The sequence below is a fragment of the Limanda limanda genome, chromosome 9 (genome assembly GCF_963576545.1).
Source record: "Limanda limanda chromosome 9, fLimLim1.1, whole genome shotgun sequence".
In the NCBI taxonomy this organism is placed as follows: domain Eukaryota; kingdom Metazoa; phylum Chordata; class Actinopteri; order Pleuronectiformes; family Pleuronectidae; genus Limanda; species Limanda limanda.
Window position 1 is genome coordinate 8958477 of NC_083644.1, and position 121896 is coordinate 9080372.

At 41.5% G+C, this 121896-nt stretch overlaps 8 protein-coding genes and 1 long non-coding RNA gene across 15 annotated transcripts in view; 6 read left to right on the forward strand and 3 right to left on the reverse strand.

Moving 5' to 3' along the window:
• zgc:101100 (uncharacterized protein LOC445169 homolog) overlaps positions 1-2009 on the forward strand; it is a 2941-nt gene extending 932 nt beyond the window's left edge. Inside the window, exons 2-3 of the mRNA XM_061078195.1 lie at positions 587-762; positions 1497-2009. Coding sequence (XP_060934178.1) covers positions 587-762; positions 1497-2009 — 689 coding nt within the window. The remainder of the gene's footprint in view (positions 1-586; positions 763-1496) is intronic.
• Positions 2010-3632: 1623 nt separating this feature from the next.
• csnk1g2b (casein kinase 1, gamma 2b) lies at positions 3633-38818 on the forward strand. Of its 4 annotated transcripts, none has more exons than XM_061077779.1 (11): positions 3633-3748; positions 6642-7447; positions 21170-21239; positions 28754-28902; positions 29189-29423; positions 29843-29928; positions 34602-34686; positions 34785-34933; positions 35125-35205; positions 38209-38315; positions 38664-38818. In XM_061077779.1, the coding sequence occupies exons 2-11, from the start codon at positions 7220-7222 to the stop codon at positions 38716-38718; spliced, it is 1245 nt and encodes a 414-aa protein (XP_060933762.1). In that variant the 5' UTR covers positions 3633-3748; positions 6642-7219; the 3' UTR covers positions 38719-38818. The 4 variants fall into 4 exon arrangements, with proteins under 4 accessions (XP_060933762.1, XP_060933765.1, XP_060933764.1 ...); XM_061077782.1 differs by having other exon boundaries at positions 34788-34933; XM_061077781.1 differs by having other exon boundaries at positions 6646-7447.
• A 4622-nt stretch (positions 38819-43440) lies between these two features.
• Positions 43441-60940, forward strand: LOC133010267 (occludin-like). The gene is made up of 9 exons (XM_061077784.1): positions 43441-43700; positions 48476-49101; positions 49317-49508; positions 50228-50395; positions 55188-55351; positions 57328-57546; positions 58198-58369; positions 58686-58727; positions 59236-60940. The coding sequence occupies exons 2-9, from the start codon at positions 48496-48498 to the stop codon at positions 59335-59337; spliced, it is 1665 nt and encodes a 554-aa protein (XP_060933767.1). The 5' UTR covers positions 43441-43700; positions 48476-48495; the 3' UTR covers positions 59338-60940.
• A 163-nt stretch (positions 60941-61103) lies between these two features.
• On the reverse strand, positions 61104-71609 carry LOC133011019 (nuclear receptor subfamily 2 group F member 6-like). Its single transcript, XM_061078696.1, has 6 exons — positions 70552-71609; positions 69784-70398; positions 68679-68773; positions 64819-65153; positions 64243-64489; positions 61104-63629 (listed from the first exon to the last, which is right to left on the reverse strand). Exons 2-6 carry the CDS (start codon positions 70050-70052, stop codon positions 63355-63357), a joined length of 1221 nt encoding a protein of 406 aa, XP_060934679.1. The 5' UTR covers positions 70053-70398; positions 70552-71609; the 3' UTR covers positions 61104-63354.
• On the forward strand, positions 70544-88391 carry LOC133011022 (uncharacterized). The gene is made up of 3 exons (XR_009680711.1): positions 70544-70612; positions 87195-87293; positions 87745-88391. It is a non-coding gene; the product is annotated as an uncharacterized LOC133011022 (long non-coding RNA).
• ushbp1 (Usher syndrome 1C binding protein 1) lies at positions 81436-91102 on the reverse strand. The gene is made up of 14 exons (XM_061078695.1): positions 90970-91102; positions 89993-90207; positions 89762-89898; positions 89260-89423; positions 88955-89143; positions 88569-88834; positions 87650-87790; positions 87388-87476; positions 87138-87273; positions 86660-86894; positions 85752-85910; positions 85136-85233; positions 84474-84581; positions 81436-84365 (listed from the first exon to the last, which is right to left on the reverse strand). Exons 1-14 carry the CDS (start codon positions 90973-90975, stop codon positions 84200-84202), a joined length of 2109 nt encoding a protein of 702 aa, XP_060934678.1. The 5' UTR covers positions 90976-91102; the 3' UTR covers positions 81436-84199.
• babam1 (BRISC and BRCA1 A complex member 1) lies at positions 88604-95643 on the forward strand. 3 transcript variants are annotated; one of them, XM_061078698.1, is made up of 9 exons: positions 88604-89091; positions 93327-93784; positions 93887-93945; positions 94034-94154; positions 94254-94332; positions 94433-94457; positions 94543-94672; positions 94772-94858; positions 95363-95643. In XM_061078698.1, exons 2-9 carry the CDS (start codon positions 93341-93343, stop codon positions 95561-95563), a joined length of 1146 nt encoding a protein of 381 aa, XP_060934681.1. In that variant the 5' UTR covers positions 88604-89091; positions 93327-93340; the 3' UTR covers positions 95564-95643. The 3 variants fall into 3 exon arrangements, with proteins under 3 accessions (XP_060934681.1, XP_060934680.1, XP_060934682.1); XM_061078697.1 differs by lacking the exon at positions 88604-89091 and adding an exon at positions 91708-91811; XM_061078699.1 differs by lacking the exon at positions 88604-89091 and adding an exon at positions 91708-91811 and having other exon boundaries at positions 94543-94666.
• A 2959-nt stretch (positions 95644-98602) lies between these two features.
• plvapb (plasmalemma vesicle associated protein b) lies at positions 98603-104585 on the forward strand. Its single transcript, XM_061078716.1, has 9 exons — positions 98603-98868; positions 99169-99345; positions 99569-99659; positions 100241-100442; positions 100551-100770; positions 103287-103436; positions 103549-103677; positions 104097-104204; positions 104441-104585. The coding sequence occupies exons 1-9, from the start codon at positions 98665-98667 to the stop codon at positions 104447-104449; spliced, it is 1290 nt and encodes a 429-aa protein (XP_060934699.1). The 5' UTR covers positions 98603-98664; the 3' UTR covers positions 104450-104585.
• Positions 104586-107755: 3170 nt separating this feature from the next.
• gtpbp3 (GTP binding protein 3, mitochondrial) lies at positions 107756-121578 on the reverse strand. 2 transcript variants are annotated; one of them, XM_061077922.1, is made up of 11 exons: positions 121287-121578; positions 120369-120640; positions 119713-119799; positions 118851-118933; positions 118028-118147; positions 114656-114728; positions 113559-113702; positions 111734-111899; positions 109488-109618; positions 109013-109199; positions 107756-108594 (listed from the first exon to the last, which is right to left on the reverse strand). In XM_061077922.1, exons 1-11 carry the CDS (start codon positions 121343-121345, stop codon positions 108363-108365), a joined length of 1554 nt encoding a protein of 517 aa, XP_060933905.1. In that variant the 5' UTR covers positions 121346-121578; the 3' UTR covers positions 107756-108362. The 2 variants fall into 2 exon arrangements, with proteins under 2 accessions (XP_060933905.1, XP_060933904.1); XM_061077921.1 differs by having other exon boundaries at positions 120369-120643.
• Positions 121579-121896: the final 318 nt, after the last annotated feature.

Sequence of the window (121896 nt, forward strand, 5' to 3'; positions counted from 1 at the left end):
ACTTTTATTAATAGATAGAAAAATGTACTCATGTAAAGATTGTATAAATAAAAAAGCTGGAAAGTAAAAAGTGTGAAAACTGAGTGGAGAAAGGTTACATTTCTTCTATGGAGGAGTGTCATGGCAACAGCTGTAAAGCATTTTATTTCTTTATATATATGTGGACAATAAAAACGGAAAAAATTATAATTTTACCAATTAATTTAAACTAATTTACAAACGAAACATGTATCTATCTATAAATAGTCAAAATAGATTAAATGATCAGAATTTAAGTAAAAATACATTATTGAAATTGTAAAGAAAATTATGGAATGGTCACATCAATTTGAAAATACAGAGAATTATTTAACTGAACCCACATAATGAATCAACAACACAGGTTTTATCAGCTTTTTACTCTCATTTTAGCTTTAAGAAGGAGTTATGTAAACCATTGGGCCTTGCTCTGTCATAAAACAAATGCTTTATAACAGTTGACCTGACATGTATGCTACTGACTAATTACACAGGTTGCTCCTTGTCAACCTCAGACAATGTGCTGACTCATGGTGTGATGGTTATTTTCCCCTCTCTGTCCCATCAGAGCTGATCCTGGAGGCTCGCTATGGGAACCAGCAGAAGCAGCGTCGCAGCCGCACAGCGTTCAGCGTGTCCCAGCTGCAGGCTCTGGAGAAAGCCTTCCTGCAGACACAGTACCCAGACGTGGGCATGAGAGAGAGGCTGGCTGTTTGCATCAACCTGCCCGAGGCTCGTATTCAGGTGAGAGAGCAAACTCCACCCGGCAGCACCTGACTGTTCACCTGACACCAGCACAGCAGCACTGTTTGTTAATGGGGAACATTCAGCTGGAGAAAACCCTGCTGCAGTAACCTTCTGATTCTGAAATAGATTGTCAATGAGTTGAAGAAAGTGGATAATATGAATAATAGTTACTGCATTATCAAGATATATTACAATACAGAAAATACATACATATCTACATTGCGCCATTTTAATTAAGCAATTTACCAATTCTATACTAGAAAATGAGAGGTTCATAATAATACTCAAACTAAACATAAAACTAAATTATATATTTGCTTGGTTTTTCATTTTAAAAATTTAAACTTAAATTTCACTTATTTCACTTATTTGTCTCTGTGTGTGTGTGTGTGTGTGTGTGTGTGTGTGTGTGTGTGTGTGTGTGTGTGTGTGTGTCTTCTTTCTCTGTCTGTCAAATGATGAATTTCTACTAATAGCTACGTGATCATAAAAATCTGTATAATGATCTTGTTATTTTCTGCTGCCTTCTGACCTTGTGTTATGTTATTTATTTTCATGTCATTCATTTAGATCAGGTTTTTCCTCTGAATGTTTTTACATGCACATATTACCTTTAATCTAATCTTTAAATTTGTTTTCAAGATTAAATCTCAGTGTAGTAATGAAAATCAAAATAAAATGAACAAAAACATAAACAAACTTACCGTGGTGGTTTCCTGTCGCTCCTCCAGGTGTGGTTCAAGAACCGGAGGGCCAAGTTTCGTAAAGATCAGAAGTGCTCCTCACTCTCCAGGGACCACCAAGGTCTGGAGGAGACCCCCCACCGCAGGAAGGTGGGTCAGGAGGAAGTGAGGCCCGATGACAAACAGGAAGTCATCACATCATGCACCGACAGCCACAGCCCTCCTCCTTTTCCTCCTCCTCGTCCTCCTCCACGTGTCCGGGATGTCCACCCTCGTCTCAGCCCTTCAGACTCTGATATCTCACGGTGCCCCCCCCTCCGACTCCACTCCCCTCCACTGTTCCCTTACATGCCGGGGGAGCACTACGGCCTCCCACCTCACCAGCCGCTTGTTGGAGTGCTGTCCGCCGACCTCGCCCTCCCCCCGGTGTTCTGGCCCATCATGCAACAGCACAGCTCGGCCCTGGGGGTGCACCCGTCATCAGTGACTAAAACCTGTAGCCTGTCCCTTCAGACTGCTTGTTCCAGAAAAGCTGTACCTCACCCTCACCTGGGGCTGTAAGGGCTGTGGACGTATACAACCAGATGTTTTCTCTTCTCATGGGACACCTGAAGAAATCCAGTGTTGGAGACAGGATGGAGAAGCCCCTTTCTGCCTTGTTCATGTTAACCTGACCACAGACAGTGCAGAAATATGATTTCTAATTTAGATTGTTTTCATTGAATGCCTGTCGGTCTAAAGCAGAGTAAAAGCTACAGTTTACATATTCTCAGATGTGATTTTAGCAGCGAATCTTATCTGGGTTCTGCTTTAAACAACATGTACACTTTGGTTGTTTATTCCATCACAGACAATAAGCAGTGTCAGCACCTAAAGATATTCCCTGTCTCCTTCAACGTTATTCAACTGGCTACAACGCCAAAAAGCTCAAAAGTAATATTGAGAAAAAGCCCCTCATTCTAACAAAGCACTGTAAAATACAAATGTGTAATAAAATTATTTGTTGTAGAATTTTCTGTTGTGTTCTTTCACTTTGATTTTGTGAGGATATGTTTTTCCGACTTAGAATAAACACACTCTGGGACATTTTTAAGAGACCCAAGAATATGAGGGTGTTTTCGGATTGAATATTGAATAAACCAACAATAAATTGTCAAACCAGTTATACAATCATGTGAAAACTCCATAAAAAATACTAATCTAAGAAGCAAAAATAAAGTAGTTGAGTATTAGTAGATGGAACAATAACTAAAATACACATTAATATAATAAAGGGTATCTTTACTAAATAAATATACAATTGTATATAAAGTAAGAAAAGGCAATGACGGTAAAACAATGGAATATAATCAGAGAAAAGTAGGAGAATGAGAATGGACAGAATTATATAAATAGATAAACAGGATAAATTAAACAGAAAGAACTATAACACAGGGATAAACAGGATTATTCAGTGTGAATATGAGCCTATGTCAATATATAGTGTAAATACTAAGTATGGGTGAAGTCCTCAGCTGGGAAATATGAACAATAAAACAAATATCCCATCAGGTTTTTTAAATGGCAAACATATATATGAATCCATGATAATAATCCAGCTGTCGTTTAAACCCCATCATTTTTTATATTTGATATAATTATAAATTTGGTGTTGAATTGACAAACTAAAGCAGACAATATGAACAATATGAACAATAATACAAATATCACATCAGGTTTTTTAAATGGCAAACATATACATGAAGCCATGATGATAATCCAGATGTCGTTTTAAAACCCAATCACTTTTATATTTGATATAATTATAAATTTGGTGTTGAATTGACAAACTAAAGCAGACAATATATGAACAATAATACAAATATACCGTCAGGTTTTTTAAATGGCAAACATAAATATGAAGCCATGATGATAATCCAGATGTCGTTTTAAAACCCCATCATTTTAATATTTTATATAATCAGTATTTGGTGTTGAATTGACAAACTAAAGCAGACACACAACTTGGTCAAACCCAAGTTGTGTGTCTGTGTTTGTCTGTCTTCCCTTGTGTTTGGGGGGTAAAAAGTTCAGATCTGATCAAACCCATCGATCAGTCTGGCGCAGATGCTTCGCCCCCCCCCCCTGCTGGGACTGGATTCACCAAAACCAGTTGCGTCGGTTTCCCAGCGTAGCGCCAGTGACGCCGAGCCCCGCTGCGCTTAAAGAGACAAACAGCGAAACCACAGCAAGTTGAGGACGAGGGACGGAGACAAGAGACAGAACCTCCACGAAGACAGAGACTCCATGACTGTCTGAAGGTAACACGCTTTGCTTTGGGTGGGTGGGGGGGCTGGTTATTACAGACGCCATGGAACAGGGGCTTCCCTCCTCCTCGGTGTTTCGTGTGCTAGCATGCTAAGTGGCTAAGTGGCTAGCATGCTAAGTGGCTAGCTGCCGTGCTAAGCGGTAAGAGATCCTCCGGCTGCCGCTGGCGAGCAGTCGCCTGTTCGGGATTAAAGGAGTTCGGTCACAGAAACGATCATAGCCCGGAATCTGACAAAATTACAAGCGACACTTTCAGGTAAAAAAACAATAACCCCATTTTATTATAATGTGGCTGCAGCTGGGAGCTTTAATAACAACGTCGCCGGGGACGTTGTTATTAAGCATTTACTAACTAAGCACCTAGCATTGGGTAATGCAAATCAATGAATAGTTCCTGGTGTGTCCCGACCCCCTGCTGTGTTGATACTGGTTCAGCAATGGTTCTCTTGATGGTGTTGTCATCACACTGGTAAATGTTTCAGTGGGTTTCAATCAGGCGCTGCTGGGGCCGAGGGGGAGGCTGTGTTTGGTGGGAAGCTAGCTAACCCGGGTTAGCTGTGGGACATGCCGAGCTAGCTGCAGCAGGAGGAGACACCTCTCCTCTGGAATCTAGATCCAGTCCCTGCCTTGCTACGTGTGTTTTAAATCACAAGAGGTGAGTAGGGTAGAGAACGAGCCGGGCTAAGATCGAACCACACCAGGCTAACGGGAGCTAGCTAACAGCTAACCAGGCTAGCCGGGGAACATTTGGCCTTGTCCGCCGATCCAGCTCCGGTCCCTCCACACGCGGATCCACCGGACCGGCTCCTGTTGGTTTCCTCTATCTATTCCTCACTTCGTATTTGGAAAACAAACTTTTGTCCCAACCCATATGGGACAAATCCGGTAGCTTGGAAATCCACCGATCAGTGACGCCTAATGACAGCTGCCAGGTAGCTAGCCAGGTAGCTAGCAGCTATCTTTAGCCCAAGATCAAGCAGGCAGATATTTAGCATCACGTACGAGGAATATAAGGGAGTCTGGACCTGAGTGTTAGTGTTCGATCTCATGTGTGTGTTATTTAAATTTGTTGTTGTGTTTACATTTCCTCGTCGGATCTCGTATCGCGTCGTGTTGGTGCTAGCTAGCTGTGTGGAGGATAATCATAGCCTGTCTGACTGGAAACGTACTTTTCAGGAGATATTGTTCATAGTGCTTTTGTTTCTGGGTTCTTAAAAAGCCACATTTACACTTCCTGCTTGTATAGATGCACACTTAAAGTGTTGTGTGTGTGTGTTGGCTGATGTACCAAACAGCTGATGCAAACAAACAAAATACAACTTCCTGAAATGAGTGGTAGGCTTGGCCAACACTGCCAGTAAGTTATTCAGGTTTAACATCACTTTGATCTTATTTGGATTCTACTTTCACCTTTTCTCTTCACCAGATCTCAGTGGGTTCCAGATCAGAACTGTCACATATTCTAACATTTCCATTGTATTTTCAATCTCTTCACTGGAATTGGTTTATAGGTTGGTCTCTTGTGATGTCATGCATTGTTTCCATGGTATGAGGAAGACATGACAGTGCAATGATTGACTGCACGCCCGGCTTCTACATGTGCTCTCTTCTCCCGGCGTGCCGAGCCCAGTAGTCAGATTACAGACGCTTTATTCTCAGCGGATCTTTGTCGGCTGTATCGTTGTTTATTTGCTCACACGCCAAAAAAATGTTGCCTCCTCAAGGAAATAGAATCTCATCCATTATTTGTGGAATAAACTTGTGACCGATTCAAATCACAACAGCATTAAACCCCTGAAATTATTAAATAGCATAAAAATAACATACAGCTGAGCTGGCAGTCGACTAGACTGTATGCAAATCCCTCCAATAATATGCTTCCCCATAATGAAAATGTTACGATGAGATGAGGCATTACAGCAGCCATTGATCCGTGTAAGTGCCTTTCCATAGGAAAAAGTAGCTGCTCATTGCTAGTGCCTGCATTACCTGCACTCTTCAGCACCAGCAACATCTTAGCTCATGGGCATGGGGGAGTTAGGGGGGGGGGGGGGGGCGGAGAGACATCTGCATGTGATTGTTTTCAGAAAGCTGCACAGAGATGGTCAAATTACACTCATCGTCGATATGATGTTGTCGGTTGTGCCCGGCAAAGCTTTTATAATAGTGTAGCCGGATTTCTTGTCACTTATTTGCCAGAGCACTTTTTTGCGCGATTAAACATTCGGACACAAGTGAATAAATGTGTGTATATGTTTCCAATCCTGCCGTGTGCAGATGTTTATTCACAGTTCAGATTCTGTTTATTTTTGGATTTACAAGCCTGAAACTTATCCCAGTATCTCACAATATTAGATGCATTCGTCTCATATTAAAACCCAACTTTATGAACAAAAATAGCTTTAATTGCAAAAGAGATAATGTTTTTCCATGTCTGAGGTCATGTTAAATTATTATGCTCGTATTGATTGCTTTATTGGATTTTTCTTGAGCAAGATCTCATTTCAGCTTTAGTAAGAAACGGCCACAGTCGACATAATTTGATCTTCGAGTAAAAAATAATTCTGAGAGTTTTAATCTCCTAATGACCATAAAGTGTTATTGGGGCAAATAATGATAGATTTTCCTTTTTTAATACATTTTGATTAATATTTATTGCTTCACAGAAAATGCATGTACAGTATTGAACAGTGGGAGTGTAGAATGCGGTAACCACTGGAGAGGCAATCTTATTTGCAGTTAGTAAACACAACATTTTCAAACAGGCCGCAAGATATTATGGTCTGCCATGCTTAAGTGTTACAAATGATCCACATGCTACTAAACTACATGAAAACCAGCATCATAACATACGGTTTGATTTCTGTCTGTTTTTTACTTTTGCAGATAGCCAGTACATCAAATCCATCCGTGGCCCGTCTCTCCCATCGCTGTGCTCTCTCAACTTTGGTTTGCCTCGTCTTTTGTGGCCCTGCAACATGGAGACTAACCACGGTGTCACCAAAGGCTGACCAGAAGGAATGAGGCACTCCAGGAGATGTTTCCAAATCGCCTCGTGGATACAGTAGCTGGAGTTTGGAGTGCTTTTTTATGACTCGCATTTTATGTGCATCTGTGGGCACAGCATAGCATAACCTGCCTATTCCGCAGGCAGGGAAATGCTGCTCTGAGACTGGTGCTGGAGACAAGCACAAGGAAGGAGCCCCTCCAGTAGAAGAGGAACACGAAGACAAAAGGGAACCCTCAGCAACAGAGCCGTCTTCATCGACACACTTCAGCTGTAGTTTGAGCTGGTTTTCTCAATGGTCTTGTGAACCATTGCACATTTTAGCAGCAAACACCTTTCCCCTGTCCTGATTTATCTTCCTCCCTCTCTCTGAAGCCTTCTCAGTCACAGTTATTGGGATTTCTCTGGTTTGCATGGCTGGAGAATAACCGTGGAGAGGCCGGGGTATCACAAGCTTATGGATATTGACAAGAGAGGGGGCAAGGGAGAGACAGAGGAAGGGAAAAAGATGTCTAAGACAGCAGGCAGCCGGACTGGACATGGGGGCCGGAGTTCTGGGACCAATTCTGGAGTTCTTATGGTTGGTCCGAACTTCCGTGTGGGCAAAAAAATTGGCTGTGGGAACTTTGGCGAGCTGCGGCTGGGAAAAAATCTCTATACTAATGAATATGTGGCCATCAAATTGGTAAGTGAATCCTCAGGGATGTTTTATGAACCCAGATTTCCATGTATGCACCATATTTATAAGTATAATTATTAAGTCATGATAAATGTTTATTTTAATGTGCAGCAGAATCTCTTAGACTCTTTGACCTAAGTCTGACAGACACAGGAAGTACATTTTCCCACAGCTCTGTCTCATGCACTGTTAATGAGTCAACCATGTTCCCCTTTTGCTTATGAAAGAGATGGAAGAAGAGTTTGCTCATATTAGCCTGAATCTTGATATTTTTCTTGACCTGTGTTTTTACACAGAAACTCATGCATTTCAAGGTAACAGCAGAATTTTTAGTTCCTTAAATTGGATCTAAATAAGTCTACTTATACTGCCAGGTTGTGCTCTGAGCTAAAATAGCTGCCTGTGAAACAAACGTCTTTGTAAAAACACAATTTTCTATTCCCTGTTTTCTCTTGTCGATAGAGATGATGTCAAATCATGTGGAATCTCTTCCTCTGATAAGCTCTCACCAGACCCTAAGAGCAATCAATAATTTACTTTGTCTTTATGTTTTGTCTCAGCATGAATCCTTTCTTTCCACAGCGTCTGGTTTAGTAGCATTGAGTCTGAAAACCACATGAAATGTTGAGGCCAGTTTGTTTACCGATTGTCAGGCAGCAGATGACGGCTCAACCATTTCCTCTGCACACAAACATTTCTCCACACATCTTTTCCTTTACTATAAATGTGCTGCAACTCGTAACACTTTAATTACTGGCAGGTATACCCCCCCGCTGGTAATGACTCAATCTAAGCAAGGCCTAACTTGGACTCAGCCCCTTGTGAAACTAATGGAAGCTAGGCGTCATCTCCACCACAGCTCCACTGGTCTGTGTATGATTATCCTTACATTTGTATCTCTCAGGGAGGTCATTATCTCCCAACGGGCATCCATTGAAGGCCCTGCTAACCACATAGAAGGCAGAGGTTAGCAAACAGCTGTAATTGCAGTTCTCCTCTTTTCAAAATCTTTAGTTGTGCTTGCTGCCTCTCCCCCTTTGCCTGTGAACCCTCCCATCTGTTTCGGTATTTTTATCGCCATGGTGTCCAGCTATATCTGGATCTGGCATTAGGGCAATAACTCAGCTCCATAGATCTCGTGGCCCACTGGTCCCAGCATTTATCTGAAAGCGCAGAGCGAGAGGAGGAAGTGTGCTACTGGTGTAAACAAGCTTAACGAGGCCTTGCTAATAGCAGGGGCCTGATTGAGAGGAAACTGGTTTATTTAGGATTTCATTTTGGAACTAATCTCTGATGGAGATTGATGTTTTTCTTGTTGCTTTTGGAGGTTAAATGATGACGCAAGTTTGTTCCTTTTAACACCCACGACGATTATCTCTTTTCAATGAACCAGACAAATTTCACTTTCATTGTTTAAGTGGTGACTGGTGTTGCTGAGCCTCACGTGGAGAGGGCTTCTCCCCTGTCAGCTCTCAGGCTAACCCAGATTTTAGCACAGTTGTCTGTCCACATGTTTCTGTCCCTGGTCTCGCACTTCCCTGGGGTAACTCTGTGAATGTGACTGTCTAGTAGGGCATCTGTTTTGTCAGAGGCTATTATTGAGCTCCTGCTTATGGACTAAAACAAATAACAGCTCTGTCATCTGTGACCGACATGCTTGACCTGAGTTGTGACATGATCACAATTAACCCTATTTGATTCCTGGTTGCTCAGAAAATACCGGACTGAAAATTCAGAAGGACACATGTGACACATCAAAGTATCCCTCGACTGGAGAATCACTATTTTTTTACTGAATTACTTGACTTTAAACATAAAATGCGTAAGACATGTAGTCATTGCATCACCAAAATAGCACACAGTTAAACCCTTAAGATTTCTAACAAGCAATTATTTAAAAAAGTAGGAGACAAATGCATTTTAGAAACTGGAAAATAAGAACGTTTTTCATTCAGGATTGAATTGTCTTCTTATAAACCATTATTAGTAGCTGTACTTACAGACTAGACTCTTTTAAATACTCCCCTCGTCATTAAAATTAAAAAGGGCTTAGGCTCTGGTTGCCTAAATGATTTGTAATGTATTGTTGATTTTTGACTGACACGGCACAAGTGTTGAGCTGGTGCGTTATGTGGTGAGTGTCTTGTGTACCGACTTGATGAGTTGGAAATTTGGGTGGAGCCTGTCTGCACCTGGGATAAAGGTGAGTCCCAGTGTCACCCTGCTGTACCGCGTGATCGCAGAGAGCAAGCGAGAGAGAGAGAGAGAGCTGTGTGGCAGCCCAGTGCTCGGGGTCCTCTGGCAGTGGTCGTGAACTGCTGTGAATGTTGCTGCAGAAAGCAAGAGAGAAGTGGGAAACTGAAAGGTGGTCTTTGTTCGTAGGCCTTGTCGCCACACAGTGGTTCAGTCTTTGGTTCAGCTGGGCGCTTTCTCACACTGACAAACGCCTGTGTGATGGAGGCAGGACCGTGCAGCCACTGCTGTAAGTACACTGCAGGCTTTACTCCCAAGGGGAGACCCCGGTGCCTTAAAGAAACAGCAGCATTTTCTGCTGTGTGCCTGCTATCATGGCTCACTGTAGAAAGTCACACCCCCCCCTCTCCACCAATACATTCCCTGCAATGCTTATTAAATGTGCACTGAAAATGGAGAATTTAATTCAATTTCTTTGCATATTTCGATACACTATACATTATTTTATTTATTTTAGTTTTCTATTTCTCTTACTACATGATATTATCATAATACTTTTGTCTTATCAAGGTCATCGCCAGCTCCTAACCGCAACATTATTTAGTTTACAAGTCACATACACACTCCCATCATCCAGTCATTTCTACTGACATTTCTACAGCTCGACTCGACTACAAACTTTATAGCTTGTATTTCATTATAGCCCCTCTTCATGTCGTTGATCATTTACTGACATGTTAGAGGATACAATGCGTACTGTCTGTGAAGCTGGTATTATCAGCTGCAAGTAATAAACCAGTTGGAGGCTCCTCTTTGTTGTAATGGCTATCTTTGACTGTGACAAGTGGCCATTATATTTTTCCCGCAAGGGAGGAGAGCAATAAGTGAGCGTTATAGTGTTGAGACTTATTGTACAACATGGTGCCTCACTATAGCTCACACAGAGGGAGCTGCTATAGGAGTGTCCATCCATGGAGACATACACAGTAACCACAAAGACTTATTGTACATAATGTGCCAGACGTGTACATTCAGAACAGGGACTTATCCTATATTGATATTGTGTTCAGAGCAGGGATAGATATCTGATTTGAAAATACCATTGTCTTTTCCACCCAAATATTAATTGGTTGCCTAGGCGTGTTAGATTTAGCCTGCTACCTTGATTGCTCCAGCTGAAATGTGTGTGGTCAGAGGGGAACGTTATCTGCCAAGGCTAATTTGGGTTAATTACATAAGTTGGACAAACTACTAAATATAAGTCTGGGTTGTTGTCAGACTTGTAAATGTGTTCTGCTGCTGTCCGTACCTTTCATACCCGAGGATAAGGAAATGGCGTTCTTCTTCAACAGAGCGAGAAGAACACTACTGAATATTTGGTTCATAGCATGTTTGTTAGGTTGCCAGAAACCCCCCTATTAATTAATGCTAATATTGTTCCATTTCTCTGGGATAGCATGTTTATTAACATGTTAGTCATATCAGTTAGAGGCAAGATGTACAAGGGGATTTCAGAGATCGTTATGCCATCTTTACACTGATGGATGATCTGAATTCTAGATCGTTGCCTCCAAATTGCCGGCTTCCCCGAATCGGAGGAGTAACGTGTATCACAACAACGCCAGCGTCTGTGCCACCACCCTGACTCTGTCACTGTGTACATGCTGGTACCTTTTACATTCATGAAGGTTAACATTTGTGCCTTGAACAGGCTGTTGTTTAGATTGTTGTGGAGTTCTGCTCCCAAGTGTAAAAACAATAAAGTGGGCTCTAAGTTAATATAATATATTTAGCTTCCACAGAATACCAATATCATGTATATGCCGCTGTATGTAAGGCGACGAGTTGAATCGCCTCTGGCAGCCTTATTATTTTCCTCTACCTGAGTCACTGATGTGGAGGCGTAAATGTAAGAGAGATCAGATGAGTGGAGCCACACAGTCCCGGTCAGTCGTGATGCTCAGAAGGAAATCTGAGGTGTATCAAACTCTCCCGTCTGCCTTCCACTGTAGCTTGATAAGCATCTCTTGTTGCAGTCGTTACTCAGCAGGTTACACCAGCTTGCCATGAGGCAGCTGTTGAAGGACTGTGCAGCCACAAGAGCTTCATCAGCAGGTTTGGTGAGAGTTGAAGTGACATTGTGATGATATTTAGATATTTCTTCACTGTTGTGTTTGAGTTCTCTAGAGAGCACCATGGGCACACAGAATTCATAAATCCTTCCATGTCAGCAGCATAGTTTTACCTGGTGATGAAACTTGAAGGGTCATATGACTCTCAATACTAGCGCGACTCAGATACATTAAAGCAGACACGTTTTTATTCAAACCAATTGATGGTGTAAGCACTGCAGCCAAGGCCAGCACGACTGCAGAAAGGTGTCAGGCTCCTAAAGAGATGGAAAATTCACCAGCCCCCAAAAACCAAAGGATGTTTTTACCAAGTATGGCTGGAAAGTTCAAATGGTGACGACGTGGAAAGGTGAATGGAAGAGACGCAATGTCCTGTGCCATTTGTGCAATGGCAGGTAGAACAAATGTTTTTTACCATAAGGTCGGTCACTCTAAAACCCTCTAGACTTGCAGAATATGGTCTTTGCTGTGACCGTGCACCATAGCTGAAAGTTATTTAAATTTAGGCTTTTATCTTTTTTTTTTATACATATGTCAAGTAGTTTTTCTTTATGGCTTAAATTCTGCAATATTAACGGCACTCAAAAAAATCCAGTGTAAACGGGTCGACCTATGGAAATCTGCTGAGTCAGTTGTATATCCAGTAGGTTACTGAAGTAGGACCATGAGCTACCGGGCTCCTATGTTCACATGTTTTATTTTCCCAAAACCAAGTCTTAGTCTATTTGATTGGTATTATATAAATGTACTGCAGAATACAATTAACAAGTTGGTGCAGGTTTACTGACAAAATAATAAATGCGTAATTAAAGGGCTAAATCCACCGTCATGAAATCTGCAGGTAATGGGCGTAATATTTACTGAACAGAGATGTCCGGTTGTAAAATTAGTCACGGAGGATGTTTGTTCTGTCGACTGTAATATTCCGAAGAAGATTCAGGTCCCAACACGTGTGGATGGATTTGAGAATTTACTATTTCCAATCAGTTATGTTTCTTCTCTTTTCACAGTTTGCTTTTTAAAACCCTGACACCATTAAGAGGATGAGACATTGATCAGAAACACTGGGTTCTGCCCCTTGTCGGACTTCTGGAAATCGGCCAATCAGAAGAAAGTGGGTTTTTAAGGAGTGGGGCCTAAAGGAGCTCACAGCTAATATTGCCTGTTTCACTTAGAGGCTTAACTGAGGGGTTGTGTAACAGGCAGCTTATTTATATTTTTTAAACTGCGACATCGCAAAAAGCTACTTCAGCAGAGTCCCAGAATAGAAAGAAAGAGTTGGGGTTTTTGGGTTTCAGTAATAATGAACCTTTTCTCACATTTTGTGATTACGGTGTCTGCCGTGTATTTACAATAAACTACACTTCACTTAACTTTCTTTATAGCATCAAAATTGAAGAGGTAAACTGGAGCCAAAATAACCAGACCAGAATCAGATGACGGTAATTTAAAAAGGGCAGAAGCCAAATTGACCTCGGGTCTATTTTGAGTTTGCTGAGGAAGACAAAATGTCCAGGTTTCAGAATTTAAGAGTCGGAATTAAAGCAGCTTTGTAGCATGTGAGAAATTAAATGATGTTGCTAGATGAGCAAAGCCTGACAGGACATCACGTCAGGACAGATGGAACTCGATAGTGACAAATCACTTGAAATAAAACCATCTACCTTTATCACAGCAGACATTTAGCTGTTTGTGTAATGACTGTTATTAATGAGGGTTGCAGGAACCTCACTATTTTGTGCTGAGCTTCATCAGACAGAATTAAAAAGAACAAATCCATTTAATTCAGCTTTCATTTCAGGGTGTAACAGCCACATCAGACGAATGGTAGCACATATAACCCCTAACACACATACATCCCATATTTTAGTGTAGCCTTTTAATGGATCAACAGACTAAAATATGGTGGTAAATTATCTGCTGTGCCTGTTTACATGAATCTTTCATTCCGTTTCTCTTCAAGAGTTATTTTGCTTCCAAACATTGTTCCTCTTATTTTGTTGTGACACTCTTGATGCTGACAACTGGCATTTAAACAAGATTTGCTAAATATACAATCTAATATATTACGTTCAACAATGGAAATGACTTGCTGTTGAACTGTTTAGCGTCTGTACTGTGTCATTACTCCGAGCTGTCAGGACCCAACAGAACAGTTTATATTGGGTACCGGCTCACAGCTCAACAAACAAGTGAGTACTCGGAACAATGCTTTATATTTACGCTCCATCTCGCTCCTGTATTAAATGACAAAGGAGACGAGCGTCTCGTGTTTATGGAACTTCCCATGACTCTGTTCGTCACTGGCATCATTGTGCTGCTGTGTTTGTCATCTGACTATAGCAACTGAGCTCAGCACATTTCTCAAGAGCCAGACAAACTTTTACAGATTTGTAAAAACCTGTGAATTTGACTTGTGCCTTCAAGATGCCAACTATTGTTTTTGTATTGTTGTCATGGAAGTAAATGGGGAAAACATTCTACACTGATCCGTTACATTGTCAGAGGCCTTTTCAAGTTCCGTAGTCAATACTTTGTTATTATTTACATCAGAATGAGAAGAAATTCAGTTTTTATTTACCGTATATTACAACTTTTAGTTCCTCCCACTGTCGAACGATGAAACCATAATCAAACCTTTGTGGTGGCATCTTGTCTGTCGCCATTTTCAGACATGAACTCTGAGTCAGACAAGTTCACAGCAACAGGAAAATGTCCGGAACATTCAGGCGAGGAATGGCGTCTGGGTAGGGCATGCAGGAGGTGGGACGGGTAAATTCCACAGTGGAAATCATATTTTGTCCACTTTCCAAGTGGACATAATCTTCAGCTTCTTACGTTTTTAATCCTGAGAATCTTTGTTTTTATTTAACATTTTTCTGCCATTGCGTGTTAGAAACGTCCTCATTACGCCCACTCACTCCCTGTGAATTGTCTGGGCGGTTTCCTGCTGTATCCTCTCGTGGGCTCATTCAAATATTCTTCGGACATTCTTCCAGGGGGGTGACTGGAAACTCTTTTGAGAATAACTAGAGTTACTGACTAGGACATTTGCGTTTTTCAAATACAACCTCTCCGGATAGTTTAAGGAGAATGTCCAGAGTTCAGTGCATGTCTGAATCTGTGGAATAATTTATTTTTACCACTTTTCTACCTTTTGAGTTGGCTCTGATGTACCTAGGTCAAAGTCATGATTCTCCAACTCCAGTCTGTACAACAGTTGCTGCAGAGCCTACAACCGATGTCTTCTTCTGTCTAATTCTAGCTGTGACTGATCACAGTAGGTTTTCGGAGGCAGCTGACGGGCTCATCTGCGTTCATTGAATCTGAGCTGAAACCGGAGAAGTGCTGGACTCAGGCCAGCTGTTGCTCTCGGACAACGCTCCCTGCTTAACAGCATCTCCAAACCTTAGACACCTCTGATCATAAAGACGGCTTTGATGGAGAAACGCGCGAAGAGTTCCACCCGTCTCCAGTTGTTTCAATGTCACACTATGCGTCATTAATGCCTAATAGAGATGACATTTGGGTTTGTTCTGTCTCAGATGAGATGAGTCACATTGCCGGTTGCATTTTGTGAAATGGTTTACTGGGAGTCAGTCAAAGGTCAGGGTCTATTCTGGTCCTTGAGCGTAATGCTGGATCTGTTGCCTTGGACATGTCACACATGCATACACATGAACACGCGGAATATCACACTTGCTTTTACTAAACGACACGAATCATGAATGTAGTGAAATATTACAGAAACAGAGCAGAGGATATCAGAACTGCTCTCTTTCATGTGCTCTCCCACTGAGAGAGCTCATAGACAAGATTATAATTCATACTAATAACTAATACTTGGTATGTCGCACTTTTAACTACATAGTTGCTGAATCATGACAGAAAGAAAAAGGCGCTGGATTGATTTGTCTCATTATATTATTAATGTAATATCAGGAAGTCATTTTAGTACTGGGATATTTCTATACCCCTATTAAAAAAGAAATCTATTCACTGATATTGAGTCTAATCCAATATTTGCCGTAATGTTGATTTAAATCAGCATCTTGACACTGAAATTACAATTTTATCCGTCGATAGCTGACACATCAGTCATCATCACTAAAAGTGTAATAATTACAGTGTGAGCATATACATACTAGACTTGATATTTCAGGTGGTTGTGTGCTTAGGTGAAAATGGCTGAAAAACTGATCAGCAACTGACCCTAACCCAGTCTTTTTGTTTTTCATTTTGAATTCAAAGTCAAGGTTTTGACCAGACATTCAATTTGGGCCTTGACTGTGGTTTACTGTGGTCGAGTGTATTTTAATTTCAACCGTCAAACGATGACATCTTATCATTTATATTTTCCCATTTCTGTCCTCATTTTGTTTCGTGGTCATTTTCCTCGTCCAGTCACCAAGGTCAGTTCTGATCTTTCTCAGCTGCGTTGGGGCAGGGATCAGATTTAGATGAGATGACATCATATGCAGGGATGGTTAATCCCATGAAGAGGACTTTATGTGGTGCCGATGGCTCGCTCCATCCCCACAAGTGTAGGGAGGCTGCCACAGGTTGAAATACACAAACCACCTAATCCACGATGACATAATCACATATTTGTACAAGCTTCAAGTGTTTAACTCTAAGCAGGGCCCTTGAAATGGCATGTAATGTTTCATCTCACACCACCACCAGCGACAGGATTTGATCTTGCTGGAGCAGTATTTGCTGGTTGCGCTTTCATCAACAAATCTGTAAGCCCTTTAGCAGCAGATAGTTAAGTCTGTTATCACTGTTTCTGTGTCCCTCTTGTCCAATCGTCCCTGCAGTGTTTGTCATGATTTGATTGAAGATTCGGCCAATACTGGTGGATACAGAAATGGTCAGATCTGTGTGGCCTTTGTGCATTGAAAACGATGGCCCAATGTTTTTTGTTGACGTGTTTCATGTTTATCACCATTTCATTTTTCAAGTTCATCCTTTCATTTTACCAGAGGCTGCTTTACAAAGTTTGGAAATTAAAAATGAAACAAACAATAATAGAAATGCCCGGGAAGGTGAAACTAGTGTCTGAAACCCTTTTTATAACATAAAAATCTCAGATGTGTTGTCAAACAAAGTTAACAGACTTCGTGACAATGATAAACTACAATCAGAGACATGGATCATTCTATTCATCTCAGAACATGACGACATAACGGTTGTATAATGCTACAGAACACAATACACAAATTAAGATTCGCTGGTGTCATGGCAGCACCTGATATAGGTTTATTAAATGTCCCTAAAATAAGCTAGAGAGAAACTCAACCAATCCTCCTTTACACAGAATTGTTGTGGCCTTGACTTTATTAGCTGTCGTGAAGCTGTAATTGGAATTAAGATTTCCCACTCGGCACACCTTCTTTTTGGTTTCACCGCTATACAAGGACAGTTTCGTTTTAGACCCATTGAATCAAGATTAAACGGAGACAGCTGCAGTGTGGAACAGCTGAGGTGGAGAGGTTCCTGAGGCAGCAGGTCAGACAGGAAAGGGCCCTTCTAGCTGGGGGGTCAGCTGTCCTGGACACAGGCCTGCACACTTTGCAAAAAGCTGATCTCCGTTCTCTGCATGACACCACACAGGGAAACCACAACGTCCCCTCCACTTCTTTTATTTCTGAAAAACAAGATGATATTCTGAAACATGATTCCTCTGACGCCGAGGGCCAGGTAATGATAGCAATGTAAAAAAAGCTGTTTCACTTCTTTTTTCATCTGTAAAATGTTGCAGCGCTGTCTTCATGAACAGGTTTGAATGATTTTTAGATATAAAGGAGGTGAAAGGTGTAGTTTATTTGGTAGAAATAGTCTAAATATACTTTAAATGCTATTCCCTTGTAGCATATTGCTTCTGCATGAGCAGCTTATGCCAGGGACGGCCCACTCATTCTAAACCTGTCAGCCCAGAGAGCAGATCAGCGAGTATCTGATGAGAAGTAGCTGCGAAAAATCCTTGTCATATATACAAAGATGTTACATCAGACCTTTGCAGCTCGGCCCTGGTCGTTTACACAGCCATAGCTCAGTCCATCTGCTGGGAAAAGAGATGTCTCTAAGTACGTAAAGCTGCCATAAGCCTCTGTTTCCTATTGTAAGCTGTTTTAAAGGGTCCTGCGGGTTGTGCCATCTGCTTTGACTCATTATTTATATGTTTTATATTTTCTTCCCGTCTCCTCCCTGACATGGCCTGACTTGTGAGAGACGTGCTCACGGTCCGTGTTCGAGTGGGAGATGCATGACACCACAGCAGTTCCCCACTCCTCCTCTCAGACTCGTCACGTGTGTCCTCCTCCCACCGGCTTCCACTCCTCTTTGCCGCCTCCTCTCTTCCACTCAGTTGCTGCCTCCTCACATACTTCCTCCTTACTTCTCTGGCAGGCGTCCTTGTTGGCATCTTATTGGAGCGTGACGCTGAAATGATTTTTTCCATAGATTGAAGAAAAGCATGTTTGTACTCTGTGTGTGAGATCATCATAGTTTTTTGTAGGGGATGTTTTGAAGTCGCTTTAATTCTCTCCATTTTCCACATTGCATCATCATTATCCAGTCATTTTATTATGTGGCTGTTTTTGCTTTATTTTGTATACAAACAAAATCAAACTGTCACAATACATAGTTCCTGCATTGTTTGACAGAACCTCAGCATTATTCATAAGAAACAACTTAAACATGTCGACAAGGAGCTAATATTTTCAGCCGTGTTTGTCCGTTTGTCACTTAGCAAGACTACAAAAAAACTTTAGAACCAATTTCCTTGAACCTTTACTGGAGGAGTGGGGCATGACGCAAGGAGGAACCCAATTCATTTGGAGTGGATCCTGTTAAACTGGCAGACCCAGGAATCTTTCCTCTTTCTGTAACGTTGCATTTGATGGGGCGTGATCTTCTGATTTACAATTTTCCGACTCTGATACCTGGGCTTTGGATATCGGCAGATGCCGTGTACCAATCCCATACCAGTGTATTAAACAAAACTATAACAGTTTTATTCTACGCACACTGTATGGAAGTGAATATTGCTGTCATTAGATTAGAACGTCGCCATTTTATCCCGCAGATGACCGGGTCATTCTGGCAGTATCTGAGGCATTTCCGATACTGGTATCAGAACATCTGTACTGTGACTTACAGTCTTGAATCTGTTTTAGAAATATTTCCTTGGATAGTCTACAACCGCTCTCGCGTTCCGATGTTTTTATTGTCTGCTGTGTTGTGGTGTTGGCCTTGTAGATAAGCAGTAGATTAATACATCACAGCAAAGTGTAAGAGGACTGTGGTGTGGCCAGGCTCCTGAGTCGATCATACAGTCAGAACACAGCATATGGTTATGTAAGACTGAAAATCACCGTCCGGTGGGAAAATCAAGAGATGCTGAGGCTTTGAGTTTTTTCTTTATTGGATCGATAATTCTAAATACTCAGTTGGCTGTTATTGTTTTGTAGAAGGCAGACAGGATGAAATGAGGATTGTCTGCTGATTAAAATCTAGAGCTGTGTGAGGGATATTTTGGCACAGAGATGCAGTAACCTAAAGTTGATAAATTCAATTTTTTAGCACCTCTGCTAAACCATCTTCTGATGACGCTCTGATCTAAAACCACAGAAAACACTGTATCAGGCTGAGAACGGTCATCGTAAAAGGATGGAAAGTCCCTCACGGTGTTGAACATGGCTCATACTGTGTGTGTTCACTCCTACACACTCACAGGGCACCAGCACTGAAAGCAATCCTGATTTGATAAAGGCCTAATGGAGTGAATGTGGGAGCTTAACAGCCTTTCGGCTATCAGTTTATGTAATTTAAAATAGAAGTGCTTTGGAATTAGATGCACATGGGAAACAGCTTTTAAGATTAAATCTTACTTCAAGCACCTCTGGAGAAGTTGCTATGCGAAATTAAGTTTGAGGCATTTTTGTATGTATAGCGGTAAGTTTAATACACACTCAGGCTAGCTTCACTCGCAATGAATTTTTCATAAGTTGGGCTGAAACTAAGCTGTGTGTGTGTCGTCGTTGTATTTGAATGGAAACGTCACCTCATTTACATTTTGCTGAGGACGAATGATGCGTGTGGTTGCTTCACGATGTCGGACATGGTGCTTAACCGTCTGAAAATGGAAGTTCCTCTTGGACTCTTACTGCCCACGGGAGGTTCTGGTTTTGCATGATCCTGATCAAATCGATCTAGATCATTAAACTCTAATAGGTAGAGCATTCACTCATTCAGTGGAAAACCAGGCCTCAGTCACGTTTGGTTACCTGTGGTAGCAGAAGTAGCAGAAAAATGGTTAATTGATTTACGTGACCATTAAGCTTAGGTTATACAGATTTTTAGAAATGTGGAGCATTTGAAGATGCTCCAAGAAATGACATCACAAAAGGCAAAAACACCAATGTCCTATTACAGAGTTCTGGGTTAAATAATCAGTTTGAGAGACGGGATAATGTCCATGTTTTCTTTGATTGGTCGTGTGTGTGAAAAGGTGTCTGACACTGTACATACTCACACTGTAGATTAAGGCTTTAACACAGTCTATGGCACAGCTATTGAAGATTAAGGGAAGGATTTAAGTGGGTGTGTTTGTTCCCTCCTCTTCATGTTTGTCCATAATGCCCTTGTCATCATGAGAGTTGGGCTAATCAGATTACATTTTAGGTTGTAAAGCTGAAGCTAGCGATATAATGAACAATATGTCCTGGTGGGTTGATTATCAGCCATGTCATCACTAAAGCCTGCTGTTCACCGGCTGGAACTGCTCTTTATCCCATCACATCCCACACGTCTGACCTGAGACTTAAGTGAAGTTCTGCAGGGCAGGAAAATAGGGGGAAACATTCTACTGTAGGTATTTAAGTTAATTTCAGGCTGAGGTAATCGTAGTGTTGCGTGTGTGCAAGGTTGTCACTTGCAAACCACTTTCTCCCCTTAGGGTAAAACTCTTTACACATTGGTGCAGACTTGATGCTAAATGTTTACATGTTCCATTAATAAAGAAATGTAAAGTATTTTTTAAATAGATGAATCCATCTTACACTTTTCTGCTGTTTTTCTACCTCTACCTCGTGTTTAATGGTTAATATATTATATTTTATTATTAGTAACTTCTGTTCTGTTTATTAGTGCTTATTCTGCAATCATGTGAATAGTTATCATTATATTTATGCACAGTTTAAGTGGAATTATATACAAGGTGCATTAAATATATGTGCAAAAAATATCAATGTAAACCAGACCAGCATACTATGACCAGTGTGACTGTGTAATTGCATTTTTATTACAATGCCTTAGAATTATTTTACTGCAGAAACCTTGTAAAGAATGTTGACTTTGTGCATTAACGGTTTCTTTCTTTTTATCTCGTCTCTTCTAGGAACCTATAAAGTCGAGGGCGCCACAGCTCCATTTGGAGTATAGATTTTACAAACAGTTAGGAACCTCAGGTAAGAGAAATTGCAGCCGGAGATTATGAGTCACTGACAAACAGCAATGTAATGATGTGGGTGGGTATTTTCACACGAGGTTGTGAAAGCGACATCCATTCATGTTTCAGATCGTTTTTTCTTTGATTGGTTGTGCTGATGTTAAAGAGGGCAATATTATTATCATCACTCTGATTTTTATGTTGGTTTTATTCAGTTAAACTGGCTGAAGGGGGGATCTATTTCCCCACCTCTGTAAGACTGAGCAGGTTGCAGTTGCAGAGTGAATATTTTACTTGTGAGGTTACTGGTTCTGTTTTTCAAGGAATACTAGCTGAAAAGACATTACTTTTTATGGACAAGTGCTTAAATGGGAGACAGACAGGATGACAAAGATTTAATCCCTAAAAACCATTGACTCTGATATGGAGGTGGCTAAGTCAGTTGATTTTACTTGTCTGAGTGGATTTTTTTAATACCTCACCATTAGCGAAAGCCGTGGCCACAGGCATTATACTTTTGGGTTGCTCAACCATTTGATTCTCATGAAAGTTATTGTCATTCAGGAATGACTTGAGGAGGTTTTTCCAAATTTGACACAAAAAATGTCTTGAGCGAATATTTCATGTTCACACACACGGTCTGCAATTTATTTGTTGTGCAGGTATTGATTTTGTTGAAATAGATTTGTTTACCTTTTTGTGTAGTCCTCCAATAAGAATGGATTATACCTGTAGATAATTTGTCTCTGCACTGCAGTGTTATGCCTCTTTTTTGAAAAATCAATCTGGAAAATGTAAATGTTGTTTCAAGTGAAAACTGCCAGCCAGTTGATGGAAAACAAACCTGGAGAAGAAAGGATGCATTTTTAAATGTGTTTGCATAAGTGTTGACAGGTAACATCAGGCAACAGAGAAATGATAACAACTGTAATTTATGTATGTTTGTTTTCAACCTCTCTCCTGAAACCACCTCCACAGTTCCCAGAGTAGTCACTCTCCCTCAGTACTGCCCAGAACATCCACATGTGCTATGATGCATAACTGTGGCTCCGGGGCAGCAGAATCCGTGATCTGGCCCGGCTGATCAGCTAGTTATGGAGGAGGAGAGAGGTGGAAAGAGTCAGATAGTTGCAGGGAACTGGGAGTTGATTTGTTTCAAAGCACTTCCTGGTTTGCCGTCTGCTTGAAAAGGCTCACCTGTCATGTCCGTGCAAGTGTTTGTAAATGCACAGTGTTGATTTGGCAAGCTTACAACACCCACGCTCAACCGTTTATTCAGATTCATGTGCAAACGTTACTTTGTCAAACTGACTAAAGCAAAAAGTACAGGCTGGTTCTGTTCTTTGTTCAACAACCACATCCACATGTCAGTTATTCTTCAATTCAGTCCTTTACAGTCGAATAATTCCAGGGATCAATCCCCAGTTTAGATGACATAATTTAGCCTTAACTACAGATCAAACTACTAGTTAATGAGTTAAAGTGTAAATATGTTAGTATGTCTGAAACTATTCAGTGTCTTTGAGAAGTGTGGGCATGTTGGAATAAAGGATCTTGGTTAGTCAGACCTATCTGGTCAGACTGGCCATACTGGGAGACATCCTTTCACTTCGGAGGACTGTTAAAACATCCATAATTTGTTACTGTCCCTAGCCAGCTGGCAAAATTTGCCACATCAGTGGTATTCTCTGCTTATGCTCTCTGCGTTCCTGCAGTTCTCAGCAAGCAGTCAGACCTCTGCTTAACACCTGGCCTCTGTTTGCAGTGCAATCACAACAAGCCTGCACCTATGCCTTTTTCATACCGGTTCATCTGTAGCCTGTGTGTTTACTGTATTATTGATAGTTTCTCTCTATCTGCTGGAAATGGCCTCATCATGTTGTTGGGAGTGATCCACTCGTGTGTCTGCAGTGGTCTGATTATGTGACACATCCTTGTGCCAGCCCTCCACTGCTGATAAGGAGGTGGGGCAATGGGGCAGTCCTTGACTATTTATAGATGTCCCTCTTCAAGCAATTGGGCCGTTATGGTGTCTCTACTTGGACAGCTTCCCTCGCCACAGTACCCTCTGCCTCCCTGATTGACTTTGTGCTGCCTGCGGGGAGTGCAGGGAAACTCTCCAACATGCATTGCTGACAGGGTGTGGCTTATTTTCCTCTACGCTGAACTTGTTTTAATCTGATCTGTCTGATCTGTAAGCGTATCTCACACAATGCATGCCACCACACATTCAAAACCCCAACTGTTACTGTAATTGTAATCTCCTACGGTTACTTTGATTACATTAGAGGAGTCCTCCAGTCCAGGCTTGCCTCTCTCTGCCTTTGGTTGTTTCCTCCATTGTATTAAATATGTCCTTATCATTCTCTCTTCCATTGAGACACTGCTGGCCTTCAGCTTCCCTGTCATTGACATTGAGGTCGAGGGGTTGTACCGTACGTATGTAACAGAACGAGAGACAGGCAGTAACAGTGCACTAGGATAACAAAGCAAGCTAATGTGTTGATGATCTACAAGATTGACATGAGCCAATTTAGTCATGTAGGCATATCTTCTGTGTGAAACAATATAAATATGAAAATGGCATTCAAGAGCAGATAAATAATTAACTACGTATGTACTGTTATCTTTACATGTACACACAGTAAATGGTTTTCAACTGTGAATCCTTTGAAGCTATAGTAAATCTGCAGAACCTGTGTCACAGCCATTACATTTCATTTGATCTTACATTAGTGTGGCGTCTACACATAGTGAAGGACACAATAAATTACAGGTTACTCCCTCTGTTTTTTTAGCATTTCACTGGCCTCGATTTTGTAAATCTAAAATAAAACATCCTACATTTTCAAAAGTAAAATAATGTACAATGGATTCAGAGTCATTTTGATGTAAATATTTTAGACGTGTATTGGCAGGGCCAGAAAGGGAATCGTTTTCAGTAACTTAATAAACTATTATTTATTGCATGCACGATCTGGCCGAGAGGCCTTGTCTCCTGCAGATGATTTGCCACTTCATCATGATATGACAGGGTAGCTCACTTGACTGTATAGCTTTAGAGGAATCAAGGCAATAGATTAAATCTACTTATGTTGTCAACTTGGCTAAATGGAGACATGTGACCCTGTTAGTCCTGCATAACCCAGGAGCCTCAAATATGTCACGCCCAGGAGGAGCTTATCTGCAGACTGTTAATTCTCTCTTGTCCTGAACACATCCCAGCTGTTATGAATATACTGCCTCTCCAAAATGTTGTGAGAACTGATAATAGACCTGACATTTTAGAGATGGAAAAGCAGGGCTTTCTTTCAAAACCACTCTGTGGTGTATTGGTCAGGGGTAGAGCTTCAGATCTATCCTCCAGTATTTATGGACCAACCGTTAGATAATAATATACAACTTATCTCATGCAATCATGCATTCGTGATGCATAGATGTTTGAGTAATTACTGTCGCATACATTTACAAGGAGTTTTCCTCGCTGATATTATTCAGCGATGGATTTCAGCGTGACTGTGAATATTCATGAGCTACATCAAGGCTTGTGATTGCATGATATGATGAACCAGTGACACGGGATCTATGTTGATCATTTTATTTCATGCAAATCATGGACTCTTAACCACGACATGTGGATCATTTTAATAAGAACTGTTCATGTGGTTACTCTAGGATAGATTGATGAGATCGTTTTAACAGCTAACAGCTGACGTGCCTTTAGAGCCCACACATAAGACATAATGCAGCGTTAACCCTATCTAGGCTTTACTCTGGCAGCCCACCTAGGTAGATTATGTCCAGTACTTACATAAAGGATTCAGTGTAATAAAGCCTATTAGGTCAACAGTGGAACATTACATAAACCATTGTGCTAGTTGATGGAGAATGACAAACACTCTCTCATGAATGATCTTGAATACAAAGCGACAAGACTAAATCTCTTTATTTAACCTACTTCACACTAGTTTGTACACATGCATGAGTATAGAAAGTGCTGTGTAGCATCAGAAAAAAACAGAACTGCCCAAGGTTTTTCTAAAATCTGACAAATGGTTGCCCGAGTGAATTCTTGCAGATTGGAGGTTAAAAGCAGAAAGTATTTGGTAGAATTAGTAATGCATCTATTATGAACAACAGTTTTTTATTTATTCCTGATGAGCATTCAACCCTTTGGCTTATTGTGGCGTTGTGGTGCTTATATGAGCTATGATGCCTTTGTAGCTCCAGGCAAGCCCGAGCACTGATCACATTTCAGCCTTGTGAGAACATCTCCAGAGCACTGGGCCTAATGGAAGTCACTACTCCTCCTCAATGCCCTCCATACCATCATCTAAATCTTTAATACACATTCCCTCTCCTCTCCTCTCTTCTCTCCTCTGTGGCCCTTTAATGCAGACATTTCAGTGTATGACCACATTGTTTTCAGTTGCCATGATGCAGCCTCTCCTCGTATACTGTGACGCCCGAGAGGACTCGCCTGCTGACACAATAGCTTGGATTGTCTCAAATGTTCAGTACAGCGGGGGTCAGGGTATCATTTATGTTGGCAAGCGCTGAGAGCATTTCCTCAGCTATACGATGTGTTTTATGACTGACGTTATCAGAATCCAATGAATCAGTTAGGCGGTAATATAGGCCGATTTGAGCTGTTGGCTCTAGACTTAATAATAATAATTATTATTATTTCAGACATTTATCCTAAGAGAGTCGATTTGTGTTTGCTGAAATGATTTGGTTGTCATTTAGCTTGTGGAAAGAACACAACTGTTGTCTGATCAACTGTCTGTTTTGGCTGAGTAAGTAAAAGTTGAATAAATTCTTCCAAAGCCAATAGCTATAGTGTGCAAGCTGTGTCCCAGTATCTGACCAGAATCACCCCCAGAACGTGCTCTGGGCGTTTTCTTTTCTTCCCACCAGTCATTTCTAGATTGGTGCTTACAGCTTCTGTAAAGCACCAGTCTTTACAGATGAAAGATGATAATACACAGTCACACTATGCTGCCGGCTTGTGATGACTATGCTTTGAATGCCCTCTAGATTTGGGCCAAGCTTTGATGAGTCAGCCTCCCAGTGATCTCTTGTCACTGCCTCATCGGTCATGGGCATCATTACCAGGACAATCCTCGAGACAGAAGTACAGATAGGTGTGTCTTGTGAGAGCAACGCTAAGGGGTGACCGGGTGAATTAAATTGTTAACTTTTCCGTTTCCTGGTTAGCAGCTGATACACACACAATCCAAACAGAATGCTATAGAGCACATAGCGCTCCAAAGTTTTGCCTATTGTCAAAACTAATTTAGCTGGCTTATTTTAAACGCGGTTGCCCATTCTCTCAGTTTTCTTCTGTTTTCATTCCGTGTTTCTCTCTCTCAGACTCTCCTCTCCTGTCTGTATCACTGTCTTTTGCTCTCTGCTCACACACCACGTCAGTGCTGCCACCACAGCAGGCGCAGCAGTACTGATGTGGTATGCTATGGGTAGTTGGGTTTCAGGGACATGGCTGCCTTGCAGACAGTCCTACGCCTTTGGCAGCACAGAATGGTTCCAAGGTCCCAGAAGGACTGCCTGATGAGAGAAGCAACTCATCACGGACAGCCTGACCCAGATCTCTGTGAACCTGGGGACCAGAAGGTCGTTCATTTATGTTTGATTGTGTCAGAAGTGAAAGGCTGTGAAACTTCTCTGACAGTGGAATCTGAAGTGAATGCATGTTCAGGCTTCGGTTTCCTCTGAATTTCCCTTGGGAAGGGCCGACAAAAATGCCAGTCAAATGAATCATGGCTTTGCGTCTACGTAGCATTACCTTTCTTTGGTTCCTAGTAAGATAATGCATGATTAAACATGATGCTGCTTCGTCAGACCTCAGCAGTTTGTTTTATTGCTAGGAGACATAAAGACATTCGATCACAATGAGACAGCTTTTTTTGTGGTTTTCATGTGGGCTTTATACAACTATTTATTTTTATTGATTGAATGATTCAGTATCAGTCTTTGCATTTGTGCCTATTGTTAGTAAGTCGTAGGTAGTTGGTGCGTGGTTGTTGAGCAAGATGTTTGTGGCAACTTTATGAGGAACTTGGGCTCATAAACAATGACGCGAGTAATTACAGTCCACATGGTCTAATGACTCAGCTATAACTAGCTCACCTTGCCTATCTCTAAGCTGAGTTGCAGATTGCATCCATTAGATAGGAAACACACTCTGAACTCTGAATTTAGTTTGTGTTGGTTGAAGGGATATTATCTCTACCTGTATACGAGGGCGTGGAAGTCAAACAACTGTTCGGTCTGTTCGTACCCGACAGAAAAAGATGGCAGCTGTCTTTCGTTGAAGGATCTGCTCAGTCAGTCTATCGGTGGCTTTTTTACTTGATGAAACTCCTGTAAGATGTGAAGGTTTTTTCATGTTCTTGCTCGGGTGTTTTACTCGTGTAGAACTAAAAAAACATGATGTATCTTGCTTTAGTCCAGTTCAGCCTTGGTCCACATTTTTATAACCAGGAAATGTGTTTATGATTCAGACGATAATGTGAACTCTACATCATTTTATAGTCAAAGAAACCACAGTGATGCGTATTAAATGAATATTTAAGAAATGTAAGCGCTTCACGTTCATCTAATGTAACTGAATCATCAAAAATCAGATCAAATTCAAATGAATTCATTTTAGATTTTGTGAATTGACACCAGGTTAAATCAGTGAGAGCGCTTGCTAATATCAAGAAGTTGTATTTTTCAGTGCTGATTTACATGAAGGTCAGATATAAGCTTTAAATATTTCTATTGAGAATTCAGAAACACTTCTACGCTAGTGTGTGGCTTATTGCTGCATTAGAGGAACATACGGTCGTGTTTTGTTGCACCTCTTTCCACTATCATTGCATCACTGTCATTTTACTGTACATACAGTTCATAGAGCTGGAACCATTAACATTCTTCAGAAGTCATACACACAACCAAGAAGTGGGTGTGGAGGTTTAAGACTCTTTTCAGTTTGTGATCTCGTGTCATTCATGTTTAACTAGTGACACCTTTCCGAGCCAAAGAAACAGTGAAGGACGTCTGTTTCTGACAAACCAGTTGAGGGAAGCGAACTGAAATGTAATGTGGTCACATCAGCTGCAGCGTGAGGGACCAGACTCCTGGGTTTCTTATCAGACGCCAGGGCTATGATTCAGCTCAGCAAATGCACCTTGCACCTAAGTTTCCACACTTTGGTTTTACGCTTATAGCAAAGGTGGCAATACATTACATACAATACAAGACATTTTAAATAAATTGAAAAACAGTGATCTTATTTGGTTCATATGTTTGAGAGATGAAACAAAAGAAAAATCAGCCTGTGTGTCAAAATGCAATGAAGACCACATCTCAAAGTACCAGTACCATATTCGTGGTTCAATTTCAACTTTTAAATGTTGTACACTTTATTCAATCAGTAATTATTTGACTCTGTGAAAAGTTTTAGTTATCAATGTTTTTAGATATGACATATTCTCTAACGTTGTTTGTGTTTGTGTGTCTCCACAGAGGGAATCCCTCAGGTGTATTACTTTGGTCCTTGTGGGAAATACAACGCCATGGTGCTGGAGCTGCTCGGACCCAGTCTAGAGGACCTGTTCGACCTCTGCGACCGCACCTTCTCCCTCAAGACCGTCCTCATGATAGCCATACAGCTGGTGAGGCCTGGAGGAGGGCGACCGCAAACCTACCTGTAGTTTCAGCTGGCATGTGTGATTTGAACCTGCACAGGAATTGTAGTAAAACTTAGACTTTTTGAGTAGAGGAAGGAATGTTCAAGCAAGGAGGAAATCTGTGTGATTTGGGATTTATCTGAAAACACAATACTTACTGACTAATTTGATCTTTTATACCCCTATTTACTGAATACTTGCTTTTCTGGTTCAATGACTGAGTGACTGAAATGACCACAGGCTAATCTTGACTGTTTCTTTGCTCGTGCAGATATCACGGATGGAGTTTGTCCACACCAAGAGTCTGATATACAGAGATGTGAAGCCAGAGAACTTCCTGGTTGGGCGGCCGGGAAGCAAAAGGCAGCACACCATTCACATCATCGACTTTGGTCTGGCCAAAGAGTACATCGACCCTGAGACCAAAAAACACATCCCCTACCGGGAGCACAAGAGTCTGACTGGGACGGCACGCTACATGAGCATCAACACACACCTGGGGAAAGGTGAGAGAGTCTCAGGAAGCCCTTCTCATCCCCCTTTCATGTCTCTGATGTATAACTTGTATTACACCTTACTGGTTTTCATCTGTGACAGTGGTGTCCAACCATGACATAAGAGTCTTCAGTCTCCACAATGTAAATTCATCCAACCCCCTCAGGCAGTGATTTCCCTGATTGGTTCCTCCCTTCTAGTTAAATAAGTGCTAATGAGTGGGTGGAGTGTTTGTTTGGAATGAAAACCTGCAGACTGTTTGTGCTCTGTGACACGTGATGCGGCCACACCTGCTCTACGGTTGAACCATTTGGATAATTGTGTAATTGTGCTGTATCTTCCCCTGCCCAGTTGCCTGTTTTCCTTCTCAGCTACTTATAAGATTAATGTGTTTCTAGGCTAATTTTCCATCTTTTTCTGTTTCTTCCAGAGCAAAGCAGAAGGGATGATTTGGAGGCACTGGGTCACATGTTTATGTACTTCCTCCGAGGTAGCCTCCCGTGGCAGGGCCTCAAGGTACTGTAGTTTGTTTTGTGACATCCACATGTTGACACACAAAGATTTACATCAGAATTCTTTTATCATTTGAATGCTTAGTATAGAGCTAGGCCCTTTTCTTGCTACAGAATAGCTTGTCTTTCATAGCTATTTGCATGACTGTAGGGACAGAGAGCCTGGTGTTTACAGCACCATGTTACATTTCAAGGTAATAACATTTCAACGTCTCCCCACCGATTTCCCTGTTTCTATTTCGATTTAACCTAAAAGATTAAGAAGCCCTAAGTTCCTGGTACAGAAAACATTCAGTATTCTTTGTGTATTTGCTGTTTATGCATCAAACAAACCTGATATCATATGTGGACCTTATGCACAATTGTAAGGTGTTTGTGAGCACAACCCAAAATATCAACAGTAAAACCAGACTTGTATAGTACAAAAATGTTTCCCTGTTGCCATCTGATAAGACACTTTCAGTTTATAATTTTAGCATCAGACTATATATTATAAGATGCAAATAAGAGCTGAACGTGAGTGCTACCGCTGGAACACATAAATTAACTAGATAGGTTTCATGTCTATAATAATATGAAACAGATGTTGGTGCCTGAACATCATGTAACTGCAGTAACACACACGGTTGGGGCAACTCTTGTTGACATTCCTACTTGTCTTTCCACTAACATCATAGCCACTTGCCAACTAGCCTGCCATATGTCCTTAAATCCAATTATTTGCATTATGTAATATGTTTTTGATCTAACTTGTTTATGAACGATCATGAAATATGTTTTCGACCTCTCCTCTATTTGCTAGGACAGCTGGTGGCTTTAAACACAGACTTGAGTTTTAATTGTCAAAACTGGGTTCTATTACAAATTTTATGATCTTTTAAAACATTACCAAAGCACAAGAATAGTGGTGACTTTGTCACCTTTCAACCAGTCAGAATCAAAACTTCTTAGTGGCCACAACATAACTGTAGAGCAGGGGTCACCAACCTTTTTTAGACTGAGAGCTACTTCGAAGGTACTGAGTAGTACGAAGGGCTACTTGTTTCCAGTGGTGGGAAGTAACAAAGTAGAAATACTTCGTTACTGTACTTAAGTAGATTTTTCACATATCTGTACTTTACTTGAGTATTTATTTTCCTGACGACTTTTAACTCGCTACATTTGAGCACAAATATCTGTACTTTCTACTTCTTACATTCTCAAAACTGGCTTGTTACTTGAGCAGCGGAGGTTGGCGTAACGTGCACCTTTACACACGGCGCACCTCTCTCTCTCTCTTGCTCCTGCAGGAGCTCGGTTCAGTCTTTATTATTAGGGCCAGAGCACTGACAGACGTGAGGCCCTATTGAAATTGTAAGGATTATTATTCAGGTAAATTAATTTGGTTTTTGAGGGCCTTTATTAGGTGACTTTACATAATTTTTTGAAGGTATTCCTTTTTCGATTCACATTTGTTTTCCCTCTCCTGCTTCGTGTCAACATCTGCACATAAATACATAGCTCGAAGCAGCAAGTGATTAACTTTTCTTAAAGAAAATATTGAAAGTATTTGGTTTAAACAAAAACTGTTGGTAAATAGACTATCATTGGTTGGCCGTGTCTACTTAGTCTTACATGTCCAAGTCCAACAAAACAAACAGATTTAAAACAAGTCGAGATGGAAAAACAAACAACACAACCAATTATATAAGCAAACGCAAAAACAACTTTCAGCCAACACAACCAAAAACAAACACTGTGTCGTGGACTACTGCATATTCACGCACACAATTCAGGTTTTTTAATGGACCTCGCCAAATGGAACCCTGGGTAATCAGGCCCAGTTTTCCACTCACTATAATGCCAATATAATTTTTGCAAAGATATTATATATCTATATATTGCCAATTCCAATCCTTAGTCGCCCTTTGTGCTGACTCAACACAACTTAGAAGCTGTTGAGTCTTAATATATGTATTGTACAAACAGGCTAATGTATACAACTTCAAGCAGGGTTGTGTCTTCACTTTGTCGTCCCTACAGGAAATAGACCCTACAGGTGTATTGTCACCCTGCTGGAAACAAATGCAAACACAAACACAGGCCCATTCAGTGAAGAGAGTCTAATGATAAATAAACAGGCTTACATGTAGATGAGAGGACAAGCTGGCGGGCAGATATACAGGCAGTTACAAAATACAGCTAATAGACACAAAAGGTTAATTTGGTCTATTAGTGTTCTTAGGTAGAATCAAGAGGCACATGTTTATTCTGTTGTGTTGATTCTTTGTTGTCGCTAGAAGTTCAGATGCACTTGTCCAATACTACTTTAACCTCAGCATCTCGGGTTCAAAATTTGTAAAATTATACATTATATATATAGTGTTGTTATAATTTTTCAGTCAGTTGAAATAAATCCTGAACTGAACAATTTTGGGTTGTTTGTCTGTATAGGCCTACTATAAAAAGCACTTAGCATTTTTAATTTTGGTACTTGTACTTTTACTTTTGATACTTAAGTACATTTCAACATCAGATACTTTTGATACTTAAGTACATTTAATATGAGCAACTCTAAGACTTTTACTCAAGTCATTTTCTGACAGGTGACTTTTACTTTTACCGAAGTCACTTTCAGGTAAGATATCTGTACTTTTACTCAAGTATGGCTTTCAAGTACTTTATACACCACTGCTTGTTTGATACAAACGTCCTGAATAACAGAGTTGCACAGATCACCTTTTAATATTATTAATAATATATGTGAAGAGACTGTCTGATCAAGTTAATGTTAATTATTCTTTGAAATAATTATTAACAATGATTTCCACAACAATGATTGTAGGAAACAGATATATTTATACATGCACCATTTATTTCTGTTAAACTGTTTCAACTTTGCTTAAATTCAACTTAATTGAAGTAGTTTTGGTGACATTTATCACTACATGCCTCCATCAGTCTGTTCTTTTTCAAAAGTAGATAAAAAATAACCAAATAACCACTTATAAGCACTTTGTTACAAGATGATAAAGCTCAACCAAAAATAACACATGCATATGACTGGGGTGTAATGTTTCTATGTGTCTTCTTCATTTTTTGGGTCTCATACTGTCAGCTGCCAGAGTTTTCAGACCTAAAATCCATACAAGTCTCTCCTCATGCACAGGGAGCCACTGCAGAGGAGCTGAAGCCGCGGGCTGCTGACAACTGGCTACGGCGAAAGAGCGATTTGTTTACTGCTCCGCCGTTAAAGATATGCAGACGTCAAAACATTAGTTCGGCTATAATATTAGTTGCGCCTCACATTTCCTCCTAACGGTTGCGCGCCCCACACAGTTTGAGAATCACTGCTCTGAGCGAATGATTGGGGGCGGAGCCCCGGGGCCTGTGTGTGTGTGTGTGTGTGTGCTGTCTGGACACACTCACACACACATGTCCCCCTCCCGATCGCGCGCCCTAGCTGTTTGAGAATCACTGGCATAGAGTGGGATGGTTTGACTATTTTTTTAATTTCAAATTTAATTATTTTTTCGTTTTTTAAAAAAAAACATTTTTAATTTTTTTTTTTTTTTTTAATTTAGAGCATGCCTTGCGGGCGACTCGCGGGGTCCCTGCGGGCGACCAGGTGCCCGCGGGCACCGTGTTGGTGACCCCTGCTGTAGAGTATGTTGTCTTCCTTCTGTAGGTCAGGGCTACACATTAGATGTGTTTATATTTAAATAACGGTATCCGCTAAGGGTCGTAACAGTCACACACCAGAAACAAAGACTCACTTCCAATGTGCATTTTACCGGGAAATAACTAAAACACTGTCTTGATCACATGTTCCAGGAGGACAGTATGAATGTGTTTTCCTCTTTTTGAAGGATTATAAAAGGTGTACAGAGAATAGACGAGAAGACAAGACACCTCATTCTGAACATTTGTTATGTGGGAGGAAGCTCTTGCTGGATGAATGTGAGAGATGCATGAATGTGGGGGATGTTGGGTGGCATAGGCCAAAACAACAACAAAATACAATGAAGGACCAGAGACCAGATATTTATCAAACCCTGGAAGGAACATGTTCAGTGGCTAGTGTTGGTAACAATGTAGTAAAGCCTGCGTAAGAGAAATTATGTTTCCCTGGTCTAATGAATCTAGCTTAGATGTTGATAATGGTTGGTTCTGTCTGAACAAGACAACAACCCTGTCGGAGATGGTGACAGGAGACATGTTCTGCTCATATTAAGATTCATCATTTTAATTTGGCTTTTCACTTGAGAATGTTTACATCACTTTTCACAAGGTGTGTTTTCTTTCTTTACCGTGGACTTGGGGCTTTTTAAGCATCATTTGTCTTCAGAGGACGTGATGAATATAAACTCTCCCAGTTTCCTGTGTAAACAACAGGGAGTTTTGTGCCAAATGCCATTGTTCACATAGCTTTAAAAACACCTAAGCTACAAGTCGTTGCCAGAGCTTGTGGCACAACTGTTGTGGCAAAGTGCCATGACGGACAAAGCTGGTTTTCAACCTCACAAGGCTCCAGTTCATCTTTGTTATGGTGACTCAAGAATTCAGAAACTAACAAAAGGATTTGCATGTGTGCAACTCAAGTACACGCTGTAACTTTTGATAATTATACTCAATCATTTACTCCACACCCATCTGCTGTAAACGTTTTGAGTGTAATTTTTGTATTTCCTCCTCCAGGCGGACACTTTGAAGGAGCGGTATCAGAAAATCGGAGACACCAAACGAGCGACGCCAATTGAAGTTCTTTGTGAAAGCTTCCCCGGTGAGTGGAACCAACTGGTTTCCTTTTCACCTGCATTACTGAATGTCTCATTGGAATTCCAGTTTTCCCGCATTTGACGTCATGTCGTTTTGTTACAGAAGAGATGGCCACCTACCTGCGCTACGTGAGGAGGCTGGACTTCTTCGAGAAGCCTGATTACGACTACTTGAGAAAGCTCTTCACCGATCTGTTCGACAGGAACGGCTACGTCTTTGACTACGAGTACGACTGGGTCGGCAAATCACTTGTGAGTGCCTCTTGGTGAATCCTTCTGAAATCGGTTGATTGGACCATGACTGGAGTTGGTTCATTGCTCTCTCTGATCATTTGTCATTAGATCATGACCGATTTGTTTTTGCACACACAAAGATCTTCTATTATTTTGTGGAATTCAACGCTGTGTTAGTTTTGACACCGCCGTCTTTCCTTACGTTTCAGCCCACACCGATAGGCCCCATCCCCAGTGACACGCCCCTGCAGCCCAGCAGAGACAAAGCACAACAGCAGACCAAAAACCAGGTGAGGTCATCATCAGCATCGATAACACAGCAAACACCACACCCACTCACCAGCGTGTCAGTCTGACAGACCGACCAGCAGACCGATCAAACCCAGTCATTCAAGTTCCCCTGCCAGGCTCCACTACCAGCTGTGAGCGACTTCCTGGACAAAATGGCCGCCTTTCAGATCCAGTTCTCCCTCATTCCTGTTCCTCTTCTGTCTGCTTGGCAGTGAAGTCATCTTTCCCTCCAAGTCTTTGACAGACAATAAGAATTAAAGTGGCCCCAGTAGTTAGTAGCTGACGTGCACAAGTCCCGAGGCAGAGCTCCAGATCAAAGCACTGGTTTGACTTCAATTAATTCCTCACACCTTGTCACTCTAAGCTCACGTCATTGCATGCACGAGTTGAAAATGCAAATAGCATTGTTCATACCAGTAATGACAGTCATGCTTAGTGAGTGACAAAATGTAGAGTTGATTTTTTTTTTATTGGCATGCTATCCGAGCCTTGGGTTAGTTTTAAGAGGGTAATAATTCAAGAGTTTTATTATTCTAAAACCACAATGAAATCACTGTGACGGACAGAAGTCGGGGTCCAAGTCATGCTGGGATGAGTCGATGGTTCCCAGTCAGCCACACAGGGAGTGCAGGACGTTTTATGACTAATTACTGTGGACTCTCGCCTCTTTTTACTGCTCTCTATCGTGATGGGCACAGCTCTCTGGACCAGGCTTATTGACTGTAAAACAACAACCTCCAACAACAGCCTGGTCACAACACTTTACCATATCAAACCAAAAAACAAATATCTGCACTGAAAGAGTATCTGTCACATATTATATGAAGCTATACATTTTTATGTCCTCAATTTATAATAATGTAAAAACATACTGTAAATTTGAAGCTTTGTAAAACTAGGTCACTCAATATAACCCTATTTTATATACATGTATTGAGATCAAGCACATTTGACCAATTAATTAATGTTGGCACTTTCCACATTTCAGATTTGTTGATAAAGAAATCATCATTATATCTGAGAGATTTACCCAAAACGTTTTAAAAAAAAGGAGGCAGACAAAATAAGTGGATCCGCTGCCTGATCTGGATCCACACCAGAATGTAATGGGTTCCCCCCCGACCCACACTGCATCCTCCCACACCTGGTTCCATAGACTTTGTATGGAACTGCTAATATGCAGTGTTAGCTGAGGGGATCAAGGCTGTTTTCTTTTACTCCTGCATGACTCTACTAGTGTGTTGATCTGTGCTTCACATAAATATTTGCTTCCCTCTATTTCTCTTATTAACATAGTTTGTCTTAACAAGCCTGCTTCTGCTTGGAAGATGTCTTCTATAATTTTTTTTACTTTTTTTACTCACTTCCCCTCCTCCCTCCACACCTCTCCACCCCTCCCACCACATTGCCTCACCCCTGACCCCTCAACCTCTCTCCTCTTCCCTCCTTCCCCCCCTCTCACCACGCTGCCACCACCTGCCTCCACCCTTTTTTTGCTCTTTGCGTCAAGTCTCCCGAGCCCAAAGGAAGTGAGTCTCAGCCCACTCCCGTGACCAATAAGGAGACTCTGGGGTCGCACCTCACAGCTGAGCGGCTGGGGGGCTCTGTTCAGGTACTGCTGCTGCTGCGACTGCTGCTGCTCATATGGCTAATGCATGAAACCTCATAGTTCTGTATGTGTATCCCACCCCCATCGTCCCTCACTGGCTTCACACTGCCTGTCAGGTGCTTTGTCTCAACTCCTGCCTGCATGAAACTCCTTGAATCCCAGTGTGTCAGTGCTCCGCCTGCTCTGTTTGCTCTCATTCACCTCATGTGCTGTGGGCTGCTCACAAGGGGGGGGGGGCGCGCAAAATGACATCCAGCAGCAACTGCAATGCAAACCCCATGAAACACAGATCATTACAAAACGCTAGTTTATGTCTATATTTGATCCTTCTAATTTTAATTTGTTTTGACACTAGAGACGTTTACCTTTTTGTTTCAGCCCAGACTCTAAACTAAACTGTATTTCCCCCTTTGTACAGTTAGACAAAAAAAAAACATGTCTGTAGCAACAGGATTCAGTGGCCTCCATAGTAATAGTGGTACTACTGTGCCACCTACTGTCTGGTGACGGGATTGCAGCTTTTAAAGGAAAGGTTCACATTTTCTCTGTCTCTTAAAACAGTTTTCACATTCTGTGGAAACTATTATTCGCTGTTAGGATTCCTTTTAAATTGTGCCTAAAATTGGAGACAAAAAAAATCACAGTTTTCAATACATACACATGCAACTAGTGTAAGTGTCGGATAACCTTTCCAGATGTAATTTTTACATGATCAGTGCTTCTGAATTCCCCTAAAAATTCTAGTTGGCTTTGCTCTCACTTTCTGTCCAGTTCATCTGAAACCAGCTACAGGTCTGGAGACTGTGCTGCTCCTCCATCATGAGAAGCCACTCTCCGGTTCTTCTCTTATAATAATAAACAGTGCTTCTCCTTTGAGCCCCTGTAGGAATCCATTTAGTCTTTTTGCTCTTGTCTTTCGATGCCTTATTTTCTTACATCGCTGCAAGAAAGCTGTAAATTTAGTGACCATAACTTTTTTAGGGTCAGTTATCAGCCTACCTTTGGACTTTGAGGTGAAGTTAGTGGCGAGATAAATGACTCTGCATTTTGTCCCAGCCTTTAACTGGTAGCACGTTTTCTAAGGAATCTCATAATAGCATAACAGGATGAAGGATTACAGCCGGTAAAACGTGTTTAAATATCTATTTAGGAAACTTGCTCATGTTTAAAAAATGACGTGAAAAAATGTGGACATGTCCTTGAAATATCTATGAAGTTTCTTTAGTTAGGGTCAATCCAGGTTGACGGTTTAACCGCTGCCCGTCTCTGACAGATGATAATCAAGGTTGCATATTTTTATATGAATGTGCAGCTCCACCCTGCTCCCAGTGGCTTGAAGTCTGTGTGTGTTTGTGTGTGTCAGCAGTTTTGTTTCCTTTTTGCCCTCGTGCAGGTGATGAGCTCAACGAACGGCGAGCTGAACACTGACGACGCCACAGCTGTACACTCCAACGCTCCCATCACCGCTCCCACCGAGGTCGAAGTGGCGGACGAAACCAAGTACGAAACATCCGTCCAGATGCACAGAGAACATCTGTCTGTCTTTAGCAGCGCTGCTAGCTCCAGCGTGGGGACTCGTTTGCACTGTACTGGATCCAAATACAACTTTGAATTGGTCGCGAATGGTCTTTAGTCCCGAAAACAGAATAACTTTGAATATTTGAAAGATCTGATTTGCTGAGAGGGAAGAAAACAGTTAAGTTTGAAACCCACAGATGTAATGAAGGCATGTTTCGGTGCTCAACTATTATGCTTATGACATAAAAACATTGATGTGTGTAGAGGAGGGAGCTTCTCGTGGAATTCTCTGCTCTTATGTCGCTCTCTTGTTCGTGTGTTTCCCTGCAGGTGCTGTTGTTTCTTCAAGAGGAGAAAGAGGAAAGCCCTCCAGAGGCACAAGTGAAGAAGAGCACGGAGAGAACTTGAAACATTGTGGTCACTGTCAAGTTTTAAATGGAAGCAACTACACAGACCCCCCCCCCTCGCCTCTTCTCTCTTTCCAGCTTCCCCCCTCCTCACCTCTTTACCCCTCTCACCTCGCTCCCCCACCCTGTCACTTTGTACCCCCCCACTCCACCCCTCCCCACCCCACCACGCTCTCTCTTTCTCGTTCTCAGTGCTCCCCGGCTACCGGCGAGTTAAAGGAATGTTGCGGACTCCACAACAGACTCTGATTCCTTTTTATCGACGCAAAATAAACGTACATGCATTACAACCAGGGGGGGGGGGGGGCTTGAGAGAAAACGTTAAAAAAAAGCTGTAACAATGAAACTCGGATACCGTGGCGTGAATATGAAAAAAGATACTGTTTGAAACAGTTGTTGTATTCTAGATTCCATAACGAACGTGTATTGTTCCAACAGTCGGCTGTTGATCAGGGGGAATCATTCAAGTGGTTCAAGTGAAAGAAACCTGCTCCGTAGGAAAATGTTTTTTCTTTATTTTTCTTTTTTCTTCCTTTGGTGTGTGTTTTTGGGATCAAGGTAAAGAGGAAACGATGATGAACTATGCTGATGTTAATCTGAGCGACACAGGAAGCATTTCATCTACTGTATGAAACCGAATTTGGAGGATTTTTATGTATTTTTTTTCTTTTTCTTTTTTTTTCTTCTTTTGTAATTGAATCCTCAGTTTTCGAAGTCAAATTCCTGCATTGAAAACTTACTTTTATGTTGTAGTGTTCTGGAGTTCAGTTCTTTTTCCTCACTCTGGCTTTCTTTTTGTCTGTCGACATGGACTTTGTAGCACAGTCACTGGCCTCAGGTACTGTGGAAGATCGAGAGAAACAGATATTAAGCTCTCTTATTATTATTGTTATTATTATTATTGCACTTTTGGAAAAAAAAAGATTAAGACAAATTACAGTGGAAAACTCTAGGTTTGAAATTAACAATTAAGAAAACAAACTTAATAAAGACTGATCTAGGAAGAGTCCTTCACGACGCTTATATCGGAGTTATGGTCGGGAAAAATGTTGTTGATTTACATGAAAAGAGAAAGATATGTCTTTCGATTTTTATTTCTTACATCAAAAATAATTTACCAGGAAATCATAGTTTGTGCCTTTCTAAGTAAAATGTTTAAAGCTCAAGTGAGTGTCCCGCGATGACATTTTATCTAATCTGTCCCAAATGCTCTGTGGATTACTGTGTGAGTTTGTGTGTGTGTCTGTCTGTGTGTGTGTGCATGAAACTCCTGGTTTGTTTTGTAAGTGAGCTTGACTGTATGACTACACACATCCCCTTATTATCACCACGTCTTATCACAATACTGTGTGTCCTCTTCCTGGGCTGTGACAATCAACACATCTGTACAGTGGTGTGTGTCTCAGAGAGGGAACAGGACTGTGTGTGGTGGTGGTGGTGGTGGGGGGGGGGGGGGCTCAGACATCCAGCAGATCCCGAATCTGTCTGAGCTACCATTTCATTTTTGTCAGGAGGTCACAGACTTGTTTATAAGGTGCGTTGTCGTCTCTGTGAAATGATGGGATGTTTCTAAACCTGAAACGGGAAAAACCATATTCCCTGTCTGAGTTCCTTGCTGCTGTAAACAACTGCAGCTTCATGTCCTTTTTTCTTTTTCGATCATTATATCCTCATGTGCGTCCTTTTTGTGCGACAGCCTGGTGCTTTTTGTTCAGCCAGGTTTAAATCTCTCCTTTAAGCCTTTAGAGTCGTCAGAGATTGCAACTTGTACGGCCTTGAGTTATTTAAGGGAGTACTCCAGTGATTTTTAATATTTGATTTCCTTAAATGTGGGGGAAGCTTGTTTTGAAAAATCTGATAAAATGAGGCTAACGGGTCAAAGCAGGAGCAGCAGGAGCCGGAGCCGAGATGTCCTGACTTCACCTGCAGCCGGAGGCCACCTGCCGCCGGTCGGGGTCCATGGAGCCACGGCCGGGCTCCACCCCCAGCTCCTGTCCTCCTCAGGACCTGATCTCTGTTTCTGTTGGAGCAGCTCAAGTTTCTAAACTGTGAACTCCACATACAAATGTATATAGACAGTAAATGCTTTTATTCATGGGATAAATTAGTGTTTAATGGTGCATTTTGTTTCTTTCAACCCGATTTCGTTGTCTTCATCTTGGCTGGAGACGACCTCTTCTTGCTCTGATCACCATCACTGTGTTTTAAGGCAGAATAATAATACTCATATATAAGTGGAACTATACGTAGCACGTTGACCAGCAGCCATTACTCCAGTTGCTTTGCTGCAAATAGAAATAGAAATTTCCAGTTGTCTCATCCTCAGACGTGATGAACACATACAGGCCTCTGACAGCAGCTGTGCAGTGAGATGTGTTGTGTTAGTCACTGACCAGTACCACAAAATCAATACTGCAGTTGACATCAGACACCAGGGGAAGTGTAATATCATAGCAGGGTTCATACACATTTTGACCAATGGATTTCCATGACTTTTCAATAACTTTAAACCAAATTGCCATGACCGAACATTTTGTGAAATCTCGGTGTATACGCAAAAAAGTGACAAAATGTAGTATTCAAACTAACAATGAGAATTCCAAGGCATGCATTATACCTTAAATTACACAAACCCAAGTATGCCTGCTTATATTTTGAGAGTATTTCTTTAAAAGCATATGAATTATTTAAAACTCAACAAGAAAATATGAATATAACAAATTTCCATAACTTTTCCAAAACTTTTGGGAGATTCTTTTTTTCCATGACTTTTCCATGCCTGGAAAAACACATTTTAAAATTTCATGACTTTTCCAGGTTTTCCATGACCGTACAAACCCTGTCATAGTATCTGTTTAGTGAGTTAAAATTTCAACACATTTCCTCCAAATGACTGATACTGAAGAAAACTGTTTAAACTTTTAGCTTTTAAAAAACTGATCTAGAGTTATGATTGAAGGACTCGTATGTGTGTGTGTCCATGTTGGAGGACTGAAGAGGAAGAGGAACCAGCTACAAGTCAACAGTGAGTTTCTGTGATTGGAAGATGCTCTGAGCAGTTGAACTCGGTTATTGCTCAACATCTGTTAATGAAGGTGTTTGAATCATGTAGATTCATATTGAAACAGCAGATCTATAACTGTGCCTGAAGAGTAAACTTCCACAGGCCCAGTAAATTCAATCTGCTCACACATCAGGTCACTAAATGTGTTGGATCTACTTCATGAATTCTTCTTTGGGAAGTGTGTGTGTGTGTGTTTTCATGATGTCACTGATACATGTTTGTTCTTAACTATTTATCTTAAATCGGTTACAAGAGGTTTCCATTAACAAAGAAAGACACAATGATGAATGAAAATATCTTGATAAGAAAAACTCATGGATACATAAACCCATGACCACGCCCCTCCGTTGTTCAGCCAATCAGATTGTCTCATGTCGTGGACTGATCCCGCCTTTCTGATTTAAAATACAGAGAGCAAAACACATGATAGTGCCTCCCTGTGGAGAGGAGGAGATAGACAGATAGACATTTAATATAAATGTTGGGTATAACCCTTCATGGAAATGTTTCACCTTTCCAAATGAAACACTTTTATAACTGTAATGATGGAGGGGCAGGGTTCTTATAACGTTAGTATATATATATTATTTATAGTACTTTTTCTCAAGGAACAGTACAAAAATAGTTCAGTTTTTTGTGGAATATATTTTATATATAAGTATATATACCTGTTATGGCGGAACGTAACGGAAAACGCAACAGGAAGTCGCCAATCTTTGATGTTACACGTTTGATCACGTTCGATCATATCAACTTTAAATGACGTCATAAGCCTACTATAAAAATCACTTTGCATTTTTAATTTTGGTACTTGTACTTTTACTTTTGATACATATGTACATTTGAACATTTGAACACCAGATACTTTTGATACTTAGGTACATTTAATATGAGCTACTTTAAGACTTTTACTCAAGTCATTTTCTGACGGGTGACTTTTACCTTAACCGGAGTCACTTTCAGGTTAAAGATATCTGTACTTTTACTCAAGTCTGGCTTTCAAGTACTTTGTACACCACTGCGTATAACGTTGGAGGGGCAGGGGTCCTATAACTCTAATGATGGAGGGGCAGGGGTCCTATAGCTCTAATGATGGAGGTGCAGGGGTCTTATAATGTTGGAAGGGAAGGGGTCTTAAAGTGTTGGAGGGGAAGGGGTCTTATGATGTTGGAGGGACAGGGGTCTTATGATGTTGGAGGGGAAGGGGTCTTATGATGTTGGAGGGGAAGGGGTCTTACTTCTCTTATGTTGGAGGGGCATGGGTCTTGTAACTCTTATGTTGGAAGGGCAGGGGTCTTATAGTGTTGGAGGGGCAGGGGTCTTACTTCTCTAATGTTGGAGGGGCAGGGGTCCTATAACTCTGATGATGGAGGTGCAGGGGTCTTATGATTTTGGAGGGACAGGGGTCTTGTAACTCTTATGTTGGAAGGGCAGGGGTCTTATGATGTTGGAGGGTCAGGGGACTTATAACTAAAGATGGAGGGGCAAGGGTCTTATAGGGGTCTTTTAACTCTAAAGATGGAGGGGCAGGGTCTTATGATGTCGGAGGGTCAGGGGGCCCCTTGGTCCTCCGCGTCCCCCGGGCAGAGGGCGCCCCCCGGCGGCGGCAGCGCGGCGGTGTGGAGGTGTAGTCCGCCCGGGCCTCATCACCGCGGACAGGCGGGACAAAGACACTTGTCCGCAGCGGAAAAGCGTCGAGTGTGAGTCCGCAGCTTCGAGCGGAGACTCGGCTCCTCTGCTTCTCTCCTGGTCCTCAACACACTTCACCTCCATCTCTATTCTCCATAGGCTTTTTACCTCTTCTCTTCTTCTTACGGACTTTTCCCTTTTTTGTTCCTCCGCGCAGGGGAACTTTACTTTTCACAGGAAGCAGGACGAGCCTCGGACTCTTCTCAGGTAACACCAGACTTTAACTTTAACTTTAACTTCTTTAAACAGCGTATGAAGTTGTGTAGCGTGAATAAACCTGTGTTATTAAAGTTAGAGTAACTTCAGCTTCACTCACACTGAACTCCATGTTAATAACGGTCCGTCACTAAGCTGGGAACAGGTGGATCTCGCGTTGTTTCCCAATCACTTCACACGTTCAATAATCACAGTTTTAATATCGATCAGGAACGAAACAGATGGTTAAATAGCAGTAATCTTACTGTAAACAACGAGAAAACCATTGTAATCGATCAGTTATTGTCGTAACCAGTGTAAAATATGATGCATTTTTTAATAAGCCCGGTTCAAATTCATAATAATGCCACAAATACACGATTAAAGTAGCTTTTAACCTGTGAGGATAACTTGGAAAAGTAAAGTTAACCCCAAAAATCAAATGAAAAACATGTCTATAACATCTAACCTGTTATCTGCCCAGGTGGCTGGTTCCAGATCAGGGTCGTGAAGGAAAACACAGTTAAATCCTTTCAAGTCACAATGAAAAACAATAATCACTGTTTGTTATCGATCAGGAAGGAATCAGATGGATGAATAGCAGAAAGCTCATGGAAAACAAGGAGAAAACCATTATAATCGACCAGTTATAGTCCTAACCAGTGTAAAATATGGTGCATTTTTGAATGAGCCCGGTTCAAATTCATAATAATGCCACAAATACACGATTAAAGTAGCTTTTAACCTGTGAGGATAACTTGAGAAAAGTAAAGTTAACCCAAAAATCAAATGAGAAACATATGTACAGCATCTAACCTGTGATCTGCCAGGTGGCTGGTTCCAGATCAGGGTGTTGAAGGAAAACACAGCTAAACCATTTCAAGTCCCAATGAAAAACATTAAAAACAGCAGGAGTTGAGTCAAAGTGCGAAGGAAAAGCAACACAAGCTCAGATAAAAGGATAGAAACACAATTTGTAGAAGATGAGTTTAAAACATTGCATAGAAGTACCTACTCTTCATCCATTAGTACAGTTACCACCTTATATTTTATTACTAAATGATTGATCAGGACTATGAGCCACGGATGTCTCTTATAGTTTTGTGTGATAGCTGCTGTAAGGACTGATTTACTACAGGTGTCGGTTTATTAGGGACACCCAGCCACCTCCTATACAGCAGCCCTGCAGTAAATCACAATGTTCCATTAACAGTTCAAATCCCACAGATGTGATCACTCTAGGAGAGAAACAAAACAAAGTCAGTGTTTGTTTGTTTACCCCGAGAAATGGGGCAAAATATTGTTTGATTTATTGCAGATTAATATTCTGTTGACTGACTAATTGATTAGTCAGCTAATTGCTTCAATCCTGCAAACTGTTAAAGTGCAGTTCAATACAATAGCCGCACACACTGAACTCACAACACAACCACAACACTTGTATTAAACGGTTTCTGTAGTAGTGAGTCGAGCTGTAGTTTTGTGTGATTGCATTTCAAACCAACCTTTGTGTTTTTTTCTGCTGGATTTACTGAGTTTAGCTTTTTTATGATTCAGGAGATTTACCAGCAGGTTTTTTTTTTTCCTTGGCTGACTTCAGTGTGTATGCCAGTGGGTCCCAGTCAACATGGGGCAGGGGCCTAATTGTTTTTGACAGATGTGAGACATGTGACTGGAATTCCTTCATCGGCCGCTGATGATAGAGTCTCTGTGTTGTGGTTGAGCTCAGGCTGCGGCTGGTGGGCGTCTGACCTGACCTGTGACTGTCGGCCAGACTCTCAGCTCTCTGCCCGGCTCCAAACCAGATCTGTGAGCCAGATTTAGACAAATACCACAGTACCACTGCCACCACTACTACTACTACCACTACTACTACTACTACTACTACTACTACTACTACTACTACTACTACTACTACTATTACCAATTCTACGTCTCCTGCTTTTGTCACTGTTACTCCTACCCTTGCCACTGTTATTCAGCAGGCGCTTTGAGTAGATATACACTCGGTTTCCCCCCAATTAGCAAATATCACAAATAACTCACTTTAACAATCAGTGAACTAGACACAAGTACATTCATTTTGTCCAGGTGATGATTTTAATTGTGGAGTAATGCTTGTTATGGTTTTAACTGATCGGTTCATCTTTTTGTCCATAAAATATTTGAATATTTGGAAAACAATCATCATAAATGTCTTGTTTTGTGTAATTATTGGTTCCAAAGCCAAACATATTCAGTTTCTAATGTTCAAACAATAAGAAGCAGGGAAACCCAGAATCTTTGAAGCTCTAACATCACATGTTTCAGCTTTTGGAAAAATGTCGGTATAAAACAGATTTCTGACTTTACCACCGCTGTTGAACACTCCCTACTTTATTACATTTGTGCAAAGTTTTAAGACCAAACTGCCCGAGCTTGTGGACCTGAACAACAGCCAGCATTGGGTTTGAAGTATTGCAGATTACGCAATATGATAAAGTGGAAATATTCTGAAGGAAGTTGTTTTACAGTGTAGTGAGGTCTTGGAAAGTTTCCTCACTGCTTGGAAAGACCTTGACCCTCAGATTGTTTCCTGCCAGTCAGCGTTATAATGACGCCGTAGTAAATAAGACCCGGTGAGTTGCAGGACATTCTGTTGATCAACAGTACAGGACACCTGACACCCGTCCACCTGTGCTCCCCTCTCTCCATCGCTCTCCCCCGTCTCCCTCCGCTCCGCAGCAGCACAGAGGAGCTCTTGTTTGATCCTCCCTGGACAGAGCCCCAATTTTCCTTGGTCTTTCTTTTTTTTTCTTACTCCAACTCCATGGCAACACTGTTCCCGTGACGAGCAGCCTTGACTTTTGCCCCTCCTGCTCCCGAAACAAAGGCAAGAAGTTATGGAGGGATGGAGAGATGGAGGGCGGGGGTTTGTGAAGGGGATGAAGGATGTGGAGGAATGAGGGGAGGGGATAATGGGAAGGTGTCTAGGATGGAGGCTCTGAGGCGAGACCTCTGCTGCTGTATGTGCCAGACCCCCATAAAGAGAGAGGAGTTATTACCCTGTGGGCAGTGCCAGAGACCATTACCCCCCCACAAGACTCACAGAGCTACAGGCAGAGAGAAGTGGCTTTGTTTAAAAAAGGACCTGTGGTGCCAGTGGACGACGGGACAGTAGAAGAGGAACTGTGCAATGTAATTCATGAATTGACTAGAATGGAACTCAGTAGAGAGAGAACCTCGGTGCTCTCAGCATTCCAAGGCCCTATGGTCCACTTAGATTCAATCAAGCTGCAACAACTTTCACACAATCATGGAAATCATCAAGATCTATAAATCCCTGGGAAATCATGGAAAATGTAAATTACTATATTAAAGTAATTTAACAGGTTGTTCCCTGACCCACACCGCATCCTTCCATAAAGTTAATTGGAAATCAGTCCAGTTGTTTTTGTGGAATCTTGCTTACAAGCAAATAAAGATACAATGTAACCAACAAAGAAACACAACGTCCTTAACCGATGTAACAACAGCTGGATTTAGAAACCAAGAGTCCAGAGCCGCTACAAACATTTGTTTTTCAATGATAAAGCTTTCAACTTTTTCTATAAGTCATTTGGTTGAGATCATGTAAATAGTTTTTTTTTTTAGTTAAAATGCCCTTCACAGGGGAGAAGTGACATTTCAATGATTTATTTTGTCTAGTCCACTATTGTGAATAATAATATCTATATTTAAAGAGAACTTTAGAACTACACAAAAACAACATAAAAACATTGAGTCATTAAAGAATAAAACCCTTAACATGTTAAGCATAACCACCCGTTACAATAGTATTAATAAGGTTGAATCAGGTAATGCGGTACATTATTACAAATTATTACTTTTTAGAATCTTTATATTTATAATGTCTCAGTCAGAAGACTTATTCATGAATCAACTATTCATTTCTCTCATTTTCACAATATTCTGACAAGTTAAAGAACAAACATTTTAGTATTTCGTTTTTGCGGCCCATGAATCAATGACCCCTGTTCTGTGGTGCATGAGCAGTGCTCTCACCATTATGTTCCTATCAGGCTGAGATAACAGTAGGAAAACAAGGACAAGGTAAAAGAGGCATTTAGTTCTCATTGTTTGTCCTCCACAGTAACGTTTCCCTCTTGTTTTCACTACGACGTGTAGACAGCCCACTCCCTGGAGAAGAATGGGCATTGTTGTTAAGTCGTACGCACTGTGGCCTCAGATATTTCTCTGTAAGATATTTGACAGAAAGAAAACAAAATGTGAAGCAGGAGCGAGAACTGGAAGTGTTCAAAGTCTGGCTGGACATTGTGGAGGCTGAAGGGAGAGAGAGAGAGAGAGAGAGACACTCCTACAGCCTGTGAAGAGGCAAAAAATGAAAGTATTGTTGTTTGGCTGCGCTCTCCGTCCTCCTGGCACCGACATCCCCACAGTGATTCTGCTCTATCTGGTTCAGAGACCTTACAGCTAAGGTCATTCCACTAATTCTACTATTTCCTGTTATGCAGCTACGTGAGAAATCTAATTAACTTTACCTGACCGAAAGAGAAAATTGCACAAACACCCTTAACCTGAACCCTCGTAAATCACACTCCCGTGAAAATGGTCAAACATTTACCCTGTTCTGTTACCAAGCCTCGTTACCAGAGACGGTCACGCCTAACTTTTCCCGTATCTCTCCACGTAACATTATTACTCATATCAGGGCGGCTGAGAGGCAGAGGCAGGGAGCTCTCTCTCCTGCTTTTCGACAAACCCTTCTTGTTTGTGTTGTTTCACAGTTCCTAGGATCTTTGGAGAGATGTTCAACAAGCAGCAGTACGAGAGTCCGCCGGTCTACAGTCCTCCCTTCACCGCTCCATCCAACAACGGCTTTGGCCCTGCAGCCAGCTTCCATGGCCCTCAGAGCGACTACAATGCGTACCCACCTCCGCCGGGATCGTACTACGCCGAGGAAAAGCCGCAGCACTTCTACAAATGGCTGTCGCCTCCCGGCATCATCAAGGCCATGATGGCCACGGTGATTGTGCTGTGTGTGGCCATATTTGCCTGCGTGGCTTCCACTCTCATGTGGGACATGCAGTATGGTTATGGTGGTGGAATGGGCTACGGCGGAGGCTACGGCGGCGGCGGCTATGGTGGAGGCAGCTACGGCGGTGGTGGCTACGGCGGCGGCAGCTACGGTTCAGGATATGGAGGATATGGTGGAGGTTACGGAAACAGCAACTACCAAGGTTCCTACATCCAGCCCTCCTCGGCCAAAGCCGCCATGATCGCCTTGGCAGCCATTAACTTCATCGGAGCGCTGGCGTTCTTCATCGCCAGCTTCTCTAAATCCAACATGGTCCACACCAGGAAGTTCTTCCTGGCCCTCATGATAACCAGCATCATCCTGGCTGCTCTGCAGGTGAACCTCATACAGTTGGAACAGTTTGTCAAATTAGATTAATGATGACTTCAGATGTTTCCAGTTGATTAGAGCTCTTTGCATTGACAGTATGTTCACTTGGATGATACAAAGATATCGTCTTAGTCATATTTGATTCGAATACTGAGGAGAACTTCTTAAAGTCATTTTTCAAATTTAGAAATATGAGTGTAACTGTACTGATTCTTCCTCAGGGCATCATTAACATTGTCTACATCGTGGGAGTGAACCCCATGGCCCAGGGCTCCTCTAGTATGATGTACAACCCAATGCTCATGATGTGCCAGAACCTCTACCAGAGCGGCTACTCGCAGATGGGAGGAGTCGGAGGTTTCCCCATATACAACCAGTACCTCTACCACTACTGCTTCGTGGACCCACAGGAGGTTTGTAGTTTCATGGATGTATGTTTAGAACAATGTCATCTACATATAGTAGTCCAAACATTATTTTCAATTCATTGTACTCCATTTGTTTTATGTTTATGTTAAATGAGCCTTTAAGGTCACCAAACATATATTTATTATAGATTACAAAATGTGAAGGGGTACAAATATTTTCATCTATAGTATGAAGTAACAGTGTTATCAGTTTACTGTATATTACCGTATATATTTTAAAACGTTAGACATCAAAACTTTCTGGAGTTCATGTTTTAGGTGATGTCTTCAAACTGTTTGTGTTTATTTTGTCTGAACAACCGACCAAACCAATAATATCTACAATGTAGAGTTAGAAAAACAAAGAAAAGAAGTAAATCCTGAAGTTAGAACATCTTTGCATATTAATTCAGTTAAATGATTGTCTTTTCTTTCTTTTTAGTTTCTTTGTATAAAGTTTATCCTTGAAGTTGAAAAATGAGTATTCAGTTGTGGACAAGGTGTATTACAGTATTATTAGTCATGCACTGTTTTGTAATTGTATCAGTCCTGAACCATTTGTTATATTTCTAGTACATAGAGCCACAAAGTGTGATGTACATCCCCCCCCCAGTGACGTGTGTTTCTGTACCTCCTGTACCAGGATAAAGCTGCTTTATCTCTGAGCTTATCTGCTTTATAAAGTTTCAAATTTCATTCCTGTGTTTTTTGTTTTTTATTTTTAGGGAGTTGCCATGGTGTGTGGATTCCTGGTCGTAATCGCTCTGGGTGTTGCAGCTTTCTTTGCTCACAAAACCCGGGGGAAGATCTGGCGCTACGGGAAACCAAACATCTACTGGAGGGAGCCTCTGGTCGGGGGCAAGGCCTCGGAGGGCAGAGATGTGGAGGACTGGGTAAGAGACAACAGTGTGGTGGTCACGGTTAAATAAGACTGGGTTCATATGGGATTTATGGAGAAAAATCACATTTGCAGGCACGACTTGAGGTCAGATGAACCGGTCGCACAGAGTTTAACTCCAGCCTTAGGAAGGTTGATTGATATAATGTCCATTTTCCACAGACAGATTTGATTAGATGATGAAATGATGGACTTCAGTGTTGTCTTGTATCAAAATATTTGCTTGGCCTTTTCTTTTGGTGTGAAGTAGGTGAGGAGGTACGTCATCAGTGAGTCACGTGAGTCACCAGTTGTAACGACAGGTTAGGGACTGTGGTGATGCACATGTAGTAAATAGCCGAGCCGAGACTCACACATTCCCATGGTTGGTTGGTCTCGTGGAATGCTATTTCTAAGATAAACCTACGCTCCACGTCCAGGTAGACTTTGAGATGTTTTGCATTAGTTTTACATCTCTGATATGTTGTCAGTGCTCATCTTTATGAGATCAAAGTCCTAAAAGTGTCTCATATATATTGATCCTTATCGTTTTACGGGACCGAGCAGGAATACAGTCTAACTGCCGTCCGAGTGTTTCCTCTGACTGAGTCGCTTTGTTCAGGGTCAGGGCTGATAGCAGTCGGGGGTTGTTTGCTCACGGCCTACCTCCTGGTTTCACTCTAAGTAATCATTAACCACCCGAGAAGATATTAAGCACGCAGGTGGTTTCTAGTGAGGCGGCCCGGGTTTTTAAATGTCAACAACACTCCTGTCATATCAGGCTGTTCCCTGAGATTCAGGCTGTTTATTGACCTCTTTTTAAATGATGCCAGTTTCATACGTTGACATCACAAGCTTGGGTTTGAAATTTAATTGATGTCATAAACAGCAATAATCTGACAGTTACATTTTTTTAAGGTTAAGTTGGAAACACAAGTGTATCACTGAATCTAAATAAAAATAGTTCTGAAGAGTATTTCCTTTTGTTCTGTTAGAGCACACATGATTCATTTTCATGCTGTCGACGGTGTTTGTCCAGATATTGTGTGCAAGAGGTCCACACAAATAAGTATCGGCTGACAAATGGCATGAAATTAATCCATTCCATTTTTGAGAAATACAAATAAATGAAAAGATTAAAATCTAAATTCCTTCAGGCATTAAAGAAAAACAATTATTAAACTAAATACTGTTTGTTTAATCCCCAAACAACCAATCCCTTCATGTATTTGACCATGTCTAACTGCTAGTGAATACCTATAAATACCTATAAATACCAAGCACGCAAAAGACTTTACTTCATAGTACATATTCACCATACAGCACTTTCTATCATTCACGCATCCCATTCACAAACATCAAGTGCCTAGCTGTCAGGAGGATATTTGGCTTCAGTTTCTTGACCAAGGACACTTTGACTTATGGACTGGAGGAAGCGCCAAGTTTGCGATCAGCTCTGTCTCCCAGCCCTAACCATCTAAATATAACTTATTTCAAGTTAATGATAATTTTCAAATGTCTGACATCCATTTCTTAAGATTTGAGATGACTCCTGCAGCCGTTTTCTCTTCTGGATAATCTAAGCCCTTTTCTATTCATCTATAAACATGTCCTGCAGAGTGTAATACTCTATCATTTGGTCACATTAGTCAAATAATGTTGCAGTGAGTCGCAGTTTATCTTTTGCACCAACTGAGAAAAGAGGCACCAAACAGACGTGGTGTTATGTGGGATTATATAGAGCTGTTTGTTATTGAGTGGCTGTCGTCGTCTGGAACATGGCATCATGCGCACAGAGGTGCACCGGCAGGGCTGAGGCGACCAGACAAGCCCAGAGTCTAATAATGGCGCCAAGCTCCCTGGTGTCATCACACTTATTGTGATGCACTGCAGTAATTAACTGAACGCTTCTGCTGCATTTAGAAGCTCAGCACTTTTAACGTAAATACAACTGTTAAAAAAGGAGTGAGGAATATGTTCAGGATTATAAAAGGTTCAGGAGAAGACGGCTGTCATTGCAAATATATCATTATTTTATTTACCGTCTCCAAAGGTTCTCCAGTCTGCTCCGACCAGGACCTAATTATTTATTCAAAGTTTAAAACGTTATGTATGTACCAGAGCCCGACTGATATAATTTCTGATGCTGATATAGCAACAGATATGTACTTTAAAACAAAGTTGACAGTTGTTATCAAACCCTTATGACAAAGAAATGCAATTGAGGCTTGATATTTTACAGTTTAACAAATATACTTTATTATAAACAACTATGCAACCTACTCTTCAGACGGGCTGTAGTATGTACTATATAGACTGTATGTAGTGTAGGTTGTGACACATGTATAACTTTACTGCCTGAAGACTTTAATCTCTACAAAACAGGTTAGTGTGTCATTATATCATCATATTAACCATATGGCCGACATACGTGTGTTATATATCTTAGGAACAACCAATGCTCGGTAGCCACCTTGCTGTGGTTATTTGCTCCATCTTTCCCGTTGCTCCACCTGAATCTGTGCCACAGAATGAGTCATGGTGCTGGTTTGGCCAGTGACAGTCTCAGGCAGTGGTTGCTTTGAGATTTGACCCGTCTCTGTGCCTGAGCCCGGGGAGGCCTGGCTCGCTCTGATGACCTCACACACTGGCCTTATTCAGTTCACCCATGACGGGGGCTGGGGCGGTGGGGGGGTGCATTGTGTCTGCTGCATGAGGTCACCAGAGTCGGGTTCTGCAGGGCTGCCTGTGTGCGCTGGAAACTCTCAAGTGCTGCACACATGTAAAGGCATCCGGGATTATTTTCATAGGAATTAATGTCTATGAAAGGTTTGATTGTTGTGTTTGATTTATGATACTTTGAAAATATATTGTCTTACGTACAGTTAATCCATTTCATATAGTAGTTCCAATTGTTTTTAAGAAAATATTTAATAAGGATTTTGGTTTGTCTGACCACAAGTGCCATCATCTCCATTTCCTTCTCTACACCGCCTCTCCTTGATTTCTACTTGTCTCTGTCATGGCACTGCTCCGCCTTCAGCTCCCTCACTTGTCCTTTCACTTGTTTTTTTTCTGCTTCATCTTGATTCCTCCTTCCCTCCGTTTCCATGGACACCAACAATCTGACTACTGACCTTACACTGAATACAGTATTACTTAGATTATGATGTTTTCATGAGTTGCTAATAGAATATTCCATTCATATTCCTGTTTACCTGTTACAGAGCATAGTCTTATAATGTCCACGTCCTCATACATCACGTACATGTCTATTTATTGTGACTTATGTTGGAATACTCCACGTCTTAATTCAATTATTTCTTATATTGGACTTTATTTAAGTTAAGGTAATCAGCACAGTCTTATTCAGACTATTGTCTTAATATTGGAATGTTGGTGTCCATACAAACAAGTTTATTCTGTTTCCATGTCCCTTCTCCTGCCTCTTTTCATCAGCAAGTTCAGGACTCTAACTCATTACCTCTCTGCTTTCATACTCAGCAGCTGCTGGGCCTCACACTCAGAGGGCATTTTTGGCATTCTTACATGAACCGAGCAATATAATATTCTTCCACAGCTACATGAAGGGAAACTCTCCCCCACCCAAACACTCCACCCACAGAGATTATTGTTTTTCGAAGGGATAGGCTGATGTTCAGATCTGCTCCTGCTTCTTGAGGAATTTCTGAGTTTCAGAGTAAAGCATCATCCAAGAAAGTAGAAGAAATAATGTTTTGTCTCGGTGCGATGTTGCTGTGAAGTAAGAGACGCTCACCTCTAACCACTGCCCAAAAGATATGTGTGAGTCTGTGGCCACGTGGCTGGAGCTGAATTCACATTGAAGAGAAGAGTCCCTGTGCAAGGAAAGTAGAGGTCAGAGTTCTAGAGGAAAATAATCCTGCACATCCTGCACAGATTTGATGTTTTTAGAAAAAAATCCATCCTTTTGCAAAACATCCCTTCCAAACCATTTATTGATTTCATTTCATGTGCAAAGGAAGATATACTGCACCCAGAAGACAACGTAATACTTTCTGCTAACATTAAACCAGTCAGCCTTCCCGGTTGCAGAGAAACAACTCAGAGGTTTCGGTTAAGGCAGCTTATTATTGATAAATTTACTGCAGGAAAACAGTGACCCCCCCTGTGGCGTCCATTGTGAGGAATTCCCCTATGTGGCCTTCTGACCTCACAGGAAGTGCCTGAATGAAGCCAAACGTATTTATCTGACGGACTGCGTTTCCGTTTGTTTGAAGGAAGAAAGGAGGAGCTCATCCGTTCCAGGTGTCCATGAAGAGGTAGCATAACAAAAAGAAGTGAAAGCAAAACTTGTTGTATCGTTATGATTAATCGTTTTAGGTTATAAGGCACAAAACAGATGGGAAAACGCTGTAAACAGAAAAACATCAGTGACAGTCTCAAAGATTTTGGTTTATTTGTGGTTAATGTTTGGTGCATTTTTGTTAATTAGCCTTTTGTCCTTTGTTTTCGTTCTCTTGATCTTTCCGTGCTCGGTGAATCAAGCAGATAACCCACTTTTCATTGATGAGTTGGACCTCTCTCCAATGACATGCCTCACAGCTTTCTCTAACTTTAAGAACTGATTACCAAACCTCCCTCTCCGTCGTGAAGACACCCTCTCCTCACCCCTTAAGTTCACAACTCGGGAAATTAATGAGATTCTGAAACAGGATGTAGGTCAGAAAACCAGCCTGTGGTGTGTGTCCTGCCTCCTTGTGAGTGTTTTGAATTGTTTGTTTGTGTTTGCTCAGTCTGTTCCTCCTGTTTTTTCCTTCTTGCTGTAGGTGAACAATGTGGAGGAAAGCCGCAGTGTACAGGACGCACCGACCCTGCTGCTGTCAGAGAAGGGAGGCGGGCTCCTCAACGCCTCGGTGAACAGTGTCATCTCCTACCCCCCCGCCAAGGTGGACAGCACCTCCTACAACGGGGACACATACATCAACAACGAGTAGGTGACACTGGGTTCTCAGCTCCAATCTTTTCCACACTTACATTTTCATTCGGTTCTGAACAAATCTTTCTCAAGGGTTGCTTAGGAATGTACTCTCTTGTCCAGATAAAAAACACACAACTCTAAATCTCTGAAGATCTGCTCATCTAAACACTGTCTCACTTCCCAGATGTTTATTTAACATTAATAAACCTTGAATAAAAAGACAACCAGCCCTCTGTGGCAGCAGCGTCTGGGACTCATCAACGTAAGAGACGATGTTCATCATGACAAAAGCGTGTTCATGACCAGGTCAACAACACCTGGTTCTCCAGTGTTGGTTCTGTGTGCGGAGTCGAACTTTGAATAAACAGGTGACCAGCTCAGCATCAGCCGAGCTGGAGCTTCAGGCTTCCGTGGTTTTGTGATCAGAGCCCAGCAGCAGGTCTTTACTTGCCTCAATTACTGAGGGTCCCTTACAGTTTCAGAAAGAAAGCAGCAACCAGCATCACCACAGGACAACAAAACAGCCCATTCCACGCAGGCAGGTTTAGAACAGGCACTGCACTAGTTTCCATTACCTCACTCCAAGTGTACAAGTACATACAAATCAGACAAAGCACATTTTGGCCGATTCAATTATTCTTGGGAGGTATACTTACTGTACATATGTAGATAGGGATTAACCAGTTGTGCAAATACCATTTGGATTTATAAATCTATTAATATGCAGCCACAAGCACGAGATAAGCCAACAAAATGATCTTTTCAGACAGAGAAAATAGGCATTTTAATATACAAATCCTCCTAAACTATTCATTTTATATATTCGAGGTATATACAAGACAAAACCAAACAATTTACACAAGTATGCGGGATTAGAACCCATTTGACTCGTTTCTATTTGTGTCAGTTCACTGTAAAGCAAAGATCAGTCAACCTTTCAAACACGTGACACCCCACACAAGCAATATCTAATCACTGCTCTGTTTGGAAGCTCCTGAAACATATTGTCCTGCCCTCAAAAGTGACCTTTCAGCCTGTGTTGGATTAATGGATGTTTTTTTATTCTCATATTCATTGAATTCTCTCAGGACGAGAAAAAGCAGCATGTTTGTGAACCGATGTATTAACTTTCCTTCAAAGCCAGAAAGGATTTGTTGAGCACCTCTATTTCTGTTGTCCTCGATATTTCAGCGTGTGTGTGTTGTCCACTGCTGTCGCTCTTTGAAAAACGAGTTCCTCTCACTTCAGGAGCACAGTCAGAGACCTTTCAACTGCTCATACAGTAACAACAGAGGAGTGGAGAACAGAATATCATTAATTTGATGATTTCCTCTTTGACAAAGTAAACAGAGCTGTCGTTTCTCATAAGCTGAAGAATGTCAGCCTGCAGACCTGCCGTGGCCTCGGTTGCTGACATGCTGCTTCTGTTTTTCCTACAAACTTGTAATATCTGCTCCACTGGATTTGGGTTCCTCCGTAAATCCCTACAAATCTACAAAATTGAGCGCGTCTCCCCCTGTTGTTATTAAAGAGCTATACCTGCTTCCTGGTCCGAGCCCTCCACATGGCACACAGTCAAATTGTCGGGTGTGAGCAAACATAATAATCACTAGTGGTTCAAAGTGTCTACCTCCATACAGTCTCTGTCTGGGCCATATCAGTAAATAATTGTTTTGTTAAGTCACTGTCTCGTATCAGCACATCCCTGCACTCCTGTTGTTATTTGGGTCATGATGTTCTTGGAAGGTCTTTTATTTAAATGTTTAATGTATAGACATGACAGTAGTTTCACTTCTTATCCCAATCTCTGCCAGATAGTGAAACATGTTTTTCCCAAAATGTTGAACTGTTCCTTTAAGACCTTTAAGGTATGTTCCATGTAGAAGTTTCTGAACAGCTCCAAAGAGGAACAGTTGCTGTTCTAGGTCACTCTCACACACAAACACACACTCACATCATTTTATTGTGTCTTTGTGTCTTTCCTGCAGGTACTCGGACAGGACCACCAGCCGACCCTCGGAGGTCTTCTCCCATGGGGGAGGGAACAGCTCCAGCCCTTCAGAGGAGATGAGCAGTGTTCGCAAACCCTCCGCCAACCGGGGCAAGAGACGCCGACGTAACCCAGAGCTGGATGAGTCTCAGTACGAGACAGAGTACACCACGGGAGGAGAGACGGGCAATGAGCTTGATGAAGAAGAGTGGGAGAGGTGAGAGCTGGACACGGCTGCACGTTTCTATCTCTGGATTAGAGATAGAATTGTCTTCTTTTTTTTGTTCAAAGAACCCTGAACGTAGATTGCATTTAAATACTGTGGCTCCCTCAGGACCAGACCTCAATTCACTGATCTGAATGAAAATGAAAGCTCAGAAAAGCATGCTCACTTAAGAGGGACTTACAGGAAAGTGCAGCTGGAATATCTTTCGGTTTGAAACATGCTAGAATAGAACAGTACAACTAAACAGATGCTAAAACAACAAAGGATGGAAAAGTCTACAGTCTTGTATATTCCCTCCTCTGTCCGGGAGAGTGGTTAATCCTCTGAAGCATGCCAGTTCACATGAACTGTGCCGAAGGATAATGAGAGAATTGGGCCAAAGGTACGACACATGAGAGTTAATGTAGTGTATGAGGAAGTATTCTGATTTGTCCACACTGTTACTGAGAGCAGCTCTTACAGTCACACCTCCTTGACCTCTGCAGTGTTATCGTGGTTCAGCAGTAAACTTAATAACCTCAGTGAAAGTTCGAGTGACTGATGCAACTTTAGCTCTGAAGCCAATGTCTGTTTTCTCCTCCTCTCCTCAACCAACCCTGCCTGTGTTCTGTCTCTTTCTTCCTCCTCCTCCTCCTCCTGCAGCTTGTACCCGGTGATAACATCTGCTGTGCAGCGTCATGACTACAAGAGGGAGTTTGATTCCGACCTTAAGGACTACAAGCGCCTCTGTGCTGAGATGGACGACATCAACGATCAGATGAACAAACTCAGCCGGCAGCTGGACACACTGGACGACACCTCGGGCAAATACCAGGTCAGACACGCACAGCACTCACATCTAGACGTCATGAGTTTCATTTGTTTTTTTCCCAAGAAAACTCCCAAGTCAAAATACACAGAATCTCCCCCTCACCCCTTTACCTTCTATCTCACAATGACCAAACTCCGACTTAGCTGAGTTAAGATGTTGCTGGTGAATCTCAGTCCTCTAGTCTAAGTCCGACTCCTTTGAGCCTCCCGAAAATCATGAATCATCAAGATCTTTAGTTCACAAAAACATCCTTCAACATTTAGTTGGTGATTTAAGGAGACGTGATCATAACAAATGTTTGTTCCTCATTTTTCCTCAGATTGCAGCCGAGGAATATAATCAGCTTAAGGATCTGAAGCAGGTGAGGAAACATCTCTGATGATGACATTTTATTTAAGTTCAGTTACTAAAGACCCTAAAAAGATGTATTGCAGTTCTTTACAGACAGGTTTGTTATTATTTGTATATTTATATTTTTCTCATAGATATTCTGCTACTGTCAATCACAGAATTAATTCTCTTTGTAATTGTTTTTATTTTATGCTCAGCTTGACATGAAGCCTAAAGTGTTCCCATGTCTCAATTGTATTTCCCTCATTATTAATTCCATCCAACATGTGTTTGTATGAAGAAATCTTAATCATTTCATTAATCCATTCTTTTTCTGGTGGAGCTGAATCCATCCAATCCCCCAATAACTCAGATATTTCACGTCAGAGTGGGTGAACCGAGGAACATTCCCAGATCATAGAGTTTTATTACTGTTTTTCAAGTTATTATTGAATAACTAATTTGTTTTGGTGACAATGACAACACACGTCTTGTGCGTTAAATTAACTCATCTGTGCTCCCTCTGCTTTGCTCTGTAGACACCAGACTACCGGTCTAGGAAGAAGGAGTGTCGCAGGCTGAGATACAAACTGTTCCACATCAAGCGCATGGTGAAGAACTACGACAAGACCCACCCATGAATCCACTGAGTCCTGTCTCCGCTCTGTGGTCCACACAGACACACACACTCACAGACACATGGGCCAAGATACACTCCAAAACACTGCAAAGACCCTGGGACACACGCTGAGACCAAAGTTACCTTCATTTTTAACACACTCACACTCACACAGGGAACATAATAATAATGATCTACATTCTGTAGAAATGTATCAGTCACTTCTTTGTGGGAAGCAAATGGAAACAGAGCCGTCAGTTGAAGCCACTTCCGCAGCAAACACTGCCATTTTTTAAAAGGTCCTGCTCGTAGTTTGCAGAGTGCACTCACATGAGAGGTTGTTTGAAAGTCGCCTCACCTTCAGTCACCTGTGATTACACCGGGGTTGGGTTTCTGTGGAAACTTTTCTTTGTTTTATCTCCACAGATAAGAAGTGGTACAGTATTGTAGGAGAACGTAGTCACGAGGATCGATTGCAAGTAAATACTGTTTCTTCTAACCCGTGGCTAGACGTTATCTTTACTGCAAATTAACTTTAGTTGTGCTTTCCTGATCTTTTGCGTCAGTGTTTTGTGACCAACTCCAGTGTCAGTGCATCTTACTGCCCTCTGCCGGGACCACGAGTATTTCTCTCAACTAAGATATTTATACCGATTGTCATAAACGCGAGTGAGACCAAAAACAAAGGGGACAAACTGGCCAATGAGATATGTGTGACGTTGTTGTGTTGTATATATTTTTAATGAATCATGTTCATACTACATACCAAGAACAAATTTAGTGTAACCGTCTGTTAGATTCAGCAGATTTCTTAGCATTCGTGATGTTATCTGTACATACTAAAGATCCATAGAGGCTTGTTTTTGTTTTTTAATCAGTTGTCATTCAAAATAAGCTAAAGCTATGCAAAATGGTAAAAAACAATATACTTTCCTAATATTGTTTATCATGTCTGTGCTTCAACAAACGTGTCTCCCTGTTTCCGACTGTCTGTAAGCTGAGCACATCTTATCATTTGATTATTTTCTAGTAAAAATTCCTCATCAATGTCTTCAGTAATTGTTTTATATTAATCCATTTCTTGTGCAAAGTGTTACTATCTGCTGTACCCTTATGAAATCGTTAAGACACACTTTTGATTTGTCACTTATCTGTATTTTTATGAAGAACATTGTCGTCATTTTACAAACCGTTTTGCGAGCCATTTATTTTTGTATGAATTTATTTTCTTTGATGCTATTATAAAAGACCATTTTTTGTAACGGTATGCTTCCACTTGGAATTATGTCTAAAAAGTATTGAAGACAGTAAGTAATAAACATTTCTAATTCTCTAAAAATGCATGTAGGTTCATATCTTTTTTGTATTATGTATCTTGGAGAATTGCAGCTGGGTGCATCTGCAGTGAGCTTCCAGCAGGGGGAGCAAGAGTACTTGTTGAACCTTTGAGGTAAGCTGTTACCGCCCTCTTTTGGTCAAAAACATTGACATCACTTTACTGAAGCTGATAGTTATTATTAGTTGATAGAAAGTATGACACCTTTTTGGTAAATAAGAAAAAAGACTTGAAAGAAATGTAACTGCCTTCAACCATTTGTGTTATAATGAATAAAAACTTCTTGTCATTTTTGCTTGATCAAAATATTTAAACTATTTAATGAGGATCAATATTGACTAACTTCTGATCCAACTCACCTTGAAGGAACTTGAATATTAAACTAAGTGGGAAAGTATCTCTGATACTCGCAGCTCGTGTTCTACACTTAAACACAAAGTTGTCCACAGAAGGAATGTGCATTCTTTTATTTCCAGAAATGCAAAAATAACCAGTCAGCTATATGAACATCATTTGCATTAGTTTTTTTTTAAAAGTTTTGGCATGGTCATAGAAACAAACTTCTTTTAAATGCAAAGCTAAACAGTCAAATCACTAGTTTACATTCCAACAAATAACACAGAGTGATTCAGGGAGAGCACGATGAGCGGCTTCAGGGATCGTGGTCATTGATACCTTCTTTTTTTTAAATGATATAAGAACAAGTGATACAAAACTTTAAAAGCCAAAATTGTCTTTCACTCAATTATTGTGGAAAGACCAACACGTGTGACACCGAGCCATGAACGTACCTTTTATCTCAGTACCAACAAACAACGCAATCTTTAAACCTCGACACGCAACATGCAAGGACCTTGCATAAGCGTAGAGACGATGTGATAGTGACCGCTGTGCACCAGGACACGCTTCTGAAAAGGGGAATCAAACATGTGACAAAATGAAGTACCTCTGCCCTTATAAAGGCAAAAGACACAATGTCCCATCTGCAGAGACTCAACAGAAAAGCGTGAGAGTAATTTGACTCAGTGCCGCTCCCGGTAAAATGATCCGATAAACTTCACGTGTCCTCTTACATCAAACTTTACATTTTTAAAACACTCAAAACATATTTTGGCTGAAGTCTGAAGGACAGACAGGTTTTTTGAATATTATTGTCTGTGGTTTCTGCTATAATGATAATTTGATCCCTTTATATTATTAGTACATGAACAGTTCACGATACAATCTTTGATGTATAAAACATGAGGTAATAATGTTGGACAGGGATGTGACTGAGGGAGCCAGGGTGTGTCTGAGCATATTCACCTCCACTTATCTTTCTACTGGAACAACGTTATCGTGTTCTACATCGAAGGCATAGTTCCGCACTTTGGGAAAATAAAGTTGTTTGCTTTCTTGTTGAGGATGAGAAGATGGATTCCACCCTCAGAGTCAATATGAGGATGGAACCAGCAGCTGTTTAGCGTAGCTTAGCATAAAGACTGGAAAGACAGGGAAGCAGCTATAGCCTCGTTTTGGTCATAGACAAAATATCCGCCGGCATCGCTGCTAAAACAAAAAGCGTAAAATCTAGACTAGTGTATGCAGGGTTATGTGCAATTGGAAAAAATTGTTTATAACATGTTAGCTAGCAAGCTTTAGAGTTGCTGGAAGTTATTAGCATCAGCTAGATAGCTACTGTACAGACATGAGGTTGGCGTCAGTCTTTGTATCTGACCCTCAGCAAGAACGCAACTAAATGTTATCCACAAAATGCTTTGCTATGCCTTTAAATATATACCATACAAAATATTTCCTGGTAGTACTCAGTGTTGCCAGATGTATGATAATGATCGTATTTGTACGATATTTTGATGACACTTCTGCTGGATAGCAAAACATGGATCACGTCTGTGTTTGCACATCTCTTCTCACGTGATGTCTTTCCAGCCAATTGTGCTCGTGATGATGAACGTGAATCGCGACCACAACGTTAGCGCTCGGCTCAGTTTGTTCCCGCAGGAGGGGAAAGTACATTTCGGAGAAGAGTCTCGGAATCTCGACACAGCTTCCAAACGTTGGTAATGAGCGTCCCATCCCTACCCTGGTCGCGTACAATCATCTTCCTCAAGATACAATCATTTTAAGCTTCTGGTACGATACTTTAACATTTCCCATCTGGCACACTGGCAGTACTTTACAGAGTAGAACCTCTTCTTTGTTTCAACGCTTTGCAAGGTGACGTTTTGCAGTCTTCACAAATACATTTGGTAACAACGTCTGATATTTCATCCACATATCAAACATGACACAACTTGAACGATGTCTGTGGAAAGTGGCACCGCTATGGCTTCATTTGGACTCAAAGACAAAGCAGAGGGAAAACACTCGGGCCCGGGTTCAAACTGAGTCACATATGAGGTGATGTGGAAGGAGGTAGTATAGGCACATGGCCTCATGTTAGAGTCTGCATTTTATTTAAAGCCCTGTTTTTCCTCTATCCAGAGTGAGACCGAGAGAGATCGGAGGACAAAACTGTCAAGTGCGTCAAACAAATGTACATTTTTGTTTTCGGGTGCGACTACCACCAAACTGTACAAGGCTTAAGTGAGGAACAACTCATCACTTAGTTTGTGTTCATAACATTCACTTTGTACTCGTGTGTCATCTCTGGGAACTTCCCATCTGATCTCAGTCCATCTCACTCTGGTGCCACCGGGGGGTTTACTGTCCCGGGACGTAGGGCCAGCTGATGGAGCTCCCTGATAGCTGCATGTCTCGGATCAGCGTCTCGATGGGCGTCTTGCCCACCAGACGCATGAAGAAGAGCTGAGAGATGAGGTTGGCCGGCACGGCGCGCAGAGCAGGGAGACGCAGCAGTAACCGGCCGAATCTCTGAGGCTGGTTGGGGTACTGCATCCTTTCATACTCTGTCAGGGCGACCTGGGCCTTCTCCTGCAGGGACTCCACATGGGCCGGGTCTGTCAGACCACAAGCATCTGTACAGCAAAGAGAAAGAGGATATCGTCACCATTTATATTTTCTGCTTCTGACCTTTTGCATGTTTATAGCTTATATCCGTGTCTTCTTTTCTGTTTTGTGGGCTATTATTAGAACATTTTCATGATAATTCCATATACTGTTACAAAGATAAATCACTGTAGTCACTGTAAAATCACACATTTAAGTTGTTTTTATTAGGGTGCTTAAGAGTTAGTAGGTGGTTGTATTTCCTTGTTTCTGGTCTTTATGCTGAACTAAGGTAACTGGCTGGAGCATCATATTTCCTAAACTGACATGAAAGTGGAATTCATATACCACGAGTCTTATTTTCATGAGACTCGTGGTAGAACAGCAAAAGCTTTACTTTTTCCTAACCTTATGTCTATCAGGTCAGAGGTCATACCAATAAGGTCAGAGGTCATGCTGAGTCAAATCAAAATTCCTCCACCACAGGGATTTAGTTTCTTGGCCCAGAAACTGACCGTGTTTAATACCACACACAGACAGTTGTGTTTTGGCTCCATATATAAAAGATAGTTTACAGTAAATACATTCAGTTACTGTTGTTCTCATCACTTGGATAACCTTGTGAAAATCTACCAAACCCACCAGGAGAAAACAGTGCGATGGCTTTGAGGCAGCTGTACTCAGCTGAGTCCACCTGCAGCCGGTTCAGCTTGTCCACCTGGTCCTGGAAAACCCTGACCTGGTCCATGAAGGACACCACGCGCTCGGCAGACATGGGGGACGAGTGGAAACCAGCAGCGGCCAACAGAGGAGCCATGTGCAGGGGCAGAGCCGACTGAGCCGCGTTCAGGATGAAGAGCTCGCTCCAGCTCAGCCTCAGCAGCGCCACCTGTAGGAACAGTTGGAAGTGAGGAAAGGTTCACTTAGAGTTGAGGGTCTGAAAAGTTGTTTTCACAGCAGAAACGAGTTTTACTGATAAGGTTATTGATGTTTGATTCAAGTGACCCAGTAAACCATGACATGTGAACAATGTCATGACCCTGAAACTGAAGCAGTTCAGCCATTATAAATTTTTGTACTTTGTAAAATTGTGGGTGTGACGTTAGAGAAATAAACAGCTAGGATTTGACATAAAATTGTTGGCTATGTTGTTTAAACTGCAAATTTAGCAATTTAAATGTAACCCGCACTGAAAAGCAAACATATGTCTCCTCTGACCTGCTCTGAAACTGGCAGCTCTGGGAAGTATGGGATGTTTCTGGCCCACTCGATGGTGCTGAAGAGGAGCCGGGCGGCCAGCTCACAGATGCTGTCGATGCCCATGACGGACGCCCCACTCGCAGACGTCTGCATCTGTGCCTGGCTGTAGGGGCCCCCGTACCGGCTGCTGGGATACGGCTCCGCCCGGAGGAGCTGGGAGATGAGATCTGAAACCGGCTGCCCGTTGAAATACTCGGCCCCGAGGTGACCGGGCCCCGCACCCCCGACTCCACCTGCCATGGTGTTGGGGCTGATCCCCGAGTGAGACGGAGGGATACGACCTCGCTGGACAGCTGCAGAGCAAGAGAGTGAGAATCTGGTGAAGGGCCTGAAAAATATCAGATTTTTCCTTCACTCTCTACAAACCAACATTCAGAGTAAAACCATGTGTTTTTGAAGCAGGAGACGAGGAGTGAAATTTAACCACAGTTACTTAAATACTGTACCAAAGTTTATACTGTGCTGAAGTATGGAGAGAAATTGTACCTACATCATACAACATTTTTCAAAAGTATTTCTTTTTTTTTAGAGGCATATTTTCAAAACAACACAGGATTAGTTCATAAGATTATAATGCATTGTAATAGATCATAGACTGTATATGAATAGATAGTTAATAGAAGCTTAACCTCCAGCAACTACTACTTAAAAACACATCATAAACATGTTTTGCTATTAGATTCCAGTGATATAATATACAAAATGGGAAACCCTCTCGTTCTCCTGTGTACGACCACAGTAACATTTGATACTGTACAATTTATTGAATATGTTTTTGATCTGAGGTTGTATAGCTCTTATGTGGTGCATGTCTACCACCACCAAGGATTTGTTTCCCTGCCAGGCATTTTGTCTGAACGTTTTTATTATCATTTCATGAATTGCGATAAGTTATGGCACTTATATTACAAGCTTGTCTACCTTAGGCTGTATTACACCCAGATGTCTAACTATCTTTTTTACCAAATTAATATATTTTAATGTTTTATATGAACCACATATTATTTTGTGGCAGAAGCAGCCTTAGAAGAGGCACATGCTCTCTGAGCAACATGTCCTCGTCTCCTCTGAGTGTCGTCTGGCTCTCTTTTGATTCAAGGACAAAACAAATTACAGCTGAAAGCCTCAATTTGAATGTTGTTTGTTGAAAGTTCTGGAGGATGGGTTTACAATTTTGAAGTAACATAACTGAAAAGGGTTTTTATCTTTATCATTTACACTTTTAAAATAAATATTCTTAGTGTTGTGTGAAATGTTGTCAGCTCTTTGAACGGTGATAATATACGACAACCTTTGATAGCATCAAGCCTACAATAGCTCCAGGTATTAAATACATTTACTTTCACCACCGATTATAATGACGTATAAACAATCATTAGTTAAATACACTGATAATGACACAGCTTTATTCCATTGTAATTCTTAGTGGTTTGAAATCTAATGCCAGTATCCCAAGGTGAGTGCTCCGTCTTGTGCCAAAAAAAGTGTCTGAAGCTGTCAACGTGGCGGCTTCTCTGACAGGGTCAAAGGTGAAACAGACGTTTCCAGGTAATGTGGAAACAGTGCCGCCTGCGTCATGGCCACCGTCAGCATGGTTCATTAATAACCAGGCCCAATATAACCGCTGGCACGCCGTGACCTCAGAGCACATTATGCATAGGATTGGTTGAGGTGTCCACTGACACAGACTGAAATACAAGAAGGCTTAAGCTCGGACACAATTACAGACTTCACTGTCACCAGACTTCTCACAGACCTCAGCAGTAACTTAAAACACTTGTGATGTAATAGTAGGACTTGGGTTGTTAATTGAAAGGAAAATAATAACACCAGGCCATTCATGGTTCTTAATCAACCCTGCTGGAGAACATAAGAAGCTGTAATTAATTATCTTATCAACTTAATTATCAACTTATGGCATCAGACCAGTGGGTTTGAACCTACAGTCTATGGTTTGAACCAGCTTGCAGCAGTTCTGTTCAGTTTTTCTATAGAATCCAACATGGACGCCTCCAGTTGGCCCCTCCTCCCTGAAGCACAACAGCTGCAGGGAGTCGAGCACCAGCGTGAAAACATGCTTTGGTTGACAGTATAAATATTGTGCCTGGATCAGTGGCAAATGTCAGCGGCTGTTTCTCTCAAAGAAGAAGGTTTCTGTGTGTGTTTGGGGTTGTGTGTGTCTGTGTGGGGTGAGTGTGTCTGTCTGTCTGTGTGTGTGTGTGTGTGTGTGTGTGTGTGTGTGTGTGTGTGTGTGTGTGTGTGTGTGTGTGTGTGTGTGTGTGTGTGTGTGTGTGTGTGTGTGTGTGTCTGTGTCTGTGTCTGTGTTGGGTGTGTGTGTGTGTGTCTGTGTGGGGTGAGTGTGGACACATAATAATAACTGGTGATATTTGACTACTTGTTACAATCTTATAAGAGTTCATTCCTAGTTCTTTTAATGTGGGTTGTAATGTAACAAAACTCACACTGCATGTATCTAACTTGTTTTTATACTAATTATATCAGTTTTTATTCCATTCATATTTTTTCCATTACCTTATATTAGACTCCTGCTGCTGTGATACCGCAAATTTCCCCATTGTGGGACTAATAGCCACCTTATCTTATTATTATAATTGTATGCTTGTTTAATGAATATATATTGTTTATATCATTAAGTAAATTTTTAGGGTTTTCTCCTGTTTCATGTATGACTCATGTTTCGCTGTAATGTCTTTAGTTTGAACTTGTACTGAAGTGGTTTGTCCTGTTTCCACATAACACTGCTGATAAAGTTTTTTTAAAGAAAAGACTATATGGACGTCAGCTGTTGGCCGAGTTTCACCAACTAACATTTATTTCAATAAGAAAAGTAAACATGGCGCCATTATCTCTCACCTCCGTCCTCCATCTTTCTTCCTGCCTCTCTTTTTTTACCGGAAGTTGCACCTGCGCATGCTCCTACAGGTGACAACGCGGAGTACGGTTTGTTTACTTTGTGGCTAACAGCTAAGTGGCTAACAGCTAAATGGCTAACAGCTACTGGCTAACAGCTAATGTCTAACAGCTAAGTGGCTAACAGCTAATGGCTAGCTTAGCTCGTTTCAAGGAACGCTGCCTCCTCCTGTCACAGGGATGTAAGTACACACACAGAAGTATGAGTGTGTAGAAATGGATGTTAAAGCTTTGTGTTCATTATTTAGGGACATGTCCTGTGTGTTGGTGCTGAGCTGGTTGACCACAGTGGGTTTTCACACAACACTGGTTTGTTAAGCAGCTCCCTGCTACAGGAGGAAACTGTACTGGTGAGTGATGGGAGGAAACCATAGCAGTGAAGTTGTGCATGAAACCATAACAAACAGTCCCATTCTTTTTATGAAAAAATAGCCAGAATTGCTATATAGACCAAAATCTCAAATATTCGTGGATATCAATAATTACTGCGGTACATGTGACATTATTATTTCTTAGTTTAAAGATAGAGTTTTGCTCCTGAGTGAAAGTTGTGTTTTAAATCTTGTTTTTATGAGCAGAGATCAATTATGTGTTACCTCCTCACTGTGCTTACACAATGTATAAGTATTATATTGGACTTCTGTCCTATTGCTATTGATGAAACATATTTGATTGCCAAACCCTGTATTAATCTAACCAATAGTTAGGATCAAAGTATTGATTATTGCCACTTTAGGTGAAGAATATTAAATCAATGCTGAAGGTGGGAACCCAACCTTAACCTCGGAGACTAATACGACATGATTCACTGCTTGATTTGTGTGTTAGCTAATCCTGAGAAACACAGTGTTAGTCTGCTGTGAACATGGATGACAGAGATCTGATACCTTCTTTTCGCATCCCAACTCGGAAACATTTCTTCAGTCGACAGTACTGGCACTGGTTCCGGTGATGCTGGTCGATCTGGCATTCTCGATTCGACCTGGCCATAGGAAACAAAAGATAAAACGTTAGAGCCCCAAAAAAACCTTTTAACAATCTGTAATATTTCATGATAGTAATTTGGAAACCAGTCATAGAGCTTTAAATTATTTCCAACATGAAAGTCTGTCGCCCTCCCCTTCACGCTGACCCCTGTGATGAGTGAACTGTGCGAGCTGAAAAGCTATCAAGGCTGTGACCTTTGTAAATCATCAGCCACACACGCCCTCGCGTTGCCATTTACAGCAGGACGAGGTCTGGCAACAAGAGAGCCCTTTTTCCTTCAGCCCTGGATGCGACAAAACCTCCACAAAGACACCTTCCATTCAGACAGAGGCCTATTATGTGGAAGAAAATAACTGTACACAGCGGCTGAAGGCTCCATGTGTGAGAGCAGAGTTGTGACATTGTGTTCCTGTGGTGAAGAGTAATGGGAATGTTGACCTTCTGATGCAATCCATCCTCACATGACTGACTCTCAGGGCTTTCGCTTCTTTCATTTTTTTTTTCTTTCCTCTCGCTGTTTGTGAGACATGTCCAAGGTTGGAACAAATCATCGGCTGTTTCTTTTGTGAATTTGAATGCCCGTGTAATGGCTTGTTTAGATGTTAACTTTCTCATAAACACACTTAATTATTTACGACACACTTAAATGTCTTCGTCTGCAGTATTTTTTAAGCAACTTCATCTATGAAGACATATTTTATGTTATTAAATATGTCTTTTACTTAAGTATCATATATTATCCATTTTCTGTTTATATGGTAGCATCCACTTATGTGTGTCCACAGGATAAGTTATCATTGTTGTCAACTATATGAATTTACACTTCTTAAAACTACATTGCAGGGTATTATTAATATAATGAAACGCAACTCAAACTATTTAGTTTCAGTTTCAGATCCAAAAAGATGATTTTGATTTATTCAATGTGCCTTGTCTAAGTCAACATTAAACATTCATGTAAAAAACTAATTTTAACATCAACTTCAATCTCCCAGCAGCGCCTACCTGCAGGAGTAGTTAAGGCTCCGCCTGATGCTCCTCTTGAAGAAGCTCTTGCAGCCCTCGCAGGTGAACACGCCGTAGTGCTTCCCACTGGACTTGTCCCCACACACCACACAGTCCACCACGCACGCCTTGTCCTCGTCCCCCACGTCCACGTCGCTGCTGCCGGCCTGGGGCGATCCGTCCTCTTCCTCCCTCTTCAGGTAAGCCTTCTCCCCCAGTCCATTAGTGTCCCCATTGGGGTTGCCCCATCCCCCGCTCACCATGGCCATATTTTCTGAGACGTGCAGTCCTGTGAATGGATCATTCACAGACCCGCCCTGTGCCCCCAGCTCTTAGTTACCCTCAAAGTCTAAAAATTGCTTCCACACTTGAAGACCGTGGCTCCAGGTTTGTAATTCACGGCAGGTTTTGTCCAAAATGTGATGAAAAGTTGTCCCGGCTCCTCCGTGTTGACCTCACGCTCCTCCGCCGTCTGCTGAGACTGACCTGGAGGTCCTTCCCAGTGCTGTTTTCTCTCTCTCTCTTCTTTAATCCCCTTGCTCGCTCCGCTCTTGTCTTTCACCCCTCTGTTCTCTGCCCTGACCTCCGATCAATGGCTCCCAAGGTCTGAGAAAACTTCAGACACACATTTAGTGGTTCAGAGTTCATGCAGGAGAAAAGGGCGCAGCCTTGCTCTTTTCACAGGAAACAATAAATTACTCCCTCCTTCTCCCTCTCACTTTCTCTCTCTCTATCTCCCCCCCAGGAAGAAGTTTAAAAAAAACTCACCTATCCAAAAGCATAGGGGCGAGGGAGAAAACAAGAGTCGGTCTCCAAAAACAAAAAGAAGGTCAGCCTCTCTCTCTCTCAGCGCATGACTTTCTCCCAAAAGGACAAGCAAGTAGGAGTGAAATAACACAGGTCTCCTTCAGGCAGGGTTAAACTGCCCTGCCCTCTCTTCCAACTTTTAAACTAGTCCAACCAGTTCCTGCCGTGCAGAGGTGCTATCTGACGATCTGAGGCAGTTCTAGTCCAGACGCACTCTTGACTTGTCGAGGCTGTAATTGAAGTGATAGCGATGAGAAGGAAGAAATAAGACCTTGTTCTACTTTGGAAATTTTATGCGAAAAAGAAAAAAGTCTTGGAATTGGATTATGTCCTTGTCTTTGGTTTTCTGAGAGTAAACGAACTTAAGCTTTTATACACAAATAGTAGTTTGGCTCAGAAACACATCTGTGCCCTGAAATGAACCATATGCAGACAATGATCCCACCTCTTGATATTCAAATTAGAAGCGTGGTGAGAAAGACAATACCCTCATTTTTTTTTAGCCCTCGAAAATGTGGTTTCTGCAGCAACGGAGTTGGTGAAAGGACTTCGTGCTCTTCTGTTGTCTGCGGTGAAATGACGTTTTCTTGTGGCTCCTCCAACTCTCCAGAGTTTGTGGTGTCAGAGGCTCAGATGTCACAGAAAAAACAACAAGCCAAAACAAAAGCCGAGTTCAACAATCTCCTCAGTCATAGGCTCCTCTCTTCTCTCGTTTTGTCGGTGCTTGTCCATCCGGCAGTAACAACCAGAGGCCAGAACCTTTCTGCATTCCCTGTCAGCGAGTCACGGTGTTCTGTTGCACTCTTTACTATTCCGTCTGTCCTTTTTTTTCTTCCTCTCCGCCTTTCTTTCTGCTGGCCCCCGCAGGAATAAATTAGGCAAACAAGCGCAGGAAAAACCCGGTCACAGACCTTTTAGTGCGAGCCAGACGATAGCCTCCTCTCCTGCTCCTCTCGATCCCTGCTCACTCGCTCTCTCTCTCTCTGCGTGTCTCTGCCTCGCTCCCTCCTTTCCAGAGAGTGAGCTGTGTCTGTGTGCTGAGGGATTTGACACTGCTATTCAAGCCCTGCCGTTGCCATGACACTGGATGCCTTATAAGGCCAGAGGAGTCAAAGAGCACAGAGTGGGCTGCAGCCACACACACACACACACACACACACACACACACACTGGCTGCCTGTTCTCCCGTTCTCCCCCTGACCTCAGGCCTGCCCGGGAGCAAGGGGTAGTTAACCTCAACACTGCCGAGAGACAAAGAGGGGTTGGGGGGGGGGGATCCTCTGGTCAACATACAGCGAGCGCATGGCACTCGCACTCATGTTCTCCACTCCACTCTAATCCTTGAGACTTCCTCCGACTTTGTTGACCCAATAATAACAAGGAGGGCCCGCTGTTGTTGAGCAACTTGTCAAAAGGTTATATGATACGGCCACCGGCTCCTTTTCACACCTGCTGCACACACTCACAGGTCAGTGTGAAAGATGCCAGAGATCCTGGGGGGCCGCGGGGTCCTGGATGCTACTGGTCATATTTCTAATAAGCAAGGCAATTTAGTACAGTGTCTATAAAGCAGTCTGACTTGTAAGAAACATGGTTTTGTATAGAACGAGTAAAATCAGTGAAGCAGAGGTAAAGATATCCTGACTTTTTGCTCAGATCTTTAAAACCTGCCTTATTACTTATGTATATTGGACAATTCGGTGTTCCATGATTTATTTCCAAAACGCCAGAGTTCAGAGACTATGTAGAAACTGTGCCCTAAATGTAGTGAGGCAGAAAGTATTGATGTGGAGATTGCAGCTCACACTTTTATGTAGGAGGCCTCTGATTAGAGACATGCTAGTAACGAGTTCTTTATCAAGAGTAACCATAATAGCTCCCCAACAATAACCAAATGATTTAGTTACCTTCATGTAACCAGATCTTATCTTAACATATTTAATTAGTCATAAACTGATTCTAGGTCAGTGTGATTTATATCCCTAGAACTACAACCATCCGTTATCTATACCACTTCCCCACTGAGGGTCGCGGGGGGAGTCACCGAGGCTGGTGCCTACGTAGAATTACATGGTCTGTAAATAGTGCTGACAATAGTCCATTGATAGGAAGTTCCCTTTTTGTCACTTGTTCTCACTTCTGCACGTGGACAGGGTTGAAAAAACAAAGTGACACCGCACTTTGCTTCCCGAGTCCAGTTTGTGTGTTTCCAGTTGGTTTAACAGCAAAATCCCTTAAAGCCCTGAAAACAGATGATGATGATTTAGATGAAATGTTAATAAGATGAGAATGTTCCTCTCATTCGCTCTGGAAGTGTTTATGATCCTGGAACACAGTCACCACTAACTTTTACTTTCTTTTCAAGTTTGGGTCCTGATGTGTCTGGACAATTTATAATTTGGTTCGTAGAGTGGAGGAATCTTGGTACTCACTCTTAATGAACCTCAAAGATGTTTTGCAGGGATGATTTGCTGGGGTCAGTGACCTGGATCTGGGGAATGGGCTGGCCGGGCTGTATTGTTATATCATGTTTCTTTCAATTAAGTAGAAACATCGGATTAAAAAACAACAACTGCATGTTCTTTGCCATGTTTTAAGACAATGTCGAGATTTTGTCCACAAGAACAAATTCAAAAATTAATTACATTTTCAAGGAGCGTTTGGCAGATATGTTCATATATGTTAATTCATATTTTCTCATTGATTTGTTAAAAGTAGAATCTGGGTGAAAAACCTATATCGTATATTGATAAATGTAATTTGGTGTGTTGACGTAGTGCTAATGAGTAAACTGGCCTTAAAACTGGAAGAACAGCCCCTTTAACTTAGACTGTGCATTATTCATGATAACAACAAAAGCATTGTGTAACTGTATATTTACTCTCTCTGTTTCACAAACCCAATTATGATTTGTGTGTGTAACTCATCCATCGCCTTGGCAGTAGGCGGTGCTCCTGTGGAATCTCTGGCCTGCTTTGTCTGTCACACCAACAGCTCTGTCATGTGAAGGTCTTCACAAAAACAGGGAGGAGAAAATAAACAATCAGAGCCGGCAACCAAGGTTTCCAATAACAGCCTCCAAACGCAGGAGGGGAAGAAACCCACAGAGAAGGTATTCACTGCTGCTTACAAACATGGCTGCTTAAAAGAAGCTCTATGTCCCAAGAGTGTTTGCTCATCACATGGTTTTACAGGAATTCCTCCCAAATGACAAAACATTGTGTCCCCTGGACCTTCAAAGGAATATGATATCTCTTTTAAAACGTGCCCAGATGTCAAAGGAGCATAGAGTTACATAAAAAAAAACGTTTGGCAGGAGAGGAAAGGATTTTTTTTCTTCACTGAGGTTAATTCAGCCTCTTCAATTTGCGCATAAGGCAACTTTAGCCCACATCCGTCACAGCGAGACTCATTGTGCATGGATAGGCCTTTTGTTTGGTTAAGAGGTTATCAGGGGCCAAGCTAAGCTGCTGCAAGTTGAATTAGTGCTTTCCTTTAAGCCTCTGTCTATGAGGGCTTGCAGCGGTCCGACCATGTGGAGTAGCGTTTGATATTTTCTCATGAAACGGTAACAACAACAAGTTTTGAAAAATGAGAACAATCAACAGTATCTTAGGGAAATAAAACAATACAATATATGTATGTATTGAATATATATGTATTTGTAATGCATATATTACAGGTACATGTACAGAGGGAAAATGTTCACCATTGTTTTCATGGGGACATTTCGAAAAAACTTGTTGATCTCAAGACATGTTTGCTACTGAGTATATGATATAGTGTAACAAAATCAAATATGTGCTGCTCAGTTAACTTGAGTGTTGAATAAATCATTGCCATATATACATCTTCAATATATAAAAATCTAGAGATCAAGTGATTTTACGGAACATAACGACCAACATTCTAAACCATGAGTCCTGGAGACACCTGTCTCGTAGCCAAACTGCCACTGAGGCTGTTGTGTTTTAGGCTGATACACATCTCAAAGTATTTAGCGTTATCTTAAAGTCACGATCCAAAATATTAAGAATACATATGAAGCTATGAAATAGTTACGTATATAGTAAAAAATGTGACATGTAATTACGATGCTTATCGTTTTCCTCTGCAGATGGTTGGATTTTATTTTGTTGTTTGAGACAATTAAGGGAATAATTGGAAGAAAATGAAGTTAGTTATGTTATTTCGAAATGTTGTTGTTGTTTAACAAGCACACTGTGTAAAGTTCGGTGTTGAAATCGTGTTCCAGAGTTAATTTAATCTCGAGGGTTAGGGTTTGTAAACATTAAACTTTGTCACATTAAATAGAAAAACAAGATTCTAAAGCTCAGAGACACGTGGAATAATGTCAGTGAACATTGTGACAGTGACGACTCGTGAAATAATCAAGTGTGATCAGTTGAAACAGGCAGTGAGAGGACAACCACATTTCTCCGAGGTCAGATCACTGACCTTTCTGTCTCCACATGTTTCTGTTGCAGGACTTTTCTGCAGGTTTGCAGTGTGAAGTCAGAACAGGACTGTTCATGTTTGCAGCCCTGCAGTAGCTGCAGTGTTTGAAAGAACAGAGTCACAGTCACATTCGTGTCTGACTGTTGTGTTGAGTTTTTGAATTGTGTGTGTCTTTTTTTGGAAGAACATGCATGTGCCCTTCTGCAAAAATGCATGTGCCTTACATACTAGGTGAGTGTGAGTGTGAGTGTGAGTGTGTGTGTGTGTGTGTGTGTGTGTGTGTGTGTGTGTGTGTGTGTGTGTGTGTGTGTGTGTGTGTGTGTGTGTGTGTGTGTGTGTGTGTGTGTGTGTGTGTGTGTGTGTGTTGCTCTTTGAACTGCAGGTCAGGAATGCAGCTGCTCTCAACGTGAAGTCAACTGTGACGGAGTCGGTGCATTTTCTCAGCAGTGAGCGCAGAGTGAAGCAGATTCACATTCAGTGTACTCACCTGAACAATGCACACACACTGTACACACACACAGACCTGCACATACAGCCCTGGTTAATTCACATTTAAATTTTACGTTTTTTAAACAGCTCATCAGCGTCGGCCCTTACTGATAGAGGCTCTCGTGTATTGTCTTAAATTCTATTCTATATCATCAACACATCCATTTTAAAAGCGGGCTGCCAGAAATAGTTCTGGAAGATGTTGTAATCGTGTTCCAGAGTTAATTTAATCTGGAGCAACTGACTCAGACAACTAACTCGGGCATTAGAGTTCTCAGCCGCTCTGGGAACTTTCAGGAAAAATGTACAGTGCATCATATCTGACACTTAACTTTCATGAGGGCCTGAACCAGTTGAAATCCCGAAGGCTGCCAGAGCTGCTGCGTTGTGATCACCTGTTCAACAGAGCTTTAGGTCTCTCGTTCTTTAATCTCTTCAACCGAGGAGATTACGTAGGCTTGTGTCAGATGATATTTAAAGTAAACTGTGTATTCAATGAAAACTCGTCCTTCCTGCTAACCTGCTACAAAATCCTCCAAAGTCCTCTTTTTTTTTTATTTGGAGCATTCCCGGAAATTTGACCCTAGTTTGAGAGGATTGAATCAATTCTGTGTAAGTGGTGGACTGTATATTAGTCTGGCAGTGTGTTAACTGCATTAGCTAAAGTGTAGAGGAATTTGAGAACCGGGGTTAAACTTTAACTCTGAGGAGTAACTCTGCGTGAACAAGCGAGAGCACATGACTCGCTGCTCCTTCCTCATTAGCCCCGCTGCCCTTTGGCCCAGAAGCCGGAGGAAAAAACATCTTCTCCCCTCTCGCCCGCCTGTCTCTCTGTCCCACCTTCTTCTCACAACACGTTCTCCATCCTCGGGCCTTTGACCTCGAGCGAATGACGGAGCAATTTAAAATAAACAGGGCAGTGGGACCTGCCAAAGAAAAACATCTGCTGGGGTGGCTCCGGAGCAACACACGGTGTCCAATCAATATTTGCCCTCCTCCCTGCACAGGACCTGCTGGAGTCGGTGGGAAACTTCCCATTTGGTGCGTTTGGTTGTCATTCAAATCAGCTAGCAAGCGTTCACTGTGAACAAGGTATCAGCCCATTGTTTAAAGAGGAGTCAATAGACGTGTTTACTGTAACGGCAGAGAAGCCTTTTTCCATGTGTTTGCTGTAAGGATAAGAAAAGACTGAATGAGGTTAAACAAAGACAATAAACCGTCACTCTTATTTAGCCTTGATCCCTGATATTCAATATTACTACATACAATATTGTTAACTACATTATTCTACTACAGTATTAATAGATGCAATATTTCTCTTTTACTTTCCGTCAGACTGAATTCTGTTTATTCTGAACAGCTGCTTACTCACACAGTTTAACAGCTTATTCTCATTATTCACAATTGTTTTTTTAGTTTATTTTTATTAATTGAGCTTCATACATTGTCACCTGGTTACCTCGGTGAGAGGTTATGTTTTCATCCCGATTGTCCGTTAGTTAAGATAAGAATTATATTCTACGAAACTTGGTAGAATGATGGGATTTGGACCAAGAAAGAAGCTGTTCAATTTTGGCACGGATCCGGACAATGGTGTGGATTGTCTTTTTTCTTTACTTTTTCCCAGGGAATATAATAGGATCTTAATGGAAAGAGTCAGGTATAATTGATTGATATCTGTGAGTTTGCAATTTAGTGTGGATGATTGACGTTTAGGCGGCTGTTGGATGCTCTGGCCTCCTCCCCCACTCCAAAGACATGCAGCTGTGGTTAATTGGAGGCTCTAAATTGTCCATTGTGCGAACATTTGCATGGAGGTTTGTTTGTCTCTGTATGTCAGCCCTGTGATGGACTGGTTACCTGTCTAGGGTGTGTCAGCCCCCCCTCCCCGCTGAGTTCTTCCAAAGGATAAGCGAGATGGATGAGGGTTGGATTGTTTAGTCTAAAACCTGAAATGCTGCTTGTCCTGTGCAGGTTTCCCTTGAGAGACAGGTTGTTGACTTCAAGGCAATATATCTTGTTTAAAAACGGGGGAAATAAAACAAAATAAATGATCATTCGGTTTAGTTTTTGTCTCTATCAGCCAATGGGGGAATTTTCATAAGTGTTAGCTCTTAAGTTAGCAAATGCTGGACTATTCTCAGCAGCTGGTCTCTCTGCAGTTTGGTGCTGTTCTTTGGCTTTAAGCAGGTTCCCGCTGTGTTCAGGAGTGAAGCTGATGCTCAGTGAGAGCTGACCCACACTGGAACCGTCACTAGGGCAGAGGGCCACTAAAGATCTGGGTGATGATGCTCTTTGGGCTCATCACTACGAGGGACACTTTTCACAGAACATGTGCACTTCTCATTTGACCTGTTGTTCATATAAAATTACCATGTACCAGCGTTGGTTGACTCCTACGTGAAGTCCTATCTAATTTATGTGAGAGTTCAGCAAACTGCATTTGCAAATTTTGACCTTCTGTCTTCTGTAAAGTTATTGTTCCAGCTTATCATATAAAGTTTTAAATACCAAATGCAAATTTTTCTTTGGCCGCACACTAAGCAAAGCAGCTCAGGTCACTTTTATAGATGTTTTCCTTGATTTTAATGGATAGAGGCAGAGGCATCATTCATCTGCGGCTGCATCGGAGGACTGATTTAACGCAGTGACACGACAAATGTGTCCTTTCATCCCCGAGAAACAAAGGCTGCAACGGGCGAATCCTTCTACGCATCGGTTTCATTGTGTTTTGGTGAAGAAGCATTTTTCAAAGAAGTAATGGGACCAGCAAGAGACAACAGGAACACATGTTAAAAAACCAAGGGGCATTAAAAACGTTCTTGTCATGTCCAACTTCAGCTCATTTGCTAAGAGAAAGCAGTTTGGACGGGACATGCTGGTAATGCTGATCCCTGAAACGTGCTGTTAACCAGACCATCTCATTTCGGTTCATCCTTCTCAGTCTATATGGCCCATGAAGATCGTTACCCATGTTCTCAGCCAGGGTGTATGTGTTGATTTAATGGTTTGAACTCTAATTGTGTAGACAATATAAGTGTGTAATGATGGATCACATGAAGAGGTTGCAGAGGTTAGGGTTATTCAAAGCAAACTTTGTAGCTGAATGTTTTCCTCTAGCTGTAAAGTGGTTACCATTGACATGCTGTCAATATAATGTGAGCAGATTACCTGTTTAAAAGATGAACTTCTTTGGGTATATTCCTGACATTTTCAGACAGCGCATTAACTTAACACTTTGCACAGCCACAACAATTTGATCGAGTTCCAAATAGCCAACTTAAATCTGTTGTCCAATCTGTGTCCAATCTGTTGCTCCCTGATGTGCCCTCTGCTATCTGCCAGACATTAGTCAACTAAGATGCTGAGGATGACAGAAAATTAACCTAATCAGCTCTGTGAAGACGACTCAAATGCTTTAACAGGATTAGGCCCAGGCCACTCCCCCAGCCGCCTTTCCTCCCTAAACACCTTATTGCTGTAATCTACCACACACAAGCTGACGAGCTGAGTGACCTCATTAGCTCATCTGCTCTGCAGATTTTTTTTCTTGGACTGGACACTGATCTGTGGTGTGTTTGTCTGCGCTGAAAAAACACTGGCACACTAAGGCTGTTTTCAGACATCAAGTCAATGTCCAGACATGGGTCCATTCTACCGGGGGGCTGGCAGGGCAGGTTCCAGAAAATGTTGAGAGCAACTGACTGATTTTCTTTATTCTCTCATACGGCCCCTTCCGGAAAGTATCAGGAATAGGCTCAGACTTCAGTGCATGTCTGAAAGCACAGATTCATCACAGTTAAGTGGTAGGATTCAGGCTTGAATACAGGTTCACATGCATTAGTAATGTGTCGTAACCATATGATGAGAAAACAGCTTTGACAATTATTTAAAAAAATCCATCTCAATCAATATTCATGTCTCTGCAAGTTGATTTTTTGGAATCTGCAGCAACACAAAAAACCCACATTCCTCTGAAAAGATGGATTGCCCTGGAGGTCTGTAGGTTTAACGCAGCAACTAAATACCACAACCTCCCTGCTGTGAGTCTGGCTGTGCAGGGCGTTCTCCATTTCTCTAATGTCAAACTCTCAAGTGAAAGCATAGAATATGAAAAGAAATCCAAAAAGTTTACAATATTGGATAGCCAGTAAGATTTCTTCATAAAATCTTATAAAATATATATATTTAAAATGATTATAATCCCTGCATCATAGTCTTGAATCTGACTGTGATGCTTCAATCTTTATTTCAGGGATAATCTGATGAATGACAAAGTTTTACAGGATAATTCTTTTCATAGATCATGGTTTAAAGGCCAAGCCCCAGACTGTAATCTCATTTAAGTGTCACAAATTTAAAATGTCAATGTTTCAATTATTACAAAATATTAAAATGTTTTGATGCTTACTGCAGCATCGATCCAACGGGATGCATTTCAGGCATTAAACAACGTACTGACAAGCATGAAATCCTATGATAGGATCTCAGGCATGAAAATCCCCTTAATGTCACCAGACAACAATGAGATGCAACAAGGCTTCACTCTTTATTTCCGTAATGCTGAGGTGGCCTTTTGGCTTGAGCCATTTGCCGTCATTATTTGAGTGGGTGCGAGCACAAAGCGGATGTGATAGGCCGTTTGATTGAGGTCAAATCTCTTTCGCACTCGTCCAACGCCGATAGCGCCCCACCGTCCTGACCCCTACACGGGCAGACGGGGTCAGAAGGCTCAGGAGAGAGGTGTCAGGTCAGCATGTCAGCGTCCCGCCGCACAGCGCAGGGAACAGAGAGAGAGAGAGGTATGGAGAGGAGGAGGAGATGAGAAGGGATATGGAGCGGTTGTGACAGGTGAGCTAATGGCTTTAAGAAAGAAAGGGCACAGGGATGAAGGTACAAGCTATGATCTCTTTATACAGCTTACAGTGGAACAACGTATTAAAATGAGGAACGGATGCAGAGAATAAATGAGTTGACCCTAAACCCCTGGGTCACCACCCCCCCCCCACCCGCCCAGCTTGTCCTTGCGTGTGTGATTGCTTCCACCCCCACACTGATTGACAGCCTCTGTCGTTGTTTAATAATGCTCAGGGTATTTTTCCCAGGCACTAAAAACACTGCCTGCCTGGCCGTAACATGTGGGGGGAGAAATCTGTCCAGAAATGTGGCGAATAGAAGTGAGCACAGTGTTTGTTTCAGCTCTTATACCTTCACAAAAAGACCGACCATTTAAATAACAGAATCATTAAGTTCTCATGCTGTTTAACTTTCTTATCGTACTCGGTCACTGGTGCACATTTACAAACTGTTTTTCAATGCACCTTTCTTCACAGGCGGTATCTGCAGTAACCTTATCAGGAGGGAGATTAGATTAGACCTTCCACACTTTCATGTGGGGTCAAGGTTAAACCAAGGTTATGTTAATGCTACTCAGATGATTTAAAAACATGTTTAAGTAATATTTGTGTCAGAACGATTTATAACAGCTCCAGCAGTTCAACGAGTTCAAGTGATGGATACATTTACTCAAAAATTAAATGAAGAGGTACCACTTCACTTGAGTATTTCCACACATTTCAGAATAATTTATACTTAGATTATATACATGTGTATTAGCTGTGGTTGCTAGTTACTTTTCAAGTTACAGTTTTGATGCACGGATAAAATATGGTACTTTTATTGCCATAAATGAAACTCCAGACATTGAGTAAATAAGAATGGAAAGATGTTTTTTTATTAGCTTTATGACATTTACTTCTGAAGGTCTTTCTTTCTGTTAGAGTGGTTTTTGTCTTCTCTGTTTTTAGAAACCATAAAGAATAATATGATAAAAAAACAACAACAAACAACACACTTTCATATACAAGATATTTAATATCTTAAAATACATACATTTAATATGATTCAAATTAGCTTCACCTCGACCAGATTAAAAAAAAGGCAAAATTCTGCTTTTATTTATATATATTAACACTTTTGGTCATATTAATCATGAGCAGTAATATTCTTACAATATGATAGTGCTGTATATCACTCACACATATAATTGAGGTATATATTGTAACAGTTTGGCAGTGACACTGTTGAAATCTTGGGATGGAGCGGTAATTATATATGACCACACATGAGGCTGTACTTGATGTTGCACTAAATACTTTCATTCAAGTAAGTTCAATGCTGTTTTGTCTTATTTTACCTTTTTCTGTCCCCTTTGATATAAGAGTCACCCTGAGGTTACAGCAGTCCTCTCATCTAAAAAGCTTTGATGAACTCAGAGGCTCAACACAGACCTCAGAGAGAGGACACACAAAATGGACCGATAATTGTATCATCTGCTCTAATGGCAGCTATTACAACAATAGCGATGGTGACCTGGAGGTATGGGGGCAGTGCAGAGGACAGGCCCCGCGCGCTGACCTTTGCTCGGGAAAGGGCAAACTCAGGCAAGAGTCAGGGCGTCAGGGACTCGCCAGATCGTCTGGCACTCTGAACCTTCCATTCACAGGATAACACAACAGCCAGGCATCGTTGTGACCCTGTGGGTGTGACACTCAACCTTTGCCTTAACCTCCTGACCGCCGGTCACAGCTGCAGCTGACCGGCTCGGGTAGGTCAGGGCACAGGGTCGGCTGGAGGGGGGGGGGGAGGACTGATATGATTGAGAGATGAGCCAGGAGAGAAGATGGGGGTGGAGGGTAAGAGGCAGAGAAATTGAGGTATCAGTGAGATGTAAATAGAAGAAGATGGATATGAGGAGATGAGTAGAGATAAGCCTTCGAAGGGTCGATTCAAAAACAAACTAGTTCTAGATTCCTCTTGTGGTGTAGATTACTAGTTGTGTCCATTTGTTAAGAGATCTGCATCATTCAAGACGGTCAAGTTGAATTGAGTTTGACATTTGTGGTATACTACATATAACTAGAATGGCACTAAGCAGAGCGCATAACTCCGCCAATTCCCAATAGTCCCCTTAAGTTCAACGAAGCTGCACCTAAATGCACACACTCATAGAACTCAGTTATAATATGTCATAATAATCTATAATTTGCCTCGTTTTTTCCATTAACATCCATGAAGTATTATGTTGGAAATCAGTGAAAATGTCAAAAATCTTTCAGTGTCAAAGAAAGTGATTAAAAAACAAAGTTCCGGGCTCTGCACCAAAATTAAATGGATTTTTCCCTGACCCGTTCCAAGTTTGTTGGTAATCTGTTTAGTCGTTTTTGTATAATCTGAAATGAGATTACACAAACAAAAAAGCAGACTAATGGACAGAGGAATTCTGTCCATGGAGAGGTCATGGTGGTGGAATAAAGCAGATGTTATTCAATATTTTCCTGAAATCACCAAAAAAATGAATGCAACAATTCCCAACCTGAGGTTCGGGACCCATACAAGGCTGCAGAGACTTTGAAAATTGAAAATGAATACTTTCATTTCAATCAGCATATAGTGTTGTTTTCTTAGCTCCACTGAATACAACTCACAGACATGCAACCTGTGACAAATCCATGAGTTAAAAAGTACATCTGCATGTCTGGATATCACGAGAAAGGGGGGATTTTTATCTATAATTTGGTTGAACTGACCAGTGAGTGAAAGCAGAGAGATCAAGATGGAGAGAACTATGAAAGTGCAAAGAAGACAAATGGGCTGGCCGTACATTTTGTGTGCACATCAGCCATTGTCCCGGGCCCCATCCCCCTCCTTTCTCGGAGCATTGTCACGGAAGCACAGCCGGCCAGCCCCGGCTTTATTGAGTCAGCTTGTATGGGAAAAAAAGGAAAGGACATGTGCGCTGTGGAGGTCAGTCCCGCGATCCTCAGTGGGTTCAGTCCTTGAGTCAGCCCAACACATTCAAGCCGGCATGACAGCTATTTCTCTGAAATAAGGAATGTGTCTTGTGATGTGTGAGTCCTGTTAGACAAGTTAAGCTCTGGAATCCTGTTCAGTTTATTGGGAGCTCACACAAGGGGTTGAACAGGGGGAATTCACTGTGTTTCCATGTTCTACTGCCCCACCTGCTCTATATTTACCTCTCCAGAGCCAATCAATGCCTCAACCGACTGCTTCACATGTCATTACTGGGTTGACAGAGACAGGGCCGAGAAAAATAATGTCCAGTTTGTGTTGGTGGACTCATAAACAAAGATGTTCCACTTTTCCCAGGATGGACAGAAGTGCAATAGATGCTCTGTGTAAAAGAGCCCATAGACAAAATAACTTCGATTTGAAACATTCCTGAGAAACAGGTGTGAGTAGCCACGGTACTAAATCCTCCCCATTAAGAAACAGGTTGCTGTTTAAGTTTGCACAGATGAATATCTACACTTACGACTGGTTTGCTAACTCCTGACTCCAGTAAGCTTCTGGATGTCATCAGCCTCAGGGGCTCACATGCTTTCTCTGCACTGTGAATGTTTGAATGCTGTAATCAACATAGACAAGAAGAATACAAAGCTTCTTGTGTTTTAGTTCAAACAGATTGTGCTTGGTCATAAATGTTCCTTTACACTATCAATACAGGCAATCAGCAGGATATAAGGATATATAAGAATATAAACTATATATATATATATATTTTTATATATTTATAAGTGACTTGAACACAGTATAAATCCACACTGTATGATTAAGCTGTGCTGGTTCTCTAACTGAAGAATCACAGAACAGTCTCTTCCCTCCTCCACTCCACGGCCTCCCCTGCAGCTTTGGACGCTCCACTCTGGTTGCGGTGACTGTCCGACATTGCCGCCACTTTCTGCTCCAGCCTCCATACTTGCTCCCGGTACTTCCTGCGAATCTGCCGATATGAGCTCAAGGCTTTACTGGAACAGAACACACAAGATCCAATTAGTGCTTCTCCGATTCAGTTTGGTTGCATAAAGACAGGGATGAAATACTTCTGTTGAATACTTTCTCAAGGGCTTTTCTACCTGTGAGCCTGTGTGAGCCTTGCAAACTCTCCGCTGTCTCTTCTGTCTGAGAGAGCTGTGTTCGATGATTCATGGACTAAAGCTAATCTCTTCTTCAAAGCTTGTTCCCTGAAAGCAAACATAATATTAGATACAGCAGAAGAGAGGGCGTACTGTAAAGATGTTCCTGCTTGAGGCACAAAAGATATGTCCCCAAAGAAGAGTCGTGAATGTTTTAATGGTGTGTCATTGACCTGTTGAAGACTGTTAACAGCAGCAGCTTTGTTAAAAAGTATTCACAGCTCGAGATCAGATGAGAAAGAGGACGCTCTGTGAAGCGCCTGATTGACAGAATGAATGAGAAGCTGTTTATGTCCAAGGTCTGTGGTTTTGCTGATGTTGTTTCCAAGCAACAGATCGAAACCAGCAGTGTCTACTCGGATGATTCATTTTACACTGACGACATCCATTAAGTGCATGTTTTGAATCTTAATCAGATGACAAACAATATCACAGAGAATCTATAGGGACCAAGTTTTCTGTCACCTTGTTTCTATTTTTCTCACCTCTCAAATGTTATATAATAATATAATAGATTGTACGTTCCCTTTGATAAATGATTTTATCGTAACTATTTCAGCTGGTTGAATTAGGGATGCAGTATTTAGGACAGAATACGTCACCTTTGTAGGACGGCCTGCAGCTCTTTCAGAATGGATCTGGTTCGGGCTTCAACAATGTCCCCGTCACTACCCAGTTTAGCTGCAGCCTCACAGAACCGCTGAAACAGAGCATCCAGATTATCTTTAAAGCTCAATAAATCCATTTACATTCAACCGAACAGCGATGAGTGAACATGGTTTACACAGTCATCTAAACTGAGCTAAAATAATGATTAAGTAGGAATCAGGACGTGTACACAACTTGAGATCTGACCATGTGCAGATCAAACCCCTTCGTTAAAGAAAATCAGAAAACCAAACCTCTGTGGAGTAAGATCACAGAGAGCTTGACAGAAAGTTGTGATAGTGTAAAGTAGCTGTTCAGTTCGTCATTCGACAATGACAGAGGTGCTTGGTGCAGCAGAAGACCTTGTGGAACCAAAATATCCTTCATGGCCTGAAGGGATCCTGCTTTGGTAGACGTGTGATTTCCCACGTGGAACAGCCAGATTTGAATCGGGTCGGTCACAGTGGACCAAAGTCCTGCTCCCTCTTGCTCTTTTCACCTTGACTTTGTTTTATTTGAATTAAAACCAAAAAAAAAAGCCTCTGTTGCTGCTGTACGAGTGTGTCCTACCTGCTTCTCCGTCTTACGATCCTCCTGCTCCTCTCGGAGACTTTCTGGCACAAAGACTCCAGCTGCTTCCTGAGCTTTCTGGGCCATTAAACTCCACTCAAGGCACCTCAGCTCCTTCTCTTTGAGGCGGATTAGAGATCGCAGATCTGACATCTCCTCCTGAAACAAAACTGTTAAACCATTAACCACAGTGTTTAAAGATTTACAAAGCTGTGAAGGAAGAACGTCCCCAATGGTGGATAGATCACAAGATGTAGACATTTAATCCAAACTAGCGAGTTTTACCTTTACTCATTTCTGAGTCTCAAGTTCAAAGTCCCCAGTGCATGTACTTTTGTAGGATTTTGATCTCATACCATTTAAAAATACATTCTGTATTGTGTCCATGAATTAATTTCTCGCCATTAGTGATACATGAAGGTTTAGTTCCCTTGAGTCACCACCGATTCCCCCTGATTTGGATCCACAGTAACACTATATGAGTTATTTTCTGACCCTCACTGCATCCCTCCACCAAGTTTCATGGAAACCATCTTCTAGTAATCTGTGTAATCTTGGTTTTAACCAAACACACAGACAGGAGTAAAACATAACCTCCTTGGTGGCAGTAATCAGGGATCAGTCACTTCATGCTTTACTAGAACTCTCTGACCTCAGAGATGTATCAGCAGTACCAACACTTTCCTGTGTATACCAACATGTGTTTGAGGATTGTGAGACTAAGGGTAGTGTTATTTAGAGCAAAGTTTATTTTGCCTGCAAAGATGATGCAAACGTCACATTGTCACATGTGGTCCTTGCAGCAAGAAATTTCACAGCTTCTTTCTTTTCTTTTTTTTTTGTCGAGACAGCATCTCGACTGTTCATTGTACAAATGTAAACACAGACCGTAAGCACACAGCTCCTACCCTGACAGAAACGAGTTCATAGAAGAGGGAAGCCTTCTCTTTCTTGGCATCAAGAGGTCTGAAGTTGTCTCTGGTCACGTGTCCCCCTCCGGGCCCAGCTGGGTGACTGGTTTCAGGGCTCAGTTGGCTCTCTAGCTGCTGGTTCGGTTTAGGGAGGCTAATGGCCGCCCGCTCCCTCTTCAGACGCTCAATCTGCTGACGGAGAGTAGCCTCTCGATTCGCCGGCTCAGGTGACCTGTGGAGTTACAGGTAGTGACTGATTAAACAAAATCATGGGCCAATAAATGTTCATATTTGATCTCTTTATTATTTTCTCACTGCACTGGGACATCTCTAATATCTATTAGTCTACATAACGTTAATCTTTGCTGGAGGGATAGAATGATGTGTGGCATGTTTCTGAACTGTTATTCTTCCTCTCTTTTCTAACCAATCCTGTTATGTAGCTTGATTGTGTAACAGAACTTAATGACCTCACCTCTGCCCTGTGTGACTCTGTGTTTCTGTCTCCTCTGTGACCCCTGCTGTTGAGAAGGAGGTGGACAGCTCATCACTTCCCATGTTTCTCAGCTCAGACGATGGACTGTCGGGCTGCTGCCTGTCACCGAATTCTTCTGATGAGAGGGGGAAATCTGTAAGTCCAACTGTGTGTGTGTGTGTGTGTGGGCATGACCTGCATACCTATTGTGTATGAGTGCAAGCAGTATTAAAAAGTGGTATTCAAACACCTGCTGGGTCCGTCTGCAGAGGAATGCTCTGCTGCTTCTGGGCCTCATAAAGTGACAGGAGCTCACTGTAGGCCTCTTCACACTCCTCACTGTCAATCATGTCCAAAAAACAAAACAGGTCCTCACAAGATGAGAAAAACTCAACTAAATCTTTTTAGATTGATTGTTAGATTTGTTATTGTGACACACGTCAAACAAAATTGTAAAACTGACAAAGAATAGACCTTTAAACTGGTGTGACAGGTGTGTTTTGAGCGAGTACCAGTATTTGAGAGCCGTCTGCAGGGCAGAGCAGTCGGACTCGAGTCTGCTGAGAGTAACGCTGATCTGCTCCGACTCTCCCTTCTTCCGCTCCAGAGCTGCTGTCAGACGCTCGTTTCTGGCCTTCAGCCTCTCGATGTACCTGCACGAGAGGGAGAAGGAACATCGCAAGAGGAAGAGATCGACTGAATAGATTCATACAATAAAGCAGCTGTGGAAGATGAAACCCTTGAGGACACTACTACTAGATTGGTTAGGCTCAACGTCAGACATTCACTGGTTTCTGGCTTCTTAGATGTCCAGGATGATTATTCCAGCCAAATTGTATTGGCTACTTGTCAAATTGAAACAAAAAAATCCATCCATCATCTATACCACTTATCCTTTAAAGGTCAGGGGGAGCTGGAGCCAATCCCAGCTGACATTGGATGAGAGGGGCGGCGTAGATCCTGGACAGGCTGCCAGCATATTGCAGGACCAACATACAGAGACAAATAACCATTCACACTTACATTAATACCCACGGTATATTTAGAGTCTTCAATCAACCTAACCCAAGTCTACGTCTATGGACTGTGGGAGGAACCAGAGTACGTCAATGAAATCCAGGCAGACGGGGGAGAACATGCAAACTCCACAGAGAGTCTGCAGCCAAACCAGGATTCAAAGAACCTTCTTGTTTTGTATCAGGCTTTAAATCTACTCTACTCTAAAAGCTTTACACAATATATGTGTGAGTGTATCTACAGTATAAATAAAACTTTTAAAAACCACAGAGAAACAACAATCTGTTTCCATAAACAGTTTTTTCTTATATGAAATACATGCCGGCTGTCGTCGGACAGAATACATCTATTCAGTCATTTGAATATAAGTCTCCACAGCATCATGAAACATCCCGGGCTGCTTCTCACACTCACCTGTGTAGTCGCTCTGTCTCGGTCTCCAGGCTGATGGGGCTGGGACAGGGGCTTCCTGAGGTGACAGAGCCCAGTGGAGAGCCGTCTCCAGCAGCAGACAGAGGTGTAAGAGCTCTGGATGTTCTTCTGCGCAGTAAAGGAGAACCGGGGAAGGAAGGAGAACCAGGGAAGGGAGGAGAGCCCAAGTCTGGACTGAGGGCTCCAGTCCCGGACCAGAAGGAAGGAGAGCGGCTGCCTGACCGCCAGGCCTTGTGGATACTCACCAGCTGGAAGACAAGAGAATTGTCTTGTATTTCAAACATCACTATGACCTCCGGTCTCATCTTTCTTTACATTTTGAACCTTGTCCTTGTCATAATCAAAACTGAAACCAGAGTAATTCCCACCTTGTTCCTTTCCTCTTCCATCTGGCTGATGGTGCTCTGTGCTCTACCCAGCTCCTCCTGGTGACTGTGCAAGATGCCTCTGAGAGCAGAGTCGTGTTTCTCCAGATCCAGGATTTCCCCCTGATAAAGCTCCTTTGGTAAGATCGATGGGCAAGAAATCCCAAACTCATTTTCCATCTCCTCTAATATCTGCAACCAGTGAGACAAAGTTACTGCTGATGGGAGCCTAAAGAGAACCTGAACATCAGCGTATTTATCTTTCCTTATGCTTTTGCACACGTTATTGACTCATGATGTATCAGCACCTGAGCCGCTTTGACCCGACTCTCCTGAGCTGCTCTCAGATGCTCTTTGTGCCTCTCGTGGTCGGAGGTGGTGATTGGGGCGGCCCAGTTTCTTCTACAGCTGATGGAGTCCTCCACTGATGATAACACCTCCTGCAGCTTTGTCCACACTACACCACCGCCCACTAGTGGAGGAAAAGTAGACGTACAGCCAAACAAAATGAGAGGCATTTTCATATTTTTACATGAAGGAATAACATCTTTCTTTCACACAAAAAATATGAGAATCTCTTTTGCTGATCTCATCTTACTGTGTGTTTGCTTTGCTTTAAGATATCTTACTGTTTTTTACAGATTTAGAAAGAATATTTGAATAATGCATCAGTTGTTCTTTCAGCCATAAAACTTTGCTTTTGGGTTCATTTGGTTCTTGTCTTGCCTGGCAAGAACATAGCACAGGGGCACAGGATTTAAGGACAAGGTTTACTGAAAACAGACAAAGCTACACAGTGCTGGTGCCAACCTCTGTCAGTCAGTGCAGATTTCGATGCGGCAGCAGAAGCAGATTGTCTCTCTGGGCTTCGTCTGACGAGCCTGTGAGACAGAAGGTCAGGAACCAAAGGCCTGGATGGTCCTGGTGGTCTCAAGTCCCCTGGTTCACTGCAGAGGAAGAGTAGAAACCGTTTTTACTCGTAAACAACCTTTTAGGCGCTAAGCTTTTCATGCATCTCATCAGATACTCCATTAATGTTACCTCGGGGGCTTCAATGAGCCCATCTTCTTGTTCAGTTCAGCGATGATGCTGAGCAGCGTCCCTACTTCAGCCTCACACTGAGCCAGTTCTGCTGGTGAGGGCTCGAGGTTTGCTATGAGGTCAGAGCCCTCGACGTCAAAGGTCATGTGGTCAATCACCTCCCTGTTACACCCTGACCCAGCATCCAGACTGTCACATCTCACCAGGCTGGAGTCCTGCAGGAACATGGGGATGTGACAATCAACCTTTTAGATCTATTAAAGTTATTTGTTTTTAGCAATTATTTTATATATTATTTTTTGAACAGTTCTACTCGTAAAACTTGTAAAACCATCCAGGGAAGAGTGGCTCAAAATTAAACTGAAGAAAATCCCTCAGAATGCATCCACATGGAAAGCCTGTAATGCTCTTGGACCCGACATTGTTGCTCTGCTGTTAAGCAGCTATTGTTTTGAGCAGCGGAAAAGGGGGAAACTAAAACATCCTGAGATCCAACTTCCTGCTTCGCAAATATTTGTGGACCACACCATCTTTTGTTTTGGAAAAATGTCGGCTTCATTAAATAACATTATACATACATACAACAAAATGTCTAAAATGCTACACTATCGTTAACTGGATATTTCAACAGTCAATATAGAATATAAATGGCAACATATTTCAAATTTCTTATGCCTACCATCCATCTATTCCCAGTCACATTACAGAGCTTATTGTAGTGTGCACTGGGAAAGAAGAAAAGCACTTTGGATACTTTGTCAAACAAACAATTTATGAAAACACAGACCATGTGATGCATCTACTCCGGTACCACTGATTAGACAAAACCATGGGCCAGGATTCCCACTAGTCTGAAAAGCTTTGAGTTCTTCTGTACAAAGACGCTGGTGGTCAACTTTACTTTATAGGTTGTGCAACACAACCTCCCCAATGTTTAAATGACACATTTTCAAGGTAAACACAAAGACATAACTTACCTCCATACTTCTCGATCTCGATCCCAGCAGCAGTGGTTTCTAACACAATGAAGAGGTCTTCAGTTCTGACAGTTTGTTCTGCTGTAATTACATTTTCCAATAGTGAGTCAGTCGTGCAACATTCTGCTTTCTGCACGTCTGCATGTCTGCCCGTCTCGTGTGATCAATGAAGCAAATGGAAAACACTTAGAAAGTCATCCCCACCCATTCCCTGTCACGCCGTGTCCTTTCCTGTTTTGGCTTCCATGTTTGTTTAGTGGCAGACGAGAGTCGATGCTGTGACCTCTGGACAACCTGCTCGCACAAAATGATAAATATTCAATCTAATGTAATTTCATTAGAAACATGTTGCTGTGGGAATCAATTTATCATCATGATTATTATTAAAATAATTATTATATATTATAATTTAACAAGTATTTGTATTATTAATACTGGAGTGTTTAAGTATGATATTTCTCATATGTTCTTGTCTTATAAATCTATCATTATTTTACCTTTTCTTAAAACAAATCAGGAGCAGATCTTTATTTACAAAACCATGATTATAAGAAGCTATTTTTTAAATGTGTTTTTAATGTTTTAATGTGTTTTATACTTCAATTACTCCCGCAGTATAATAATAATACAAATATTGCAGATAAGAGGACGAATAAGCAGAATTGCGGTTTTAAACTCCATTACCCATAAGCCCATTAGACGCGTAGTTCCGGATTCGATCATTTCCGGTCAGGAAGTTATCGGTTCAAAACAGTTGTTAGCTCGTCCTAGAAATATTTAGCGACTTTCAATGAGTGTCACGTTAATGAAGTTATAGAAGTTTCCCGCCACCTGTTATTACCGTAAGTCTACGATCTCCATTTAAACGCAACACGTTTCACACGTCACAACTCGCTTGCTTGGACGTATTTTAAAATGTAGCCAACTAATGCTAATGCTAGCAGCTCAGATGCTACTGTCACTAACATCTCTGCTCCTCCAGCTGTGATGAATGTCCTTCAATGTAAGAGATGGTTCTCTACTTCCGCTTTGTGAATCGCACCTTTATTCTGTAGCGTTGCTTTTACTGACATGTTCCTGAAAGTGTGATAATGAACTTTGCATCGACTCGGTTTGTTGTTCATCTCTGCAGCTTCATTGTGATCATTGCATGTGTGATGCAGTTCCAATTGAGCTCTTGTTTAGATTTAGAAGTTAGAACCTTTCTTTTATATTTACAACTTTGATTTAACTGTAGCTGTATATAGGTTTTAATGTGAGTGGATGTGCCAGAGTGTCAGTTGCCCTCTGATGAAAATGTACATGGGTGGATGACATGACGCATGATTTTTCTGTAACTAAGTGTGAATGTTTATTTAGATGCATTTAACCACTTAAACAACACATGGATGTGATGCATATTATGGTACTTTGTTTTAAACTTATGATTTTGTATGAAATATCTGTTATGTTTTGATTATATTTTAAGGTGAATACGCAAAATGTCCTGCGGTGTGACCGTAACATAGGTGAAGCATTAAACTTACATATTAACAAAATAAACCAGAAATATCTGGAGCAGGTAATAACTGCCTTGGCATTATATTGTATATAATGACTTGATTAATATTAGGTTTTAATATGCACAAAACTAGTATATTAGTATTTACAGCAAAATAACTTTCGTAACACAAATGCTGATTCTGTGGCGTGACATGGAAAATCAGATTTTTTAAACGGCAGTTACATGGACAACTATAGGGGTCCTTAGTTTATCCCACTACCAGGAAGCCCCCCAGATGTTGGAATGTACTGTGTATGTTGAAAGGTGACTGTTAACCTCTGATTTATTCCATACATTTCACTCTTTCTGTCAGACAATGAATGTGTCCGTTTTTGAATGTCCTGTAGTGTGACGGCTGTAGTTAAAAATTTGTAAAAAAAAAAATTGTACAATTTTTTTTTACATTTTTTAAATTTTTTTATTTAATTAAACCTATTAAGGTTAAACTGTGTTATTATTCAGTTAGCATAATAGCTAGGGTCAGTCTTGTATAGCAATAACTTAAAATGGCCACAAGGATGAAAATGTCCTGCGGTGTGACGGCCAGTCACACCACAATGAAATTATACAAAAAATCCGAGGAACACTAGCAGTTTAAAAAAATTCAGCATTTGAACATTATAATTTCATATAACTGTAATCCTCATTAGAACTTTATTAAAAAAATACTGTTTCACCCTTATTTGTCAACTACCCACATATCAAACATGTCACCATTTTAGTTGCGATTTTAAGGAGGTCTAATTAACTTCTGTACTGGAAATTCACGCTAAAAAGATATTCTGCATCAACAAACTCATCCTCTCCACCTTAGTATCCTCTGTAACCATGGAGACCCCAGAGCCCGGGCCAGCGGATGGAGAGGAGCTTCTGGTGGAGCTGCGACCTCGGACCCGCTCCAACCCTGAAGGAGCCGAGGACCGCCGCAGCAGCACCGGCAGCCTGGGCGGCGGCAACAACAACAACAGCCCGAACGTCCCCCAGCCTGCGGTGGGCAGTCGGGTGGAGGGCGAGGGGGAGGCGTCCACCAGCGACAGTCCGCCCAGTTCCACCACCACCACCGTCTCCACAGCCGTCGCCCAGACAGTGGTTCCTCCTGCGGCTTCGGTGGCGGCTGCAGCCGGAGCCGCGGCCCCCCTGTCCACGGCAGCTGTGGCAGTCAAAGAGAGGCCGAAGCCCCCCCAGCAGCAGCAGCCCACCCTAACGTCCTCCGTCCCTCCACCTGCAGAGTACCAGCTCCGTGTCCCCCGGGTCAACTGCCCAGAGAAAGTGGTAGGTCCACGCCACAGTTATGATTTATGATTCTCTACATCAATTTAAAACTATAACTCAGCCCAACGTTAATTTGATCCTGTGTTGTCTTCCTTGTATCAGATTATCTGCTTAGACCTTTCTGAAGAGATGTCACTGCCGAAGCTAGAATCTTTTAATGGGTAAGTTGCATTTGGATAAATTAATATTTCACTGTGTCGATGCTTCATGTTTGTGGCCACTGCCGGATTTGACGGAGTTTCCCTTTAGATCTAAAACAAATGCCCTGAACATCTGTCAGAAGATGATCGAGATGTTTGTCCGAACTAAACACAAGATCGACAAAAGGCACGAGTTTGCCCTGGTTGTGGTCAATGATGACGCCCTATGGGTGAGTCCTGGAGCTCTTTAATCTCTTCCAGATGTTATGGCTGTCTTATCTATCTGTGCAATATCTATATACGACTGTTGTCTGTTTCTTCCTGTGTAGTTGTCAGGCTTCACGTCTGACCCCAGGGAGCTGTGCAGCTGTCTGTACGATCTGGAGACCAACATGTGCGACTCCTTCAGTATCCTTTAATTCTTAAACAATTAAATTACATTTCAGGCCACAAGCACAGTAAAGGAATTAAAGTTCTAATCAGTTTGAGCCTTAACTATCTTCTGTAGACCTGGAAGATCTTCTCAATGTGATGTAAGTACTGACACTGAATACAAACCCTTTTTGGTCTCGATAAACACGTGACAGGTGATTTCATCGTCTGCTCTTCTTTTTCCAGCCGCCATAAAATCGAGCTTCCGTCGATGGAGAACGTTCAGACCATCCCGCCGCCGTACGTGGTGCGGACCGTGCTCATCTACAGCCGACAGGCGGGACAGCTTCAGTTCAACCCCTCCGAGGCTGTGAGTGTAAGTTCAACACTACTGATCTGTGCTGAAGTATTTAGTTTACTGTCGGCTGCTTTGAGCCGTGACCTGATCCTCTCTTGTTCTTGTGTCCTGCTACAGAAAATGCTGCAGTCTCCATATTTTTTCTTTGATGTGGTTTATCTGCACAACGGGGTGGAGGAGCAGGGCGAGGAGACGAGCTGGAGGGTGAGTGGAACAGCCGCTGGAGTCAGTTTCATCTGTAGTTCATGATAAGACACAATTCAATAGTTTGGATCAGTTTACTTACGTGGGACACTGCACTGTATTTAAGCAAGTGACCGTGGGTCTTTAAACAGACCTTAAAAAGTATTAAAAGGTCATAAATTCAGATTTGATGGGTCAATTTTCTCTACACTGCCAGTTCTTGCCAGTAAATTCTTTCTAATCAGTCTGCTGACTTGTTTATGAACAGGTGGAATGATAAGTGAGAGTGATACTTGTGGTTAAAGCCAATTGTGCTGAGTGATAGTGGGAGTTTAACATAAATTTGTTTACATGGAGCAGGAATATTTACTTTAGTTTTGTTTTTCCATCGCTTGTTTTGTGGTAAGTTGTGTGAAAAAATGTTTCAAAAGCATGAAGAGCTGTGTTAACTGTATTTGTTTTTTTTTCCATATGATTCCCAGGTGTATTTATGCTTTTTTGACATTTGACATTTTCTGTCTCCAGGACAACTACACTTCTTTCTGCAACCTGGACTCGAAGGGCGTGTGCTATCACTTTGAGGTTTCCCTGAGCGGCCCGGCCATCGAGCTGCACAACTGCATGGCCAAGCTCCTGGCTCACCCCTTGCAGAGACCCTTCCAGAGCCATGCGTCCTACAGCCTGCTGGAGGGGGAAGACCCCCAGGACATTGAGGCAACCGTCTGAAAAACGGGACGCACTCACAAAGCACTGCTTCTCTGTGACATGTACACACTGTAATTCAACAGAAAAGGGCCTGTAGGGGGGGAGTGTTTCCAAGTACAAGTCATTACTGAGGGTTGTTTCCCATTTCCTGTGACAGAGCAACGATTCTGGAGTAGGTGACTATCAACACTATCATGGTGTCACAGTAAATGAGTCATTTATTGTTCTACGGTGGGGAAATGATAAAACAATCTGGTTGTTAGCGGGAAAACATCTGAGTTCGCTGGAGGTGAGTGATGAAGTGATGAAGAGGATGTAAGAGACTCCAGAAGATGGACACGAGTCAAAAGAGAAGATTAGGAAAGAATAAATAAGTAAAGTAGAAGCATAAAACTTTCTCAAACACACTCCCTTACTGTTTGTTTTTCTAATTGAACTGAATCCTGGAGGCTCCAACTTCTGTAATATTTCCTTCCCCTTGTTAGTTTGGAATCTTTCCACCTTTGTTGCCTTTTTTTAAATCTAATTTTATTTTATAAGGGGTTATTTTTAATCACATGTCACTCCTGTATGTTACACAGACAGTGAAAGTATGTACAGTAATATAAATGTGGCCACATTTGATTTAGATGGTTTTTCCCTTGAAGGATCTTCAGCTTCAGTTGGTGAATAGTGAAAAGGCCCCTGGTGGCACTGTCCTCTAGCTGCACTTGAAACACGTTGTATAGATGAGCTTTTTGAAGCTGTTCCTGGATATTAAACAATAAGACGTGTTGAATCATATTTTCCGTGTTCGTGTACAGTTTGTGTTGAGTTGTGTGTTTGTGCTTGCTGCTGTTCCGTCAGGAGATGGCAGCAGAATCCCTCATGAGAGAAAACCCTCTGAATTCAAAGTCCTCTGCAGAACACTGGTGGTCTGAAGAGGAGTTTTTTTTTCTTCTTCTTAGTTATATGTATATCTTTTATATTCTATAATGGCCATTTTGATAGAATTAATTTGCTTTGATCAGTGTTGAGGTGATTAATATAGTTTTCTACTAACTTTGCTGAGTCCAGAGCTTTTATGACAGTGATTAAGCAGCTTTTGCATCTATTGTTGAAAATCTAATCTCTTATCCACCTATAGCACGAATATTACTTCAGTGTCAACTCTATATTTTCCTGTCCCCCTAAAGGCCTGTGGACTTAAGAGGGGATTTTATCTCAGGCTACACTCATAAGGTTTCCTGTTTTTGTCCCGAGGTTGATCCGACATCTGTCCCGACTCCTGATAGTCACTCATCTTCTGTCACTCGAACGTACCTTCATAAATTAGTTTTTATCCGGTGAGGACAGGTTGTCACCGGGACAATGGGGAGCAGGAAAACCCTGGGCTCCGAGGACCTTTCCCCTTTCACACCCTTCCCCAGGCAGAGCCGACTGTTCCTCACGTCATCAGCGTGGACAACAGTGCGAGGGGGGGGGCGGGGGGGATCCATTACATCTGTACTAGAGGGAGAATTTGTTATTCCCTCATCCCAGAAGAATGACAGGTCCCTATTGTTTTCATTCCTTCACTCCTCCGCAGCCGCGACTCCTTTCCGTGCTGGCCTGGAACAGGATATGGTGGCATTTTTGGGGGGGTTGGTTGTTTTTTCTCTTCTTCTTCTTTTTACTTGTTAAATGGTTTACATTGTTCATCTGGAATTCTACAACAATCTGTAGCAGCTTTATTTAAATGTGAAGTCACGGATGATCTTTCCTGGTTTCTGGTTGCAGACTGTAATGGAAAATAACCAGGTACATCTACTCAAGTACTGTACATTTACTACAGATTTGTCATACTTGAGTATTTACTTTTGAGGCTATGTATGACCGCTGCTCCACCAAAGTTCAGAGGACAATCATTTTCACATTTTTTTTTCATTCTACTCCAATTATGTGATTATTGTCACAAGTTATTTTTCAGGTGAAATTTTAAGATTTACAGCACGATCATCTTAGGAGCACAGTATAAACTGGAAAGTAGAGTTTGACACAAATAAGGATCAGAACTCAGTTTGAATTTCAGAGGTGCACATTCTTAAATACATTTGGAATTTGATCAAACCACAAACAACCAATAGCAAGTGCTGCACAGACAAATCTTGTTTTATAACTCGTACATGATGGTATTTTTCAAATTTACTATATCTTGTATGTGATATTAATTCTTTACTACTGTCTATGTCTCTATTATTACCATACAACCTCAACATCTCAGCATTGTGGAACCACATAAGACTATAATTTATGAACATTTTATTGGACTAGGTCACACGGCCTCATATTCAATTATAAAGCTTCAATACAGCAGATGTGAGGAAAATGGACTTCCACAGGAGGCGACATCTTTTGTCCAGCAGTCAAACTTTTGTAATGAACAATATTTCCATGTTGAATGAGAGAGAATGACTAATTAGTAATATATCCATCCATTATCTTTACCACTCCTAGTTGGGTTCGAGGTGGGGTTCACTCGTGGGAACAACCTGGACAGATCCACCTGTCCCTCACTGGGCCACAATACAGAGACAAACAACCATTCACACTTACAGACAATTTAGATTCTCCAATTAACCAAACCTCCGCCTGAATGTCTTTGGAAAAGTGGTTATTTTAATTATACATCTTTTATAAGTGTTCAAACCTTGTTAAAGAAAATACCTCCCAGTAACAAACGAACATTCCGTGACATTGGTCTATTTGCTCATCACAGTAGGAAAACTTGTGGTTGAGTTGGAGGCAGTAACTGTGACAGAGGTCGGTGAGGGAGGCGAGGGAGGGAGGGAGGGAGGTGAGGGCTGGGCCAGGATGGCCTGGAAGTGTGCCTCCAGCAGCATTTATAAACATGGCCCCCTGACAGACCTGAGGGTCATTGTTTACATCCATCTTTACGTGCCATTTCTGGTTCTACGTCTCCGGCACCCTGACAGTGCAGCTGCAGGAGACCGTCCGGCTTCCTCCTCTTCTGTGTGACAGCAGTGATCTTGAAGACTCTGGACCTGTTCTCCAGGGAAGAACACATCGGCTGGAAGCAACCAAAACAATTCCTGTTTAGATCTCCTGAACACCCAGCTGCAACCATTTCTCCTCCAACAGCCATGTACAGCTCCAGCTACTCCCAGGCCAAGTTTGGCCTGGAGGCAAGGGAGCCCTTGCACAAGCCCAAAGGAAAGAGCTGCGGCTACTACATGAGGATCGTCTTCTTCTTCTCCTCCCTGATCCAGTCCCTCATCATCGTGAGTCTGGTGCTTTTCGTCATCTATGGAAAGCCAGAGAAGTCTGCAGAGGCGAAGAGGGTCGAGGTCAGTGGTTGCTTCTTCTTCAGAAAATGTTTAGAGATACGAACAGAGAAATCTCAGTTTGATTATTTTATATATTAAAGATAATTTCCTGACTTGTTTTAAGACAAATACTTACATTTGTATTCTAATTTTTGTTCCCATAGATAACATTGCAATCAAGTGAAGTAACTTTAAACAAACCCTCTTTTTTGTGGAATGATCTTTCAGAGTATTGTTAGGTTTTAAAAATGAGATGGACTTATTGTCCACCTGTGAAAGAGAGTGATGATGATGCTGAGTGATGTGGTTGTTCCTCTGAAGGACCTGGAGCAGAACTTCAACCGGCTGAGTGAGAACAACATCCAGCTGAGGAAGGAGAAGGGCGAGCTGGGGGCTCAGCTGGCAGCTCGCACTGGAGAGAAAGGTGCTCTGGAGAAGGAGCTGGCAAAGCTGAAGACTGACGCCAACACCACACAACATCTGCTGAAGAATAAAGTGGTGAGTAGATGATTAATATGGAAAATATCTAACAAGAAAAATAACCTAGAAGCAGCAAGTCACAAACTATCAAGTAGTTTTAAACATGTTTTACCAAATCTTTAAAACAAAAATTAAGGTTAAAAGGTTTTAATCCCTAGTTTTCTTTGGGTCACCGGGGTTTTAGTTATAAGCCACAAAGCATGATTTTTGATTTTGTTTTAATCTTTTCTTTCATGCTCAGGCTGCCTGTGAGAGAGCCACTGCAACAACACTCAGCCTCCTGCGGCGTCCCACTCCTCCGATCCAGCTCCCAGTTCCCGTCACCAGCAGCAGTATGTGCTCCGATCCCAGACTAATACTGTGCTATGTAAAATACACTGAGACTAATGTGGCAGTCATTCATAAATAAGTGAAATGATGTAAAAATAGAGACTGGACCGAATGATTCTATGACTAAGTGTTTCAGATACAGATAAATAAAAATGAATATAGGTACGACTTTCTAAAGGGTCCATAGCTTCTAATAAATGTGATTTATTAATGGTTTAAGACAGTTATAAGGTTTTGAGTCTCAGGTTGGGGAAAATATCTCTGGCTGTTATTTAACTGATGGTTTAATTGACAGTTTATATTTACTTATTAATGATTTATTAACATTTATATCAACAAATCTGTTGGTTTATTAGAAAAAAAATAAACTTGTAAATTAATTTACTTTCAAGAGTAAAGTATTTCTTGTTAGTCTTTAATAGCTGATATATAAGACATTGTTAAATCATTTTTTAGAAATTAATAATGCCTTTCTTTACAACTTGTAAACCCTCTGTAAAGTGTGATCTATATATAAAAAAACTCATAACAGTATAATTCTCCCATTTAATGTTTCCTGTCTAAACACTGTTCTTTTCTCCAGGTGAATTAAAAACGATGCAGAGCCTCAACGCTCAGCAGAAAGCAATGATCCAACTCATCCAGGCAAACTTCACCCAGATGGTTCAGTACCTGAGCCAAGAGAGAGACAATGCCCTCAAAGACCGGGACACACAACACCAGGAAGCCATCAGCCTGCGCAGGGAGAACACCATGGTGAAGGACCACCTGACCACCTACACCAGGTACAGTGCTGTGTGTGTCTGTGTGTGTGTGTGTGTGTGTCTGCTCGCTGCGTGTATCTGGAAATACTAAGATCAAACTGCTTGTTATTATATGTTTTCTTTTCCCAGGAAGTGCAAAGAGGACTTTGCGAGGTCTTTGGACGGGATCACAACGGTGACCAGGGATTTCCTGAACCGCATCAACAACCTGTTCCCGCACCAGATGACCTTTCACCTCACCTGTGACAGCCAGCAGGAGCAGATGGAGAAGATACGGAACAGCTGCACCAACCTGTCCAGAGACGTGGAGAACAAGTTCCAGATATATCTGGACAGAGTGGGCAGCAAGGTGCGTGCATGTTTTGTCATTAAAGTGCGTGTGTGTGATCCTTGATGTTGTTATTTAAGATAACAGATGGACGGACTAGAAACCTGTTGGTAAGGGGCAGAGATATAGCTCAGTTTTAAATAGAAACTAGATCAACAGGTAAAAGAGTAATTTAGATCCTCAACACCTACTTGGCTATAAGTATGCAAAAATCAGCAAAATGTACTTATAGTACCAAAAGTAGAGGTACTGCACTTGTTCTGTAGATATATAGTATGTATTGTACAGTATTTCAAAATGATACTGATGCATTCATGTATAAAATACCTTCTACTGCTGATCAAGGCAGGGGTTGGACACCTCAAAAGGTCAGAAGGAAAGTCTGAGGGGCCCTGAGAGGATTAACAGTGTAAGAAGGGGATAACATTTTATATTTAAAAGTTTTATTGAGGCTTAAACTGTTTAACTTGAATCACAGGAGAGATTTAGAGGCATTTTAAATATTATATGTGTTTGTTATTTTCCACTAATGTCTGCAGATGCTATAGAGCACAACAGGAAAGATTTCCCATCACTGCTTTCCAACAAAAGCAGAACAATACCACCAACCCCAAAAAAAGGAAATTAAATTCCACCATATCCTGTTTAAAACGAGTTCTAGTGATTTCAAGCTGTGGTGCCAGCTCTGTTTCTGTTGGCTTAACTGTTCACAGTTAATATTTCTCTCTATCGCGAAAAGCTGGTGGAATATTCCAAACAACCAAGTGAATGGGAAACCGGCTCCTCCAGGGAGGAAGTCTGAGCGCAGCATCATTCGTGATAAATCTAGTTAAAGAGAGACACATCCTCTGAGGTGAAGTCAGGGTCAAAGCAGAGGTGAAGTGTGTGTCTGTGCTGATACAGCAGCAGCAACACAAACACCTCAGCAAGTAGGCTTGAGCAATATTTCCTTTGGGTGCGAAACTCACTGAGGAATCAGGAGCTGCTGTTTTCTTTGCTGCTGAAATATATCTTCACTGTGTTTATCTGAAATCATCTTTAAGTTATTTTCATGCAGAAAGATCCAAACTCTATGGAGGACCATACATGATTTAAGTATAAATAAATAAATAAATGTATAATTAATTCAATAAATAAATAAATAAGGAAATACATAAATTAATACAGAAATAAACAAATAAATACGTTTATAACAACAGAAATGTCTAAATAAATGTCTTAAATATATTTCCACATTGATTTATTTCCTGATTTATTTATTTCAACATTTCAGTGTCTTTATGCTAATGAGAAAGGCGGGCCTAACCGCAGAGCTTTAACGAAAACAATCAATTAAAGTTTCTTTTGTCTCCTTTTTGTCGGGTGAAGATGGTTGTTTCTAGTGAGCATTTTAAGATAAAAATATATTTATTAATAAATATTTATTTTTATCGGGGAAAGTATGTAGAAACAAACACAACCAGCAACAGAACATTCATGACTGCATCACTCTTTTTAATGTTTTTTAATTGTCATAATATATGAACAGAAATTCAACAGTTACACAATAACTTATAAAATACAAAAAAATATATTCATTTTATTTTCAATATTGATTAATCAGCTGATTATCTTTTTCTATCTATTTATTGTTTTAAATTAGTTAAAAAGGTCAGAACATGTTAATAATCAATTTACAGATATATATTTTTCATACATCGATATAAATGTGATATCATCGAGGCAGCTTGTGATCTAGAAGTCACACAACGACTCTAAACGAAAATGAAATGCATAAAACTATTTGCTGGAAAACAGTTGAAAATGTTTCTAAATGCTTGTGTGGTAAGATTACTTTTGCGACCTCTCTCTACACGATTCTCGAGTTTTAGTTGTGAATCTAAAGTAACTTAGAACAAGTTCGATAAACATTAAATCTTTTATACGACATCTGACCTGGGCCGAGTCCTGCAAAAGCTGACATAAGCTGACTTTTCAAACCGTACATTAAAACTTACGAAACCAAACATAAGAAGCCGTCATCAGCGTCCGAAGCAGTAAACAGTTGATTTAGAGCAACAATAACATGTTTTGGTTCCTCTGAGAGACAATGAGCATGATTCTGTTCTTACCTCAGCTACAAAGACTGAACACCAGCATGACGTTGAGGAAAAGGATTTGCATCGACAACATTCAGATAGAAATAGGCACCGTCAACAAAAACTGGTACAATTATGGAAAAGGCGCCATCTGGAAACACATTTGCTACAGAGAGTCGGACACATGGTTCAACTAAAGCCCATTAACTCTCCCTCTGTCTGCCAACCAGAAGGGCACTCAGTGGAGGGCACACCTCCACCAGGGCCCAACTGTCCCCTTGAAGTCAATCATCCAAGATCAAGACCCATGAAATATTCTCTGGGAAATCAATGCAAATGTAAAAAAAATACGAATCAAACCCCAGGTTCACCACTTGGTCCAGGTCATACCAAAGTTGAATGATTTCGTTCATGTCTGAATTTGATTTGACATTGATTTGAATGATTTTCTTGGTCCAGGTGTCAGAGATCCAGGCGCTGTCCAGTCGTCTGGAGGTGCAGACGATACATCTGTCGTCCGATCTGCAGCAGTGTGAAACCAATCGCAGCAAGACCATCGCCGAGGCGGCCAAGGAGCTCCAGCTCAAGCAAAAGATTCATGACGACCAGGTAGATGTGATCTGAGCAAGGTTGTGCAGTGTGTTCAGATGCATGTGTGTTGAAGTGGAGATATCAGTCTTAATAGAAATGTTTCCCATTAACACATGAGTATTTTGTTCAGGTTGAAAAGTTACTGATGGAGCAGAACAGGTTGAGGGATGAGAAGAAGCTGCAGGAAGATCGTTTGGCCCTGAAAGAGCGAGAACTCAAGACCCTGCAGCAAATGCTTCTTGCTCAACCCGCTTTCAAGGTAAAATAAACACAGATGATAAATAAAAAGGACACAGAGGACATATGACTACTTTGTTATTTTTGTCTGACATGAAATTAATGAGGAGGAGGAAGTGCAGAATGAAGCCATCATTCACTTGTGACGGAAATTCATTTTCGTGCCCAAATAAAGTGTTAAAGGGTCAAAAATCAACTGCTTCAACCTTCAGGCTTAATGTCCTATTCATAAAGAAGATTTTCTCCACTGGTTATATTGACATCAGAGCAGAAGTCAGGTCTTAACGCTGCAGCAGCCGGAAGGACAGGCGAGGAGAGATAATAAAAAGTCATGAGTCATCTCTGATTCCACAGTTCTGGGTGAACAGTGCAGGTGTTCATGAAGAGTCCAAGGAGCTGTGTCTATGTGTCATGTTTAATAAAACCATCTTGTCCTTGCAGCCTGGTCTTCCTAAACTGGGAGGCCTTCAGCCTGCGTCCCAGCAGGAAAGACAGACTGTGCCTAACTGGCCGACTAACGGAGTAAACGGCATCAACAAACCTGCAACGGTAAACTAAAGGGAAACGTACAAATCTGCTGTTTATATTTTGTGTTTACAGACGACGCAATTGCTGAGCAAATACACATTAATTCATGCACATTTGCATTTTTTATTATTATTATTGTAAAGAAAATGTTATTCTGCAAATTTCATCAACTTTAATTCAAGTATTCTTGATCTGACACATTTCATTGTGTCACATCATTGATGGTTAATCGTGGTTGTTTATGTTTTGTCTTCCAGGGGAGATGAGAGGAAGCAGCCGAGTGTATATATTAATATCCTGATCCCGCCCACTCCATCAGACACAACCTGTAAATACTCAGCTTCCTCTTTAATGACACAGTTGCTGTGGTGCATGCTTTGTGTAGCTCTGCTTTAAACTGAAGGTTCCTTTGTGTTTTTACTCGTGTTTGAGCTCATTTACTGTGAAAAGTCTTTGTATCTTTACTCTCAGATAAATGTAAAAAAAAAAAAAAAAAAAAGGTCAATGACACTGGTGTAAATATTTTCTATACTCTCTTTCTATTTTTTATGTATGTAGTTTAACAAATGACACTGGAAATTCTTTTTATTGCCATGGAATCAAATAAAAGAAATGAACCCAAACAACTGTTCTGTCCCCGGCGTCTTTGTGTCAGGAAAAATACAACAAAGACTTTGGGCAGCAGCCGCTCACTTGTCTGCTATAAACAGAATCTTCTCAAAATAGCTGCATTTGCGTTTCCTGCCGGTTCACACGTTTGAGTTTCTACCTCAGCCCGGATGACGATAGACTCACATCGAGTCATAAACTCATCATCACAGAGGTCGTCCTAAACAATGTACAGAGGGAAAAACCAAAAGGAAGAAATCAGGCGTGAATCAGACGGATGGTTGTAGTTTTTATTGCTAAGTGAACGACTGCGAGTTTATTCATTGTCCCTTTTATGGTGCATTACAGGACAGTAGCTGTTGTATGAACTGCCCTGAAGCTTTACTACTTCCTTTTCCTCTAATGACCACAAAGCCATGAGCAGATCCAGTCAGCTGGTGTTTGCTGTTGTATGAATGTGTTTGATCATGAAGCCATAAAAACAAAAACTTTTTTGTAATAAAACTATGTTTCCAGAATGAAACAACAGGAGACAGAATGATTATAAATGTAAAATAAAACAAATACACATACTTATGGGGGCAGATGCTGTAACACGCTGTGTTTATGAGTTTATAATGATTTGAGTGTCTGAAATGTGCATTATCACATCTTATGTAAATGTGGGAGGGTTATACAATCTGTTAGAACCATTTAAACATCTAGCGGGATTCTCAAAGAGGAGAAACAGCACCAGGACCAGGACAGACGACTTTATCAGCACATGGGACGTGTTGACATGGTGAAAGAAAAGGATCCACCCGTTTATCTGGATCTGCTCCAAAACCTGAAGGGTTCTCCTTAGGTCAAGCCAAAATGTAAGAGGAAGTACACACCTGAAATGATGTGATCTGCTTTTAATCATTTTTAAATCATGTTTTATGTTACACAGACAGCAAGACGTGCAGTTCCTAGAGGTACAATGGGTCATATAAGTTCAGGTTGAATTTCCACTGTAAAGTCAAATATCAAGTGAAAGTTGATATTTAAATTTTTTTTAAATTCAATACCTCTGATTATATTTCTCTATTCTGCTCAAAACTTTTACTTTGTTTTTATTAGAGAGTTTATTTTCTTACGCTATTGGCTCCAGCTCCTCTGTGACCCTCAAAGTATTTTTTGTTGACACTGCTGAGCTACAGCAAATGGATGGAAGTCATTTCTTACATTGTGAAACTGACGTTAGCAGATATAGAGATATTCATATTTTTAAAATGCCCTAATAAGATCATCTCAAGAAAAAACGATGAATGTCAATAGTGGAATACATGTTTTTACGCAAAAGTAATATTTCTGTTCTTTATTTATTTGATCATCTTGTATTTTCTTACTCATGCCAAAAGTTTGGAATCCCTGAGATCACCTGACGTCTGCACTCTAAAAGTCAGAATTTCCCCAAGCATCAGACGGAAGTGGAAAATTTGTATTATCATTTAGACAGAACAAATATTTGAGATGCCTTCCACGTTGCATAAGAACACATGAGAGTAACCTCACTGTACTGAGTGTTAGAGGTGAGTCAGCCTGTCTCCTCTCCTGAGGAAATCCTTTGTTTAACATGAAGTGTTTTCAGTCTCATGAAACACACACACACACACACACACACACACACACACACACACACACACACACACACACACACACACACACACACACACACACACACACACACACACACACACACACACACACACACACACACACACACACACACACACACACACCTCGACTCTTCATGGGTACAGGGTGGAACTGGTTGTACTGGACCTTGTTCTCTAGAGGGACATTAACCAGAACCACAGGAAACTGACAGGACAGAAACTAACAGCTCCGGCCATTTGTCAGCGCTGAATAACAGTCTGACACACAAATGGGTCGAGTCAACTCCCCAAATATTTATTTTACACATTTAAAAGTACAAATGTATTATATTTATTATGAAAAATCATTAATATTGTAATTGACAATAAGTGGAGCGATAACCAACACATAGCCGATGCTAACATTCTGATGTTTATCATGTTAGCTATCTTAGCTTAGCGTTAGTTTAGTTTGGCTGAAGATCACTGAAGTCAATCAAATTGATCCTTAAGGAGCGATTTGTGCCCGTATTTCCTTTGGCAAATCATTTAATAGCTGTTCAGATATTTTAGCTGGACCTGAGGTGGTGTTACAGCTCATGTGTCAATGATCAGTGTTCAGGAAGCCACATGGCCATTAAGGCTAAAACATGTGAAATTTGTAAAAGATAGGAATTAAATAATACAGTATTTTTGGTAACAATGCACAAAAGGGAAAAAAGTATTGTGTTGTGGTAAACAGAACAATCTGCAGGATATACACACAAACGTCAGCTTTGAAAGGAACCGGGCCCCAAAATTTACGGCCTCTAATTTGTACGACAGCACGAAACCCTTTTAGCCCGAACTTCCCCTGTGTCGTGATCAATCAGAGGCAGCATGAAAGAGGACGGAACGGCTGACAGGGCAGAGCGGAAAGAGGAAAGGTCAGGTAACAGAGACGCAGGCGAAGGAGACAAAACGCCACGGAGATGGGCAGCCGGGCTGGTGTACAGTAGGGCCAATGTCGTCAGAGACTGGGAGGCAAGAAACCAACTGGGGAAGAAGGGTGAGGAGGTCAACAGGGAACCATAAATATTTGATTAAGGCCAGATTGACAGGAGAACAAAAGGGCACACAGAGCATTGCCTCCTAAAGCAAACCTTTCCCACAGAGGGGACCTGGGTCTGTCCGTCTGTCCCTGCACTGTAGGTCTGTTACGTTTCACTCTATGGAGGGAAAAAACTCAACTTTCTGACAGAAATGTGTCTGGTAGCCAGGAACACATGACCAATGGATGTGTAAGTGTGTAACTCTAGCACTTTTACCATAACTATTGATTTGTTACAAAAACACACAAAACCATTTAAACATCCAGGATCCACTGGGATATTTATTATGTATGAAGATTCACCAATTAAATGGTTAAATATTTCATATTATACAACAAATGGCAAATTCAATTTCTCATCAAACACACACACTCAGCTGAAACGATATCTGCTCCCCAAACAAATCCATCATTGTCCTGCAGAGCAGGTAAACATCCAATCATCGAGGGAGTGACCTTCAGAAGTCTGCAGCTGGCTTCACTTTAAATCTTCTTGGCTGCTGTGTTGTGACCCTGGAGCCTAATACATGTGTTCACATATCAAAGGGCCTGAAAATCTATTTTTAAATTACGACTCAAGACGAGCCAAACACTGGCCCGGCACACAGGGCCTCTGAGGCACCTGTCATCACGCTGGAACTATTTCAGTCCATTAAAAAAAGGCAGAGAGAAAACAAACATGTTTGTGTCTGGGGAGAAGAGGCATTTTCTGCAGCCAACAACACAAGTTTTATTCTCTTCAGTCTGGCACGAAGCCGAGGTCTTGCCCCTTTGTCTCGTTGTCTTTACTGGTCCAACTGGGACGGCACGAGAGCCCAGCTTTCCTCTCCGAGCAGGCGATTATCACCACATCTCATCGGACTATTTTCCGATGCAGAAATCTTTGAAGATGATGTCCAGGATCTCCTCGGCCCCGACTCGGCCAGTGATCCGTCCCAGGCTGGTGAGAGCCAACCGGACGCCTTCGGCTGCCAGAGCGAGGTCGGCGTCCCGGTACATTCTGTACTGAGCCAGAGCCGCCACGCACTGCTGCAGGTGGGCCCTGTGGCGAGCCTGGGTCAGGGTGGGGCCACCAGACAGGGGGTCGCCACACCTAGAGAGGAAGTCAGAGAACAAAATGAAACAGATGAGCAATAAAACCCATTATTTTGTTTGGAAATGTTGAAAATCAGACTCACACACCTCTATACATAAATCAGATCAGGATCAATTTACATCAGAATCATTCTGTCTCTTTAATGTGGTTTTAATTTAAATGTAGCATAGAGCAGGAATTGAGCATTTCTGAATTTTGCGTTTGATATCAATCATTTAAAACTTACAAACACTGCAAAAATATGTGAGGGAGACACAGATATTGTGATTTGGATATAAATGTACGAACTTTCAGTCACTTATCAAGTCCTGTTTTTCATTTCAATGTGACATAAATGTATCACAGGAGAAATGAGAAGTCTCTTTGATGAAACTTGTCCTGACACAAGACAACCTGATGAATAATGGCTCCTCACAGAGTTTTGACGGAGCTGTGCAGCAGCGTGAGGAAGTCCTGCAGTCCTTCATCAGTGTGACACGAGATGAGACAGACAGGAGGAAGTCCAGGGACCCGTCTCAGCTCCATGTCCAGCTTCTGTCTCTCACCTTCAGGCAGCAGGTCGGTCTTATTCACCACCAGGAGACACCTGTCTGCAGGAAACGCTACCACAACACAGGAAAATGATCACGATTAAAAAAATTTAAGTCAAATTGGAAATTAGATTTTCTGCAGCGTTTGTTTCAGTTGTTGTCAACACCATCGACTCATTATTTCTCCCTCAGGCACATTTCTGTTTGATTATTAAAAGTGACTCCCTGACCTGGATTAATCCACCATCTTTTAATGATGCTACTTGGCACTGAGACCAATTATTTTATTTAGTTTTCTTGTGAATAGCCTTTAAGTCTCCCTGAGAGTTCTCCTCAAACGAAGATGCCTCAGCATGATACCTGTGTCCGTCGGCTCCTGGGCGGGCAGCACACTCCTCAGGTGTTCCTGTAGGAAAGCTGCAGCCTGCTGAGCGTCAGCGGGAACGTGAGCACAGTCCACAACCACCAGAGTCAGATCTGCCTGCTCCACCCTGGAAACAAGGAGGTGATCACAGAACACGTTCACCTCCTCACACGGAATATCCATCACGTCTGCTGTGAGGCCAGGAGGTCTGGGTGCTCAGAGGAGAACTGAAATCATACTGACATGAGATAACCAGAGATATATATCTTGAGTTTTTAATATCGTATGATTCACCTTCTGTCCTTTGAAAGGTAATTCAAAGTTTTCTAAAGGAATTAAATCAAAGAAAATGAAACACATCCATCTTATCAGCCATCGTATGAACATTCCTCATAGTTTTCAGTAAAAGAGCCAATAATTAATTTTTGGAACATGGGAAATATGAGAGTAGCTATCACTGCATTAAGGTTTTATATATGTTCACCAGTGAGACATCTAAGAGCAGAGGTTTGGTGTCTGTCGTCTTATTTCAGAAAAGGAATGTGACAGACGCAGGATTTGTGTGAATTTGTGGAATCTCTCTGTCAACAAACATCACACAGCACACCACAGTAAATAACGGCACCTCTACTGTTTCCTCTGTCATTTTACTCTGGAATGGGCGATCAATATTATACCGAGTGATGTATTGATACATTAATGGATTAAGTGCTATATATATATATATCTTGGAAATGGAAATTAGGCCTTGGTATGAATGTTGTACTGTTGCTGATGATGAAGACTTCATAAAGTTTAGTTAAAAAATAAATATACTGCGCAATTTGTAACACAAACCGTATGAGTGATGGTTTGGATATTTCTCAATTAATATTTTTATGAAATACTCTGCAGCTGTGTCTCACTGTGACCCATCAGCAGCAGCAGCAGCAGCGGATGCTTGTACTTACCATGTCCTTCCTGTAGTGACCCAGGTCACCAGCCTCTGACCTGCTCCCTGCACACAACAGTTCCCCACAGAACATAAACTGCCCACCCTTCCTACACTTAACTTAAATAAACAGCCAAAGAATTACAAAATATTTGCACTGAAACTGGTATTTTTGTAATCTGATATTGATCTTCAATAAATTTCATTGGTGGTATTATCAGTGAAGTCATTTGACAAGTCATTGCTGTGTGATGCGTTTCCACTTGCCAGAACTGTGGAAAATATTTACCTTTGCCCCACTCCTTTGTTTTTGGTATTTATTTGCTATTTATGCCATTATGGTTTATATGAAGTGTGATATTTATGAGTGTGAGTAGGACTGTTGGGCCTTGGCGGAGGTATGACGTTTACTTAGGGCCATTGTAGTTGATATTTGTATATTTTGATTATTATTATATTTTATTCTGAATAATTACTGAAGATCAGAGAGAAACACTGTATGGTTAAGCACTTAAATCAACTGTAAATAAAGAAAAGCCTTATTTTAAAACTTTTAGCTGTTTTCCTTTTACAGCTGCAGCATTAATGCAACTTTCTAGAAATACAGGAAATATTCACTGATAAATAATCAATGGGGGAGTGTGTTATGTGTTTGTGTTAACTCTCACGTACTAAAACATGTCACTGAACACGTATCAGAGTTGATGCATGTATGAGTCGGTGTGAACCAGGTTCTACTTGCGTGTTTTTCTGTTTGTGATACAGCCGTGATGACGAGTGCCACGAGCTCGGCTATTCTTCCCTGGTGTAAACAGTGGAAGTAGCTGCTAGTAAATGGCCATATACGTCCTTTTCTCTACATCACACATGAAGAACCTCTCAACACCACCTTTCCTCCGCCAGCGAGGAAAGGTGGCTCATCGTTACGCAACCTCCTGAGAGTGTTTGTCCCGTGTATTTATAACTGTGGCTCAGCATAAAATAAACTCTGGCGGTTTCACAGACATTACAAAAATATAGCATGATGTAGAAGGGAAAACAATTGACTTAGTTCTTCCTTTCTTTGTTCCCAGTGACATATTCAACTGGTCCCCAGCCTCATTTAGTTATGTTATATTATACACATTCAAACAGTGGCTGAAGCAGCAGAGCAGTTCTCTACACATTTCTATTGTTCTGTGAAGTTATACTGCATCCTGAAGTCAGACATTCAAAATATTATTTGTGATTTCTCAGGATTGTTGGTCGACTTCATCCAAATCTTGAGGGAAAGTTATTTAACTGATTAAAACTGTTCACTTTGCTGTCTACCTTTCCCGAGCTCGGCGGACGCCCTCTCTCTCCACCAGGTCCGAGCTTTCTCTGAGGCCGGCCGTGTCACTCAGGAGGACGGGGAAGCCACCGATGTCCAGAGCCGTCTCCACTATGTCCCTGGTGGTCCCAGCAATAGGGGACACGATGGCAGCAGGTCTCTGGCCTGGATTAAAAAAGGTAAAGGATGAGGTTTAGCTGTTTTATTGGGGTGGTTTGGACTCAACTGAAGATATACAACTTTAAATAAACCGTTCAAATATGTTAAAATTCCATGTTGAAAAAACAAAGGTAATTTCCTTAAACAGAAGTAAATAATGTATTTGTGACCTTTGTCTTCTACAGGCCAGGCGCTCAATCGCTCTGTCGTGGAAGAATGTTCGTTGCCCCTCTCTAGGCCACTGGTTAAAAAACTTAACGTCGAGCTTGGCTCTTGAGAAGTTAACATATATAGTTGGGAAGAAAGCTTCTCAATTTTACTGTATCTGGGAGATGTTTTTGGTACTTTGTTAAAAATGGTGACATTGAAGAGGCATTGGAAATGTGAAGTGAGTAATCTGTTGTGAGGAATGTGTGCTGTACTCTGCTCCATGTTTGTGACTGTATTTTATTTTGCTTATATATATATATATATTTAATTTTGTTTTAATTTAGTTCAAACTAAATAAGTATTTTCATTGTAATTTTTTGTCCTTGAATTGATGTTTTAATCAAACCATTTTTGTGATATTTGTATTATGTACTGACATTTTACACTGCCATATGTTCAGGTTGGGGAAGGTTCATGTATGTATGTAAATGTATAAAACTGTATAAAACCGATAAATATATGTTTAAAAAACATAAAAAAATAATGTATTTGTTCAAGACTGTTTCCAGCCATGGAATCATTTTGCACATTTTATGCTCTAGTGAGTATTTCGGAGGACAGTAAAAGTCACGGCAGTCTCCGTATATAACCATCATCTATCATGGAATTTAAAAGGGTTCTCATAAAACAGTTGTTTCTGTGTAAATTGTAAATTGTAAATTTTCTTCATTTTGTCGTATTAAATTGATGATCATTAATGAAGAAGAAATTATTTTTCCTGTGATAACAGAACATTAACTCTTCTACTACTTTTTTTAAACTGAAGCTCTGTGCTGTCCAAACACAACAGGGGATATCTTCCGTCATCCTTTCCGTTTTTCTTTATTCAGGACCTTCACGGGTCCAAGACGCCAATGAATCCCACATCCACCGACGCTGACAGCTCATTATTACTTGTCTGTGCCGTCTGGCCCCAGGGAAGAATAATCAGCACAGGAAAGGATAACGGCATTTTATCTTGAATTTGATAAATAACCCTATTATTCTGATAGGAAGCTGTGAGGAGCCCCGGCCAAGCCTCCACTCTGGATAGTTTATATAATGTGCTTCCTAATGATTTCAGGATACAATATCATAGACAAACATAACCTCACACCATAAATAAACAGGGGTTTCATTAGGTCGACACCAAATGACTATAGTGATTTAGAATCCAAACCCTAACATTAACGTTACAACAATAAACAAAGGAAATATTCAGCATTCGCTTTTTTATTTATATGCATGTGATACATCTCAACTAGAACATGGTGAGAAGGAAATTGGTAATTATTTTACTCCCAAAAAATTCGCAGCTTTTGGCCTCTATTGTCTCTATTGTCAAGGTCAGACTGATGCTTGTTTCTAGATGTAACTCCTATGTGTGTGTGTGTGTGTGTGTGTGTGTGTGTGTGTGTGTGTGTGTGTGTGTGTGTGTGTTCACTGGTTTGTGTGTGTGTTCACTGGTTCCCTTACAGAGTGTGTTGAGGAGGCTACTTTTCCCCGCGTTAGTAGCTCCGGCGATGACCACCTGAACTCCGCTGCGAAGCCGCTCGCCCTTCCTCTCGTCCTTTAGGTGTCGCTCCATCTCTGCTCGTAAATAGCTCACCGATGTGTCCACTGCGGGGGGGCGAGACGGAGACAGAGGCGGGAACAGGACATGACGACGGCTTCACGTTCAACTTGACGTTTGTGGCCTTGAAAAAGGAATTTCTGTCCTTTGAAGGAAAAGCTTGTCGTCCTGCGTGTGACACCCTTCGTCTAGACGATAAATGGGTCACGGACTGAAGCGGAAAAGTGTGTTTGACAATGCACTGCGTCAACAATAAGTCATTTTTCTTAAAGAGAATGAATTATACTTCCTAAAGATTTAGACTTGAGATAAAACTTCAGATGTGAAGGAAATCATGTGAAATGCAGTATCTTTGTAGGAGGATATAGAATCTTTTATGCCAGTTTTTCTATTTACGGATCATAGTCTATTATTATTTGCTCTGGGGGATGAGCCAACATTTCGTGCTACCGCAACAAACACTAGTTCCCAGGGTTTATTGTGTCGCAACTTCACAGCTTGTGAGGCTGTGTGAAGAGCTGCGCCAGTGCCAGACAGTAGGCGACAGTCTCAGGGGGGACATCCCTCTTATGTGCACATACACACACAAACCAACCACACACAAACCATACACACACACACACACATACATAAACACATACACAGAAAACCTCACAAACACTGAAAGCATGGGAAACCTGGCCGTACAGACGATGCTGCTGGCAGCGTTATCCCTGTGAGTGGCATGGCAGGTTCCCTTTGAAGGTAAGACAAATGCTTTTACTGTCCCTCTGCTCTACCTTCCACACATCCTAAAGGAAATTGGCCTTCGAGCAGTTGGATGGCTTTAGCTTCTCCCCACTGTGCAGCAACTCACACGATGGCATTTCAAGATCCAAACAGGAAGACAGCCGGGCTCCTCTCGCTTTAAAGAGAAAGCCCTCGGACCCGCATGCCTCCCTCCGAAGCCCCAGGGACGACAGTCCTGTTATTTTTCTGTTAGGACAACGTGCACACATACCTTGGTTTAAGACCCCGTCCTCAATGAGTTCATCCTCACTGAAGTCGATGAAGGCCTCGACATGAGCCAGACACTGTGACACAAGCAGAACAGAGAAGACACATGAGAAGAGGCTGAAATATGTGTCATCACATTTTAACTTTGAAGCCACTTAAAAAAATATGTTTTTCTATTTCTAAGTTTGTTTGTTGAAAGACAAGCAGGACTGGCAATGAACGGGAAACTCATGTAGAATAAGTCTTGAAAGCTTACAGTTTACGTAGATTTGTTCTAGTGAAGCAGGTGTTACTTAAACACAGGTAACAAATTAATTAACATAAAATATTCATAGTCACAGACTCGTAATTTTGGGTCTCACAATTTTTATTTCTAAGTGTGCACCAACACATTTATTCAGTGTAGGTACCTGCTATCTAAAGATCATCAGTGTATTAACCACAGCACTGATCAGTATCTTGAGTGACACGTCTGGACAGGAACACAACAGTGGTATAGCTGCACAAAAACAGGAAGCGTCAGATTCTTTAATCCTTTCACAGAAGTGGGAAGCCCAAAAAAGCAGCATTGTTTGGGTGTCAGATGAGAGTTTGACCCACAGCATTAAACAGATGGTATACTTCCTATGAATTGGATTTCCAGAAATCTGAAAACAAAATAAAAGGCGTGGTTCAGATTGCTTCTTGGAACTGTCTTAAAAAAACTGCTGAAAAGCCACTCAGCAGAGTTTCTCAGGGGAGAAGACCTGGACCACTGTTTCTGATCCGGTGCCAAAGTGTTGCAAGACTCCTGGTTCCAAAGATTCTCACAGTCGAGGAGGGTTTGGCTGGAATCCACTGAGTTGAGATGCTCATGTGCGGTCAGTGACCTGCTGCTCTTAGATGACTCAATACAAAGTAAAGGAACCCTCACCCTCTTTCAGGAGTTGTAAACAAGAAACACCCAACATCACTGAAGCCATCATATCAGGGTAAAGAGCAGCCTGGAGCTTCGCTGGAAGTCTTATTAATGAATGTGATGTATTGCAAATAAGTTGTCTAACAGTTTATATGCAGAAAGCTCTCAACAACAAAATATCGCAGGGGCTTTGACTCAAGTACCAAGTGGTGCAAGACAACCATGCATCTGAGTCTGTTCACTAAACCAACGCCTCCACTTAATACATTGACGTCAACAGTGACCCAACTCTATACACAGTATATATACAGGATACTGTGTAGATAAGAAAAACAATACTGCTGCACAGAACACATTAATATGTTGATTTACTGCCTGCTCTCTGTGTGAGAGTGTGTGTGTGTGAGAATAATTCATGGATCTTGATGATAACAAAATGTAGAGGAAGCATTTTTAGGGGACTGATAGTTATGAGTGGGTGAGTGAATGTAAATGTGTTTTCATAAAGGGATTGTTGGGCCTTGGCGGAGGTATGAACTCTACTGAGTAACATTCTAGGTCCAAAAGGCATTTGTCAAGGTATCTCTACCTCCTATGGGACTGTAGACCTAAAATTTTTTTGGATAAAAAAAATGATTCATAAAGATCTGGTAGGATAATCCCACTTCTGAATGACATCATGATGACATCATTATGAAATTCCATTAATTAAAAAGTTGGGTTTGCCTGTTTGGAGTTCATACGGGGCACGCAGGGCACATTACCCCTCTGAGGCTTTCCTTCCATCTTTAATTCATCCAAAACAATGCACAGCCAGATGCCCAGAGATGGAAAAAACATAAAAAAGTCACTTGAGAGAAGGTGGAACAGCAGCGAGTTGGATTGCAGGCGATGCTTTTTTAAAACCTCTTGTTCTTTGAAAGTCAAAAATAGAGCTGAGACACTGGATGCTTACTAGTGGCTTTCCTGAGGAAAGTCCAAATTAACCCCTCGACAGGGTCGCCCAGCAGCTCAGAGGCCAGGACAGTAAATAACTACACAGAACAGACGTCTCTGACATCATCATATGGCAACTTTCATAAATTAAGTAAACCTGTTCCTTCAGTCATAGAAGGAATCAAACACTATTATTTATTTATTTATTTTAATTTATATAAAAACAGGTTTACTGGAAGGGAACAAACAGTAGAGTTGTGGAAAAACTTTACTGGAAGTGGAAAAAAAATGTCTACACTTATATGATCAGTTATATTTTACTGTTAAAACTTCTGTACTAAGTTACAACTTAGTAATAATGGTAGCAGTAGTAATAGTATTCCATTTAATAATACATTTTAAAAAATCCCAACTTCTTTCAATTGAATAGACTAAAGTATTTGACATGAATATATTATAAAATATTCTCAATTAATGAGGTAGTCCCATCAGTATGTTACCTGTGTCCTCTTAACTCCAGGCTGGGTTTCCTTTTGTTGAGTAAAAGTTTTTTCTTTTCTTTCTTTTATTGTATTTTTCCCTTTGACTTTTGCTTTTGTTTTGTTTGTTTACTGTATTTTTCCAGGGCAGGAGGGAAAGTCAGATAAGTATCTACACGTGCATACACATCAGTATTTTGATTCTCAGTATTGAACAGAAAAAAGCCGCGCTTCACGTGTGAGTCACATGAAAACAGGAAGCCTCAGAGCCCTGTTAATTAATCCATCAACAGTGTGGAGCAGCTGCAGAGTTACATAAAAAAAACCCAGAAAGCATTGTTAGGGTGTGAAAATACTGAGGCCTGACCTACAGTCATGGTACCGACAGGTAATTTCCAAAACACCAGACATGAACATGTCTCTCCAGGGAGAGCTCCAGGATTTGGGCTTGTTGCTGATGTGAAGCTAACGCAGGATTGGACAATTTTTTTTTTAAAGACAACTGGTAAATCTGTCAGTTCAATGACAACATCTGGCAAAGTCCGAGTCACGTAGCAGACCAGAACAAACCCAGTGCGATTACAGGTCAAAACCAGAAAGCAAGCAGAGATTCTGAGAAACAACGATGTGTGATCATCAAACATTCAACTGACGGACCATTAAATATACAGGTTTCTAGAGTAAATATGAAATGACTTAAAGATTTATCATATGTAAAAGTTATTCATTAAAATCTCCTAACATAACAAGAGGTATGTTGAATATGTTGTTGACTTGTGCACTTGTTCTTCCAAGTGAAGGAAAAACAGCCAGTTAGCCAATTAGCCAGTCGGCTGTTTCTTCCATCCACTGTTTGTATAGGTCACTCCTAATGGATCACTACTGTTCATTGACATTTGCTGTGTAATGTGAATAACACTCAAATGACCTCATCTGTGAACATGATTAGCGCCTGCGTCAGGTAGATTTTTATCAGTAATCCAGATGAAAGCATCTGTCTGCAGGTATATAAACCTCTGTGTCTGTCTGTCACCAGTCTTTCAGGTCCAAACGCTCGACCTACCCGTTTCAGTCTGTGGCTCCAGTCCTGGTAGAGGCGTCCCAGATCTCCGGACATCTGCCTGAGAGCCTGTCTCCTCTGGGCCTCCGTCTCAGCGTGGATCAGATCCCCGAGTCCCTCCACCTTCAAGCAGCATTGTACTAGTTAATATTATAACAACAGAAGTATCTGTTATACCTTATAATGGTGCAATATCTACACTACGCTGTGTTACAGCATCAAATGTGATAATGAAAAAAGAACCTGAAACAAAAGGACTGAATAAGTAAAACTACTGTATAAACACAAGGCAATCTAAAAAAGAGAGGTAATATATCCAATGTAGATAGAATTTATATAGAAATCTAAATCATGATTGTGTTACACATTGACACTGCTGTCCTGTTTTGCATTTTACTTTTTATATATTTTTATTTTGTATATTGTTTTTTTCTTATGTATAGTACTTATTGTGTTTTTATGTTTTATGTTCATTGTATGCACCTTCAACCAAAGCAAATTCCAGGTAGGTGTGTACCTACTTGGCAATAAATACATTCTGATCATGATTCTGATTATACACAGAACAGCCCCTTATTAACACTTAGAGCTTTATACTTGGCTGCTTTTTAAAGACAACAACAGCAGCTGCACTGATTCATTCATCCACAGCTCAATGAAAGAAATGTGCAGAGACCAAAAGATGCTAAACAGGACCTTGAATGACCTTGAATTCCCTGAGTGTTGCTGACCCTGTTTATTCCACATGAAATCTCTAAATTGACTAAGAAAAGCTCAAATCTGCACAGATCTGTTCGAGTGTTTTTAAATCTCCATCTTGACCGACCTCTGTTAAACCCAGTTTCCCGGCTTGAAAGGCCCTCCGCGTGAACTCCCCAGCTTCAGCAGGCCTCATGCCAGGCACGCTTCCTGAGAAACACAAACACAGCATACAAACATAAAAAACGTATGAGGTCCGAGGAGGCCATGCATCTTGCACACAAAGCGTGCACGGGCGTGCACACACCCACACACACACAGAGGAGGATGAAACACAAGGTCAATGTGTCACTCAGGGTTCACGACATCGCAGGTCAAAGAGGTCGTCAGTGTTTTCTCAAACATTTTCCAAGTCTCATCAGGGGGAGACAATGGTGAGCACAGAACCATTCGGCAAATGAAGGTCATGACCAGTTAACAAGAGCAAAATATTCCATCCAACATTCAGCTTGCTGGTTATAACCTCACCAACACTCTCAAAACATTTTAGTTTTACAAAATAAGAATTATTCACAAATGTCTTGTGACATCACTGTAAGCTTTTCCCTGAACAGTGAGATCCTGATATTGAGTGACGGTTATTATCATTTCTTATTATCCAACACTGCCCTCTAGAAGGTCTGTGGGAGAACTGCAGTGAGAATATTACTTGTCAATCACAGGAGGATTGCTACACTTGCCAAGACAAATCTTATAAGCTTCAGAGAATCAGGAATGCATGTGTCAGACTCCTCTTTGAAGTCACAGTGATGGACAGTTGGACTGGAATGACTGGACTGGAATCTTTATTTAGAAGTTTTGTGCGGGCTTAGAGCTTGAGAGCTTTTGGCTATAAAGACAAATATACCATTGATGCCCTGCAAAGCAATAAAGAGACTGTTTGTATTATACTGCATTATGTCAGACTCATTAAGAGAACTGGATGTTACCTAGAGCCTGAAGGACAGCACTAATGACAGCAGAACCACCGTGGATGTGGAACTCCACACTGTCCTCTCCCGTGAAACTGTGAGGAGCTGATGACAAGAACACAAGAGACACGAGATTATTGAGTCTTTCAAATACAGCACGTAAAAGTTGATATGTTTGGAAATACCCTCATTAGACTACAAGTGGGAGACACTTATAAAACTTCAGTAATCACAATGTTAAATGATATGATAAGATCAAATAGATCAGTTGTAGCTTGTAGATTAGAGACGTTTTCTAAAGCACAGAAAGACAGGACATGACGTTAATATTTAGTAATAGAGCTGGTTTGGGTTGACTCAACAAGGTCCTCCCACAGAGCTGGAGAGTTTGTATTTTGATTTCAAAATACAATAGAAATGTTCAAGTATAATTTGTTCCTTCAAGGTGGGCGTACATTTACTTCTAATCAAGCCTGTTACGTCATTGCTAGATTCAAGACAATACAAAAAACCACAGCTGACACTTGCAAGGCTGCTTGAAAAATGTTATTTCATGGTTTCATTTAATGTGATTATCTGGGGAAAGACAACAAACATCTAATATTATACTTATTTTTTCTAAAAACCCAAATCCAATGTGTGTGATTGTGTGTGTGTGGTCCTAGGGAACAGACCTGGGAACCAGATGACGAGTCCTCGGTCCAACACTTCTTTGCTCATGGGGTCTGTGATGCTGCGCAGAACGGCGGTGCGGGGGGGAGGAAGGCGGTGTGTGAGCCCGGCCATGCACTGCAGTGTTGTCGCTGAGGACGGACCGCTGACTCTCACCACAGCGACCCCACACCGGCCGTGACCCGACGACAGTGAAAAGATGGTCTCGGCATCAGCCAGTGCAGATAGGGGGGTGCAGTCCTGGGTGGTCAGGAGCCTGAACGCTGGAGTTCTTCTGCTGGAGAAGAGGAAATGATAAGATGCACTGTAAACTCTGATCATGTGTTAAACTAATAACATTAGTCAATATTTGTTTTTACTTAATCTTCCAACACATCTTATGCAAAACAGAAATACAGGACAAGATAATCAGAAGAGTAAAGTAGATGGTCTCTCATTAAAGGTAAAGATTAAAAAGCTTTTCTATTTGCTAATAGATTCAAAATCAAAGGGAAATTTGCTTCTCTTTACACAAGATATCTGCTAATGTTGTTATTTATTCTTGTGATTACGGCTAATTTCTAATATCCTCAGTAGCAAGATAACAAATGTTAAATCTATATCAATATATTAAATATGTGTTGTGCAAGTTAATTGACCCAAGATGTACAGATATAGAAGAGTTTTAACCCACAACCTTCACTCAGGAGCAAAAATCAGTCTGTTAACTCAGAAAGTGACATTTGCTGTGATAGGAATTGATATTGACTTTAGATCTCTGTATGATTATTGGTTCCATCGTCCAGTTATATTTTTGTCTGATGGTGTTTTACTGACATTTACAGGTTTTCATTCACTGTCACAGTTCATATCTAGTATGAAACCACAGGCAGAAGATGAATGGAGGCTTGTGAGCAGAAGTAGAAGATTTGTAAACAGACCTGCTTGTGAGCGAGTGGACGGCAGCTCTCCACATCCCACGACCCACACGTGGAAACATGACTAAACAGATCTGACCCCTGACCTGTGACCTGTGGCAGGTTTCAGAGACTGAAGGAGGAAATCAAACATGATGCACACATCCCCCCCCTGTGCACCTGAACAGCCTGTGGATCTGAGCCCAGCAGCTAAACGGAAACTGTTAAATATCCACATGTGTGTGTGTTTTTATCCTGTGAGAAGTCTTCATTCACAGACTCACGCTTCTCTAACAACTGAATCCGCCTCCATTGTTTACACTTCACGTCGTGAGTCCGCTCCTCCCCCAGCTGGCTGTGATTGGCCAACGCAACAACAACGGAGAGAGTATTAAGATTCCTATTCGTTGACAACCAGTCAATCTTCTCTAAGAACCGCCTACTGTGCACAGTTAAATTTCGTCCGTGCCGCTATTGACACAGTTTCTTTACGTTCCTGTCTGATATAAATCATAAATGGCTTTTCTGTTGCACGACTGAATATAAATAAAATAAATATATAACATTAATAAAGTAAACTTAATTAAAAATATCGTAATAATTATGACTGAAAAATACGAACTTTACAACTTTA

Coding starts and splice junctions, on each gene's coding strand:
- csnk1g2b (XM_061077779.1), top strand. CDS start 7,220: ATGGATATTGACAAGAGAGGGGGCAAGGGAGAGACAGAGGAAGGGAAA. Junction 21,240..28,753: donor CAAACAGTTAGGAACCTCAG/GTAAGAGAAATT, acceptor GTGTCTCCACAG/AGGGAATCCCTCAGGTGTAT. Junction 34,687..34,784: donor TCTTTGTGAAAGCTTCCCCG/GTGAGTGGAACC, acceptor GTTTTGTTACAG/AAGAGATGGCCACCTACCTG.
- LOC133010267 (XM_061077784.1), top strand. CDS start 48,496: ATGTTCAACAAGCAGCAGTACGAGAGTCCGCCGGTCTACAGTCCTCCC. Junction 49,102..49,316: donor TCATCCTGGCTGCTCTGCAG/GTGAACCTCATA, acceptor ATTCTTCCTCAG/GGCATCATTAACATTGTCTA. Junction 55,352..57,327: donor GACACATACATCAACAACGA/GTAGGTGACACT, acceptor TCTTTCCTGCAG/GTACTCGGACAGGACCACCA.
- LOC133011019 (XM_061078696.1), bottom strand. CDS start 70,052: ATGGCCATGGTGAGCGGGGGATGGGGCAACCCCAATGGGGACACTAAT. Junction 65,154..68,678: donor AGTTGGGATGCGAAAAGAAG/GTATCAGATCTC, acceptor CTTGCTCTGCAG/CTGTCCAGCGAGGTCGTATC. Junction 64,490..64,818: donor AGCTGCCAGTTTCAGAGCAG/GTCAGAGGAGAC, acceptor CTGTTCCTACAG/GTGGCGCTGCTGAGGCTGAG.
- ushbp1 (XM_061078695.1), bottom strand. Junction 87,791..88,568: donor GAGACAGAGCGACTACACAG/GTGAGTGTGAGA, acceptor CCTCTCGTGCAG/GTACATCGAGAGGCTGAAGG. Junction 87,477..87,649: donor CAGACGGCTCTCAAATACTG/GTACTCGCTCAA, acceptor CATGATTGACAG/TGAGGAGTGTGAAGAGGCCT.
- babam1 (XM_061078698.1), top strand. CDS start 93,341: ATGGAGACCCCAGAGCCCGGGCCAGCGGATGGAGAGGAGCTTCTGGTG. Junction 93,785..93,886: donor TCAACTGCCCAGAGAAAGTG/GTAGGTCCACGC, acceptor TCCTTGTATCAG/ATTATCTGCTTAGACCTTTC. Junction 93,946..94,033: donor AAGCTAGAATCTTTTAATGG/GTAAGTTGCATT, acceptor GTTTCCCTTTAG/ATCTAAAACAAATGCCCTGA.
- plvapb (XM_061078716.1), top strand. CDS start 98,665: ATGTACAGCTCCAGCTACTCCCAGGCCAAGTTTGGCCTGGAGGCAAGG. Junction 100,771..103,286: donor TGGACAGAGTGGGCAGCAAG/GTGCGTGCATGT, acceptor TTCTTGGTCCAG/GTGTCAGAGATCCAGGCGCT. Junction 103,678..104,096: donor TTGCTCAACCCGCTTTCAAG/GTAAAATAAACA, acceptor TTGTCCTTGCAG/CCTGGTCTTCCTAAACTGGG.
- gtpbp3 (XM_061077921.1), bottom strand. CDS start 121,345: ATGTTTCCACGTGTGGGTCGTGGGATGTGGAGAGCTGCCGTCCACTCG. Junction 109,200..109,487: donor CCAGGAGCCGACGGACACAG/GTATCATGCTGA, acceptor GTGTTGTGGTAG/CGTTTCCTGCAGACAGGTGT. Junction 108,595..109,012: donor CACAGCTCCGTCAAAACTCT/GTGAGGAGCCAT, acceptor CTTCCTCTCTAG/GTGTGGCGACCCCCTGTCTG.